Genomic DNA, 144,179 nt, shown 5'->3' on the forward strand with positions numbered 1-144,179 from the left:
GGCGTTGTACGCGGACGACCTCATCCTCACTCTAACGGAGCCGCGACAATCCTTGCCGGCGCTTCATGAGGTGCTCTGCTCCTTCGAAAGAGCCTCTGGCCTGAAAATTAATCACGATAAGTCATGGGTGCTTAACCTCACGATCCCTCAGGCTGATGTCCCTCCCCTAGAAGTGCTGTGCCCCTACCGATGGACGGACCAACATATCCGATACCTCGGCCTCTCCCTAACTCCCTCTTTGGAGGGCTGGTCGGCGCTCAATTGGGCGGAATGTCGCAAATCTGTTCTCGCTGAACTACAGCGGTGGAAACCTCTTATCCCCTCTTGGCTGGGCAGATTGAACGCGGTCAAAATGTCTATATTGCCTAAAATACTCTACCTGTTCCAATGCCTTCCTACACCTATCCCTCTGCCGAAGATTAGAGCCTTGCAAAGGGACTGTACTAAATTCATCTGGGGGGGCAAGAGACCCCGCTTCTCTCAGGCACTCCTTATGGCCCCGCGGGATCGTGGAGGGCTGGGATGCCCGAATCTGGTGGACTATTATTGGGCCGCTCACTTGCGGTTTGTAATAGAGTGGGGTATTCGAAAGAGTGAGAAGGGGTGGCTGCACCTTGACCGGGCGGTCACGGGTCGTACGATCTGGAACCTCGCTTGGACCCATAGGGCGGGACGGTCCCCTAGTGCTTACTTGGCGGTTCCCACGAGAACGGTCCTGGAAGTGTGGGACAAGATAGCGGTGCGGAAAGGCTTGACGACTTTCCCCTCGCCGCACACCCCCATAGAGGATAATCCATGGTTCCCACCGGCTAACCACACCCCCGCCTTTCGCAGGTGGTCACGAGAAGATTGCAAAGTCCTTACGGATCTCTTTGACGGCAGCTCCATGAAGTCCTTTGCCCACTGTCGGGAGGAGTTCCGTCTTCCCCCAGAGGCTGAATTGCAGTTTCTGCAGTTGCGTCACTGGGCCCTGTCTGACGCGATTTACCCTGGGGCCACCCGGGCCTTCACCCCGTTCGAGAGGCTGGCCCGCTCTGGTACGGGCACGAAGGGCCTTATATCCAAAATTTATCGGATTCTGCAACATCCTCTTGCTCCCCCTGCTCACCCGTATCAGCGACATTGGCAGGAGACTCTAGGTGCCGATATTGATCCGGCACAGTGGACCCGCCTATGCAGGGATGTTCCTAGGGTGTATCGCAGTGTGCCGCAACAAGACAACGCGTATAAAATAATGACGCAGTGGTATTATACGCCCCAACGCCTACACAGGATGTTCCCCTCTGTGCCGCCCGGCTGCTGGAGATGCCATCATGTGCCTGGTGACTTCATGCACATCTGGTGGACCTGCCCTGTGATCGCTATCTTTTGGAAGGAGGTGTTGAGCCACATACGAGGGTTGCTGGGATTTCCTCTGCCTGATGCTGCTAGCACAATACTGTTGGGACTCAAACCTATTGACTTGCTGGCCCTGACCCGCAGTGACTGGACCTTAGCGATGCAGATGTTGGGTGCCGCCAGACAGCTTATCGCGCTGTATTGGAAGAAGGTGGAGGCTCCACCCCTTGCTGTGTGGTTCGGCAGACTGTGGCAAGTCATCACTATGGAGCTGCTCTCGGCTAGGCTACAGTCTCGCACGACCCGCTTTGAAAAGGTTTGGCGGCCACTTGTGGCTTATCTTTGCAAGAGCGAATATGCTAGGAATATGCCCCCAGCGCTGCGAACATTGCAATTGGTGAAGGATGCGGTGCTCCCCTTTACCCCTCGCAACCTGTGACGCCCCCGCGGCTGTGACTATCCCCCCCGGGCTTCCTCTGCTCTCCCCTTGCTCTTCCTCTCTACTCCCTCTAGCCTCTGCTCTGCTCTTTTGACTGCCTTCTACTAGGCCTCTGGTTGACTGTTGGGCCCAGTGGGCCGGTTATTTGTTTCAGTTTGATATGTTTGTACCTGCCCGCCTTGCGGGACGATATAAAAGGCGGGGTATCACTGGGGTGTGCTGGACAGTGCTTTTTGACCCCCTTCTTGAGCGACTTAATGGGTCCTTGATTGATCTTGGAATGAAGTTCGGCAAACGTGCTTGGAGATGCTGTTTCACACAGCGATTGCACCCTGAGTTCTTCTACGCGGCCGGCCCCATGAGGGTTGTAGGCTTACCGCTGTGTCATTGTGACCCTTTTCCTATGTGTGTCTCAACCTGAGACTTAATAAAAAAAGATGTTGAAATAAAAAAATTTATGTGCGCCATATGACCCCAAATTTTTTTTCAGGGGTGCAGCAGGGTGTTCTTGAGACACCCCTGCACCGTCGGAAAAATTCGTAATTTGCGATGAGGTAATTGCTAATCGCAAATTGCACCTTCTTTCCTATGGGCCTCCTGCTGCATGGAAATTAATGGGTAATCTTGCTGAAATGCAAAGTCGAATCTGTATTTAAAAGGGTCTGCACCTCTGTACGGGTGTTCGCTATGTGAAGCACGAAAGTTTCACGGGCCGAACTCAAGGCCACCTCTCTCTGAGACAAAAGAGCTCTTATTCTTGCCATGCTGTTGAAATGTGCTCCCAAGGTTGGTATTTGTGGCCAGATTGAAAACTCCCTATGTTCATGTGTGGGAGGAAATAGAACATTTCTGCAGCAAATAACCCGTTCATTTACTGTTACGATAAAATGAATACTTTTAATTAACCCAGAACAATCTTCATTATTGAGCATCAAATAACTACCATTTTCCAAGAACTTGAACGTGGGGATGATAGCAGGAACTGGCGTGCCTTGCAACACGCAAGCCATATTTGGTCGGTGTTTGTTGCATGAACCGCGTAACTGTATGTGCCTACACATTAGTGAATGATCTGGCGTCTCAGTGCATTCCTCTCCATTCAGATAAAGGTCTTGATCATCTTTGAAAATCTGTATGTGTATGGAAGCGACCAGACCTCATGAAGAAAACCACTACCTAAAGGTTAATAACGACCTATTGGTATATATTTCATACAATTTGAAAACTTATATAAAGCAAAAGGCAGCGTTATTAAACCGTGGATAAGGCACGTTGCCAAAGCAGTGAACCTTTTGGATTTATACTGGAAATGTTAAAGGAAGAATTACGGAGTAGGGCCTGTAAATCTTTAATGGACAACGAGTAAAATTACTCCAACCATCATATTCCTCTAACTCCGGGATAGTAGGGGTGTTTAATTTTTTAGAAGTAGCCAATCCAAAGCATTTGGTCTGGGAAATTGTTTCATTCACAAACAACATATGATTTGGGATGAGACATGCACGGTGGAAAGCCTCAGTGCCTTGTACCTGCCAGGTTCGTGAACCCCAAACTGATGTAGATCCTGGATATTTTTACACTGTGTTACGTTAGCATGGGCTCATTACTGGTTTAAACGCCATTTTTCCTTTTTTGTAACTTCTGCACACGATACTTAGTTGTTGCTTTAGCTTTCAGCCTACCTGCGTCAAGATCTATGCCTGCTTCAAGCAGGCGCAGGGTTTTGATGTAGCTTTGTCCTATCTGATTGTAAATGCGGCACACCGTGGGTGGCAGAGCAGCGGTGCACGTTAACTGGTGCATCCCTGGGGATGTGCTAGTTAATATAAATCTGCCCCTTTACATTTAATTATGTGCAGGGGACACAGAGTAGGTGAGGTTTATCCAAGGTTAAGAAGAGATGAGTCCTGTTCAGTGAAAAATTGGAGATAGGCTTCAGTATATTATATACTTAAGTAGTGTGTTAAGTTTTTGATGACTGTTATTAATTTACTGTTGGGTAATAGTGGTTAATAACATTTTTTATTATATTTTACCACAGATTCAACTGCAGATTATTTCAAGATTTTAGGATGCCTAGCAAAGAAAGAGTAAGAAAGGCTGCACAACGTCAAAGACAGCAGGACCATGGAAGAATGCAGCAGTCCTCTAACAAAAAGATTTGTCAAGTCACCAAGAAAGCACCGGGTAAGAGTCGAAAAACAGTCATAAGAAATATGTGTAGTAAAAAAAATATTACTACAGAAAATGTTTCAGTCCAGAAAAGGAGACAGATTTCAAATGGTAAGGAAAGGCCAATGAGAAATGTTACTGCTAGAGTAAGAGATAACTCTATGCATGAAAGTAGAAGGAAACAAGAGTTTAGGGATATTCGTAAACGAATGTTCCGCAACAGGATAATTGGGAATTTGTTAAAAAATATTAAGAAAGGTCAGCAGAAAGTGGTTTTTTATAAGAGAAAAAAAATTGTTGAGAAAGTTATTGATCAGGCATTTGAAATTAAACGTAAGTTATTTATTTTGACAATCAATAGAATTCGGAAGCTAAACAAGGTAATTTATGATTTCAAAAGAAATAGTAGATGGAAGAGAATAGTTAATCGTAGTAATTTTTGTGAAGTTTTTTCTGGAGAATGGATGCATAGTTCAAGCTCTGAGGCATTTTTTAATGAGGAGAGTTATTTCCAGGATAATGATTTGGTGCATGCAGTTGACACCAGTGGTCGAGCTTATGAAGTGAAAGATGGTTGTCCAGTTGAAAAAGAAAAACTTGTGACAACAGAGATAGAAGAGGTGTTAGGTAATGAGGTTTTAGGGAGACGTCCTAAGGGTCCTGTGTACACCTGGAAGTGTAGTAGTATTTGCAGTGTACGACAGGATTCCATCAATTTGCTTTGTGATTTTATACGGTCATTTAGTAAGAACAGTTTGAAGCAGAAAATGAAGTTGTTGCAAGAATTAGATCCTTGCAGAGTGAGAGAAGTGATAGGTTTGCATGGTCATTCACTGGCTTGTCTTTCCAGGAGAGTATGCCAGAGTGTTTTTCATCATTTCAGGATGCTAGCAGTGCATCATAATAAAGTGAGGAAATTAGTTAGAATGTTGTATTATGCTAAGAGTCCAGCAATTATGCTTAAACAATTATGCGCTGCTCTTTTGCATGGTTCTGAAATAGATGTGAAGAATATATGTGAAGAAATTGAGTTTTGTTACTTTGGAAGTAAAGAGGAGAATGTTGAAATTGACCAAGAAGAAAAGAGTAATGTGGAAGATAGTGTACAGGTTTCCAGTACAGATAATTTCCAGAGGGAAATTGCGACGTTTGAGGTGAAATCAAGTGAGAGGCCAAATTTCACTTGTGTGTGTTGTCGACGCACTTATTATAAGAATCAGACTAAGTTAGTGGATTTATATGGAAAAAGTGAAAGGGAAAATAATAGTGAATGGAAGGATTTTACAACATACTTGATGGTAGAAAATTGTTTTGATTTGGGATTGGATCAACGTGTGTGTACTTATTGTTGTAACAAATTAAATCAAAACCAGATGCCTGCTAGAGCAGTTCATAATAATCTGGAATTGGTTGAGATTCCTTCTGAATTGAAGGATTTAAATACTTATGAATCTATTTTGATTCAAAGTATCCATCCCTTTCAGGCTATTGTAAGAATGGAGCCAAAGACAGGGAAATTGCCTCCATCAGATTTACAGAGAGGATTAAAGGGAAGAGTTGTTTATTTGCCTCTAGATTTGAAGAAAAACATTAACACAATTGGAGTAGAAAAAGTGGAAGAGGAACCTCTTGTTATCTTAGTTAATGGGGTTCCGACAAAGAATAAGAAAATATGGCAAGATTTAGTAGATGTTAGGAAAGTCAAAAGGGCAACATTGTATTTGAAAAAATATAATAAGTACTATAAAAATGTATATGTTGCAGAAGAGGAAGTAAGTGAGGAAGAGGATAACGATTTGTGTGCTGGTCAAATTGAGAAAGTAGAACCCTGTACTAGTGAAGAAATATATGAACATTATAGTGTTCATCCTTTGCATTCCAAGGAAGTCATGGGGAATGCTATTGAGTTGTTTCAAATGAAACAAGCGAAAGGGAGTCCCATTAGTGTTTGGGAGGAAAGTTTGGAAGCTCGGTGTTTCCCACAGCTTTTTCATTCAGGTCTGGGAGGAAGATATGATGAGCGACCTCATCAAATTCCTGCTTCTGAATACCGGACTTTGCGATTGTATGCAGGAGATCCTAGGTTTCGACAATGCCTTCCTTATTTGTTTCATCTCCTGTTTGAAAGCGATCTGTCTGGACTGTCATATGCAGTGAACCACATCTTGAAAAGTGGTATACACATGCAAAACATCTCGGCAAGTGACTTTATGGATAAAGTCAATGTCCAAGACAGTATTTTGGATTCTCACCTGATTAATCTCATGGCGTGTCAGCGTGGTACTAATGAGTACTGGTACCGTCGTCATGGTGATTTAAAATGTATGCTAAGGAACTTAGGAACTCCCACATGGTTCCTCACTTTGAGCTGTGCTGAGTATGGCTGGGAAGACTTACTTGAATTTCTACGAGAGGCAAATGCTAACGTAGAAAACATCGAATTCAAGACACCCGGAGAACTGTGCTCTTTGGATCCAGTCAATGTATGTAGGTACTTCAATCATAGATTTGAAGGTATGATGTCTTTCATCATGAATAAGAAGAATCCACCTCTTGGAGAGGTGTTGGATTTCTTCTGGAGGAAGGAGTACCAAGCAAGAGGTGCTCCTCATATACATATGTTGCTGTGGATCAAGGATGCACCTAAATTTGGAACGGATGCAGAAGACTCAGTGATGAGTTTCATAGAACAGTATTCTACGTGTGCTGTTCCAAACGCAAAGGAGAAAAAAAGCCTACGAGAAAAAGTTCTACGTTTCCAAAGCCATCGATGTGGAAAGTACTGTCGTCGTAAATTCCGGAACAAAGACAAGTTCTACACCAAATGTCGTTTCGGCTTTCCACGACCGGTGATTTCTAAAGGAAGAGTGAACAGTTTGATGTCTTCGCTGCGACATAATGTGATGAAGAAATCACCTAAAAACACATACAATTTGAAGAGGAACGAAGAGTCTAAGTACATTAACGACTACAACCCGGTGATTTTGTCCATGTGGAATGCTAACATGGATATACAGTTTGTGGCTGATAACTGTATGGCTGTGGCTCGGTATGTGACATCTTACATCACCAAAAAAGATAAGACAGAATTGAAGGATATGTGGGAGGACATTTCCCATGAAAAGAGCCTCAGCAAGAAGTTGTACAGTTTCAGTCTGAAGATGTTGTCGCATCGAGAAATCGGAGCTTACGAATGTTCTGACCGGTTGTCTTCAGCAAGTCTCTATGCCAAGTCCAGGAGTATCGTTTGGGCGAGTGTTGGTCTTGCTGCAACGCGTAATCGAGTTCTGAAACCTGTGCGGGAAATTGAGTATTTGGCGGAAAAGGAGCCAAACAGTACCGACATTTTGAAGAGCAACATGTTGGATACATATTATCCAAATCGAAGCAGTCACCTCGAGAATGTTTGTCTGTATGAGGTTCTGCAAAATTACATATTCAAGAGGAACATCAAAGAAGATACTGAGAAAGGAGCGTATGCTGTAATAGGAAGTGAGGGATGTCTGGTCAAGCAAAGAAAATGCCACTTGATAAACCATCGAAAATTGAGTGGCGAATCTCCTGAAAAAAAGGAGTTTTTCTATTTAGCACTTTTGCAACTTTTTAAGCCTTGGCGTGCAGAAGAGGAACTGCTTGGAGATTTCCTTTGTTACGAAGACTCATTCAATGCTGCCAAGGAGACCATAGAATGTCCTGCTTTTCCCAAATATGTAGAAATGTTGAATGTGGAAATTGAGCAGGAAGCAACGATTGCAGCCGAGATTGCCAGAGACAGTTCTCAGGACAGTCAGAGTTCTGCTTCATTGAGTCAGGATCCACTAGGAGGACCTCTTATCGAAAATGAAGCTGCCACTGCTATGAATGAAGTGGAAAGAGCCATGGCACATGCTCAGGAGGATGCGGTTAACTTAGAAGAGTTGGAAAGACAACTCAACGTTGAGCAGAGGAAAATATATGACGAACTTACCATGCAAATTGATCATGGATTAAGTCATGACAAGAAAGAGTGCTCATGTACGTCGTTGAAGCCTGTCCGACTGTACGTGAGTGGAGAAGCGGGAACTGGAAAAAGTTTCCTTATTAAAGCAATTTCATGTTATTTGCAGGAAAGGACAGAGTCATCGCTGTCTTGTGTTGTCACCGCTCCAACTGGACTGGCAGCACATAACATTAAAGGGATTACTTTACATCGTTTACTGATGCTGCCAGTGGAGCATGACAACAAATTAGAATATCACAAGCTATCTGGAGATGCTTGTTTTGAAGTTTCAAGAGTCTTGAGGAAAATGAAACTTCTTATCATTGACGAAGTAAGCATGGTTTCCAATGTCATGCTTGCCTTTGTGCATTTGAGAATGCAAGAAGTTCTCAAAACAGAGTATGATGTGTTATTTGGTGGCAAACACATCATTGTTTTCGGAGATCTTCTGCAGCTGACACCAGTGAAAGGGCAACCTGTGTTCAAAATGCTCACGCATGAAGATACCAGGAAGTGCTTAGGGAGTATTGGCAACGTCAATATATGGTTAAACTTCAATTATGCTGAACTGCATGAAAATATGCGTCAGGCAAAGGATGAAGTTTACAAGACTATTCTACAAGATGTTAGAATTGGAAAAGTGACCGAGCATGGGAAAGAAGCTTTACATGCACGATTACTGACAAATTTATATCCAGACGAAGATGTTGTGCCTGAGAATATTTTTCAGAAAGTTACTGAGAAAAAATCTGGAATATGTTTGATGCCAACTCTTGCAGAATGTGCCAAATTCAACAACAAAATGTTGCATTTAGAAAAGCAAGAGATTGTGAAATTGGAAGCTATTGACAGAGTAGAGCATATGGGATCAACAATTATTTTGTCTTAGAATCTGAAAACAAAATTGGATTCATTAGAGAAGAGTATATCTAAAACTGCGGGTTTTGAAAAGACTCTGAATGTGTGCTTGAACTGCCGTATAATTTTAAGAAGGAATTTACATGTTGAAAGAGGTCTGGTAAATGGATCAATGGGTAATGTTGTTGATTTTGTGAAATACAGAAATAGAGATGGAATTGAATTTTTAAAAATTAAATTTGATGGCATTGAGGAAGTACAGCTAATTGCTCGTTGTTCTGCTAGATTTTTGCTTGTAAAAGACTTATATGTTCGTCGTAAGCAGTTTCCTGTTTGCTTGGCATATGCGGTGACAATTCATAAATCGCAAGGTTTAAGTGTAGACTGTGCATTGGTGAATATTGGCAGTTCTATGTTCAAGGAGGGTATGGCATATGTGGCATTGTCACGAGTTAGGACTTTATCGGGATTGTACTTGATTGAGTGTGATGTCACAAACATTTGTGCGGATCTAGATTGTGTTAAGGAATACAATAGGTTGAGAAGAGAGTATGCGCCACATTTGCCTCAGTATCCTTTGTTTGAGAAACGTGTGGTAGGCCGGAAACGAAGAAATGTGACCAATACTGGGGAGGTTGTAGCAAAAAGACGAAAAGTCGATGAACCTGAAATTACAAGCAGAAACAAAAAGGATTCTGTTGAAGATGTTGTTGGTTTTCAATTTGAAAACAGTTCTGGTGTCAACTGCTATGCTAATGTAGTAGTTAATGTTTTGTTTTCTCTAGAAAATGTAAAAGAAGAGATTGTGGTTAATTCTGATCAAAGATTTTGCAGTTTGTTAAATTCTGTGTTAGAGAAATGTAGCACTGATAGAACAAACATAGAAAGTGTGTCTGAAATTCGAAATCTGTTAGACAGATGTTCAGGCCAAACACAATTCTCTCAAAATAGTCAGCAAGATTGTCAGGAGTTTTTAATGTACATGCTTGATGTATTGCATGATGAAGGTGTAGATGTAGATCACCTGTTTGGGCTTTCTTATCAATGGCAGCATGACTGCGAGAACTGTAGGGTATCAAGTACTACTAGTGTAGACTCAGAAAGATTTATATATTTAACTTTGCCAGACAGTAAATCAGTCTCTTTTAATAAGCTAGTAAAAGCAGCTGATCACAACATGGAGTGTAGCCAATGTAAATCTGAAATGATGTCCACATTATTTATACGAACATATGGCCAGTATGTCATTTTAATGTTCCAACGATGTAGGCCTGATGGAACAAAATTGACAACTTTAATTAAAAATTTTGTGGCTTCACAGTTGTCAATATCAGGAAGGACTTTTGTAACTGTAGCAATTATATATCATGATGGTCCTTCAATAACATCAGGACATTATACAGCTTATTTAAAGTGTAGAAATGGCTGGTCATTCTGCAATGATTCTGTTTTAATTTTCAAAAAAAAATTGCCGTTTGACCTTAAAAACTCTTACCTGGTGTTTTTAAAACCAAAATTTTAGGGAAAGAATCTCGGGATGTGCTCTGAGGAATTTCAAGAAGTTCTCATAGCTCCTACACGATTTGGCCTTGAGGATAAGTGTAGTACAGAGACATAACTTCTTACCATAACACTGGACTTTATGGAGAAATACGTGCACTTTGAATGAGTTCAGAAAAACTGTTTCTTTTTATAAGCTAATTGAAGCAGCCAATCAAAACATGGAGTAGAGGGAATGTAAGTCTGCAATGCTGTCTACTGTTTTACATTGCTTTGTGATTAAAAGTGATGTAGAGAATTAAATAATTGTACTAGTCATAAAGGTAGTGTAAGTCTGCTTCATAGTAAGCAGTATCAGTGTGATAGGAAATGTAGAACATGATTGAGGAAGAAGGGGAAGATATTACTAGTCCAGGATTGTGTAAATGATCTTCAACATTTTAATTCTGAAAGTTGTGGAAATGCGAAAAGACGGGATTGGCTAACAAGAAATCCAAGAGTTATACATGGCTCTGACAAGATTTGGCCTTGTGGAATCTTGTGGTAGAGAGCAAGAAGTCATTTATTGTATGTAACATGTTTTTGAAAACGATGGAGGTTTTCTTTCAGAAAGTGGCGGGTTGAAAGTAATAACAGCACAACAGAGTGTAAGCTGTTCATAGGACATCCTTGGCCGTCATGGAAAGTAAGTTAACTTTAAGGAGTTCTGAATTCTGAATTGTAATGTTTTTTGGGTTTTTTAAACACAATCATTTTGATTGTGTTTTTTTTTCCCCGCTGTTATATGATGAATACCTTCAAGTCACTGTTTTAGTGAAATTTGATACATTCTGAGAACAGCAAAAATAAACCATTTAACATGTATAATTAATTCTGTTCTCTTTGCATTTATGATGTACATGTAGAACTGTGTAGGAGGCATGGAGAAGGTGAGTCTTCTGTAAGTGTCAAAGTTGTTGCATACAGTGCTCATATTCTACGTAGTCTTTTATATTTCATTACTTTCACTGTTTCTGACTGATCTAAAAATTTTTTTTTTAAAAGAACAGTAAGTATAAGGGAAGGAAACAGACAGTTATGTTAAAAGAAACACAGCTATAGGGAATAAACTAGGGATACTGTTACCCGCAATCCTCTGCTGATGATGTCACTGAGCATGTCATGAATGATGTAATATGTGACATCATCAGCAGTGGATTACGGGTAATAGTATCTCTAGTTTACTCCCTTATAGCTGTCTTTCTTTTAACATAAGTGTCTGTTTCCTTCCCTTATACTTACTGTTCTTTTTTGAAAAAAAATTTTTTGGGTTCGCTTCCGGTTCGCGTACCGGGGAGCGAACTGGGAAGCGAACTAAGAGAAATAGAGGTTGGCACAGTTGCAAATATTGTACCAATTTTTTAATAACGGGGAGGTAGTTCTGAAAAGAACTTTTTTTTAAATTGTTTTTGTTGTTTTATATTTTTTTTATTATTTTTCTGAACATTTTTTTACTTTTTTTGAATTTTTCTGAACAGTTTTATAATTTTTTTGTTTTTTTTTCGGAGGGGGCAACGAAAACGATTCATTGTAAAGGGCTCAACAGGAGCAAGAAAACAAAAAAAAAGAATTTATTGTTTGGGGAGTTTCGGACAAACATGAGCATGATTGTCAATAGCTCTGTTGATCAGAGTGATGCTACTTTCTGCGTAGCAAATGAATCCACTGCAATGTAGGCAGACTTGTTTTACTTCACGAAATCTCGTTTGTATATTTGGCACCATCTCCCTGCCCTCTGGTCCCGTTACTTCCGGTACAACAGATCTTCTGGCCATAATAGGGAGATTATCTAGGTCGTCCTGTTCCTCTTCTTCGTCTTCTTGCTGAATTATAACTTTAGCAGGTGGTCCACTCTTCCTTGGATGTGGTGGAGGTGGTGGGGAAGCACCAGCTGAAGCTAGTAAAGAAGCCATTGCTCACTGGTAACAAAGGGTCTTTCTCTCACAATGATGAAAGTCAGAGTGAGGAAAGAAGGAGGGATTTTCACCATTTGGGAAAAAAAATAGTTCTCAACCAATGAAAAGTGTTCATTTTAGATCATATGACCTAGTCTTACATCATTAGGAAACCGAAAGTGAAATGAACCAATGAAAAGTGTTATTACCAAGTCACATGACCTGCTGTGTGTATGTTACGCGCTTTGCAGGGCCTCCCGGTTTGCTTCCAGAAACCTGTGCTTTGCGACTCGGTAAGCGTACGAGTTCGCTAACGTAGCACGTCATATGACGTATCACGCGACAACGCGAAACGTCATGCGGACGGGAGGCGTCACGATGTTGTTTTCTAACGCGGCAGTTGCGGTAAAGAAACGTTTACCGGCTCGTGGTCTATTTCGCGGCATCAAGGTCAGCTAACGGGAAGCTTCCCGATTCGCGAAGCGGGAACGAAGAAAAAAAAATATTTTAAAAAAAAGTTATTAATAAACATATAAAATATATTTTTGGATTTAAAGAAGAATACATTTTACAGCTACAGATATTAGCTGTTAAAAAACCAATGAAATTCACTGAAAAAACCATAGGGTATAGACCATATATAGTTAGGAATTAGCATTTACAAAACCTTGAAAATTCACTGAAAAAACCATAGGTTATAGACCATATATAGTTAGGAATTAGCATTTAAAAAACCTTATTTTACTCACACAAAACCATTGAAATTCCATATATAGTTAGTTGCACTAACTATATATCGCGCACCCGCAATCCACTGCTGATCATGTCACATATTACATCATTCATGACATGGTCAGTGACATCACTGATGACATCACTGATGACATCTCAAATGACATCACTGATGACATCACTGATGACATCTCATTTGACATCATTCTTGTGCTAATACGATAAACCTCTTCAGACTCTAATATAACCTTAGATACACTCAGTGTATACAGACACTCACACACTGCCACTCATCCATGGAGTTACTCACACACCCAGTCAGTCATGCAAAGAAACAATCTCACCTCCATTTCTTCAACTATACAGTTAAACACACCTTACTCATTGAAACATATACTAACACATATTTACTCTCTTATACAATCCCTGATACAAGTTCACAATGATCGATACAATCACTCACTCATTCATTGGCTCTCATGCACAGTTATTTATATATGCCAACTCTCACATGTACTGTGTTTTACATATGTACTTACTATGACATGTAGCATTGAGATATCCATTCACTCATCAATACACTCATGCACACAGTCAACTGCCCATGTAGCTGTTTCCACATGCACTCTTGAACTCATACACCTAGTGAATAAACTGCTCACACATCTATGCATAGAGTCACACACCTTCCAGCCACCCCCACACAAACTCAATCTCCCATAGAAATACTTGGGCAACCAATTAATAACACATATAGCCTCTCGTATAGCTAATGATCAACACATGCAGCAGTTTACAGAACAACAGACATAATGATGCACAAATTAAGACAGTTTAGTCACTAACCCATGCATTCAGTGAGACACATTTATTCACTCACTCATACAGTCAGTCACGCACCTACTAAATCCTTCATCCAGACACTTATACATCCACTCATTCTTCAATATGTAAGACATATTTTAACTTTACAGAAACATACAGTCACTGGATGTTGTCATCAGTGATGTCATCAGTGATGTCATTTGAGATGTCATCAGTGATGTCATCAGTGATGTCACTGACCATGTCATGAATGATGTAATATGTGACATCATCAGCAGTGGATTGCGGGTGCGCGATATATAGTTAGTGCAACTAACTATATATGGAATTTCAATGGTTTTGTGTGAGTAAAATAAGGTTTTTTAAATGCTAATTCCTAACTATATATGGTCTATAACCTATGGTTTTTTCAGTGAATATATATATATATATACACATTACCTACTGGCGGTCGCCAGTAGGTAGTTATAATTAGGACCTACTTTCCATAGGAAATCCACAACATTCTATTTGGAATAACTTTGGCACCAGTGGACGAATCTTCGCGAATTTTTACAAGAAAATGGCCTGCTCGGTTCCGCTCCTTCCCTGAAAGTTTGGGGGTGATTCTTCAAGTGGGGGCCAAGAACAAAAGGGGGTCCCAAAACATGTTTTCCCCATGCAATTTTCCATAGGGACCTTTAGCCAGGGCTACACCCCGAACGGATAAACGGAATTACACCAAATTTGGCAGAGAGGTAGAGTTTGGTTCTCAGATTGTGCTTTTTGTTAAATGGTGTATATCCGTTCAGTAGTTTCTGAGAAAAATCATAGAGATATCTAGAGACAGATTTCTACACGCGGCAAAGATCCGTTCAAGTACGAGGGCGAGCTGCATGCTGATTGACTGTCAACTGTCTGTCAACACTCGAAACCAGGAAGTGTTGGCGGCCATCTTGTGCCTCGGTAGAACCGAGTCACAAGAAAACAGTAAAACAAAGTTGAGAAATAAGGAAAGGGGGCAGGGTAGAAACATTCTGACCCTGTAGGTTTGCTCAGGGCGTCGTGCATGGATGTTTAGGCTCTATTCAAAGAAAAAAAAATAAAGGAAAAAATCGCGGTGTTCGCGTACCGAAATCCGTACAATTACGAGCTGCATGCTGATTGGCTGTCAGCACTCCAAACCAGGAAGTGTTCGCAGCCATCTTGTTTGTCTCGAGAACCGAGTCACAAGAAAACAGTAAAATAAAGTTGAGAAATAAGGAAAGGGGGCAGGGTAGAACCATTCTGACCCTATAGGCTTGATCAGGGGGTGGTACATGGATCTTTAGGCTCAATTGTTATTTTTTTTTAAATAAAAAATTGCGGGGTACTTGTGTGGTACTCATACGCGGTGGAAAAGGTGAAAAAAAATGAGAAGTCAGTTTGATTCATTAGGTCCCGGGGGGGTAAATTACGGGGGCAATTTTTTTCCATAATGGAGGGCTTGTAAGGTGCCCGAGTACTGGGGAACGCCACTCCTTTGGTTTTATTTTGAAGTATGCGGGGGGGGTTACGGTCCTCCTCCCCTCAGTCTCGGGAAGCGGCACCCCTCGGTGATTTAAAAAAAAAATATGTTTTGAGCTCTCCCTCCCTCTCTCCCCGTACACGTCGCGGGGAACACCCACTTTCTGGGGCAGTAATATGTAAAATGACCTTCCAGCTCCGGGTACCTGCACTGTCTGTTTCTTTTTTATTAATATTGGGAGGGCGTCGCGCGGCCCCCTTAGTGGAACCATTGATGGTCCTGGGGAGCACCATTTCCCAGGGCTGGCTCTTGCAGTGTGTCAGGGTGCGTACTCCCGGGACACTGCTGTTTGCTATGGTAGGGCAGTATCGTCGCCGCAACGCCGCTCCCAGTTTACCATAGCAAACCGTTTTTTTCTATTTGAAAGAGAAAGCAAGTTAATCTGCTCTCTCTTCGAAGTAGGAAAGCAGATCGGTAGGGCGCGGGGAGCCGTCTGGGATCGTGGGGGCATTGGGGCTAAAAGAAAAAAAAACAGAGGGGCATATTACCAAGCAATAGCGATAGTTATCGCTATTGCTTGGTTAGAGACAAAAATTTACCGCTAAGCTGCGGCAATTTTTATCGCAGATAAACCTTGGTATTACCAAGGTTTATCGCAAATGCGATAAAAAAACGGCCGCAATGCATAAATATCGCTGAAAAGTCAGCGATATTCATGCATTACCGAGCTAATGCTCTTAGCCATGTTATCCACCTCCCATTGGATAACATGGCTAAGAACTGCTCAGGGCAGGTGTTAGCTTTTGGAGATATTCGCGCTTAGCGCGAATATCTCCAAAAGTTGGTAATAGGAGATAGCGATGTTAGCGACTGTTTCCAGTCGCTAACATCTTGGCACGCCCACTTTGCATGTCATTAGTGATAAATATCACTGACATACAAAGTGGGGCCCGAGATGGTCGCTATCTCCTACTAGCTGTCGCTAACTGGTGTTAGCGACAGCTAGGTGATAGGGAGATAATTTTATCTCAGCTTTCTTGGCTTTTAAAGCCAATAAAGCAGAGATAAACCCCCTTGAAAATATGCCCCAGAGTTTTTTTTGAGAACCAGGCGGCATATTATCAAGGACCGGTGGTAAAATTATCGCCGTTTTATCGGCATGAAACTGCCGATAAAGCGGCGATAATGGGCTTGATAATACGCCCTTGTTAATTCTCATAGATGCCTATGTTCTGGTGTTAACATGGGCTTCTATGGGAAATAACAAGGCTGTATTATCAAGCCCATTATCGCCGTTTTATCGGCAGTTTCATGCCGATAAAATGGCGATAATTTTAACACCGGTCCTTGATAATATGCCCCTAAGTTTACTGGTTAAAAAAAGAGCTATATTTCTATGATAGTATGTAAAACTTTTCGGGTTTTTTTTTGCAGCAGTTGTACTCTGTACGGATGCGCAGCTTCGTTTCTAAGCCCACATTTTTTTCTTTTTGTTCAAGTTCAACAAGTAAACCTTTCTTTATTTCAGGTATTAAATTTGCCGATTTCTTTTCCCGGGTCGTGTGTGTCATCCGGTGCTGTACTTTTGTAATATATTAATAATCATCTATATTTATTTGAAATGTAGTGTTGAGGTGCCAATCGTTGATTACGTACTCTGTCCACCGCCATTTTAGTTGTTATTCACCATTATTTTTATTATATCTGTTACTTTCATTTTACCGTCCTCCTATTTTCTCTGTGATCGATGAGATTTCTTGCCACAATCACCACAGTATTTGTCGAATCAACCACAGTATTTGTCCTTGGCCTCAGATTTTATCAGACTTGGTCACACGTATACCTACGAACTAAATTGAAGCACGTAAGCCACAGCCATTAGAACGCGTGTTCGTCAACAGAAAGACATTATTATGATTATACCTTTATCATGCGTGGTAAATGTATACTAGTTGTAAAAGCATGCGTGCTAATGGCTTTGTGGTGACGATCACGCATGGTTATGACTGCGTTGTAATGGCTGTTTCCTCCCAATGGACAGTGCAGCAATTGGGTCTGGGTGTCGTGGACTGCAAGGCAGTAGGCGGAGGGCAACTCAGCCCCTCATACAATATAGACATTTTTGTGGGGTCATTGGTTTGAGGGGCGTCATTGAGGCGCACACATTTAATTTTGTAGGAGGTAGGTTTGCACGGAAAAATGTTGCATGATGTTTATAAATGTGGTACACATTGTTAAGTATTATTTTGATTTCTTTTCTAAATTGGAGTCTATCCAGAGGAAATATTATTTTTATTGTGGACCGTCATACCCCCTGTTAGACCTGTCAGCCCTTTGGGTGGTCCCTCCTAATTTTTTTTTCTCTCCTTTTTGCCTTCTATATATTTTTTTTTTTGTGTGTCCACTACATTTTTGGTGTTGACCCTAGGTCTCTGGGCGCCTCACTATTACCCATTAGTAATGCGTTGCATGTGCTCCTTTAAAATGGAGGAAGGTTGTTCTCTCATAAAATGGTGGCCTGCTAACTGTTTTACCTCACAGCCTAAGGCCATAGGGTTGTCATGAGGAGTTCCAGAACCTTCTGGTCTACTCTAGTCATTCTAGGCCGAGGCTATATAAGTCGGAATGTTGTGCGGCCATTTTGTGGGGTGAGCTGAGGAGAGAGGTATTCATCAGGTGTGGAATGAGCAGGAGTCCAGGCTGTGGAGCGAGGAGGTGGGCGCGCTGTGGAGGGTTTGACTGCCTCTTGGGGATGCTCCCTTTACTGTCTGATGCTATCCCTCAACCGTGGATCTCACCCGGCAGAACCATTCACTCATGATATACCTAATATTCAAGAGGAGTGTGCCTACCCCCAGTAGGGACCGCTAAACGAGGACTGAGCAGCATTGTCAGGTGAGGGCAGCTAAGTCTGCCTCCTATTTAGGTTAAGCCCCCGTGGAGTTGGTTCCTTGTCTTTGTTGACAATAGTGGCCGTAGCGAACAGATTCCCAGCTGTAACTATGAGACCCGACTAAGTCTACCCTCTTCCGCAACCAAAAACTTACTGTGCCTCTGATAGACTCCAGGTGGTCCCGAGCTGCAGGTCTGCGGGAACTTGTGAGGTGATGGGGTGCTGCGTTGAAGTGTTGGAGCTGGCAGCGCCTTCCGGAGTGAGCCCACTTTGGAGTGACAGGAGGCGGGGCGGGTGACAGGCCCTATTGGTGGTTCGGTTCCCGACTAGGAAGCGCCTGGGACCATCGGTGTTAACCGGAGGGCCCGTCATCAGGAGTTTATTTCCCACGGAGGGGACCTGAGTGGAGCCGACCCGGCGCTAGTGAGAGGAGCCCGGGAAAGAGTAAGGCAGGACTAGGAGAGGTCGGGAGGGGAAGAGTTCAACCTCACGGTGGGCGTGAGGAGAAAGAAACGCGCAGGCAGCTGAAAGCGCTCGGATTACAGGGTGACTTGTCTGCGGAGTTGAGCCTGCCTTCATCGAACTGGGCCACTATTAACCACTAAATCCCCGAGAGAAAGCCTTGGCCCCTCAGCCTATTTCCATCGGCTGGATCACCTGATTCAACAGTAAGCAGGGCTGTGGGCTGGGAAGTTGGGGTCAGCGGAACCTCTCAGGGAGTTCTCCCCTGACTGCATAACGGTCCAGCGAACTGAGGAATAACTGTGGAACCATCTTAAACTGTACAAGTCTGTGAGAAAGTACCAAGTAAATGCACGATTATTCACAAGCTAGGAAGTGCATCTCATCTGAATAAATGTCTAAGCTGCAACTCTTTTCTAAAGCTAGTGTGAAAACTGAAAGAACGTGATTGTAAATGATAAATGCATTTAAGTTGAAATGTTGTCATGACCAATTAACTCCATTTAGGCTTAACTTGATAGATATCTGTGGCAAACATCTACTAAGTTTGGCTACAGTGTCATGCTAATGGTCTGTCTCAGTTCCTACAACTAGCCAGGATCATATATAATTGTATATAATTGAGCCATTACCTGAATGGGGTGCTGTTTGAATCTATTGCATTGAATTAATTCAAAAGGGTAAGTGAAGCAAACTAGTAATTCATGAGTTGTGTCATGTTGTAGAATCACAGAGTCAAGTACACCATATGTAAAATGATGAGGTGTTAAGGTTAATGCAACTGGAACCAAATTTAAAGAGAATATAAAGCTTTTCTAATTTTCTAAAAGATGGTGTGGTGTCATTTTTCTGGTGGAAGTACGCTGTGTTACTGAGTTGAGCGTGACGCAAGTAAACACAAAAGCTTTGGAGTTAGGCTTTCCCACTTGTGCCAAGCTACCCTAGGTGGACCGGTGTTCCCGGGTCCAACATATTGGTGTTCAGTGGTGGGATTAGGGCTTGTGCTTGCGTCCACTTGACAGTGGCTCAGTGTGCACCACGCACCCTACACCTGAAATTTTTGAGTTTTCTCCTAGTTGGTCTCCCTGATTGGACGTTTTTGTTTTTTCCAAATTCCTTTCTGGTGGTGGGTTGAAGTAGCCCTTATTTGACACCTCTCTCTTGAGTAACCTAAATGAGTTAGAGACTTTCACTGCGGCCCAACTTAGGGAATTTTGCCAGAAGAAAGGGGTGTTCTTCAAGCGTGGTGCGAATAAAGTGGAACTCCAAACCAGCTTGAGAGCATGGGTGGCAGCTCACCCAGATGGGGAAAAGGGGGAGGAAGAAGGGGATCGTGACACCATCATAGAAGTGCAAAACAACAGTTGATGGACAGAATGCTGAACATGTCATACATTCACCCCAGTACAGAGATCTGGGCCCAAATCCATTGTTTTTTTGCACTCCACACCACCCCAGGTCAGACATGGCCATATGCAAATCAGCCTGGACCCTGTGCCTCATGGGAACAGTCCAACCCGAACTGCCAAGCCATGTCTTTCCTGGACCGGAATCAAGCACCCTTGGACCGGTTTCTGGCTATCAGCCGTCTTCAGCCAGGATAGTTTGACTCCAGTGGTGTGGAGAACACTTGCATTTGTTTTTTGCTTTTGTTTTTTGCATTTGTCACCCCGAGTGAGACGGGTATGCTCGGACGTGAGTCCCGTGCTGGAATCAAGCTATCCAGGCTGATGAGGGCTCAGGAAATTGAGTTTGACATTTTTTGGAGACGCTGAGCAGGCACAGATAAGGAAAGAAAACTACACTCATACAGAGGGGAATCAAAAAATTCCTAAATCTGAGGAGGGACAGATAGGTTCAGAAGAACGCGTTCAGGCAGCAGACAAGCAAAGTGCAGTAAGACCTGATCAGGACCAGTTAGGTTTAGAAAAACAAGTTCAGGGAGAAAAACAAAATAAAGAAAACCCTGAACAGGAACAGTTAGACAATGCGGAACATGTTCAGGTGAAGACTAGCACTTCGAGAAGTCCTGAATTTGGTCAATTAGAGAGGAAGTCGGAAGACGTAGAAAATCAAGTTGTGCCACAATGTAAATAAAACAAAATGGCTGATCAGGATTATTAATGACAAAATTTGGAACCACACAGCCAAAGCATGCCGTGTAGTCACGGGATAAAATATTGCCCAACAAATTTAGTACATTTTCAAAAATGATTTTGTATTATTACACAAGAAACATGACATCAAATAGACACTCCATCATAACAGTTAGTGCAAAAACATGGAAGAATATATACAGATATATACAACTATATGGCAATAAAGTAACCATACATTAAGGGAAAAAAAATATATTATCAAAATCTTATGGTGACACCAACAATACTCTGTACACTAGGTTCAATAACAAAACAATTGCAATTTGAACAGGTTCTTAGCAGTTCATGAAAGAAATAAACCAGTCCTTTAGTAACAAAACCTGTGAACCAGGCGGAACTAGGATGGAATAGCCTGCCTGTCACATGACACCTGTGAATAGTAATTTTAAAGAAATTGCAGATAGGGCCCACGTAAATGGTCTGAGTATCTCCCTAGCTGCACCCTTTGATTTTTAACACAGGCTGGGGGTCAACGCGTTTCGAACCTTATTGAGTCTAGGTTCTCCTCAGGACGAGGACTGGGTAAGGATGTACCTTCTCAGCCTACACAAGGGCTGCGTGGGGAGAAGTAGAAAAAGCCACTCAGTTGCTTCTGAATGCAGTGAATCACCTTGTTGACCGGACCGGCAGGCGAGCACGACTATGGATTAGAGCAACTGAGGGCTCTGACTCACAGCGAGAGATCCATTCCCGCTGAACCGCTTGGAACGTCCCGCGGCTCTTCTCCGTTCTACCGTGCATTTCCAAGTGCAGCCTTCAATATAAATATACAAAAAAACACGATGAAGACAATGTGAGTCTAAATCAGATAATACAGACCGCCCAGGGCGCCTCGGATCCCGGCATCCCGGACACTGCATTCAGAAGCAACTGAGTGGCTTTTTCTACTTCTCCCCACGCAGCAAAATCGGTTTGCAAAAGTGGGCGGTGTCTGTAAAATGTTGAAAGAGCAACATTGTTGTACATATATTCCTGACAAAAGTGTTGAAATTGGAAGATATATTAAAAATATTACGAAATTGGAAGAAGATTTGAAGCCACTGGAAGTTGATAGTGCATGGAAGAAATTAACAAATAGTCTAACATCAATAGGTTCATGGTTTGCTAATCTGGGAAAAGTAATGGTGATACAAATAATATTACCCATTAAGCATGGGCGTAAAATCCGCTCCGATCGCGGATTTTTCGGATTTTCGGCAAATTCGCAATCCGCGAACTCTCGCGAATTTGTCGAAAATCCGTGAATCCGCTCGCGGCGGATTTTTTGCTTGGTTGCGGCGCGCGGCGTGGTGCACGGCGTTAACTTTCCGTCATTAAGCGTTTGCCGAGTTGTTTTTCTCGATCATATTTTGCGAGTGCCGCGCCATTTTGAATCTTGCTGCGTGATCCCGCGGGAGTTTGGCGCCCACGAATACGTAATCGCGGCTTGCCACCTTGCACAGCACACCTCGCGAGAGTTCGCAAACGCGAACACGTAGTTGCGGCGGAAAGGAACAATCTCGCACTCGCGAAATAGAGATTTTGCAATTCTGCACAAGAAAATCACCAGCAAACAGGATAAACCTTCAGAAAATTGTGATTTTTAGCAGAATCACTCCTCAGGTTGACATTTGCATGGCCTTTTTTTTGCAAGGAGTCCATTTTGGGGGGGGGGAGGAAGGAAATGCCCCACAGTCTCCAACTTCCTGTTCCTGTCCAGCAGGCTCCTCCCAGTGCTTTGTCCATCACCTGGTCACTTTCATTTGGATCTGGAGCTGGAAGGATTACTTTTTGTGGGTGCTGCTGGATATTTGAATTTGAGGCCTTTTTGACTGTCTTTGGATCACTTTTGGATTAGAAATCAACTTTCACAAGTAAGTTTGTTTGGGGCATTACAGTTGCTGCAAGTACAATTTTGGAACTTTTTCAGAACATTAAATAAATTATATTGTGGGTAGCCACAGTATCCAGTAGGACCAGGGTTGGTTAGGGGTGCATGATACAACTGTTTTGTTGAATTTAAACACCATTGAGGCCATGGATGGGCTGGGATTGTGCTGATTTTTGTCGTTTTTTGGGCCTGCTGGTGTGGCCCTTTGCCCAGGGGTGGTGAGTGTTGCATGGGCCTAGTCTTTCTGTGGGGTGTCTTCTTGAATTTAAACATCATTGAGGCCATGGATGGGCTGGGATTGTTCTTATTTTATTGTTTTTTGTCGTTTTTTGGGGGCTGCTGGTGTGGCCTTTTGCCCAGGGGTGGTGGTGCATGGACTGAGTGTGCCTGTGGTGTGGTCTCACTCTCTTTAATGTAAACATCATGGATGGCATTGGATTGTGGTGATTTCTGGCTGGTTTTCTGTTTTTTGGGGGTGTACTGTTGATGTGGACTGGCCATGTGGGTGGTGGTGGTGGTGGCCATCTTGAGTGCTGGCTGGTACAGGCAACATGTGCTTGGGGTGTAAGGGGCCATTTTGAAGAGAGGCAGTGTCTGAGGCCTGCACTTATTTTGCCTACTTTTCATCCATTATGCCCAGGGGTAGTGAGTGTTGCATGGGCCTAGTGTTTCTGAGGGGTGTCTTCTTGAATTTAAACACCATTGAGGCCATGGATGGGCTGGGATTGTTCTGATTTTATTGTTTTTTGTCGTTTTTTGGGGCTGCTGGTGGGGCTTTTTGCCAAGGGGTAGTGGTGCATGGACTGAGTGTGCCTGTAGTGTGGTCTCACTCTCTTTAATGTAAACATCCTGGATGGCATTGGTTTGTGGTGATTTTTGGCTGTTTTTCTGTTTTTTTGGGGTGTACTGTTGATGTGGACTGGCCATGTGGGTGGTGGTGGTGGCCATCTTGAGTGCTGGCTGGTACAGGCAACATGTGCTTGGGGTGCAAGGGGCCATTTTGAAGAGAGGCAGTGTCTGAGGCCTGCACTTATTTTGCCTACCTTTCATCCATTATGCCCAGGGGTAGTGAGTGTTGCATGGGCCTAGTGTTTCTGAGGGGTGTCTTCTTGAATTTCAACACCATTGAGGCCATGGATGGGCTGGGATTGTGCTGATTTTATTGTTTTTTGTCGTTTTTTTGGGGCTGCTGGTGGGGCCTTTTGCCCAGGGGTAGTGGTGCATGGACTGAGTGTGCCTGTAGTGTGGTCTCACTCTCTTTAATGTAAACATCCTGGATGGCATTGGTTTGTGGTGATTTTTGGCTGTTTTTTCTGTTTTTTTGGGGTGTACTGTTGATGTGGACTGGCCATGTGGGTGGTGGTGGTGGCCATCGTGAGTGCTGGCTGGTACAGGCAACATGTGCTTGGGGTGCAAGGGGCCATTTTGAAGAGAGGCAGTGTCTGAGGCCTGCACTTATTTTGCCTACCTTTCATCCATTATGCCAAGGGGTAGTGAGTGTTGCATGGGCCTAGTGTTTCTGAGGGGTGTCTTCTTGAATTTCAACACCATTGAGGCCATGGATGGGCTGGGATTGTGCTGATTTTATTGTTTTTTGTCGTTTTTTTGGGGCTGCTGGTAGGGCCTTTTGCCAAGGGGTAGTGGTGCATGGAATGAGTGTGCCTGTAGTGTGGTCTCACTCTCTTTAATGTAAACATCCTGGATGGCATAGGTTTGTGGTGATTTTTGGCTGTTTTTCTGTTTTTTTGGGGTGTACTGTTGATGTGGACTGGCCATGTGGGTGGTGGTGGTGGCCATCTTGAGTGCTGGCTGGTACAGGCAACATGTGCTTGGGGTGCAAGGGGCCATTTTGAAGAGAGGCAGTGTCTGAGGCCTGCACTTATTTTGCCTACCTTTCATCCATTATGCCCAGGGGTAGTGAGTGTTGCATGGGCCTAGTGTTTCTGAGGGGTGTCTTCTTGAATTTCAACACCATTGAGGCCATGTATGGGCTGGGATTGTGCTGATTTTATTGTTTTTTGTCGTTTTTTTGGGGCTGCTGGTGGGGCCTTTTGCCCAGGGGTAGTGGTGCATGGACTGAGTGTGCCTGTAGTGTGGTCTCACTCTCTTTAATGTAAACATCCTGGATGGCATTGGATTGTGGTGATTTTTGGCTGTGTTTCTGTTTTTTTGGGGTGTACTGTTGATGTGGACTGGCTTGGGGTGTAAGGGGCCATTTTGAAGAGAGGCAGTGTCTGAGGCCTGCACTTATTTTGCCTACTTTTCATCCATTATGCCCAGGGGTAGTGAGTGTTGCATACTTGCATAGCCCTAGTCTTTCTGTGGGGTGTCTTCAATGTAAACATCATGGATGGCATGGGATTGTGCTGATTTTTCTGTGTTTTGTCGATTTTTTGGGGTGTATAACTGAACTGATGTTCCTCTGTCTTCCATTGCTTTTAGGTGCACAAGACTCAAGAGAACCACCAGTGCCAGGAAGAAGTCCTGCAGCGGTGTGTGTGTGCAGCATAACGTCACGCGACGTCACGTCTGGACACAGACAACTCTGCAACTCGTGCAACTGCTGCCTGCTGTTCTGACCTGCTCTGAAGAAGATGGCCCCCAAAAAAGTTACCCGTAGCTCCTCTAGCAAGAAAGGTGCCAGTAAGGAGCAGAAGAAGCAAGTTACCAAGGACACTGGTGTGCCGCCCGCCCCTTTTTTTGGGAGTAAAAAAAAAAGTATGCCTGCAGCAGCAGCGGGATCTGCTGGGGACCAAGTTGGCAGCAGCACCCCCGCTCCATTGGGCTCAGTGCCACCACCACCACCACGCCAACTTAAGTCCAAGCCCTTGAGTGCTGCAGAGGCAGCCAGTATAGTTCTTCAATCACCATCGACCAGTGATGTTGGCTCATCGCAAGAAAGCAGCAGCAATGTCCCTCAATCAACACAGGTTGTTGTAGCTCATCTGACGAGTGTTGAACAACCACAGCCGCAACAACAATCACATGTGCAAGTACAAGCCCAAGTACATGTGGAAGGAGAGGCAGCGCAAGGAGATGCGCAAGCAGAGGTGAATGGAGGGTCACAAGTGCCCACAATAGTTGTTCCTCCCGAAGTAGGGGCACATCAGGAAATCGACAATCAAGGCAAGGTATCATTTGAGGAAGCCACTCCTCCTGATGATCCTTCATTGTCTTCCACACCCCTAGCAAGGAAGAGATCAAGGGTGGTGTCTACATCTTCTTCAAGCACACCTCCTTCTGATGATACGGATCAAACTTGGGAACCAGCACCACTGCCGTCTGAGAGTGAGGCACACCATGATCCAACAAAGGTAGTTAAGCGTAAAAGGAAGCTCGTCCAAAGTCTCAGAGTTATGGAGTGTGATGAGGCTCAACAAGTCGGATACTGCTGCTGATGAAGACTCTGCCAACGACGACCCAGTCATCATAAAGGTCACTGCAGCCCCAGCGGGCATGCAGCAAACAGACATTTTGACCCTAGCCCGAAGAGCTGCTGAGCGTGATGATGATGATGATGTTGTCGATGAGGAGGCAGTGGAAACACCACAATCATTGGAGTTTAGTACACCAACTCGTCCCGCTTCCATATTTCTTTCTGGCAAGAAGAGACCTCCGTCAACCTCGACCTTAATTAGTGGCGGTGAAAGTGCAAAACGTACAAAAGTTGGGCAATCCAGATCCTCCACTTCATCTGGCATTAGCTTCATGACCACCACCACCAGTATCGCCACCTCCTCCAGGTCCCACAGACACTTCAAGTCCCCAGTTTGGGACTTCTTTACTGTTTGTCAAAAAAATCCAAAGTTTGCCATTTGTACCCTTTGTAAGGTTGCAGTTAGTCGTGGTAAGCCAGGTACCAACTATGGTACCGCAGGCCAGAGAGGTCATCTTAGGAGACAGCACACTGTCAAATGGTTTGCGCACCTAGATGAGATCAAGAAAGGCCAAATTCAAGGAAACGTTGATGTTTCATCTGATGATGACGAGGAGGAAGAAGACGTGTCAAACACTTCCCTTACACCCAGTACCCCTGTCAGCAGCACACCCAATGTGAGGCACACTAAGAGTGTTGGAGCGAGTGAGACACCAATGCACAAAAGTTCACCAGCGAGCAAAATTGGGTCAACGAAGTCATTATCAGCCCGTAAATGCTTGGTCCAGGGCAACATTAGAACAATGCTTACTTCAGACGTGCCATATGAACGCAACCACCCACTGACGCGTCTGTATAACACTAAGCTGGCTAAAATGCTAGCTGTGGACCTTCTACCTTTTTCTTTTTTAGAAGCGGTAGGTTTTCTTGAATTAGTGGCAACGCTCTGCCCTAAATGGAAGGTTCCTAGCCGGTTCTATTTTGCCAGAGTTGCGGTTCCAGCACTACATGAAGATGTGCTGGAGGCGATTGGGGCAGCTTTGCAGAAGAGTGCTGTTCACACAATACATCTGACAACAGACATGTGGACCAGTGGCGCAGGCGCTGATTACATGTGCATCACTGCACACTGGGTCTCTTTTTCAGGTGTTAAAGCAAAGCTAAACGCAGGTGTTGACCCGGACAAAGTTTTCAAAGCTGCTCGGAAACATGCAACCCTAGCCATGTTTGGCTTGGAGAAAAGTCACACAGCAGAAAACCTTTTGGAAGAGTTTAACAAAAAGGTCTTGAAAATGCTATCCCCCCAAAAACGCAAGATTGGCCATGTTGAAGGGTGACTATTTTAGAGTGCCGTGTTTGGCGCACTGTATCACCCCGGTAGTTCAAAAATTCTTGAGTGATAAACACAGTCCAGCGTTCGAGGTAATGGCCACCTGCCGCAAAATGTGCAACCATTTCAGCCATTCTTTTAAGGCCCGGAAGCATCTGCGGAGACTGCTACTTCAACGTGGAATGCCAGTGAAAGCACTCATCCAGGAGGTGGCAACACGTTGGAACTCAACCTTCTACATGCTTGAGCGTCTGTATGAGCAGCATACGGTACTCGATCACTATTTCTTCACAGAGGCTACATCTCAGAAGGAGGACATGCGGATGGGTGCGGCGCAATGGGACATAGTTAAAAGCCTGACAGACATGCTTCGTCCTTTTGAGTTCTTCACGCGTGCAGTCAGCCAGGAGGACTGTAATTTGGGAAAAGCTATCCCATTGTTGTGCATGCTGGAGCACCAACTGATGGCGGTGTCTTCTGAGTTTGAAAAAGATGAAAAAAAAAAGACCATTTTATTTTGTCTGAGAAATTATTAGAGCGCCTACGCGGTGATGAACGTCTTCAAAAAATCAAGTCAGAACAGCATTACATTTGTGCTACTATTCTGGATCGACGCTACAAAAAGGCGCTGGCAGGCGAAGCATTCTTTCCTTTTGCTGATGCAGATGTTCAAAAGTACAAACATTGGTTAGCCTGGTCAGCCAAGAGGTTTGAAAAAGAACGGCAGGTTATTGAAGGAGAAGACAGTACATCAGCATCAGCATCAGCAGGCCATCCCCAGTCACAAGAATCCACTTCTGCACCTGTGGCTGGGGCACAAGTGACCTCTCAGCCGTTAAAGACACCGGCAACTGGATCATCTGCACCACACACAACAGTAACAGTGGCTGCTGTAGAGGATTGGCTAAGTTTGCTTGGGTATGGTTCTCGAAAAAATGTCACAGGCACAGCAAAAAGTACGCAAAGTGGAGGAACCGTTGATGACCTTGAGTCGATGGTGCAGGACTATCTGAATGACTCAACAGAGGTCTTTCTTAATGATGAGCCATTGCAGTATTGGCATGGCAAAATACAATTGTGGCCACAGCTCTCCAACCTGGCTATAAACTATTTGTCTTGCCCACTCGCAAGTGTGTCTTCTGAACGTGTTTTCAGTGCTGCTGGTGGCATTGTAACTCCCAAACGGAGCCGCCTCTTGCCCAAAAATGTGGAGCGGCTGACAATGATCAAGATGAATCAGCACCTCATACCACCAGATTACAAAGTACGAGAAAGCACGCCACATGAAGACGAGGAGGACGGCAACGTAGATGAGGGGATTTGTTCTCTGTTCGGTGGCACTGACCTCATCCAGCCTGAATTCGTAGAGTATGATGACGAAATCTTGTTCTTATTCCCTGACACCGAGCCCTGAAAATGAGACAATCAATCAAGAACTTTCTTTTTCGTCCTTATTCACTTTTATTCCTGTGTGCTTTGTGTCTCTCTTTCTTTGTTTTGCACAGTTAATTTAATTCAATCCCAAAAACAAGACCATCATCAGAACTGTCTTCACTTGTTTGCTTATTGATTTGAAGGTGCCGCAGTCTACATTCCTCAGGTTCACAAGTTCTGAAGAACATGCTCCTCTATCCTCCTCCTCCAGACTGCGATTTCCCTCAAAGCAGAGTGCTGGATTACGCCCAATGAAGAAAGACTCAGCACTTGTGGGGGTGTTGTACTTCTTTGCGGGTGAGTTGACGGATTTGGGCCCATTGCTGTGAAGCTCTAATAATGGACAAAAGTGTTTTGGACCAAATATGAGGTGGAAATTTCTTGCCGTTTTTGCTGACTTGCTTGCCTTTGAGGTGCTCTTTGGCGGGGTTCCGGGTGTTTGTGGGTAATTTTTGGTGTCTGTCGAAGCACTGCTGCGACAGTCTAATCTTGATTGCATTTGCTTTTCAGGAAATCCGTGGTGGAAAACAGGAGTTATGATGATTGATGATGATGACCTAGCTGCACAGCGCCGCGTTTGGACCGAAGGCCGAGAGATATTGTAAGTATGAGATTTAGCTTTTTCGCTGTTTGGGGGTGTTGTCGGGTGTTTTTTTGCGGGTGGGTTGGCGGGTCTTGCCTGGGGCATTCCTGGGAAGGTCTAATACCGGCTAGAAGTGTTTTGGACAAAATCCATAAGGAAACACCAGTTTTGGCACTTTTTGTAAGTTAGGGTTCGTTAGGGTTAGCCCTAGCAGCAGGATTGCATGTGTTTCGGGGGGGTACTTCTATTGCAACGCAGTTCTGGTGTTGTAGAGCACTGTTGGAGCGATGCTGGCTATGGATACTTTTGCTTGCTTGCAAGTGGTTTGAATACAATCCACGGTCTGTATTTGGGCCTACTGTTACTTTCAAAGTACGTTTTGTAACCATTTTTCTGCTAGGCATCGTTTTTGGAGATCTGATTGGGGTTCTTCTACATTTTTGCGACTGGCTTTAGTAAGGGTCTTGGTGGGAGCATTGCTGGGAAGGTCAAATTTTGTTCTAAAACACAGTTTACAGTACACCTACCTTGAGGGGAAAGATCCGCTATAATATTTTGGCCATACTTATTTATCCTTAAAAAGGTGACTCAGACAGAGCACGCAATTTCAAAAATATTGTACTGTCTATTAGGGAAATCAAAGTGTCACTTTTTGAACCACACAGCGTACATACCTTTTATTTATTTATCAGTGGTATTGTAATAGCACTTCCTGTTTTCCGTTCAATAATTACAGGCCGGGTTTCAGTCAACATCCGCCAGGCAGGCAGTGGACAGGGTGTCTTCTGTCAGTGGTCACCAACATTGATGGACGAAGCGTCAGCTGGAATGGAGGAGTGCCGCCAATAAGAGGAATTGTTTGCTGCATGCAACTTACTTACCAAATTCAACAGGACAACTCCAACAACATACGCAATACAGATACAGTATCATTTGTTTTATTCTATGAGTGTGACTGCATGTGCTTAGCTTTAGTTTGTAACCAAAGATTGTCTTTATCTTCAATTATTGTTTGTCCATGCTCTGCTTTTTTTTCTTCTCTCAACAAAACCTACCCAAAAAGAAACCCCCATTCCCATCCATTTTACAAACCCTAACCCTCTTCCCCCGGGCTGTGTTGTTTTGCTTGATGTCTGACTAAAATGACATCAAAAATTCCACACACTTGCTGGGGAGGATAAGGTCATAGCAACAGGCTGGTGAAGGAATACGAGGATATCTTCTAGACTTACTCAGCTTCAGTACTATATCTTCTAGTAGTACTAGCCAATGTCAAATAAATTCAACGCAAGTACTAGTTATACTTGCAAGCAAATACTTTACCATTTGTTAGGCTACATTATGGCACTGTTCTAGTGTACTGTCACCTGCTATATTCTCGATCGTACCGTAACCTTTGTAATGCTACAGTAAGGACAAACAAGGTTTCGTTTTCTTTTTTTCCATAGGCATGCAACTGCCACTGTGTCACACCACACCAGTACCACCGCAATGAGGAAATGTCACCCGCCCAGGATTGACAACGTTAATCCCCATTTCACGTGGAGCCAGCCCTGGGCCTAGCCCTAATTCCTAACACAAATTACAGGTAAGATAAGCGTTTGGTGGGAGGTAGTATAATGGAGTATTATTTCGGAGTAGACAAGAGATTGACGGTTGTACTACTAAAGTCCTACGACTGTTCAGGAAAACAAAGTTACTGTTACACCCCCGTCCCCCACCCACCAGACTGAAAAGCAGTAAAAAACAGGTATGGTCAGATAAAGTTTAAAAATATATTTATGTAGCCCTAACAAAATAATCTCCCTCAAGACCCACCCTAACCCCAACGATTGTCTTTGAAACGTCCCAAAACGATCCCAACTCCCAAATCCCACCCCCCAAAAGTCTATAAAAAAGGGCAAGGGACACTCCACTACTGGAGGGTGCTGGTGCATTTTGCGGCATGGGCATCATACTCCTTGCGGAGGGTGGCAAGCTCGGAGCGGAGGCCCTTCACCAAGTTCTTATACTTCTGGACCTCCTGCTCCAGGTTGGACATTCGGACTCGTAGGCGGCGTTGGCGTTCCTTGCAGCTCCTGTGGGGGGCAGCTGGTGTTTCTGTTGCTTGGCGGTGGCGGTTGGCTTTGTTAGCCCGGCTCGGTCCCGCTGGAGCACTGCGCATGCTGGCGTCCCGTGGGGTCACGGAGGAGGATGCAGCGGTCCCAGTCGAGGATGTTGTTGTTGCACCGCTCGAATGCGTGTCCTCCTCCTCCTCCAGGGCCACCAGCCGCCGATATTCGGCGACAGTGGCATCCAGCCTCCGTTGCCGGGCCATTCTAGCCTGCTCCCTCCGTGTTGTTGATTTGGAAGGAGCAACTATATGAAGAAAGAAAGACATAGTCTGTAACCAATGCTCCTTAGCATTAATAACACAAAGTGATTGAGCCGAAAGTTGGGTCACAGTACAAGTAGCAAATTGAAAGCACAGTACATAACTATTGAGGACAGTATCTATGTAACCTCCCACTTCTGCATCCTTGCTCTAACAGTTGTGGTAGTTTAATGAACAAATTCTACGACCACTATGGACTTCCATTACAGTCGACTATGACAGTACACCAGTCTTATTCTTCTTCTCTCTTGTTTAGGAAAATTGGTACGTTATCTTATGCAAGCCGGCAGAATGACATGGACAGCACAGTGAACTTGCACCCGAGAAAAAAAGTTGCACACCATGATGAGTGAGACAGACTTGCGTTACTGTACCGGTCCAGCACATGCAGGTGGTGAAGCTATTACTTTTCTATTACGGGTGGCACTGAGAATACTCTGTTACAAGGGCTACTGCTTAATTAATTTACCTTTCACCCTACAGTGCAAATGAGTACTAGAAAAGGAAAATGAAGAAGCTAACTAATTTGATTATCTATCACTTCACATGGGACGTATTTGATGACATATGGGATGACTTTAGGTGCTTTGCTTAATATTGAGTGAACAGTGATACACCCACACATGAATGACGTACTACAAGTAAACTAAAGTTATTAAGAGAGGTACGGAGTGTCCACCGTAATAACCAGATATATGCTGTGATTGCAGACGCAATACAAAGTACTGCTACTATTCATGGTAGTATTGGACACATTTACAATTTCTTTTCCTTGCCTTCCCTGCACTGGAACGGACGTGCGGGTGCGGTGGTACATGCTCTTCAAGGTAACACTTAGTTCATCCAGCGACCATCTACTCTCTCTAGATACACATGTGCTATCTAAGAGTCAGAGAATACCATGCTCCAGGCATCCATTCAGTCAAAGTATACGCACACATACAGTTTCTGTTTCACCCACCCAGGCTGCTGTCCTTCCACCCATCCTTGCTTCATCATTGACCCAGCCATGCACCATACCATATTCTTTCCTTCCCAGCCACCTCGGGGGCCAAGCAAACACATATCGTTCTTCTTTGCCAGCCATCATACAAGTTCGCGTCCCACTTACTTACACCCTTCTTTCGCTTTTCGTCCATCCCATCCATCACGTTCGTCTAAGAACTTATTGGGATTCTTCTCACCAAAAACTTCACAGCTAAGTCGAAGTACATTTCGAGGAGGCTACTACCTGGTTGATTTGTAATACACCCGTGCAGAAAGCACACTATGCAGTCTTCAATCTCAATAAGTAAGGAATATATAGCTTACCTGTTTCCGCCACCACCGTTTGAACCCCCACAGGACCGTCCGCCGGCTCTTGCACCGCCTCCTCCCCAGAGTCCTCCGAGTCCTCGCCCAACACAGCCACCTCCGCGCTGGCCCCGTCACCAGATGTTACACCTACAAAGTACATTTAAGAATGTTACAATACACCACTCACTACTATATTATATTTGGTCTAGGAGAAATGTTAAAAAAACAGAATACAATGTAATAATTTGTGACTGTCTACTCCAAAGTAAAAATGTCCCTTTTTCCAGGGAAGGCTGTTGTCTTGCTGCACTTTTATGCACAACTGATGAATGCTTGCTTTTTATTTTTAACACGCACCACTTTTTCTCCTAACAGACAGAAGCTTGACTCCTAAGAACACGACCAGGATCAAGTTCAAACCAGGTGAGAGCTCGGCTCGACCACAAGAAATGTGTCCAATTAATCGTCAGCACTAACCACTTTTCCGTTTTCAGTTAAATAGTTTTATGACAAAGTAGATTTTAATAAATGTGTTTACTTTTAATAAAGCTTTTAAACTTAAATAGACTCTGTGGTTTTTGGTCCTCCAGACTAGAGTGGATGAGCTAAAGGTTTTGGAATTTTTGCAAGCATGAGTGCCTCTGACACTTCTTGACTGTGCTGTGACTCCGTACTCTCTTGTCCTGCGTACGATAATCTAGAGATCATTGGGGATCAATAATCGGTGACTTCAGGAGCTGAATGACTCTGCCACACTATCTAGTCAGTAAGGAGACAGTGCATAGAGCTATTGCTGAATAGAATGGGAGTCCAATGGAATTGCCAAATGTCCAATCTTAGTTAGCTACACAGACAGACTAATAAGAATAATCTAGTAATACCACAGGGAGTCATATTAGAGCCAGGATAAGAATTTATATCCAGTCTACAAGAAGATCAAAGACGATTTAGAAAAAATCGAATGAGGAACGCTCGGAAAAAATAGGTACTCTTTATTACAATTAAAACTTACTGGGGCCAGCAAAGGAGCCCTCGCCTGCCCGATCCTGGCCTGCATCCTCAACAGCACCCTCCTCCTCCTGTGTCCTCTTGCCCTTGGGGGGAGCTGATGTACAACATGAAAGAAAGAAAGACCAGAAAACATGGATGAGATTTGTCAACCAAATCAACCATTTCAAAAGAACAATAACAACATTTTTTGGAGAAATAGCAAATAGATAGACAACTATTCCACGGGATCTATCTCATGTGGTATACTACGTTATTCGTATTGCCTGATTTGCGGAACGTTGACTTAGAAAGTTCCTATGTAACTCAATAAACAGACTACTAAAGAGGTTTGCCTAGGCCTGGCACTGCAGGCAGCAGTCCGCAGCACGCGAAGTGACAGACAAAGTCCATCCTGCTTGCAGATCAGTGAATACTCAAACTATCAATCCACCCACCACCACCACTATTTCTTCTTATAGCCATGTGTCTAAAGGAAGGAGTGGACTTCAGTCTGTTGGGGCTGATTTAGAAGTCCCTTGCGGCTCATTTTGCTCCATTGTTGCGTGACTTTTGTGACGCTGCGGCAGAACAAAAGACTCGCCATGGTGTTGGTGCGGCGTTTATATTAAAAAAAAAGAAATTATGGGCGATGCATCACGTTGTAAAGCCCTGCGCCATCAGGGGGCGTTCCGGCGCAAGGGAGGGCGTACCTGCGCAGGGACGAATCCTAAAAGTGGCTGAGGGAAATCTACAAGATGTCAATCAGTCACTTTTAAGACAATGATGCATGAGTCAAACCCTGCGCGCTTGAAGCCGACGTACGGCTTGATGCAGCATTGGGGAGATAGGGTACCCCAGAGCATTGCTGGAGCTGCGCCATCGTTGGCACGCAACTCCAGCAATGCGCCGCCTTTACGGCACAGATGCGTAAGGCTTCTGTGACGTTTTGGGCCAATGGGTGGTGGTGGCATGGCACACAATTACTGCCGCATCCCTGCTACTTTGCAGGGATGCGCCGGTAATTGAAAATAGGACCCTTAGTGTCTAGCATTACGCAGTTCTTATCTTTACACTACACTCATACATAATTTCTCAGGCCAATGAAATGAACACAATGTACAAAACAAATAAGCATAGTAGCAAGCAAGGCTACTGAGAAGGAGAGCAGTGCACCTGAAATGCATAGAAGATTTTGAAATATAATTTAACTACAATGTAGTCGGCAGCATTATTGCTCTTGGTAAAGAACAAAGATTTGCAAATAACAGAGCCGGATAAAACAGAGTAGTGATGAATAGCTACTACTACTCACCAAGCCCGGGGACCTCTACGCCGAGAGCGTCCAGCAAGTCCCGTTCCCGGTCCATGACATCGGTCCAGCGGTGGGTGGCCTGGTTATATGTGCGCCGGACCCCAGAGAGCTTATACATGGCCCGGCACACCTTCTCCCACCGCTTCCGGCGCTCCCGGATGCCATAGCCAGTCGCGATCTTGCCGCCTCCCAGGATCGTCTTGGGGAGGCGGCGCTGGACGTGGAAGACGAGTGCCGCCACTTCCTCTGCGCTGAAGATCTCCCGCGGCACCACTTGCTCCCCCCTCAAACGCCCGCACGGGAGCCGGGCACGGGGTGCGGGACCCTTCCCCTTCTCAGGGTGCTTCCCGGCTCCCTTTACCATGGTCTGGGCAGAAATAAACTTAAATGATAAAGAAGAAATAGAATAGTGAAGAAGAAAAGAAAAGAGTTTAAAAAAGTAGTTTAAAAGTAACTAAAAGTAGCAGAAAACACAAAAATATACAGCTAGAAAAATAGAGGGATAGATAATAAGTAAAATAGATTAAATAAACTTCAAACAAGCAAAGGATGGCAGAGATTCAGAGAGGATACAGAAAGCATGCCCAGAACCATAGCAATGAATGAGAAACAAGATGGCCGCGCCCGTTCACAACCGCGTGGGTAAGTTCGCGCGAGATTTTCCTCGCGAGCACGCGCGAAATTGTACTAGCGAGCAGCACAGTTTGCGAGATTACACATAGCGGCCGGAAACGGAATTACGTCACGCAAACAAGATGGCCGCGCCCGTGTACGACCGCTAGGGTAACTTGGCAAACGTATAGCTACAAGCGCCTCGCGAACACGCGCAAAAGCACGCGAACATACACGTCGCAAAAAAAATAAGTGTATTCGCAAGCATTCGCGGCTCCCGAAATCGATCTCGCACGGATTCGCGCCCCAAAAAACGCGCGAAATTGCAGAAAAAACGGTTTTTGCTAAACTGAAAGCAATTAGCAGGTGCAAAAGTTCAAACTTAACATTTGTAACATTCACTGTAGTGCTTCCTGAGGGGCCCCTCCAGAGTTTGCAACTATTCTATGACCCTGCTATGACCCAAACAGCAGGCTCATAGAATAGCTACAAGTAGACCATAAAGGTCCTGTGAAAAAAAATTTCACTGCAACAGAAAGCAAATTACAGATAAGGAAGGAAGCAGGTGCCAGCCAGACTGGAACTTTCTAAATAACTGACACATTAATCAACCCCCAATTAATTCATGGCAGTTGAAGTAGGGGAGGTGTGCTTGCTTTTTTCACCCCCCATAAACTACAGTGATAAACAAACCTAATGGGTGGCAGTGAGGATGTACCAGAGGGTGGCATGGGTGTCCCAGAGGGTGGCAGTGGTGAAACAGAGGGTGCTGTGAACCTGTGATGATAAACCAGACGTAGAAACAACATAGTCGCGGCCGTTGCGTGCCGAAAAGTAAGTTCGCAATTGCGAAATTGTCCCAAAATCGTCGCGAACGCGCGCCAACACAAAAAACGGGAAAATCCGCAAATCCGCGAGAGTTCGCGTATCTTCGCGGATTGTGAATCCGTAAATCCGCAATTTCGCGTACGCGAGATCCGCTAGATCCGCCCATGCTTACCTTACACCCAGTACCCCTGTCAGCAGCACACCCAATGTGAGGCACACTAAGAGTGTTGGAGCGAGTCAGACACCAACGCACAAAAGTTCACCAGCGAGCAAAATTGGGTCAACGAAGTCATTATCAGCCCGTAAATGCTTGGTCCAGGGCAACATTAGAACCATGTTTTCTTCAGACGTGCCATATGAACGCAACCACCCACTGACACGTCTGTATAACACTAAGCTGGCTAAAATGCTAGCTGTGGACCTTCTCCCTTTTTCTTTTGTAGAAGCGGTAGGTTTTCTAGAATTAGTGGCAACGCTCTGCCCTAAATGGAAGGTTCCTAGCCGGTTCTATTTTGCCAGAGTTGCGGTTCCAGCACTACATGAAGATGTGCTGGAGGCGATTGGGGCAGCTTTGCAGAAGAGTGCTGTTCACACAATACATCTGACAACAGACATGTGGACCAGTGGCGCAGGCGCTGATTACATGTGCATCACTGCACACTGGGTCTCTTTTTCAGGTGTTAAAGCAAAGCTAAACGCAGGTGTTGACCCGGACAAAGTTTTCAAAGCTGCTCGGAAACATGCAACACTAGCCATGTTTGGCTTGGAGAAAAGTCACACATCCCAAAACATTTTGGACGAGTTTGACAAAAAGGTCTTGAAAATGCTATCCCCAAAAAAACGCAAGATTGGTTATGTTTCCACGGATAATGGCGCCAATGTAGTTAAGGCCATGGCGCTGGGTGGCTATTTTTGAGTGCCGTGTTTGGCGCACTGTATCAACCTGGTAGTTAAAAAATTCTTGAGTGATAGAGACAGTGCAGCGTTCGCGGTAATGGCCACCTGCCGCAAAATGTGCAACCATTTCAGCCATTCTTTTAAGGCCTGGAAGCATCTGAGGAGGCTGCTACTTCAAAGTCGAATACCAGTGAAAGCACTCATCCAGGAGGTGGCAACACGTTGGAACTCAACCTTCTACATGCTTGAGCATCTGTATGAGCAGTATACGGTACTCGATCACTATTTCTTCACAGAGGGTACATCTCAGAAGGAGGACATGCGGATGGGTGCGGCGCAATGGGACATAGTTAAAAGCCTGACAGACATGCTTCGTCCTATTGAGTTCTTCACGCGTGCAGTCAGCCAGGAGGACTGTAATTTGGGAAAAGCTATCCCATTGTTGTGCATGCTGGAGCACCAACTGATGGCGGTGTCTTCTGAGTTTGAAAAAGATGTACAAAAAAAAGACCATTTTATTTTGTTTGAGAAATTATTAGAGCGCCTACGTGGTGATGAACGTCTTCAAAAGATCAAGTCAGAACGGCGTTACATTTGTGCTACTATTCTGGATCCACGCTACAAAAAGGCGCTGGCAGGCGAAGCATTCTTTCATTTTGCTGATGCAGATGTTCAAAAGTACAAACATTGGTTAGCCTGGTCAGCCAAGAGGTTTGAAAAAGAACGGCAGGTTATTGAAGGAGAAGACAGTACATCAGCATCAGCATCAGCAGGCCATCCCCAGTCACAAGAATCCACTTCTGCACCTGTGGCTGGGGCACAAGTGACCTCTCATCCGTTAAAGACACCGGCAACTGGATCATCTGCACCACACACAACACTAACAGTTGTTGCTGTGGAGGATTGGCTAAGTTTGCTTGGGTATGGTTCTCGAAAAAATGTCACAGGCACAGAAAAAGTAAGCAAAGTGGAGGAACCGTTGATGACCTTGAGTCGATGGTGCAGGACTATCTGAATGACTCAACAGAGGTATTTCTTAATGATGAGCCATTGCAGTATTGGCATGGCAAAAACAATTGTGGCCACAGCTCTACAACCTGGCTATAAACTATTTGTCTTGCCCACTCGCAAGTGTGTCTTCTGAACGTGTTTTCAGTGCTGCTGGTGGCATTGTAACTCCCAAACGGAGCCGCCTCTCGCCCAAAAATGTGGAGCGGCTGACAATGATCAAGATGAATCAGCACCTCATACCACCAGATTACAAAGTACGAGAAAGCACGCCGCATGAAGACGAGGAGGACGGCAACGTAGATGAGGGGATTTGTTCTCTGTTCGGTGGCACTGACCTCATCCTGCCTGAATTCGCAGAGTATGATGAGGAAATCTTCTTCTTATTCCCTGACACTGAGCCCTGAAAATGAGACAATGAATCAATAACTTTCTTTTTCGTCCTTAATTTATTCACTTTTATTCCTGTGTGTTTCTCTTTCTTTGTTTTGCACAGTTAATTTAATTCAAACTTTAATCACCTAATCCCAAAAACAAGACCATCAGCAGAACTGTCTTCACTTGTTTGCTTATTGATTTGAAGGTGCCGCAGTCTACATTCCTCAGGTTCACAAGTTCTGAAGAACATGCTCCCCTATCCTCCTCCTCCAGACTGCGATTTCCCTCAAAGCAGAGTGCTGGATTACACCCAATGAAGAAAGACTCAGCACTTGTGGGGGTGTTCTACTTCTTTGCGGGTGAGTTGACGGATTTGGGCCCATTGCTGTGAAGCTCTAATAATGGATAAAAGTGTTTTGGACCAAATATGAGGTGGAAATTTCTTGCCGTTTTTGCTGACTTGCTTGCCTTTGAGGTGCTCTTTGGCGGGGTTCCGGGTGTTTGTGGGTGAGTTTTGGGGTCTGGGAGCACTGCTGCGACAGTCTAATCTTGATTGCATTTGCTTTTCAGGAAATCCGTGGTGGAAAACAGGAGTTATGATGATTGATGATGACCTAGCTGCACAGCGCGTTTGGACCGAAGGCCGAGAGATATTGTAAGTATGAGATTTAGCTTTTTCGCTGTTTGGGGGTGTTGTCACGTGGTTTTTTGCGGGTGGGTTGGCGGGTCTTGGCTGGGGCATTCCTGGGAAGGTCTAATACCGGATAGAAGTGTTTTGGACAAAATCCTTAAGGAAAAGCCTTTTTTTTGCTATTTCTTCTGACATCTTGCTCAATGTAGCGTTTTGGGGGGCTTCCTGCTGTTCGTGGGTGGGTTGCGGCCGGGGTCTCTGTCGAAGCACTGCTGCGACAGTCTAATCCTGATTGCATTTGCTTTTCAGGAAATCCGTGGTGGAAAACAGGAGTTATGATGATTTATGATGACCTAGCTGCACAGCGCGTTTGGACCGAAGGCCGAGAGATATTGTAAGTATGAGATTTAGCTTTTTCGCTGTTTGGGGGTGTTGTCGCGTGGTTTTTTGCGGGTGGGTTGGCGGGTCTTGGCTGGGGCATTCCTGGGAAGGTCTAATACCGGATAGAAGTGTTTTGGACAAAATCCTTAAGGAAAAGCCTTTTTTTTGCTATTTCTTCTGACATCTTGCTCAATGTAGCGTTTTGGGGGGCTTCCTGCTGTTCGTGGGTGGGTTGCGGCCGGGGTCTCTGTCGAAGCACTGCTGCGACAGTCTAATCTTGATTGCATTTGCTTTTCAGGAAATCCGTGGTGGAAAACAGGAGTTATGATGATTGATGATGACCTAGCTGCACAGCGCGTTTGGACCGAAGGCCGAGAGATATTGTAAGTATGAGATTTAGCTTTTTCGCTGTTTGGGGGTGTTGTCGCGTGGTTTTTTGCGGGTGGGTTGGCGGGTCTTGCCTGGGGCATTCCTGGGAAGGTCTAATACCGGATAGAAGTGTTTTGGACAAAATCCTTAAGGAAAAGCCTTTTTTTTGCTATTTCTTCTGACATCTTGCTCAATGTAGCGTTTTGGGGGGCTTCCTGCTGTTCGTGGGTGGGTTGCGGCCGGGGTCTCTGTCGAAGCACTGCTGCGACAGTCTAATCTTGATTGCATTTGCTTTTCAGGAAATCCGTGGTGGAAAACAGGAGTTATGATGATTGATGACCTAGCTGCACAGCACGTTTGGACCGAAGGCCGAGAGATATTGTAAGTATGAGATTTAGCTTTTTCGCTGTTTGGGGGTGTTGTCGCGTGGTTTTTTGCGGGTGGGTTGGCGGGTCTTGCCTGGGGCATTCCTGGGAAGGTCTAATACCGGATAGAAGTGTTTTGGACAAAATCCTTAAGGAAAAGCCTTTTTTTTGCTATTTCTTCTGACATCTTGCTCAATGTAGCGTTTTGGGGGGCTTCCTGCTGTTCGTGGGTGGGTTGCGGCCGGGGTCTCTGTCGAAGCACTGCTGCGACAGTCTAATCTTGATTGCATTTGCTTTTCAGGAAATCCGTGGTGGAAAACAGGAGTTATGATGATTGATGACCTAGCTGCACAGCGCGTTTCGACCGAAGGCCGAGAGATATTGTAAGTATGAGATTTAGCTTTTTCGCTGTTTGGGGGTGTTGTCGCGTGGTTTTTTGCGGGTGGGTTGGCGGGTCTTGCCTGGGGCATTCCTGGGAAGGTCTAATACCGGATAGAAGTGTTTTGGACAAAATCCTTAAGGAAAAGCCTTTTTTTTGCTATTTCTTCTGACATCTTGCTCAATGTAGCGTTTTGGGGGGCTTCCTGCTGTTCGTGGGTGGGTTGCGGCCGGGGTCTCTGTCGAAGCACTGCTGCGACAGTCTAATCTTGATTGCATTTGCTTTTCAGGAAATCCGTGGTGGAAAACAGGAGTTATGATGATTGATGACCTAGCTGCACAGCGCGTTTCGACCGAAGGCCGAGAGATATTGTAAGTATGAGATTTAGCTTTTTCGCTGTTTGGGGGTGTTGTCGCGTGGTTTTTTGCGGGTGGGTTGGCGGGTCTTGCCTAGGGCATTCCTGGGAAGGTCTAATACCGGATAGAAGTGTTTTGGACCAAATCCATAAGGAAACACCAGTTTTGGCACTTTTTGTAAGTTAGGGTTCGTTAGGGTTAGCCCTAGCAGCAGGATTGCATGTGTTTCGGGGTGTTCTATTGCAACGCAGTTCTGGGGTTTTAGAGCACAGTTGGAGCGATGCTGGCTATGGATACTTTTGCTTGCTTGCAAGTGGTTTGAATACAATCCACGGTCTGTATTTGGGCCTACTGTTACTTTCAAAGTACGTTTTGTCACCATTTTTCTGCTAGGCATCGTTTTTGGAGATCTGATTGGGGGTCTTCTACATTTTTGCGACTGGCTTTAGTAAGGGTCTTGGTGGGAGCATTGCTGGGAAGGTCAAATTTTGTTCTAAAACACAGTTTACAGTACACCTACCTTGAGGGGAAAGATCCGCTATAATATTTTGGCCATACTTATTTATCCTTAAAAAGGTGACTCAGACAGAGCACGCAATTTCAAAAATATTGTACTGTTTATTAGGGAAATCAAAGTGTGACTTTCTGCACCACACAGCGTACATACCTTTTATTTATTCATCAGTGGTATTGTAATAGCACTTCCTGTTTTCCGTTCAATAATTACAGGCCGGGTTTCAGTCAACATCCGCCAGGCAGGCAGTGGACAGGGTGTCTTCTGTCAGTGGTCACCAACATTGATGGACGAAGCGTCAGCTGGAATGGAGGAGTGCCGCTAATAAGAGGAATTGTTTGCTGCATGCAACTTACTTACCAAATTCAACAGGACAACTCCAACAACATACAGAATGCAGATACAGTATCCATTGTTTTCTTCTATGAGTGTGACTGCATGTGCTTAGCTTTAGTTTGTACCCAAAGATTTCTTTATCTTCAATTATTGTTTGTCCAGGCTGTGCTTTTTTTTTCTTCTCTCAACAAAACCTACCCAGAAAGAAACCCCCATTCCCATCCATTTTACAAACCCTAACCCTCTTCCCCCGGGCTGTGTTGTTTTGCTTGATGTCTGACTAAATGACATCAATAATTCCACACACTTGCTGGGGAGGATAAGGTCATAGCAACAGGCTGGTGAAGGAATACGAGGATATCTTCTAGACTTACTCAGCTTCAGTACTATATCTTCTAGTAGTAGGAGCCAATGTCAAATAAATTCAACGCAAGTACTAGTTATACTTGCAAGCAAATACTTTACCATTTGTTAGGCTACATTATGGCACTGTTCTAGTGTACTGTCACCTGCTATATTCTCGATCGTACCGTAACCGTTGTAATGCTACAGTAAGGACAAACCAGGTTTCGTTTTCTTTTTTTCCATAGGCATGCAACTGCCACTGTGTCACACCACTAGTACCACCGCAATGAGGAAATTTCACCCGCCCAGGATTGCCAACGTTAATCCCCATTTCACGTGGAGCCAGCCCTGGGCCTAGCCCTAATTTCTAACACAAATTACAGGTAAGATAAGCGTTTGGTGGAAGGTAGTATAATGGAGTATTATTTAGGACTAGACGAGAGATTGACGGTAGTACTACTAAAGTCCTACGACTGTTCAGGAAAACAAACTTACTGTTACACCCCCGTCCCCCACCCACCAGACTGAAAAGCAGTAAAAAACAGGTATGGTCAGATAACGTTTAAAAATGTATATTTATGTAGCCCTAACAAAATAATCTCCCTCAAGACCCACCCTAACCCCAACGATTGTCTTTGAAAAGTCCCAAAAAGAACCCAACTCCCAAATCCCACCCCCCAAAAGTCTCTAAAAAAAGGGCAAGGGACACTCCACTACTGGAGGGTGCTGGTGCATTTTGCGGCATGGGCATCATACTCCTTGCGGAGGGTGGCAAGCTCGAAGCGGAGGCCCTCCACCAAGTTCTTATAGTTATGGACCTCCTGCTCCAGGTAGGACATTCGGACTCCTAGGCGGCGTTGGCGTGCCTTGCAGCTCCTGTGGGGGGCAGCTGGTCTTTCTGCTGCTTGGCGGTGGCGGTTGGCTTTGTTAGCCCGGCTCCGTCCCGCATGGAGCACTGCGCATGCTGGCGGCCCGTGGGGTCACGGAGGAGGATGCAGCTGTCCCAGTCGAGGATGTTGTGGTTGCACCGGTCGACTGCGTGTCCTCCTCCTCCTCCAGGGCCACCAGCCGCCGATATTCGGCGACAGTGGCATCCAGCCTCCGTTGCCGGGCCATTCGAGCCTGCTCCCTCCGTGATGTCGATTTGGAAGGAGCAACTATATGAAGAAAGAAAGACATAGTCTGTAACCAATGCTCCTTAGCATTAATAACACAAAGTGATTGAGCCGAAAGTTGGGTCACAGTACAAGTAGCAAATTGAAAGCACAGTACATAACTATTGAGGACAGTATCTATGTAACCTCCCACTTCTGCATTCTTGCTCTAACATTTGTGGTAGTTTAATGAACAAATTCTACGACCACTATGGACTTCCATTACAGTCGACTATGACAGTACACCAGTCTTATTCTTCTTCTTCTCTCTTGTTTAGGAAAATTGGTACGTTATCTTATGCAAGCCGGCAGAATGGCAGCACAGTGAACTTGCACCCGAGAAAAACAGTTGCACACCATGATGAGTGAGACAGACTTGCGTTACTGTACCGGTCCAGTACATGCAGGTGGTGAAGCTATTACTTTTCTATTATGCGTGGCACTGAGAATACTCTGTTACAAGGGCTACTGCTTAATTAATTTACCTTTCACCCTACAGTGCAAATGAGTACTAGAAAAGGAAAATGAAGAAGCTAAATAATTTGATTATCTATCACTTCACATGGGATGTATTTGATGACATATGGTATGACTTTAGGTGCTTTGCTTAATATTGAGTGAACAGTGATACACCCACACATGAATGACGTACTACAACTAAACTAAAGTTATTAAGAGAGGTACGGAGTGTCCACCGTAATAACCAGATATATGCTGTGCTTGCAGTTGCAATACAAAGTACTGCTACTATTCATGGTAGTATTGGACACATTTACAATTTCTTTTCCTTGCCTTCCCTACACTGGAATGGACGTGCGGGTGCGGTGGTACATGCTCTTCAAGGTAACACTTAGTTCATCCAGCGACCATCTACTCTCTCTAGATACACATGTGCTATCTAAGAGTCAGAGAATACCATGCTCCAGGCATCCATTCATTCAAAGTATACGCACACATACAGTTTCTGTTTCACCCACCCAGGCTGCTGTCCTTCCACCCATCCTTGCTTCATCATTGACCCAGCCATGCACCATACCATATTCTTTCCTTCCCAGCCACCTCGGGGGCCAAGCAAACACATATCGTTCTTCTTTGCCAGCCATCATACAATTTCGCGTCCCACTTACTTACACCCTTCTTTCGCTTTTCGTTCATCCCATCCATCACGTTCATCTAAGAACTTATTGGGATTCTTCTCACCAAAAACTTCACAGCTAAGTCGAAGTACATTTCGAGGAGGCTACTACCTGGTTGATTTGTAATACACCCGTGCAGAAAGCACACTATGCAGTCTTCAATCTCAATAAGTAAGGAATATATAGCTTACCTGTTCCCGCCACCACCGTGCAAACCCCCACAGGACCGTCCGCCGGCTCTTGCACCGCCTCCTCCCCAGAGTCCTCCGCGTCCTCGCCCAACACCGCCACCTCCGCGCTGGCCCCGTCACCAGATGTTCCACCTACAAAGTACATTTAAGAATGTTAGAATACACCACTCACTACTATATAATATTTGGTCTAGGAGTAATAAAGAAATGTTAAAAAAACAGAATACAATGTAATAATTTGTGACTGTCTACTCTAAAGTAAAAATTTCCCTTTTTCCAGGGAAGGCTGTTGTCTTGCTGCACTTTTATGCACAACTGATGAATGCTTGCTTTTTATTTTTAACACGCACCACTTTTTCTCCTAACAGACAGAAGCTTGACTTCTAAGAACACGACCAGGATCAAGTTCAAACCAGGTGAGAGCTCGGCTCGACCACAAGAAATGTGTCCAATTAATCGTCAGCACTAAGCACTTTTCCGTTTTCAGTTAAATAGTTTTATGACAAAGTAGATTTTAATAAATGTGTTTACTTTTAATAAAGCTTTTAAACTTAAATAGACTCTGTGGTTTTTGGTCCTCCAGACTAGAGTGGATGAGCTAAAGGTTTTGGAATTTTTGCAAGCATGAGTGCCTCTGACACTTCTTGACTGTGACTCCGTACTCTTGTCCTGCGTACGATAATCTAGAGATCATTGGGGATCAATCATCGGTGACTTCGGGAGCTAAATGACTCTGCCACACTATCTAGTCAGTAAGGAGACAGTGCATAGAGCTATTGCTGAATAGAATGGGAGTCCAATGGAATTGCCAAATGTCCAATCTTAGTTAGCTACACAGACAGACTAATAAGAATAATCTAGTAATACCACAGGGAGTCATATTCGAGGCAGGATAAGAATTTATATCCAGTCTACAAGAAGATCAAAGACGATTTAGAAAAAATCGAATGAGGAACGCTAGGAAAAAATAGGTACTCTTTATTAAAATTAAAACTTACTGGGGCCAGCAAAGGAGCCCTCGCCTGCCCGATCCTGGCCTGCATCCTCCTGAACAGCACCCTCCTCCTCCTGTGTCCTCTTGCCCTTGGGGGGAACTGATGTACAACATGAAAGAAAGAAAGACCAGAAAACATGGATGAGATTTGTCAATCAAATCAACCATTTCAAAAGAACAATAACAAAATATTTTGGCGAAATAGCAAATAGATAGACAACTATTCCACGGGATCTATCTCATGTGGTATACTACGTTATTCGTATTGCCTGATTTGTGGACTGTTGACTTAGAAAGTTCCTATGTAACTCAATAAACAGACTACTAAAGAGGTTTGCCTAGGCCTGGCAGGCAGCAGTCCGCAGCACGCGAAGTGACAGACAAAGTCCATCCTGCTTGCAGATCAGTGAATACTCAAACTATCAATCCACCCACCACCACCACTATTTCTTCTTATAGCCATGTGTCTAAAGGAAGGACTGGACTTCAGTCTGTTGGGGCTGATTTAGAAGTCCCTTGCGGCTCATTTTCCTCCATTGTTGCGTGACTTTTGTGACGCAGCGGCAGAACAAAAGACTCGCCATGGTGTTGGTGCGGCGTATATATAAAAAAAAACCACATATGGGCGATGCATCACGTTGTAAAGCCCTGCGCCATCAGGGGGCGTTCCGGCGCAAGGGAGGGTGTACCTGCGCAGGAACGAATCCTAAAAGTGGCTGAGGGAAATCTACAAGATGTCAATCAGTCACTTTTAGGACAATGATGCATGACTCAAACCCTGCGCGCTTGAAGCCGACGTACGGCTTGATGCAGCATTGGGGAGATAGGGTACCCCAGAGCATTGCTGGAGCTGCGCCATCGTTGGCACGCAACTCCAGCAATGCGCCGCCTTTACGGCACAGATGCGTAAGGCTTCTGTGACGTTTTGGGCCAATGGGTGGTGGTGGCATGGCACACAATTACTGCCGCATCCCTGCTACTTTGCAGGGATGCGCCGGTAATTGAAAATAGGACCCTTAGTGTCTAGCATTACGCAGTTCTTATCTTTACACTACACTCATACATAATTTCTCAGGCCAATGAAATGAACACAATGTACAAAACAAATAAGCATAGTAGCAAGCAAGGCTACTGAGAAGGAGAGCAGTGCACCTGAAATGCATAGAAGATTTTGAAATATAATTTAACTACAATGTAGTCGGCAGCATTATTGCTCTTGGTAAAGAACAAAGATTTGCAAATAACAGAGCCGGATAAAACAGAGTAGTGATGAATAGCTACTACTACTCACCAAGCCCGGGGACCTCTACGCCGAGAGCGTCCAGCAAGTCCCGTTCCCGGTCCATGACATCGGTCCAGCGGTGGGTGGCCTGGTTATATGTGCGCCGGACCCCAGAGAGCTTATACATGGCCCGGCACACCTTCTCCCACCGCTTCCGGCGCTCCCGGATGCCATAGCCAGTCGCGATCTTGCCGCCTCCCAGGATCGTCTTGGGGAGGCGGCGCTGGACGTGGAAGACGAGTGCCGCCACTTCCTCTGCGCTGAAGATCTCCCGCGGCACCACTTGCTCCCCCCTCAAACGCCCGCACGGGAGCCGGGCACGGGGTGCGGGACCCTTCCCCTTCTCAGGGTGCTTCCCGGCTCCCTTTACCATGGTCTGGGCAGAAATAAACTTAAATGATAAAGAAGAAATAGAATAGTGAAGAAGAAAAGAAAAGAGTTTAAAAAAGTAGTTTAAAAGTAACTAAAAGTAGCAGAAAACACAAAAATATACAGCTAGAAAAATAGAGGGATAGATAATAAGTAAAATAGATTAAATAAACTTCAAACAAGCAAAGGATGGCAGAGATTCAGAGAGGATACAGAAAGCATGCCCAGAACCATAGCAATGAATGAGAAACAAGATGGCCGCGCCCGTTCACAACCGCGTGGGTAAGTTCGCGCGAGATTTTCCTCGCGAGCACGCGCGAAATTGTACTAGCGAGCAGCACAGTTTGCGAGATTACACATAGCGGCCGGAAACGGAATTACGTCACGCAAACAAGATGGCCGCGCCCGTGTACGACCGCTAGGGTAACTTGGCAAACGTATAGCTACAAGCGCCTCGCGAACACGCGCAAAAGCACGCGAACATACACGTCGCAAAAAAAATAAGTGTATTCGCAAGCATTCGCGGCTCCCGAAATCGATCTCGCACGGATTCGCGCCCCAAAAAACGCGCGAAATTGCAGAAAAAACGGTTTTTGCTAAACTGAAAGCAATTAGCAGGTGCAAAAGTTCAAACTTAACATTTGTAACATTCACTGTAGTGCTTCCTGAGGGGCCCCTCCAGAGTTTGCAACTATTCTATGACCCTGCTATGACCCAAACAGCAGGCTCATAGAATAGCTACAAGTAGACCATAAAGGTCCTGTGAAAAAAAATTTCACTGCAACAGAAAGCAAATTACAGATAAGGAAGGAAGCAGGTGCCAGCCAGACTGGAACTTTCTAAATAACTGACACATTAATCAACCCCCAATTAATTCATGGCAGTTGAAGTAGGGGAGGTGCGCTTGCTTTTTTCACCCCCCATAAACTACAGTGATAAACAAACCTAATGGGTGGCAGTGAGGATGTACCAGAGGGTGGCATGGGTGTCCCAGAGGGTGGCAGTGGTGAAACAGAGGGTGCTGTGAACCTGTGATGATAAACCAGACGTAGAAACAACATAGTCGCGGCCGTTGCGTGCCGAAAAGTAAGTTCGCAATTGCGAAATTGTCCCAAAATCGTCGCGAACGCGCGCCAACACAAAAAACGGGAAAATCCGCAAATCCGCGAGAGTTCGCGTATCTTCGCGGATTGTGAATCCGTAAATCCGCAATTTCGCGTACGCGAGATCCGCTAGATCCGCCCATGCTTACCTTACACCCAGTACCCCTGTCAGCAGCACACCCAATGTGAGGCACACTAAGAGTGTTGGAGCGAGTCAGACACCAACGCACAAAAGTTCACCAGCGAGCAAAATTGGGTCAACGAAGTCATTATCAGCCCGTAAATGCTTGGTCCAGGGCAACATTAGAACCATGTTTTCTTCAGACGTGCCATATGAACGCAACCACCCACTGACACGTCTGTATAACACTAAGCTGGCTAAAATGCTAGCTGTGGACCTTCTCCCTTTTTCTTTTGTAGAAGCGGTAGGTTTTCTAGAATTAGTGGCAACGCTCTGCCCTAAATGGAAGGTTCCTAGCCGGTTCTATTTTGCCAGAGTTGCGGTTCCAGCACTACATGAAGATGTGCTGGAGGCGATTGGGGCAGCTTTGCAGAAGAGTGCTGTTCACACAATACATCTGACAACAGACATGTGGACCAGTGGCGCAGGCGCTGATTACATGTGCATCACTGCACACTGGGTCTCTTTTTCAGGTGTTAAAGCAAAGCTAAACGCAGGTGTTGACCCGGACAAAGTTTTCAAAGCTGCTCGGAAACATGCAACACTAGCCATGTTTGGCTTGGAGAAAAGTCACACATCCCAAAACATTTTGGACGAGTTTGACAAAAAGGTCTTGAAAATGCTATCCCCAAAAAAACGCAAGATTGGTTATGTTTCCACGGATAATGGCGCCAATGTAGTTAAGGCCATGGCGCTGGGTGGCTATTTTTGAGTGCCGTGTTTGGCGCACTGTATCAACCTGGTAGTTAAAAAATTCTTGAGTGATAGAGACAGTGCAGCGTTCGCGGTAATGGCCACCTGCCGCAAAATGTGCAACCATTTCAGCCATTCTTTTAAGGCCTGGAAGCATCTGAGGAGGCTGCTACTTCAAAGTCGAATACCAGTGAAAGCACTCATCCAGGAGGTGGCAACACGTTGGAACTCAACCTTCTACATGCTTGAGCATCTGTATGAGCAGTATACGGTACTCGATCACTATTTCTTCACAGAGGGTACATCTCAGAAGGAGGACATGCGGATGGGTGCGGCGCAATGGGACATAGTTAAAAGCCTGACAGACATGCTTCGTCCTATTGAGTTCTTCACGCGTGCAGTCAGCCAGGAGGACTGTAATTTGGGAAAAGCTATCCCATTGTTGTGCATGCTGGAGCACCAACTGATGGCGGTGTCTTCTGAGTTTGAAAAAGATGTACAAAAAAAAGACCATTTTATTTTGTTTGAGAAATTATTAGAGCGCCTACGTGGTGATGAACGTCTTCAAAAGATCAAGTCAGAACGGCGTTACATTTGTGCTACTATTCTGGATCCACGCTACAAAAAGGCGCTGGCAGGCGAAGCATTCTTTCATTTTGCTGATGCAGATGTTCAAAAGTACAAACATTGGTTAGCCTGGTCAGCCAAGAGGTTTGAAAAAGAACGGCAGGTTATTGAAGGAGAAGACAGTACATCAGCATCAGCATCAGCAGGCCATCCCCAGTCACAAGAATCCACTTCTGCACCTGTGGCTGGGGCACAAGTGACCTCTCATCCGTTAAAGACACCGGCAACTGGATCATCTGCACCACACACAACACTAACAGTTGTTGCTGTGGAGGATTGGCTAAGTTTGCTTGGGTATGGTTCTCGAAAAAATGTCACAGGCACAGAAAAAGTAAGCAAAGTGGAGGAACCGTTGATGACCTTGAGTCGATGGTGCAGGACTATCTGAATGACTCAACAGAGGTATTTCTTAATGATGAGCCATTGCAGTATTGGCATGGCAAAAACAATTGTGGCCACAGCTCTACAACCTGGCTATAAACTATTTGTCTTGCCCACTCGCAAGTGTGTCTTCTGAACGTGTTTTCAGTGCTGCTGGTGGCATTGTAACTCCCAAACGGAGCCGCCTCTCGCCCAAAAATGTGGAGCGGCTGACAATGATCAAGATGAATCAGCACCTCATACCACCAGATTACAAAGTACGAGAAAGCACGCCGCATGAAGACGAGGAGGACGGCAACGTAGATGAGGGGATTTGTTCTCTGTTCGGTGGCACTGACCTCATCCTGCCTGAATTCGCAGAGTATGATGAGGAAATCTTCTTCTTATTCCCTGACACTGAGCCCTGAAAATGAGACAATGAATCAATAACTTTCTTTTTCGTCCTTAATTTATTCACTTTTATTCCTGTGTGTTTCTCTTTCTTTGTTTTGCACAGTTAATTTAATTCAAACTTTAATCACCTAATCCCAAAAACAAGACCATCAGCAGAACTGTCTTCACTTGTTTGCTTATTGATTTGAAGGTGCCGCAGTCTACATTCCTCAGGTTCACAAGTTCTGAAGAACATGCTCCCCTATCCTCCTCCTCCAGACTGCGATTTCCCTCAAAGCAGAGTGCTGGATTACACCCAATGAAGAAAGACTCAGCACTTGTGGGGGTGTTCTACTTCTTTGCGGGTGAGTTGACGGATTTGGGCCCATTGCTGTGAAGCTCTAATAATGGATAAAAGTGTTTTGGACCAAATATGAGGTGGAAATTTCTTGCCGTTTTTGCTGACTTGCTTGCCTTTGAGGTGCTCTTTGGCGGGGTTCCGGGTGTTTGTGGGTGAGTTTTGGGGTCTGGGAGCACTGCTGCGACAGTCTAATCTTGATTGCATTTGCTTTTCAGGAAATCCGTGGTGGAAAACAGGAGTTATGATGATTGATGATGACCTAGCTGCACAGCGCGTTTGGACCGAAGGCCGAGAGATATTGTAAGTATGAGATTTAGCTTTTTCGCTGTTTGGGGGTGTTGTCACGTGGTTTTTTGCGGGTGGGTTGGCGGGTCTTGGCTGGGGCATTCCTGGGAAGGTCTAATACCGGATAGAAGTGTTTTGGACAAAATCCTTAAGGAAAAGCCTTTTTTTTGCTATTTCTTCTGACATCTTGCTCAATGTAGCGTTTTGGGGGGCTTCCTGCTGTTCGTGGGTGGGTTGCGGCCGGGGTCTCTGTCGAAGCACTGCTGCGACAGTCTAATCCTGATTGCATTTGCTTTTCAGGAAATCCGTGGTGGAAAACAGGAGTTATGATGATTTATGATGACCTAGCTGCACAGCGCGTTTGGACCGAAGGCCGAGAGATATTGTAAGTATGAGATTTAGCTTTTTCGCTGTTTGGGGGTGTTGTCGCGTGGTTTTTTGCGGGTGGGTTGGCGGGTCTTGGCTGGGGCATTCCTGGGAAGGTCTAATACCGGATAGAAGTGTTTTGGACAAAATCCTTAAGGAAAAGCCTTTTTTTTGCTATTTCTTCTGACATCTTGCTCAATGTAGCGTTTTGGGGGGCTTCCTGCTGTTCGTGGGTGGGTTGCGGCCGGGGTCTCTGTCGAAGCACTGCTGCGACAGTCTAATCTTGATTGCATTTGCTTTTCAGGAAATCCGTGGTGGAAAACAGGAGTTATGATGATTGATGATGACCTAGCTGCACAGCGCGTTTGGACCGAAGGCCGAGAGATATTGTAAGTATGAGATTTAGCTTTTTCGCTGTTTGGGGGTGTTGTCGCGTGGTTTTTTGCGGGTGGGTTGGCGGGTCTTGCCTGGGGCATTCCTGGGAAGGTCTAATACCGGATAGAAGTGTTTTGGACAAAATCCTTAAGGAAAAGCCTTTTTTTTGCTATTTCTTCTGACATCTTGCTCAATGTAGCGTTTTGGGGGGCTTCCTGCTGTTCGTGGGTGGGTTGCGGCCGGGGTCTCTGTCGAAGCACTGCTGCGACAGTCTAATCTTGATTGCATTTGCTTTTCAGGAAATCCGTGGTGGAAAACAGGAGTTATGATGATTGATGACCTAGCTGCACAGCGCGTTTGGACCGAAGGCCGAGAGATATTGTAAGTATGAGATTTAGCTTTTTCGCTGTTTGGGGGTGTTGTCGCGTGGTTTTTTGCGGGTGGGTTGGCGGGTCTTGCCTGGGGCATTCCTGGGAAGGTCTAATACCGGATAGAAGTGTTTTGGACAAAATCCTTAAGGAAAAGCCTTTTTTTTGCTATTTCTTCTGACATCTTGCTCAATGTAGCGTTTTGGGGGGCTTCCTGCTGTTCGTGGGTGGGTTGCGGCCGGGGTCTCTGTCGAAGCACTGCTGCGACAGTCTAATCTTGATTGCATTTGCTTTTCAGGAAATCCGTGGTGGAAAACAGGAGTTATGATGATTGATGACCTAGCTGCACAGCGCGTTTCGACCGAAGGCCGAGAGATATTGTAAGTATGAGATTTAGCTTTTTCGCTGTTTGGGGGTGTTGTCGCGTGGTTTTTTGCGGGTGGGTTGGCGGGTCTTGCCTAGGGCATTCCTGGGAAGGTCTAATACCGGATAGAAGTGTTTTGGACCAAATCCATAAGGAAACACCAGTTTTGGCACTTTTTGTAAGTTAGGGTTCGTTAGGGTTAGCCCTAGCAGCAGGATTGCATGTGTTTCGGGGTGTTCTATTGCAACGCAGTTCTGGGGTTTTAGAGCACTGTTGGAGCGATGCTGGCTATGGATACTTTTGCTTGCTTGCAAGTGGTTTGAATACAATCCACGGTCTGTATTTGGGCCTACTGTTACTTTCAAAGTACGTTTTGTCACCATTTTTCTGCTAGGCATCGTTTTTGGAGATCTGATTGGGGGTCTTCTACATTTTTGCGACTGGCTTTAGTAAGGGTCTTGGTGGGAGCATTGCTGGGAAGGTCAAATTTTGTTCTAAAACACAGTTTACAGTACACCTACCTTGAGGGGAAAGATCCGCTATAATATTTTGGCCATACTTATTTATCCTTAAAAAGGTGACTCAGACAGAGCACGCAATTTCAAAAATATTGTACTGTTTATTAGGGAAATCAAAGTGTGACTTTCTGCACCACACAGCGTACATACCTTTTATTTATTCATCAGTGGTATTGTAATAGCACTTCCTGTTTTCCGTTCAATAATTACAGGCCGGGTTTCAGTCAACATCCGCCAGGCAGGCAGTGGACAGGGTGTCTTCTGTCAGTGGTCACCAACATTGATGGACGAAGCGTCAGCTGGAATGGAGGAGTGCCGCTAATAAGAGGAATTGTTTGCTGCATGCAACTTACTTACCAAATTCAACAGGACAACTCCAACAACATACAGAATGCAGATACAGTATCCATTGTTTTCTTCTATGAGTGTGACTGCATGTGCTTAGCTTTAGTTTGTACCCAAAGATTTCTTTATCTTCAATTATTGTTTGTCCAGGCTGTGCTTTTTTTTTCTTCTCTCAACAAAACCTACCCAGAAAGAAACCCCCATTCCCATCCATTTTACAAACCCTAACCCTCTTCCCCCGGGCTGTGTTGTTTTGCTTGATGTCTGACTAAATGACATCAATAATTCCACACACTTGCTGGGGAGGATAAGGTCATAGCAACAGGCTGGTGAAGGAATACGAGGATATCTTCTAGACTTACTCAGCTTCAGTACTATATCTTCTAGTAGTAGGAGCCAATGTCAAATAAATTCAACGCAAGTACTAGTTATACTTGCAAGCAAATACTTTACCATTTGTTAGGCTACATTATGGCACTGTTCTAGTGTACTGTCACCTGCTATATTCTCGATCGTACCGTAACCGTTGTAATGCTACAGTAAGGACAAACCAGGTTTCGTTTTCTTTTTTTCCATAGGCATGCAACTGCCACTGTGTCACACCACTAGTACCACCGCAATGAGGAAATTTCACCCGCCCAGGATTGCCAACGTTAATCCCCATTTCACGTGGAGCCAGCCCTGGGCCTAGCCCTAATTTCTAACACAAATTACAGGTAAGATAAGCGTTTGGTGGAAGGTAGTATAATGGAGTATTATTTAGGACTAGACGAGAGATTGACGGTAGTACTACTAAAGTCCTACGACTGTTCAGGAAAACAAACTTACTGTTACACCCCCGTCCCCCACCCACCAGACTGAAAAGCAGTAAAAAACAGGTATGGTCAGATAACGTTTAAAAATGTATATTTATGTAGCCCTAACAAAATAATCTCCCTCAAGACCCACCCTAACCCCAACGATTGTCTTTGAAAAGTCCCAAAAAGAACCCAACTCCCAAATCCCACCCCCCAAAAGTCTCTAAAAAAAGGGCAAGGGACACTCCACTACTGGAGGGTGCTGGTGCATTTTGCGGCATGGGCATCATACTCCTTGCGGAGGGTGGCAAGCTCGAAGCGGAGGCCCTCCACCAAGTTCTTATAGTTATGGACCTCCTGCTCCAGGTAGGACATTCGGACTCCTAGGCGGCGTTGGCGTGCCTTGCAGCTCCTGTGGGGGGCAGCTGGTCTTTCTGCTGCTTGGCGGTGGCGGTTGGCTTTGTTAGCCCGGCTCCGTCCCGCATGGAGCACTGCGCATGCTGGCGGCCCGTGGGGTCACGGAGGAGGATGCAGCTGTCCCAGTCGAGGATGTTGTGGTTGCACCGGTCGACTGCGTGTCCTCCTCCTCCTCCAGGGCCACCAGCCGCCGATATTCGGCGACAGTGGCATCCAGCCTCCGTTGCCGGGCCATTCGAGCCTGCTCCCTCCGTGATGTCGATTTGGAAGGAGCAACTATATGAAGAAAGAAAGACATAGTCTGTAACCAATGCTCCTTAGCATTAATAACACAAAGTGATTGAGCCGAAAGTTGGGTCACAGTACAAGTAGCAAATTGAAAGCACAGTACATAACTATTGAGGACAGTATCTATGTAACCTCCCACTTCTGCATTCTTGCTCTAACATTTGTGGTAGTTTAATGAACAAATTCTACGACCACTATGGACTTCCATTACAGTCGACTATGACAGTACACCAGTCTTATTCTTCTTCTTCTCTCTTGTTTAGGAAAATTGGTACGTTATCTTATGCAAGCCGGCAGAATGGCAGCACAGTGAACTTGCACCCGAGAAAAACAGTTGCACACCATGATGAGTGAGACAGACTTGCGTTACTGTACCGGTCCAGTACATGCAGGTGGTGAAGCTATTACTTTTCTATTATGCGTGGCACTGAGAATACTCTGTTACAAGGGCTACTGCTTAATTAATTTACCTTTCACCCTACAGTGCAAATGAGTACTAGAAAAGGAAAATGAAGAAGCTAAATAATTTGATTATCTATCACTTCACATGGGATGTATTTGATGACATATGGTATGACTTTAGGTGCTTTGCTTAATATTGAGTGAACAGTGATACACCCACACATGAATGACGTACTACAACTAAACTAAAGTTATTAAGAGAGGTACGGAGTGTCCACCGTAATAACCAGATATATGCTGTGCTTGCAGTTGCAATACAAAGTACTGCTACTATTCATGGTAGTATTGGACACATTTACAATTTCTTTTCCTTGCCTTCCCTACACTGGAATGGACGTGCGGGTGCGGTGGTACATGCTCTTCAAGGTAACACTTAGTTCATCCAGCGACCATCTACTCTCTCTAGATACACATGTGCTATCTAAGAGTCAGAGAATACCATGCTCCAGGCATCCATTCATTCAAAGTATACGCACACATACAGTTTCTGTTTCACCCACCCAGGCTGCTGTCCTTCCACCCATCCTTGCTTCATCATTGACCCAGCCATGCACCATACCATATTCTTTCCTTCCCAGCCACCTCGGGGGCCAAGCAAACACATATCGTTCTTCTTTGCCAGCCATCATACAATTTCGCGTCCCACTTACTTACACCCTTCTTTCGCTTTTCGTTCATCCCATCCATCACGTTCATCTAAGAACTTATTGGGATTCTTCTCACCAAAAACTTCACAGCTAAGTCGAAGTACATTTCGAGGAGGCTACTACCTGGTTGATTTGTAATACACCCGTGCAGAAAGCACACTATGCAGTCTTCAATCTCAATAAGTAAGGAATATATAGCTTACCTGTTCCCGCCACCACCGTGCAAACCCCCACAGGACCGTCCGCCGGCTCTTGCACCGCCTCCTCCCCAGAGTCCTCCGCGTCCTCGCCCAACACCGCCACCTCCGCGCTGGCCCCGTCACCAGATGTTCCACCTACAAAGTACATTTAAGAATGTTAGAATACACCACTCACTACTATATAATATTTGGTCTAGGAGTAATAAAGAAATGTTAAAAAAACAGAATACAATGTAATAATTTGTGACTGTCTACTCTAAAGTAAAAATTTCCCTTTTTCCAGGGAAGGCTGTTGTCTTGCTGCACTTTTATGCACAACTGATGAATGCTTGCTTTTTATTTTTAACACGCACCACTTTTTCTCCTAACAGACAGAAGCTTGACTTCTAAGAACACGACCAGGATCAAGTTCAAACCAGGTGAGAGCTCGGCTCGACCACAAGAAATGTGTCCAATTAATCGTCAGCACTAAGCACTTTTCCGTTTTCAGTTAAATAGTTTTATGACAAAGTAGATTTTAATAAATGTGTTTACTTTTAATAAAGCTTTTAAACTTAAATAGACTCTGTGGTTTTTGGTCCTCCAGACTAGAGTGGATGAGCTAAAGGTTTTGGAATTTTTGCAAGCATGAGTGCCTCTGACACTTCTTGACTGTGACTCCGTACTCTTGTCCTGCGTACGATAATCTAGAGATCATTGGGGATCAATCATCGGTGACTTCGGGAGCTAAATGACTCTGCCACACTATCTAGTCAGTAAGGAGACAGTGCATAGAGCTATTGCTGAATAGAATGGGAGTCCAATGGAATTGCCAAATGTCCAATCTTAGTTAGCTACACAGACAGACTAATAAGAATAATCTAGTAATACCACAGGGAGTCATATTCGAGGCAGGATAAGAATTTATATCCAGTCTACAAGAAGATCAAAGACGATTTAGAAAAAATCGAATGAGGAACGCTAGGAAAAAATAGGTACTCTTTATTAAAATTAAAACTTACTGGGGCCAGCAAAGGAGCCCTCGCCTGCCCGATCCTGGCCTGCATCCTCCTGAACAGCACCCTCCTCCTCCTGTGTCCTCTTGCCCTTGGGGGGAACTGATGTACAACATGAAAGAAAGAAAGACCAGAAAACATGGATGAGATTTGTCAATCAAATCAACCATTTCAAAAGAACAATAACAAAATATTTTGGCGAAATAGCAAATAGATAGACAACTATTCCACGGGATCTATCTCATGTGGTATACTACGTTATTCGTATTGCCTGATTTGTGGACTGTTGACTTAGAAAGTTCCTATGTAACTCAATAAACAGACTACTAAAGAGGTTTGCCTAGGCCTGGCAGGCAGCAGTCCGCAGCACGCGAAGTGACAGACAAAGTCCATCCTGCTTGCAGATCAGTGAATACTCAAACTATCAATCCACCCACCACCACCACTATTTCTTCTTATAGCCATGTGTCTAAAGGAAGGACTGGACTTCAGTCTGTTGGGGCTGATTTAGAAGTCCCTTGCGGCTCATTTTCCTCCATTGTTGCGTGACTTTTGTGACGCAGCGGCAGAACAAAAGACTCGCCATGGTGTTGGTGCGGCGTATATATAAAAAAAAAACACATATGGGCGATGCATCACGTTGTAAAGCCCTGCGCCATCAGGGGGCGTTCCGGCGCAAGGGAGGGTGTACCTGCGCAGGAACGAATCCTAAAAGTGGCTGAGGGAAATCTACAAGATGTCAATCAGTCACTTTTAGGACAATGATGCATGACTCAAACCCTGCGCGCTTGAAGCCGACGTACGGCTTGATGCAGCATTGGGGAGATAGGGTACCCCAGAGCATTGCTGGAGCTGCGCCATCGTTGGCACGCAACTTCAGCAATGCGCCGCCTTTACGGCACAGATGCATAAGGCTTCTGTGACGTTTTGGGCCAATGGGTGGTGGTGGCATGGCACACAATTACTGCCGCATCCCTGCTACTTTGCAGGGATGCGCCGGTAATTGAAAATAGGACCCTTAGTGTCTAGCATTACGCAGTTCTTATCTTTACACTACACTCATACATAATTTCTCAGGCCAATGAAATGAACACAAAATACAAAACAAATAAGCAGAGTAGCAAGCAAGGCTACTGAGAAGGAGAGCAGTGCACCTGAAATGCATAGAAGATTTTGAAATATAATTTACCTACAATGTAATCGGCAGCATTATTGCTCTTGGTAAAGAACAAAGATTTGCAAATAACAGAGTAGTGATGAATAGCTACTACTACTCACCAAGCCCGGGGACCTCTACGCCGAGCGCGTCCAGCAAGTCCCGTTCCCGGTCCATGACATCTGTCCAGCGGTGGGTGGCCTGGTTATATGTGCGCCGGACCCCAGAGAGCTTAAACATGGCCCGGCACACCTTCTCCCACCGCTTCCCCAGCTCCCGGATGCCATAGCCGGTTGCGATCTTGCCGCCTCCCAGGATCGTCTTGGGGAGGCGGCGCTGGACGTGGAAGATGAGTGCGGCCACCTCCTCCGCGCTAAAGATCTCCCGTGGCACCACTTGCTCCCCCCTCAAACGCCCGCACGGGAGCCGGGCACGGGGTGCGGGACCCTTCCCCTTCTCAGGGTGCTTCCCGGCTCCCTTTACCATGGTCTGGGCAGAAATAAAGTTAAATGATAAAGAAGAAATAGAATAGTGAAGAAGAAAAGAAAAGAGTTTAAAAAAGTAGTTTAAAAGTAACTAAAAGCAGAAGAAAACACAAAAATATAGAGCTAGAAAAATAGAGGGATAGATAATAAGTAAAATAGATCAAATAAACTTCAAACAAGCAAAGGATGGCAGAGATTCAGAGAGGATACAGAAAGCATGCCCAGAACCATAGCAATGAATGAGAAACAAGATGGCCGCGCCCGTTCACGACCGCGTGGGTAAGTTCGCGCGAGATTTTCCTGGCGAGCACGCGCGAAATTGTACTAGCGAGCAGCACACTTTGCGAGATTACACATAGCGGCCGGAAACGGAATTACGTCACGCAAACAAGATGGCCGCGCCCGTGTACGACCGCTAGGGTAACTTGGCAAACGTATAGCTACAAGCGCCTCGCGAACTCGCACAAAATCACACGAACATACACGTCGCAAAAAAAAAAATTGTGTATTCGCAAGCATTCGCGGCGTCCAAAATCGATCTCGCACGGATTTGCGCCCCAAAAAACGCGCGAAATTGCAGAAAAAACGATTTTTGCTAAACTGAAAGCAATGAGCAGGTGCAAAAGTTCAAACTTAACATTAGTAACATTCACTGTAGTGCTTCCTGAGGGGCCCCTCCAGAGTTTGCAACTATTCTATGACCCTGCTATGACCCAAACAGCAGGCTCATAGAATAGCTACAAGTAGACCATAAAGGTCCTGTGAAAAAAAAATTCACTGCAACAGAAAGCAAATTACAGATAAGGAAGGAAGCAGGTGCCAGCCAGACTGGAACTTTCAAAATAACTGACACATTAATCAACCCCAAATTAATTCATGGCAGTTGAAGTAGGGGAGGTGTGCTTGCTTTTTTCACCCCCCATAAACTACAGTGATAAACAAACCTAATGGGTGGCAGTGAGGATGTACCAGAGGGTGGCATGGGTGTCCCAGAGGGTGGCAGTGGTGAAACAGAGGGTGCTGTGAACCTGTGATGATAAACCAGACGTAGAAACAACATAGTCGCGGCCGTTGCGAGCCGAAAAGTAAGTTCGCAATTGCGAAATTGTCCCAAAATCGGCGCGAACGCTCGCCAACACAAAAAACGGGAAAATCCGCGAGAGTTCGCGTATTTTCGCGGATTGCGAATCCGTAAATCCGCAAATTCGCGTACGCGAGATCCGCTAGATCCGCCCATGCTTATTACCCATACTAGGAATAACAATGATAGTTTTGATAGTAATGATCTGGTGCATATGTAGAATAAGGAGAAGAAAGTATGAAGTAAATAAGCAAGGAAAGACAAGAAAGTATGAAGAAATCAGGTTATAAGAAATGAAAAGAGAATTGTGCAAGAAAATGACAAATTTGAAGGACAAAGAGGATGATGAAATTGAGAAGCCAGAGAAGGGAATTGAGATATGCTAAAGTTGGTATCTGATTGGGTCTAAGTAAGTTGTGATGGCATAAATGTCGTCAGAGAGGGTATTGATAGAGCAAGGATTTGAAACAAAACTGAACAATCCTCTCATATAAAATGGTATTATTTAGTATTAATAAATGTTTGCTATACTAGTGTCGCATCAAAAACCTACATTTCTTAGTCAGAGGGAAGCTTGCGTATGTGTTTTACTAACAAGTAACCTGAGTGTGATTAAAGATGGCTTCTAAACAGGGGAATTGAACTGCGCATGAGGACATAACGCTTAGAGGGAAAAGCTTGCTTCTGCGCAATAACAACAAAAATGGCCACTTAGAAACTGAAGTGCCAAGCATCTGCTTTCCTGAAACTAAAATGAGTTATATCCTAAATGCTAAAGCAAATATAGTCATTATAAGTAAATGGTAAAATAGTAGAAATAAGTGGAATATAGTGAAATCATTTTATTTTGAAATTAATATTTGTTCTCTTTGACTTTTCTAATAGTTCGCATTTGGGCCTTGAAGGGGTATTGGAGTCTGAAACTCATGTGACCAAGTCGCATGCGCGGAAGGGAAAACTTTGAAATGGTGACCTGAAGTCTTGGGACCCGTCCAAGGCCAAGTCCTCTACATGGCCTAGGAACAGCTGAACATCCCGAAGACTCAATGGACAATCATGCAAATGTGTATACAATGTAGATATAATGTTATGAACATGAGTGGGAAATAGAGCTTGGGAGAAACATATTAATGGGTGAACTTAAGACAATAGTCTTAAGAAAAGTACTGCGATTTTAGTGTGGTGTGATGATCATCCCCTCTGCCTGTCTAATCAGAATAAAAGAATTTCACAAAAGTGAAACATTTGGGGGTGGTACATGCCCTTACAAAACTATAATTGGGGTAACTTATTAGATTAGGTAGCTGAGGTCAAAGACTAAGGGCCCGATTCACAGAATGAACTTAAGACTCAATCCTAAACTCACTACTATTTTGGTATTCACAGAATGCACTTACTACTTTTGGCATTCACAGAATGAACTTACTACTTTTGGTATTCACAGAAGTTAGGATTTTGTCTTAAGTTTATCTTAAGACAAACTTAAGACAGACTTAAGACAGACTTAAGACAAAATCCTACCTTCTGTGAATACCAAAAGTAGTAAGTGCATTCTGTGAATGCCAAAAGTAGTAAGTGCATTCTGTGAATACCAAAATAGTAGTAAGTTTAGGATTGAGTCTTAAGTTCATTCTGTGAATCGGGCCCAGTGAGTGTAAAAATTCAGGACAAAGGATCAAAATTCAGGACAAAATTCAAGACAGAAGGTCAGAATTCAGGACAAAAATTCTGGACAAAACGTACGTTTAACAGATACATCAGTGGAAGTCGCACAATATGACATGAGTAAATAGACAACCAACACAAGTACAAGTCAAAATAAGTTTATATTAGGTTGAGACAACCTTGAACTGCATCTAATGTTTGTGAGTGAAACTTAAACACCTACAATTGCATATTCCCCACCCCCCCCCCAAAATTGAAAAAAGATCAAAATCTGAAGGCTTCGCAGAACTTACACGCCCCCACTCCCCCATTGGAAAAAAACACCCGATCAATCATCCAAGAGGGGTGGGGGATGGGGGCGCAAGGTAAACATGAAAATAATATCAGTACAAATGAAGACATTTTGCACTATTGGAGCAAAAGAAATAAATAATAAAGGACAATTTTATTTGTACCATAATCACTTCTTGTGTGACAGTTTAAGAGGCTAACAGTGGTTGTACCTGGGTAACACACGCCAAAATGAAACTTCCACCTCCCCAGAGCCTGTCCTCTAGTGAGGTGACAGGAGCCCATAAACAAAAGCAGTTTGCCATGCCCTGTGCTCTGGCAGGAGTAGCCCAAACAAATGCTGTCACTGAGCAGGGGGCACATTATAATTCTGTATGTGATAATTAGGCCGACCTACAGAATGATAATGGCTGATAACAGTCTGTGCCACATCGGGGAGGGATTTTGCAGGCCACAGATCACAGCAGGAGCGCAAGCTGTTCCCTGCTGTGAGAGTTACAGAACTTTCAGGCTGCTTGCAGGGGGCAGCTTGCTCCAATGTCTGGAATTATGGACAAAAGGCGTGCGTGAAAGAATTCCTCACGGACAACGCAAAAGAGACCCAAATAATGGACAATCCGTGAAATTTATGGATGGTTGGTCATCTTAATTACAACCTCCCCCAGACTCCTGTGTGTGAGGAGTACAGTCCTGTACTTACAGGCTCCGCCCTGAGGCTCCTATGCGTGAGGAGTACAGTACTGTAGTTACAACCTCCCCAGAGGCTCCTGTGTGCGAGAAATACAGTCCTGTAGTTACAACCTCCCCCCAGGCTCCTGTGTGTAAAGAATACAGACCTGTATTTACAACCTCCCCCCAGGCTCCTGTGTGTGAGGAGTACAGTCCTGTAGTTACAAGCTCCCCCCAGGCTTCTGTGAGTAAAGAGTACAGTCCTGTAGTTACAATCTCCCCCCAGGCTCCTGTGTGTGAGGAGTACAGTCCTGTAGTTACAAGCTCTCCCAAGGCTCCTGTGTGTGAGGATTACAGTCCTGTAGTTACAACCTCTCCCCAGGCACCTGTGTGTAAGGATTAACGTCCTGTAGTTACAACCTCCCCCCAGGCTCCTGTGTGTAAGGATTAAGTCCTGTAGTTACAAGCTCCCCTAGGCTCCGGTGTTTGAGGGGTACAATCCTGTAGTTACAACCTCCCCCCAGGGGGAACATCCTTTACAACGCAACTTTTACCACGCAGTGCCTTTACGACGCAACTTTTACAACGCAAACCATTACAACGCATTGCGCTGGGGGGCGCTCTAGGATAGGGAATAGGTTTAATTTACTATCCAACACCTTCCCTACTATCCACGGGGACTGGAGTTGGAATAGTAAATTAAACTATTCACTATCCAGCGCCCAAAAGCACTATGCGTTGTAAAAATATTCGTTGTAAATACCGCGTTGTAAAGGCATGCGATGTAAAAGTATGCGTTGTAACGTCATACATCCCCCCCCAGGCTCCTGGGGGTAAGGATTAACGTCCTGTAGTTACAACCTCCCCCCAGGCACCTGTGTGTAAGGAGTAACGTCCTGTAGTTACAACCTCCACCAGGCACCTGTGTGTAAGGATTAATGTCCTGTAGTTACAACCTCTCCCAGGCACTTGTGTGTAAGGATTAACGTCCTGTAGTTACAACCTCCCCCCTGGCTCCTGTGTGTGAGGAGTACAGTCCTGTAGTTACAACCTCGCCCCAGGCACCTGTGTGTAAGTATTATCGTCCTGTAGTTACAACCTCCCCCCAAGTCTCCTGTGTGTGTAAGGATTAACTTCCTGTAGTTAAAACCTCCCCCCAGGCACCTGTGTGTAAGGATTACAGTCCTGTAGTTACAACCACCCCCCAGGTTCCTGTGTGTAAGGAGTAACGTCCTGTAGTTACAACCTCCCCCCAGGCACCTGTGTGTAAAGATTAACTTCCTGTAGTTACAACCTCCCCCCAGGCTCCTGTGTGTAAGGATTAACTTCATGTAGTTACAACCTCCCCCCAGGCTCCTGTGTGTAAGGATTACAGTCCTGTAGTTACAACCTCTCCCCAGGCACCTGTGTGTAAGGATTAACGTCCTGTCGTTACAACCTCCCCCCAGGCTCTTGTGTGTAAGGATTAAAGTCCTGTGGTTACAAGCTCCCCTTGGCTCCGGTGTTTGAGGGGTACAGTCCTGTAGTTAGAACCTCCCCCAGGCTCCTGGGTGTAAGGACTAACGTCCTGTAGTTACAACCTCCCCCCAGGCACCTGTGTGTAAGGATTACAGTCCTGTAGTTACAACCTCCCCCCATGCTCCTGTGTGTAAGGATTAATGTCCTATAGTTACAACCTCCCCCCAGGCTCCTGTGTGTGAGGAGTACAGTCTTGTAGTTACAACCCCCCCAGGCACCTGTGTGTAAGGATTAAAGTCCTGTAGTTACAACCTCCCCCCCAGGCTCCTGTCTGTAAGGATTAACTTCCTGTAGTTACAACCTCCCCCCAGGATCCTGTGTGTAAGGATTAACTTCCTGTAGTTACAACCTCCCCCCGGGCTCCTGTGTGTAAGGATTAATGTCCTGTAGTTACAACCTCGCCCTAGGCTCCTGTGTGTAAGTATTAAAGTCCTGTAATTACAACCTCCCCTCAGGCTCCTGTGTGTAAGGATTAAAGCCCTGTAGTTACAAGCTACCCTAGGCTCCGGTCTTTGAGGGGTAGCTACAATGCCGCCCCGAGGCTCCAGTGTATTCTGTTAGTGTCTTCAGTTTATCAATTCAAAGATGCTGGCCTATAGGAATGCCTATATACTTAAAAAAAAGGGAAAACTATTAAAAAATAATGCTTTCATTGAATCTTTAACCGGTTCACAAAGTCTTTATGAATCTGTAGTCCATTTGGAAATTTTGCAACTGTAGTGTTTTGTGAATTCTGATACTCCGTACCAGAGAGTAACGGCCCATGTTAAGCACTGATCGTATTACACCTATTTGTTTTCTTTGGACATGAGAAAACTTAAGTGCAAAGTTTTCCTGAAAATTAAATGTGTCTGTTTACGGTACTTCTCGGGGAGCCAAATTCCATACCTCACCTCACCAGTCTGTCTCCTTCATCTCAATATTCGAGTCTCTATCTCTGAGGGATTATTTTAATTCCTGTCACTTAGGAGATATCTTGAGGGACTGTATTATTTTCAGATATAATGATATGATCTCCATTTACGGTAAGGTAGCTCAGTAGTTGGAGCCCCTGCAGCCATGACCCCAACCTAACATAAAGGTCAAAGTTTAAAATGGTGACAGGGACTTGCTCAACCATTCAACCCTTCAATCTGAAGAGAACTATGGCCATTGATTATGAGTCCCCTTTGTGGTTCCTGCGAATTGGTTGGAGCAGTCCAGAATAGTCATTCAAAACCATAATGAATTCTTGGAATTGTTGTTTTGGTTCACTCCAATCGCTCTATAAACATACTTGAATGTGGTGGATTCACTAATAATACAATTGTGTTTACAGGCCCTGCACTTTGCAAAACTATACTAAAAAGAACACTTTGCAAATATTTGAGAGAGGAAAGAGTGTGTGTGTGTGTGTGTGGGGCCGCTGTAACGTTTTTTTTATATACAAGCTTACATTGCATCATGAGCAACTTCCAAACCATTGTATTTTTCCAAGTGTTCAGTTATCTTGCTTCATTGGTAGAACAGTTTTGTTCTATTCCTGAGAAAGTGTCACAATGACGACATTAAAATAGCACCCAATAAGCGTCCTATTGGTTCAAACACTTAAAGACTAATTTAAAATGAACCTACTACAATTAAATTCTAGGCTTTTTTCTCCCTAATGTATAATGCCAAAATAGACAGACACATCATTCGGGAATAGTTGTGCTTGCAGCAAAAATAATCGCTAAGGGGCAGATTTATGAAGGCCTTGCGCCGCCGGTGCGTCACTTTTAACATGGGAAAAAGTGACGCAACGGCGGCGCAGGGCATTCATAAATTTGCCCCTAATTCTCTAACTCTGCACTTACCTTTTCCTAGTGAATAAACGTAGATGGTGCCTTCGTAATGTTTTTAATCAATATGGCATCAGAACGTTGTAGCATCCCGCTACTAATAACCACAGACACAGCTTGACATGTAACTAGAGCCTTTATTACATCTGTCCAGCTCTCATCCTGTCCCTACTCTAACTGCCCACCAGCCAGTCCCGGCTCCTCCTGTTCCCCCTTCCTGGCTCTGCCCTCCCAAACACTAGACTGCACAGAACAATGCTATATCTCCCCCTTTCTTAACAAAATGAAATTAACTTCTACAAAGTTCGCAATTGTCCACTCAGCCCCATGAGTCGGCAGACAGTCTGTTTGGGCCACAGGAAGGTGGCTCCATGCATGAGCTCAGACTCAGTTCTGTCTTTGAGCATCAGCAGGGTCGAATCAGTGATGGGTCCGTCTTTGGTCGATCTTTCGGTCGTCTCACCACAAACATCTTTGACCACAGGAGCGCGTTCTTGAAAGTGTGAGACATTGTGCGTGAACGGCTTGTTCTCAGATTCCACAGTTATTATGGTTTCGTTCTGCTGTGTGACTACTGACGTCTCGGTGTGGCAGTGACAGTCCGTTCTCCATCGTGACACATGTCTTCCTGAGCATCCGTTTGTGCGTTCACTTCCTATACCCCTTCGGTTAAGGGCATCAATGTTCTCGTGCTCACGATCCTGCATATTGGAGGATAGAGTGCGGGGTGTCTTGGTTCGGTTTTGGGACTCATGTGCAGGTTTTGTTGATCCTCTCAGTTCCCACCCGCATTCGTAAATGTTGAGCTCATTGAGCACGGAGTTATCAGGCTCTTTTGATCCTCTCTGCTCCCACTCACGTTTGAAGATGTTGAACTCTTCGAGTATGGGAGTATGGGCATGTTCCGTTCTCGCCCCTTCTTGTCTCCGCGACGTGGACCCATCTTTGCCAACACACCTTGTCTCCTTGACGGAGTGATGAGATAGTCCTTTCCCACGCCAATGTGTAGTGCCCCATATGGCCGCCTCTTTTCTGGCAACTCTTGGAGTAAGCCTCGCAAACCCCGTCAGGGGTGATGGTATCCTCCTCAAGTCCGGATATGATCGCGACCGACCGGACAAGTTGCTTGGCGGGGCAATCAAATGATCCGAGACACCTACGTGCACTATGCTGTTTTGGATGAGTGAAGTAGTCTCTGAGTTGAAGGTCCGTTCAGGTGATCGGTGCCATGAATGTTGTCTTGAACTTGATTCTGTTGACCTCAGTGATTGTACCGACCTGTCCTCTGAATCAGAGAGATCTCTCGCTGCTTTTCTATGAGACCCTTCTTCCAAATGTGTTTGGACTGATGCGCTTCTTGCACTGGTAGGCTGTGACAAACGGCTCTCAGGTTTGGAGTTGTCTGTGGGACACTTCTTGGGGTATGTGTCTCGCCCTGTCTTCCACGCTGTTTCAGTGAAATGATTGTCTGAAAGCCAAGCGTGTATTTCTTTTGTTCGATCCCGAGGTTTTTCGTTGCTGCCCTTCTCGTATGATGTCACTGGCCTCCTCCCAGTTCTCTCACTTTCGTGGGTGTCCTGAGTGTACTTGCCTCTCACTTTCTGGTGTCGGAGTGAATCATCCAGTTTTGTGATGTCTCTTTCGTCTTCTGGCTCACTGGGAGCCCTGGTGTCTGTGTCCGGGGAGTGGTATTTTCTGCGATTGCATGTTTCTTCGGACTTGTCTGTGAAAATCGGTGACCCGCAGATTGCTCGGGTGTGCTTGTGTACCGGCTCCCAGAGTTGACATGACTGGTCCGATATCCTATAGCTTGTCTTTTCGTCATGCTCGTTGAGTAGGCTGACATCAGTTCCATCCCCGTGAGCTATCTCACTTGACTCTTATTCAGAATGGCTTGTGTCAATTGCTGATTGACTCCTTGAAGTTGAGTAACTCCCCGAGGTCATGTCCGTGCGGCTGTTATGATTCTGGATCTTCCCAGTCTTTTGTCTTCGCGTTGATGACTCAGAGTGTTTTGTGTCACTTTGCCTCTCCCACTGTCTTGTCTCTAGTCTACCTTCGCCCTTCCGTTTTCTGGATTCAGTTGCTTCTTGAATCATATGCTCAGACCTGAGGGAGGTCTCCTTTCGCATATCTTCTCTTCTGGTGTTGATGTGCAACTCTCTTGACAATTCTCTTGTTTCGGCTCGCTCTCCAGCTTTGGCCCTCCTGACGATTTCCTTCAACGAGAATTGCCGTTGAAGTATCTTGCGCTGTGCGTCCGGTTCTGAGCAGCTCTCAATCACCCGTAGGCGGATAGCTTCCTCATTTGTGAATGTGTTGAATTGACAGTATCGTGCCAATTTGTGTAACCGCGTCGCAAAGTCTGATAAGGACTCTCCTGGTTCTCGCCGTGCTGCATTGAAAGCAATGCGTTCATGATCGACATCTTCCTTCGAGACAAAATGAGCACATAACGCCTTTTTGAGTTTCGTATATGTTCCGGTATCCTTTGCTGGGAAGGTTCTGATCAGGCGTCGGCCTTCATGTCCCACCAATTGGAGTAGTAGTAGTAGACGTTTAATATCTCTTCGCTCTCTGATAACGTCAAGAAATGCATCCAGTGATTCCAGCCACCGGTTCCATTCTGGACCCAGACTCCGGTGACCAGTCCGTGTCACTGGGGGTGGCACTCCAATGCAGGGGCTCGATGTATGTGTTTCTTCTCTCACCGACATGATGGTGGAATGTGCCGGCATGGCAATGTCACAGGATTGTTCCCTTACGCTTCTTCTTGTCTTTTTTTGCTGACCCTTCCCTGCCGCTAGTCTTTGTTTGGTGGTTTCCTTAGAATTCTGGTAAGGTTCCCCGCTCCCAGGTGACTATTGTCTGTTGTCTGCTCCGGGCATGACCGTCTCTGTACGCTTCAGTGGGTCAAGCTTGACTTGCCTGACGTCAAATGGTCACCATTCAGCTGCGTCATGTGTAACTCGTGGCTCTGCGATTTCCCACTCTCTTTGGTGTTGCGTGCTAACTGCAGGTACTTTTTTCGCGATGATGTGCAACACCATTGACGCCAGTGATATCTCGTTCCTGTGTTCCTTTCGGCCCGGCTTAGGTTATCCAGTGGTTTCAATGATGGGAGAATGTTTCCTTGATGTTCGTTTACTTATGTTTCTGGGTTATTTTAGCTCCTTCTTTGTTCTTACTGTTGATCGTTTATTTCCGCGTGGTGCTGAAAGTTTATTTTGGTACTTGTCTTTAGCTCGTGTTTGTTACGTTCGGGATTTACATTTGCTTGGTGCATTCAGGATTTGCACTTGCTTGTGCTCGCTGACTTCGGAAGTTGTATTCATCCGTGCTTGTTAGGTTACCTTTGCCACTGCTTGCTCTTTTGCAGTTATCAGTGTTTGGTCTTTTGCTTTTACCAATGCTTGTTGCTTTCCGTATGCCAATGCTTGTTCTCCCGCGTCTGCCAATGCTTGTTGCCCTATTCCTCTTTTTGTCTTTCTCAGTGCTTGTTTTCTTAGACTGCTTCTTGCATTTGCATGTGCTTGTTGCGTCACTGTAACTTACTCTTGCCGATGTTTGTTTCCTTCTTGTGGTCTTTCCACTTGTGTTTGCCAGTGTTTGTTTCTCTGCGTTTGCCGATGCTTGTCTTATTGTATTCGCCAATGCTTGTTTATCTCTTCTTACCAATGCTTGTTTATTTGCTTCAACCAATGCTTGTTGATCTCTTCTTGCCAATGCTTGTTTGCTTGTTCTAGTCAATGCTTGTCTCTCTGTGCCTGACTTTAAGATGGCCGCTCTATGACAATCAAGGGGTCTGTCCTGAAAAATGCCTGACTCTAAGATGGCCGCCGTCCCTGCATGCACCCGAGGCTTTCTCTCCTGGGTCACTCGGTCTTCTTTCACTCTGGACTCACCGGCGGACAGCTCCAAAGGGCATCACACGTCAGGATCTGCTTTCCTCCAACTGTGGCTACTAACGGTGAGGTTGGGGTGGGCTCCCGCCTTATCCTGCAGATTCCCGCGTTTCTCCTTACGACAGCGCGCCAAAACTCACGCATCAGGCGTGAGATCTTCCGACATCGACGGGCACTCAAGCCCGGACTTCACGGCGCTTGACAGCGCACACCAGCAGACCTCCAGGGACAGAGTCCTCCGCACTGGGGCACTTCTCTTCCTCTCTCGGGTGTGAGGCAGGGTCAGGGTGGACTCCTGGCTTCTGCGTTTACCAGGCTCACCCGAGGCACACGCTTCCGGCGTGAGTCGCGCTTCGGCGCGATCGGCTTGGTTCTTCTCGAGCGAGTCAGCGCTCGTTCTTGCGGCCTCCCTCGGCGCCCTCACGGTCACTGGGGTCAAGATCCCCTGATGCTGGCCTCTTCTCCCAGGCGGCAGCTCAACTTCTCTTGGCAGCGTTTTCTTCGACGTTGCCGGGGACAGGGTGTCTTCTTGTTGCTCTGTGGGTGGTGGGCTTGGTCATCCCACCCTCGTCGCCAGTTGTAGTATCCCGCTACTAATAACCACAGACACAGCTTGACATGTAACTAGAGCCTTTATTACATCTGTCCAGCTCTCATCCTGTCCCTACTCTAACTGCCCACCAGCCAGTCCCGGCTCCTCCTGTTCCACCTTCATGGCTCCGCCCTCCCAAACACTAGACTGCACAGAACAATGCTATAAACGTGTCACCAAGGAATTATTTTCGGTATGAGGGGAGAATTCACTTCTGTGACTGTAAGAGTTGTTACTTTTATGAACAGAACAGATAGGTTATTAATGGCAAAGAATCGTAAAATAATGAGGATACTTATATAACGTGAGAGAAGGCCCAGAGATCAAAGTGCTTATTTTCCAGGGTTTGGCTGGTAGCAAAATAAACCTTTGATGCTTTTCTAAATGCTCTCACAGCAGGGACCTGTGAGAGTTACAGAACTCTCAGGCTTCTTGCATGGGGCAGCTCGTGCTAATGAACGAAATTACGGACAAAAGGCGTCCGTGAAAGACTTGTTCACGGACAACGGACAAGAGGCACAAATTACAGGCAGTCCGTGAAATTTACGGACGGTTGGTCACCCTAGCAGTGTAAGAGGACAGGAATGAGCCATATCTCATAGATACAGCACATTCCTGCCCCTTTCTCTTGAGCAGAACAGAGCAGCAAAGTGACGTGCAGCGCTGCCCTGCTTTAAAATGATATAAATGAGGAGCTTCATGTAACCTATTAATTGAGTTTCAGCTTTTGTCTCTCCAAGATCTCAAAACCTGTCCAATAGGCGGGTATTTTTTATATCTGTATATCAGGTGAACTCGCCCCAAAGGTACCGGAGAGCTTTACACGAGCGCCTGTTACATTACACAAGGTCACATTCATTTTTGAGGTACAGGGAGCTGAACTGATTTCCCCAGAATTACAGGATGTTGAGCTGATGCCGAGACTCGTCCTTCACTAACTGCAGCAACAGAAGTCCTTCCCAGAGACTCCGCCGTCATTTTGTCTGTGTTGAAAACCCACTCAAGGAACGAAATGACAGCCGGACATTGACAAAGTAGAACAGGATATCCGCTTACCCACAATCCTCTGCACAACATATGCATACCCATAATCCTTTTCACATTACTGCGTTAACCGCCTGCGTCTTCATTCTTAAATAAAACCACAGATTCATTTAGAACTTATGTTGTTTAGATATATAAATCTGTCCCTCGAAATTATTCAACTGACAGTCATAAATTATTTGTGTTGTCGGCCTATTATTAAAATCGTTTATAAATACAGACTTTCCTTATTCAAGCAAATAAGTTTAGCGAAAGCATTATGAGCTTTGAGCAATATCGCGCTTTCATGTGCACTCTGTGTGGCGGGTGATATGCGGTAATGTCAGAAAAGCTTAGTGCACTATCGCGCTTTCACTTACACTCCTTGTGGTGGGTGATATGCGGTAATGTGAGAAATTTTTGAAGGATCTTTTGTGTACGAGATCCGTAATATCCTTGTTGAAAAGAGATGAGTGAGGTATTAGTGCGACATTTAGATAATATTACGTTTAACATAGCTAATGAATAAACTTAGTTAACTTCCAAAATTTGAAATGTGAAGTGTGGCCGATCCTAATATAATGGATGTTTCTTACAGTGCGCCTCGGAGGGCGGAAATCTTAGTGAAGCCGCTGCTCTCTCTAGGGTTCAGCTCTATAGAGCGCGCATGCGCTGTCTCTTGAACAGAGACATGTTGGGGCAGATTTACAATTACTGGCGATGCGGTAGTAATTGTGTGCTGCAGCTCCGTCACACATGGGGCCTCATTTATGAGAAATGACGCTTCGCAGCGACATACCTGTTGTGTCATATTTAATATATGACGCATCATGTCGCAAGGAGTTACAGATACGTATCAGTTAGCGCAAAAGTGACGCGTTGCTGGAGTGTGCCGCAAAAGTGACGCAACTCCAGCAATGTGTCCTTCCACATGGGGAAAGCCCCATATGAAAGGGCCTGCTTCAGTCTTACGCCTGCTGTGGGGCAGGTGCAAGACTTTGACGCAACGGGGTCCTAAAAGTGACGCAGTGAGAGATTTCACTGCGTCACTTCTACGAGGATTTTTGCGGGGGAACGCCCCCCTTGCATACATTATACCTGACGCAGGTAGAATTTAGCGCAGGGGTTTACAAAGTGACGCATCTACCTAGATGCGTCACTTTGTAAATATGGTGCAACAAGGCACATTTTTTACGCTGCTGGTGCGTCACAAAAAGTGACGCACCGGCGGCGTAAAAGTGCGCCGCATTGTAAATGCGCCGCATTGTAAATGCATAAAGAGATACTGGGTAACCCAATTGACCCTTGTAGATTTGGGCATTGAACAGTTAAAGGTAAAGAAAAGCTACAAGGGATTTCGTTTGTTTGCTTATTAAGATTGATTTACTAGCATGAGTCTAAAGAGTTAGTTCTGGCAAATCTAACCCAACTGTATCCATAGGATAACAACACAATTTCTTGGATCAATACAACATTCAATAACCAAAAAATGGGAAGAAGAAAGAAAGAAAGCACACGGAAGAATTATATCTGAAAAGGTATTGTATTGAATCAATCACAGAAATAAATTCACGGGGATATGATATACAAATCAATGTAGGCAAAAAATGTTATGGACAGATGTATACATAAACTAGCAGCCCGTCCCGACGTTGTCCGGGTATGAATTGCTGCCGGCCAGTAGTATATTGTTTCGTAGGATATCGCTTTGATAGCATTTCTTATCTGTGACAGGCCTGTGAAACGCTGCGATTCACAGTACACTGCTGATGCACTTAAGAGTGCGCGTTCAGTAGTGTGTGAACTCGAGTTTCCCTACTTTATTTTCCTAGCAATATTATATAGCGCGAACTCAACAACATGGCATGAGCACAATTTACATTACAGACGAACACATTCATTTGTGGTAGGCACGGGGAGACAAAGCGATTTGCCTGGAATCACAGGATGTTGAGCTGATGCCGAGATTCGAACGTAGCTGCCCATCTCTAAAGTTCGCAATTCTAGAACTTGTGGTGGGAGGTGTGTCTAAAAGTGTATGTCGATGCTGGGCATCAATGAGAGAGACCTGTGCATTTTTCAATCGGTGGTGAAAAAATATGAGTATGTTGCTGGAGATGTGGGCCGCCATGCCACCAATGTACTTACGGGGGAGGGTAAACACCCATTATTCCGCAACTTTCTTTCCGCATACCATTACTCCGCATACTTTCATTACGAAAGTACCATCACTCCGCAATGCCATTATAACGCATGGCATTACATTTTATATGCTTTTACCACGCATACATTTACAACGAAATTCGATGTAAATGCATGAATGGTAAAAGCATGTTTTTTTTAAATGTTTGGATAAGGCAAGTATGGGTATAGGGGTATATGTTTTGGGGTACTGAGGTATATGTTTTGGGGTGTTTTGGTATTTTAAGGGTTCAGATATAGTTTTGGGTTATGGGGTACAGGGGTATTTTTAGGGTTCAGGGCTGGGTTTGGGTTTTGGGGTATAGGAATATTTTTAGGGTTATGGGGTAGGTTTGGGTACAGGGGTACAGGGGTATTTTAAGGGTTCAGGGCTAGGTTTGGGTTTTGGGGTACAGGGGTATTGTTAGGGTTCAGGGCTAGGTTTGGGTTTTGGGATACAGGGGTGTTTTAGGGTTCTGGGCTAGGTTTGGGTTTTGGGGTACAGGAGTATTTTTAGGGTTCAGGGGTAGGTTTGGGTTTTGGGTTACAGGGGTATTTTAAGGGTTATGGGCTAGGTTTGGGTTTTGGGGTACAGGGGTATTTTAGGGTTATGGGGTAGGTTTGGGTTTTGGGGTACAGGGGTATTTTTAGGGTTCAGGGGTAGGTTTGGGTTTTGAGGTACAGGGGTATTTATAGGGTTCAGGGCTAGGTTTGGGTTTTGGGGTACAGGGGTATTTTTAGGGTTTAGGGATATGTTTGGGTTTTGGGGTATAGGGTATATTTATAGGGTTAAGATGGGTTAGTGTTTAAGGGTGTTGGGGTATTTTATAGAGTAAGGGTGGGTTATGATTATGGGGTGCAGGGGTATTTAAAGTAGGGGTGGGCGCAATTGGCGCGAACGTAGTACAATAAATCCGCAATATTTTGTTCCGTCAGATTTCCAATTATTAAAACAGAAACCTCATATATTCAAGGTAAAATAACAAGTATTTCTACATGCTAAAATGCATATAGTCATTTCACAAAAAGTGAAATTACCTTCCAGCAAGCAGTGAGAGAGGTGATGATTTTGAGATCAAGCCCCTGCAAAGCATTATGGGACGAGATTAGCAGTGGGAAATGAATATTATTGTATCCAAATAATTCTACAAAAAGCTGCAGTTCACCTCATCGTCCCCAGTTGTCCCCGATGAGGCAAATGCAATAGCATTTATAATTAGGGCTCCTGGTTTTATGGTATTTATTTTTTTGCCATTTCCGTCTGTATTTATCCATATTTATTTTTGGGGCATTTTATCTGTATTTATCCACATTTATTTTTGCAGCAATCAAAAGGCAGCGCTGCAGCTAGTATTTTTCCACATTTAAATTGACAATGTACACCGTTTACCTTTCATTTCTGTTTAATATGGGTGATATGTGAAAAGCTACAGATATTTCTCTAAATTAAAACAAACCTCACCTATTAAAGATGGTCAGGGGTCACAGTGATTATTTGCAGTAAAATAAATAAGCTGCTGCTGTTGTGCACTCAGGTGGATTGTTCTTGCAGCCACATGTTGTTGCAGATTTAAATAGCACGAACTCGGCACTGAGGTATTTGAGCGCTTTACCTTTCCGCACACCTTTCATATTAGGGCACAATCATTTTTGTCAGTCACGGGGAGATTACGTGACAGTACACAGTACCCTACACTGCAAGACACTCCGATCAACCCAGCCACAAACACATAAAGATTCCAGCCCCAACCACGATTGGCTCAGGGGAACGGCAGCAGGTCAAAAAATACCCTTATTAGAAGGAATCTCCAGCAAATCACAATCCCTACAGCCAGGGGCGCAATTAGCCATATTTAGGGGCAGATTTATGAAGGCCTTGCGCCGCCGGTGCGTCATTTTTAACATGGGAAAAAGTGACGCACCGGCGGCGCAAGGCCTTCATAAATCTGTCCCTTAGTGTGTGGGGGGGGGCTGAGGAAACTTTTCCGGCGGGGGAGGGGCTGACTCCAGGCCCGGACTGGGAACCCAAAGCATCCCTGCGCAATTTTGCCTCATGAAGCCTGAAACAACTAATGAACTTTCTCCTAGTGTGCACAGTAAAAGAAAAAACATCAAAAGAATGTTATAAATGTGTTTCTTTAGAGCTCACCCTGTATCTGAAAGCACATTTCCAATGTGTTTGGAATGCTCAAAGAGTTCCTGGTACAGTCATGTAAATCTAGGCCAGTCGTTGATTTAATTGACGATTCTACACCTACAGCACAAATCTTTCTCTGTACAAAATTACAGAAGGTGTATATGATTGTGTGCGCGTAAATGCCACACAAAACTAATATGCTTTTGTTTGCACTTGTTTAGTTTCTCACCTGTGTAATAATTTTTTTTCCCACGATGAAAACTTTCCCGGATCCCCCACCATTTTTGTGTTTTCTCTCCCCTGTGCTGCAATGGAAGGGGTGCCTTTATCTGTAGTATACAATGAACATGCATGTCCGGGATGGGTAACTGCTTGGCTAGGTAGCTTCTTAAAAACATACTAATTTGTGGGCATTCGATCATTTTCCCAAGTGAATCTATCCAGAAACTCCCACAAGTTGAACACAGGTGCACCTTTAAGAATCGGGCCCACTGTCTGAATGCTCACGCACGTGTCCCCGTTTGTCCAGAAAGTGCCATTTGAGTCAACCTTGACATTGCCCTGTGACCTCTCGGGGTAAACTCTGTCATCCATTTTGGTTGCATTTATTTTCGTATCGTTTTGTTCCACGTTATTTTAACCACCCACCGATTGGGTATGTAATCGCACTTGTGCGCCATGTTTACTTTGAAAACTAGAAGTAAAATTTGGGTTACCAATAATAAAATGCATTTCACGCTGGAGTTCTCTCAAATGAGTATTCGACTCTCCCAGCAATAGCTAGATTGTAAATACAGAGGCTCTAGAAGTGGTGACAAAACAAAGCCTCGTTAACAAGTTGGAGATCTTTTAAAGACGTGTGAAGTACTCGGGTGCGGCTGTGCCCGGGAAGCGGACTCAGCTCAGGCAAACCCAAATGAGGGGGGTGGGGGGGCTGTCTGCAGCTGAGGGACGTGGCAAGTCACCTCGGCTGGAGCACGGCAGCACTCACAATTTACTAGTATTTAACCACATCTACATATAAATACAGACATAGGAAAAATAGTTTTCCGTCTGTATTTATGTGTAAATATCCGTTTAAACGGAAAACCGGGAGCCCTATTTATAATATTACACATCAAACTGCAGTTCACCTCGTGGTCCCTAGATGTCCCTGATGAGGCAAATGCAATAGCATTTAAAATATTACACATCAAGCTGCAGTTCACCTCGTCGTCCCTAGATGTCCCTGACGAGGCAAATGCAATAGCATTTAAAATATTACACATCAAGCTGCAGTTCACCTCGCCGTCCCTAGATGTCCCTGATGAGGCAAATGCAATAGCATTTAAAATATTATACATCAAGCTGCAGTTCACCTCGTCGTCCCAAGATGCCCCTGATCAGTAAAATTCAAAAACATTGAAACCCTTTCATGAATGCTAAAAATTATGCTAATCTTATCCCATAATGCTTTGCAGGGCCTTTTAGTTTTATTTTTGCCCATAACTGTGCTTGGGATGGTTCTAAGAGAATGGGACCTCCAATGAATTACTATTTAAAGGGAGCAGGAATGTATAGAACCTGGGAAAAAAACAACACTTGTGACGGAATGCCCCCAGCGATTCTCACGCCCCCAGCACATGCCCACAGCACAATGCAGACACGCCCACAAGGGACTACTTTGCTGGCACGATTCTTTTACCTTTTAAATGTATAAGGTGGGCGTCTGCATAGCCTATGTCCTTCTGCTGCAACTGCTCTTTCCAACGCTGTATTGGGTGTTGTGATTGGTGCTGTGGTTCCTGAGATTACCTGCCTCAAAGGTTTGGGCTCTCTCTTTATTATATTAGTATAGATCAACAGATCAATACATAACAGTTCATCAACTCCTTTGTTTGTTAAAGTGTAACCAGGTCCATTCATGAACAAAGGTATACTCTTTGAAAGATGGATTGCGTTGGAGATGATATGGTCGACGTTTCGGTCTTTGGTGCAGATGTCTATAAGACCATCATCAGGACTAATATATTTGCAAAGGTTGCCCCTTAGCAATAAGGCCAGGGGTAGTCAGGCCAGAGGAACACTGAAGTTAGTTAATCACCTTAGTGTTTTTTTCTGAAAAAAGTTTCTTGTATTCAAGAATCTAAGCTGTAAATGGTCAGTCCAGCGTATGTGAAACGCAACTCATGAAAACACAATTTAATTTAATTTCATGAACAACTTCGATCTTGGAATGAAACTCGACAGCATCGGTTCACCATGGGGCCAAAACAGCAAAGATGCGTCACGCATCTGTGCCGTAAAGGCGCGCATTGCTGGAGCTCCAGCAATGCTCTGGGGGGCCTATTCTTTCAATGCTGCCTCAAGCCTTACGCCTGCTTCAAGCAGGCACAGGGTTTTGACACAGCATTGGCCTAAAAGTGACTGAGTGAAAGCTTGTAGATTCCACTCAGCCACTTTTAGAAGGCGTTCCTGCGCAGGAACGCCCCTCCCCCCCCCTGCACAGGAACGCCTCCTTATGGTGCAGGGCTTCACAAAGTGACGCATCTCCCAGATGCGGCAAGTTGTTAATACCTAGCACCATGCGCATCTTTTGCGTCGCCGCTGCGTCACAAAAGTGACGCAACGGCAGAGCAAAAGATACGCAAGGGGCTTGTAAATCTGCCCCGTTGTATCTATCTGCTGTGTGTGCTTCAGGCCGCCCATAGGCTGGCCATGTGCCTGCTCCTGCTTGGCTTCTCATTTCTGCATGCATCCGTCATGCCTCTTGCAGAGTTTCACCATCCTGAGAGCAGCTACTTCTAAACCTACCCAGCGTGCATTCTGAGGCAGTGTTTCAGAGCTACTTTTTTAAGATCGAGCCTATACAGCGCTTACGCTCTTAGGCAATCTGTTGTCTGTACTTTGTGGGTTCTGACCAGAGCCGTCTAGCAGGGAACTGGGGTGGTAGACGGTGAAGGGGGTACAAAAAAAAGAACACTTACCTTTTGCCGGCCGCTGTCTCTCCTCAGCTTCCGTTGCAAACAGGAAGAACCACTGCACCTCCCCTAAGCCAATCACAACGCTGCAATGCTATTTGTCTGAGTGCCATGGCTCGGCGCTCAGACAGGCATAGGGAGCCTGCACATGTTCCCCACTAGACTGTGCATTGCAGCCTGGTGGGGAACATGCAAAGTGCGCATGACTGTTTAACTGGCCTAAGATGGCCGGCCAAGTCGTCATGCCCATTTGAAGTGTGCAAATCACTCCTCCCCCGTGCCACCAGCCCCGCCCTGCACTAACCCAGCTTGGAGAGAAAAATTAAATGATAACAACATGGTTATTAGTATTTTATTTGTTCTTTCTCCTGCTCTGAGAGCAGTTCAGTGACGCTACTCTGCCTTAGTGGAAGAGCCACCCCTGGGTCTGACTCCTTCCATGCTTAGGATGGGCTTTTGTGTTTGTCGTTTAAAAATCGTAGCCTGCAAATGACTAATAATGGGTGTATGTCCCACCTTTTTTAAAAGTTCACTCCCATGGAGTATTGCCGTAGGAGAGAGCAGCGGCGCGCACAGTGGCTGCTGTAGCAGGACACACACTTTGCTCTGACAACTAACGTCTCATCCCATTATTTCCATCCTCTCCCCGGCCTCTCTCCCGCCTGTCACATTCCACCCTCATTTTATTTTGGCAGCACGGCATGCTTTAACTATAGCGGCTGCGCACCTTCTTTTCTTCTTTGTTGGCAGAGGATGCATTTAATTAAATGACTAGCTTGCCTCCTCAGTTGGGCAGTCACAATAAGGCTTGATTTTTTAGTTAACATTTGCAGTAAGCGAGAGATGCAGTTCTAATGATGGTAGCTCGCATGCGCGAAAAGCCTGCATGTTACGTAGAGCGCCATGCGCTCGTTGGGACTGAAAAGATTTGGAATAAAAGGAAGTGGCGTGCTATTACGCATGCACACAATGGGGCACATGTGCAGTATTGATTCTGGACATTAATGAGGAGCTTCAAGTTACGGACCAGAAGCTGCAGGGGGAGAATAGAGAAGCCTGCCCTGGAGGCACCACAGCCAGCACACCCTGAAGGCAGCCGAGCCTGTTAGCGAGGCCTGGTGATAGGGGCGGCTCTAGGCTCACGGCGGATCTGGGCAGGGAGCGTAGGAAGGGGGCTCCCAGAGGAACGCAAGCGCAGAGGCCAATGATGAGGGGGTTGGGGGGGTCAGGGTGTTTGGAAGTGGAACAGAGCCGGAGGCCGCCAAATCCCTGCCAGGGGCCGCCACGCAAATATGTATCCATCCTTAGAGGATTAATATATTAAGGATATAAATTGGCGTGACAGCCAATGCTGTTTGACGGCCCTGTGCAGGTGCACAGCTTGCACATGCCAAAGGCCGCCCCTGCTGGTGAGTACACAGATAATTCATCAGCACTCCATCCTACTGCTTTTGACTGCAACTGCACTGTAAGCATGGGACAAGCTACCAGACACTTGGGGGCAGATTTACAAGCCCCGTACTCCACATTTGCGCTGCCTTTGCTTCACTTTTGTAATGCAGCGGCGGCGCAAATCCACGCCATGCTGCGGGGTATTTACAATGTGACGCATCTAGGGAGATGCGTCATGTTGTAAAGCCCTGCATCACATGTCGGCGTTCCGGCAAAAGGGGGGTGGGGGGGCCGTACCGGCGCAGGAACGCCTCGGAAAAGATTTCACTCAGTCACTTTTCTGACACCGCTGCGTCAAAACCTTACGCCTGCTTGAAGCAGGCATAAGGATTGACGCAGCACGTTAGGCATAGGGGCACCGTGAGCCTTGCTGGAGCAGCATTGCGCTTGCAACGCGACTCCAGTAAAGCGCCACCTTTCCACCGAGGGTTCAACACTCATATGCCCATCCGTGCGCCACGGTGCGCCGCATTGTAAATGCGGCGCATCAGTGTAGGCGCACGGGTGGTTTGGGGTGTTGCAACTGTTCTGGCGCATCCCTGCTGATTAGCAGAGATGCGCCAGAAGTTGTAAATCTGCCTCTTAAAGTTTATTACCCACTAAGGGGCAGATTTACAATAAGTGGCGCATCCCTGCATATCAGCAGGGATGCGCCACTTATTGTGCGCCATTCCTCCGCCACCATTGATGCGCCGCATTTACAATGCGGCGCACCAATGGGCAAAAACGGCACAAATGCGTGAAGCATCTGTGCTGTAAAAGCGGCGCATTGCTGCTCCAGCAAAGCTCTGGGGGCACTATCTTGTTAATGCTGCGTCAATCCTTACGCCTGCTTCAAGCAGGCGCATGGTTTTGACGCAGCATGGGCCCCAAAGTGACTGAGTGAAATCTTTTAGGAGGCGTTCCTGCGCCGGAACGCCCTCCCCAGCGCAGGAACGCCTCCTTCTGGAGCAGGACTTTACAACGTGACGCATCTCCCAGATGCGTCACGTTGTAAGTACCCCGCACCATGGCGCATCTTTTGCGCCGCTGCTGCGTCACAAAAGTGACGCAACGGCGGCGTAAAAGGGGATCAAGGGGCCTGTGAATCTTCCCCTGAAATGTTATGTTTACTCTTCACTTCACATTCTTGTTGAGTCTTGCTGTGCATCCCCTCTTTTTATGCAAGGACGATATGTGTTCCCACCCCTACTGCAACATCACTCGCAGCGTTGATTGTTTTTATGGGGACTGTTCATCATGAATACGCAGTTGCATACCCTTCAATATAAGGAACATCCAAATGTGACACATCATAAAAAACGTTCCACAAGTGATTGAATTCCCTTTAGGTTGTTGGTGGCGTTTTCAGACCATCCCTCAACTGTCTTGTAAATAAATACATAAGAAACAAATGACACATTCTCGTTAACATCTACCTAAAGGTAAACAACCATTACAACGAATCTTTTACCGCGCATACCATTACCCCGCATACCATGACAACTCAAATACCATTACTCCACAATGCCATTACAACGCAAGGCATTACATTTTATCTGCTTTTACCACGCATGCTTTTACAACGAAGGGGCATATTATTAAGGCAGGCGATAAAATTATCGCTGTTTTAGCGGCAGAAAACTGCCGCTTAAACGGCGATAATGGGCTTCATAATATGCTCTATGGAATTCCTTTTTAAGTTCAAGTAAAATTTTATTAGAATAACAAAGGTGTCATTACAGAGAAAGAAATGAAATACATCATCATCAAGAAGTAAGGTAAACTAGGGTACAACAGTAAATATAAAAAAAATAAAGAATGCAGGGGGGAGAAAGGAAAAAGAACAAAAAAAAAAAAAAGTAAATGAGGCTGGAGATATAAAAGATAAAATATATGAGGCTATGTAAATGTGGGATATGGTACAAATTATATGCGGAAAAATAAATATTGGAGAAAATGAAGGAACGAAAGGTAACTTAGGGAGGTTTCGAAACCTCTTGCTGAAATGGGGGTAAATGAGAGGAACGTTTGGCGCAAACATCCAGATAAAGGGTGATGGGAAGCCGTAATGCATGTCTTTTCGGGGCAAGGGTAAGGGGATAAACAAATGCGGTATCAAGTCTATGATTATAACATACATTAAACCACCAAGCTCTGAAAGTAATACCCTTTGAGTCTTTCCAATTAACAGTAATCTGTTGAAACGCAACAGCTATTAACAAATCTATAATATGAACATTTGCTTCAACTTCAGTCCAGGAGGAGGAAAGTGAGCCAAGGAAAATGTCAGTTAGAGAGAAGGCGATAGAAGTTTGGAATATAGAATTAATTTGGTCCCATACCTTAGTCCAAAATGCGTGTGTGAGGGGACACAGGAAGAGCATATGAAAAAGCGTGGCATTGGGGGCGAAACAGGACCAACAGAGGTCCGGAACCAAGGGGAATCTTTTGTGAAGGAGAGATGGTGTATAAAGGAGTCGGTTATAAAGGAAGAAAAGTGTTTGTGTGAGAGAGGCAGCTCTAGAGGATTTGCGGAGCTTAGTCCATATTTTATCCCAAAGGGAAGTAGACCAAGATGTGGCAAATTCAGATTCCCACTGCTCTTCCACTGTGGATTTCGGCCGAGGTAATGGAGGTTTGTGAAAGGAATGATAAATGGAAGACGCTGAAGGCCTGGAATGTAGTAGGGAATGGAGAGAAGAAGTTGGATTAATAGAAGCCACGGGAGGAGAAGAATGAGAAAGGGAATCATACACGGACATAACTGCAGTCTTGAGTAAGATGTATTTGTGGATAAAGGAGGAAGGGAGAGAGAAAGTTCGACTAAGGACAGAAAAAGATTTGAAGGCAGACCCAATAAAGAGTTGGGAAACCCAGATTAGGCCTCGCTGCCTCCAAGTTTTCCAGTAAAAAGGTTTCAGGTTGATAAGAATGCTATTATTATACCAAATAGTGGTGTTGAGAAGTTCAATATTAGAGGAGGGAGGAACTGGAGCAGAAGCTAAGAGTAGTTTCGCAGTGTATTTGTGAATTGGAGTAGACATGAACTGGGGTTTGCGTGAAAAGGAGAGATATTCAGCAAAAGAAAAGGGAGAGAGAGAAAGACGTTCGAGTTCAGCCCAAAGGGGAAGAGGCTCGATAGGGTCTTTAAGCCAGATAGAAGCTTGTTTCAGGAGAAAAGCTTTGTGGTAAGCAGGGAAATTTGGGAAATTAACCCCACCCTCAGATTTGGGGAGACGCAGTCGGAATAAAGACATGCGTGGTTTCTTACCAGACCATAAAAAGGAGGATAGAGTGTTATTGATTTTAGTAAAAAATTTGACAGGGATGGAAACGGGAATATTTGAAATGGTATAGAGGACAATTGGGGATAACATCATCTTGATGGTGTCGAGACGGCCCCACCAGGAGAGGTATAGGGGGTGCCATCTAGAGGTGAGGTCAGATAACTTTTGGGTACATTTATTAAGGCATAGTGAAATAGTATCTGAAATAGAAAGAGTTATATGCAAACCGAGGTATTTTATATGGGTCGGGCTCCATTTGAAGTTGGACGCTGCAAACTCAGGCTTGAAGGTGAATTTGGTGAGGGGAAGAATTTCGCACTTATCGTTGTTCAGTTTATAACCAGAGAGTTGAGAATAAACGTTGACTTCAGCAAGGAAAGCTGGGATGGAAGCAGATGGATTCGAAATGAAGAGTAAAATGCCATCTGCATAGGCAGCTAACTTAATCTGAGAATGAGAAAGAGGAAAACCATGAATATTTGGGTTTTGACGTAACTTAGATAGAAAAGGTTCTAGGGCTAGGTTAAAGAGGAAAGGGGAGAGAGGACAGCCCTGTCGAACGCCTCTGCCAAGGCTAAAAAATGAAGAAATCAGGCCATTAGCACAGAACGCTGCCCTAGGGTTCGCGTAAAGAAGGGATATGAGGGAAATAAAATTAGGGCCAAACCCAAACCATTTTAATGCAGAGAAAAGAAAAGACCATTCCACCCTATCGAATGCCTTCTCAGCATCTAAGGCGATTGCGGCTAGGGAGTCACTAAATCGTGATGACTTAGAAAGGACATTAAAGAGGAGTCTGGTGTTATCGGAAATAAAGCGACCTTTGACAAATCCCGATTGTTCGGGGCCAAGGAGATCTGGGAGAAAAGGATCCAATCTGATGGCTAAGGATTTGGCATACAATTTATAATCAATGTTGACAAGTGATATCGGTCTGTAATTCTTACAGTGTTGAGTGTCCTTCCCCTCCTTTGGTATAATGCAAATGTAAGCATCTGAAAAAGTGCCCGAGGAAGCACCACTGGCTTTGAAGGAGTCGAGAAGTTGATGTAGTTTGGGTAACAAAAGGGTCGCAAAGTGTTGATAAAATTCGACAGTGAATCCGTCTGGACCGGGGGCTTTGTCTTTCTTAAGGGATGGAAGTGCAGTATGTAATTCGCGTATGGTAAGGGGGGTTTCAAGGGAGGCTAGTTCAACAGGAAAATTGGGAGGAGGTTGAATGCTTGTAAAGAAGGTGGAGAGAGAGTGATCAGAGGGTTGAGTTTCAGAAGAGTAGAGTGTAGAGTAGAAACGAGAAAATTCTTCCAAGATATCAGCATCTTTATGTTGCAGGACTGAGTTAACATCAAAAACAGACTCAATATTCAGTTTGTTTTGCTTAACTTTCAAATAATTAGCAAGAACTTTTCCCGCCTTATTCTTACCACCATAAAATTTCGAACTAGATTTCAATAAGTACAACGATGCATCTTCAGTGGACTGTTTGTTATAGTTCATTTTAGCATTTACAAGAGCTGTCAAACTTTCCTGAGTATGAGAGGTGTAGAAGGAGTGTTCTAGGGTTTTGATCTGAGACAAGAGATCACTGGTACGTTTACGGGCAGCTTTACGCTTTGCGGCAACATGTCTGATTATGAAGTCTCTGGCCGCAGCTTTGTAAGCGTCCCAAATGGTGTGATTGGCTAAGGAGGGGGTGTCGTTAATAGCAAAAAATTCGGTACTGAACTGAGTAAAGGAGGCAGTAAATTTGGGATCAAGGAGAAGAGTGTTGTTGAAGCGCCATCTCTTAGGACCGGTGGATTTGGGTAAAATGTCAATGTTAATTAGAACTGGGGCGTGGTCAGAAAACATTATGGGGCCAATCTCAGCCTGGGTGAGGGATTGGGACATGTGGTGGGACAAAAAGATATAGTCGATACGTGATTGGGAATGGTGAACCATGGAAAAGAAAGTAAATTCTTTACAGGTCGGATTACATAGTCGCCAAGCATCAACGAGTTTATGTTGAGAGATGGCATGTGTAAAAAGCTTATGAGATTTGTTAGGAACAAAAAAAGATTTGGAGTGTCTATCTAAAAAGGGATCCAAAGGCATGTTACAGTCGCCTGCCAAAATGAAATTTTCATCAATACACCCGTGGGAGCATGAACATTAAGCAGGGAAAAAGGGACACCTTTCGAGGAAAGTTTAACAAATAACCATCTGCCTTCAGGGTCAAATTCGGACTGGAATACAGAATGAGAAAGAGACTTACGGATTAACAAAGCAACACCATTTCTTTTACCATCACCAGGAGCTGAGAAAACCTGCCCCACCCAACCTCTTTGGAGCTTAGCAGCGTCGGTATCAGATAAATGGGTTTCTTGCAAAAAGGCTACATCTACATTCAATTTAGCTAAATGGGAGAGGATCTTTTGCCTCTTAATGGGTGAATTTAAACCTTTAACGTTCCAAGAAACAATGCGTATTGACATCAAGAATAATTAAGAAGGGATAGTAGAAATAGGGAAGAAAAGAAAGCCTCATAATCTTGAGAGATGAAAGAGAAGGAAGAAAGAAAATAGAAAAAGGAAGAGAAGAAAGATATTGGAAGAAGTAAGAACTCAAAAGAGAATCGAGCTGTAGCAATGCAGAAAAAGATCGAAGAGGAGGAAAGAATCAATAGAGAAGAGTGATAAAATAAATAGGAAGGAAAAAAGAAGAGCAAGAAAGAAATAACACCAAGAAAAATAATGTCCAGGATCCTGATGAAGAAAAAGAACGGTGTGGGAGGGTAATTGAGTTGTGAGAAAGAGAAAAATGCATACCAAGAGGAAGAAAAGTCAACGGAAAGGAGAAGCACAAGGAAGCATATAGAAAATGTAATAGAGAAATGACAAGAAGGAAGAAACATAGTCAACCAAGAGGATAAAAAAAGTAGAGCGTGGAGAGGAAACATGGAAAGGACAGGATTAACTATATAAAACCAAAGAACGATTATAAGGAGATTCAAAGCTAGGGAGGGAGGGAGGGTAGGTACTTACAAGGGTGAAGGAATAAGGATACAAAATCTGGAAGGAGGACGAGGGGGATGAACACGAAGATGAGAAGAGGGGGGTAAGGCCAACCAACGGAGGGCAGGAAACGGGGCAACGAAACGTCCAACCAGGTAGACATGACGGGGCGCTAAATAGGGATCTGCAAAAGAAGGAGAACAGCATGGTCAGATAAGAAGAGACATCACAAAAATACAATGACAATAAAACAGATATATAAAAATGCATAAGACAGCAACGAGGGTCGGCTAGTCAAAAAAGACTAGTCAAGAACAGGGATGAGGGTTAACAATCAATAAAAATAAAGAAACATGGATAAAAGGCTAGCAGGATACTAGAAAAAACCAATTACAACAGTGGGAAAAGTCACGGAGGAAATGAGGATGAAGAGCTGGAACTGGAGAACTCCATGTTAACAGGACCGCAGGAATTGAGGAAACTTCGGAGTCGTACTGGATCTTCATAGGTTGTGGTCTTTTTGTTGTGGGTAACTTTGAATAAGCAAGGATGAAATAGACCATATCTAGCTCCAATAGATCGAAGATCCGCTCTCATGTCAAGGAAGGCTTTGCGTCGATTTGCAGTGGCCTTGGCGTAGTCTTGGGCGATGAAAAGGGTGGAGTCAGACCAAGTTAGGCGTGGAGAAGCTTTAGCAGCCAGGAGAACCTTCAATAGATCCGTGTATTCCAGAAAATACATTATGACACCTCTAGGCTTCGTAGTTGGAGAGGCAGAAGATGAGAGTCGGCCAGGTCTGTGAGCACGCTGAATGTTAAGCGTAGTGCCTTCAGGTAGGTGCAGAAGCTTGGGCAGAAAGGACTTGAAGAAAGTGATAGGATCATTCCCCTCACAACCTTCTTTCAGGCCGTAAAGACGAAGATTATTACGTCTATTTCTATTTTCAAGGTCCTCCACCTGCTTCTGGAGAGAGGACAACTGCAAATCCATGTGGGGATTCTTGATGGCGGATTCCTGAAGAGATGATACAGACTTTTCCACAGTGGAGACCCTGGCGTCCATCTGAGACCAATTGTCAGTTAGCGTTTGCAATTTGGCATTAGTCTCCTCCATGTAGGGGCGCAAGGCTCTAATCTCCTCAAGAAGCAATTCCATGTTAATGGTTGAGGAGGATTTCATAGGAGAGGGGGATCCTTTTTTAGCCTCTTTGGGTTGGTTTTAGAAGCATTTTGTGAAGGAATATCCATATTGGACATCGTGTCACAAGCGGTGGAGGGTGCAGAAGCTTCTAAGTGAGCTAGCGCTGTAAAAAGTTTGGAGTTCTTAATATAGTTGCGCTTAGGGGTTCTGCTGGAGCAACTCGCCATCCAAGTGTGCGTAAGAGGGATTATAGAGGACGCACGAATTAAGGTTGAAGGAGTAAAAATAGATAGTAGGAGCAGACAGCGCCCAAAAATGTAGGAAGTCGCAGAGAAAAGCCAAAAAAGAGTCAATGAAGTGATGTGGCAGAAGAAAAGTACCAAGTAGCCAAAGGAGGAAGGTAACTCCTATTTTAAAGCGCAAGGTAAATCTAGGCAAAAAAAGCAAAAAACAAAATGGCGGCTCGTTTTGAGGGATGCGCAGAAGGCGATGTAATTGCCATTAGTTGTGCCAAGAAGCAAAGAAAAGTCACCTGTGTAGGTCAAAAGTCGTTTTCATGATGGTAGAGTGGGCGATGAGAAAGCAGGAAGTCTCATGGCACCAGAATGCAGACATGAAGAGAATCCGCGTAGAGAAGGAGCGCCGCTGCAAAGGACAAAATGGCGGACGCGGCCGCTTCAGAGCCGCGACCGGAATGAAGACTAGAAAATACAGGCGCAGGGGCTCCAAACCGCGGCGGAAATCACCGCATGTAAGGCCTGGCGCTGTCACCCATCTTGCGCTGCTTCTCCGGTGCAAATTCGGTGGCGCGAACCGCCAGTCAGCACCGGTACAGACGGAGCTCTACCGCCGCACCGCCATCCAGATCGGGCGCTTAGCCACGCCCCCCTCTATGGAATTCCTATTGAAGCCCATGTTAGATGTCTTTCACATCTAACATGGGCTTCAATTGGAATTCCACAGAGCATATCAGCAAGCCCATTATCGCCGTTTTAGCTGCACTTTTCTGCCTCTAAAACGGCGATAATTTTATTGCCTGTTTTGATAATATGCCACGAAATTCGTTGTAAATGAATGAATGGTAAAAGCATATGTTTTTTTGGTTTTTTTTGTCCTCATAGCCACCATGAGTCTATATGCCAAAACGGATTAGCCAATAAACAGCTGACACAGTTTATCCAAACTTGTAGGGATAACGAACAAGTTAGGGGCCAAACATCCCTCAGCTGTACAGACCCCTCCGATAGGCAAAGACCAAGTCCAAGTCAGAATGGCACCCAACACGGGCCGGGACACGGGCCGGGCTAAAACCGGGCAACAACTGTGCAGAAGGTGTGTGCCACAGGACCCCAAGCATATGTTTTTTATGTGTAAGTATAAGGTAAGTATAGGGGTTGGGGTTTGGGGTGTATGGGGCTGATTCACAGAACTAACTTAAGATAAAATCCTAAACGTACTAGTTTTGGTATTCACAGAAGTTAGTATTTTGTCTTAAGACAGACTTTAGACAGACTTAAGACAGAATCCTAACTTAAGTCTGTCTTAAGTCTGTCTTAAGACAAAATCCTAACTTCAGTGAATACCAAAAGTAGTAAGTTTAGGATTTACAGCCAGATTCATCAAGCGAAATGCGCTCGCAAAAGGGTGGCCCTTTGTGAGTGCAATTTTTGCATTTGGGATTCATCATCCCAAATGCAAAAATCGCTAATAAAGAATTCGCAAATTTGCAAGGATTCCTTAAAAGCTATTCATGAAACATTTAAAAATTGCGAATTCGCAATTTAGGACCGCTATTTACCACGAAGTCAAACCTCGTGGTAAATAGTGAAAACTTAGAAAAATGCATTTAAATGCATTTTTCTAAGTTGCATGTTACACACACATATGTCCTTTGGACATGTGTGTGCAAAACATCAGTGTAAATTCACATTTCATGGGTGCTACAGGGTGTCCTTTGGACACCCCTGCACCCTTGATATCGCATCCTTATTTGCGATTAGCAAATTGCTAATTGCAAATAAGGAATAACTCCCCATTCATTCCTATAGACCTTTAGGCCCGTAGGAATGAATGGGGAGTTATTCCTTATTTGCGATTAGCAATTTGCTAATCGCAAATAAGGAAGCTGTAGGAATAGCAATTTATTTTGCGATTCCTACATGAATCCCGTTTTGCAAGTCCTTAATAGCGATTCTTTAATAATCGCTATAAAGGACTTGCAAAACGGGACAATGATGAATCTAGCTGTTGGTTTTAAGTTAGTTCTGTGACTCGGACCCTAGGGGTATATGTTATGGGGGTTCAGGGGTAATTTTAGGGTTAAGTGTATGTTTGGGTTTTGGGGTGCTGGGGTATTTTTAGGATTTAGGGTGGGTTTAGGTTTTAGGGTACTGGGATATTTTTAGGGTTCATGGTGGGTTTAGGTTTTGGGGTGCAGGGGTATTTTTGGGGTTCAGTGGGCGTTTAGGTTTTAGTGTGTTCAGGTATTTTTAGAGGTCAGGGTGTGTTAGGGTTTTGGGGTGCATGGGGTATTATTAGGGTTCAGGGTGAGTTTAGGTTTTGGGGTTCTGGGGTATTTTTGGGGTTCAGGGTGCGTTTAGGTGTTGGGGTGCTGGGGTATTTTTAGGGGTCAGGATGGGATAGGGTTTTAGGGTGTAGGGGGTATTTTTAGGGTTGAGTGTGCGTTTAAGGTTTTGGGGTGCTGAGGTATTTTTAGGCTTCAGGGTGGGTTGGGGTTTTGACGTGTAGGGGGTAATTTTAGGGTTCCGTGCATTTAGGTTTTGGGGTACTGGGGTATTTTTGGGGTTCAGAGTGGGTTAGGAATTTGAGGAGTAGGGGGTATTTTTTAGGATTCAGGGTGAGTTTAGGTTTTGGGGTACTGGGGTATTTTTGGGGTTCAGGGTGCGTTTAGGTTTTGGGGTGCTGGGGTATTTTTAGGTGAGAGGGTGGGTTAGGGTTTTGGGGTGTAGAGGGTAATTTTAGGGTTCGGTTTTGGGGTGCTGGGACATTTTTGGGGTTTAGTGTGGCTTTAGGGATATATATTACCTACTGCCGGTCGCCAATAGGTAGTTATAGTTAGGATCTACTTTCCATAGGAAATCCGCAACATTCTATTGGGAATAACTTTGGCACCGGTGGACGAATCTTCGTGAATTTCTCAAAGAAGATGGCCCGCTCCGCTCCTTCCCTGAAAGTTTGGGGGGGATTCGTCAAGCGAATATTCACTTAATATTATATTCATTTTGGTATTATTTCATGAATTACATATAAAAATTAATAATGTGTCAAACAATTTTTAATTATTAATCATAAATGTATTGTTGAGATTGTTCATAATTTGATAACACTTCCAACATTACATCATCCGGAATGTCCTCCAAATTTGTATTGCATGATTCCATATTTTCTAAACAGTCAATGAATTCTTGGTCATGCGACTCATCCATGAAGTCAAGAAAATCTTCTTGAGGAATCTCCTCAACGGTAATTTCGAAAGAAATATTGGAGGTCTGTTGTGTACCTTCCATTGTCTTGCTGTAAATTTCATAAAAAATAACTATATCAGTAGAGTTAGGGCACTGTTGGGTTTAAGTTCAGACAGGTACTTCGGAGTTTTTAACAGTCAAGTTATCTTTGGGCAGTGTATGGTATCAGGCAGGAATTATAAATATAAAAAAGTGCATGTGATCAAGCCTAAGTAAATTCATAATTATACCAGAGAAGCCAGACTTAAACCATAAATATAACAGAGAAGCCTATCTCAATCTATAACTATAACAGAGGGACAGTAAATAACTATCAGAAAACGTTTTTACAAATTAACTTAAAGTGCCCCTTACAAATTAAGAACTTACCTGACAGAAAGGTGAAGAAGAAAAATGAGAAATCCTCTCAAGATGTACTTCAGGTAGTTGTAGTCAAAATGGCTGTGTTTCCCTCTCATTTTTCATTTATATTCATGTACATAACCAATCAAATGTCAGGAAATAATAGTAGAAAATGAAAGTAACATTTTAATTGGTTGTAAATTCTAACACTTCATATGTGTTTTTGTCATGTAATTTACCTCAGGATATTTAGACAGGGCTACAGGCCGAATGGCTCAATGGAATTCCACCAACTTTGGGAAAATGGAAGGGACTGGTATGTAGTATGGCCTATTCTATATTTGGTGAACATCTCTACAGAGATTTCTATGTAAATCAACTTTTAAATTTTTTTGGGAGCGCTTACCGCTGAGCGCCCCGGTACGCGTACCGGTAAGCACAACGGGAGTCCTCCATTTTGTGTTTCGGAAGAATTGAGACACAAGATGGAGGACAAACAAGATTGGGAATGGGTAAAAGGGGGTACGGTAGACAGTCCCCCTAGGTTTTCTGAGGGGTTCTTAGGAGGCCCATAAAGGCCCCAAATTTTTTTTTCTTTTTTTATTTTTCGCGGGGTGAGCACCCGGTACGCGCACCGGGAAGCGTACCGGGGAGAGTACTTTGGTGAAAAATAGTGAAAAAAGTTACAAAAAGATAATCATTTGGAGTGATCAGAGGTAGGGTAGCCCTGAAAAGAGCTTTTGGGTTGTGTGGCTGAATTAGGTACCTACAACTAGGTACTAATGCACAGTCTTAAATTCAGGAGGAATATTCTATTCCCCTCATCTGAGAAGTGCACACCATCTCCTCTGTAGATATCTTGCATGTTGTAACGCAAGTTATTATTGTATATTGAACCCATTCCATAGTCTCTCATGTAAGCAGAAACAGATTTATTCACATGTTTCCGTGCTTTCTCAAATTGTGGACAAAATTGGTTGGGCCACTTCCATTTCTGTCTTTGGCATATATTGGAATATACCAAGGCAGTTTGTGGAAAAAGTGTCATCAATTGCTCAAAGGTGTCCTTTAAAACCATATCCAGGGGGAGGAGCTTGGCGGGCATCCGTGATGGCCGCGTGAGCACAGCGCTCTCCGGACCCCCGCCACTCCCGGCATGATATCCTGAACATATCCTGAATAATTACAAGGACTCTTGTAGAGGAACCTGGGCTGATCTTAATACTGTTTTTGGATTTCGAATTGGACCAGGGGCACCGAAGATACATCGACTCGAACTTTCGGGGCCCGCCCTGGTGGTGCGCCCGGGTCTTGGTGAGGCTCTGTTGCCGTGTCTGAGTTGAACAACAGCGGCAGGGGGACTCGACTTGTGGGTCCCCCTCTTAACTTTCGGTTTCGATTTTGACTCAGACTACGTTTTCCGGCGGAGGTGTCTGGCCGGTGCTGAGTCCAGCGGTGCGAGGTCGCAGTTGCTCCTTTTGCCTACTTCGTATCCTTCCAGGCTGGTTCACACCTCGATGTGCCCTCGCTGCTGACTTTTGGCTCCGGCGCCCTGCCTTCCTGCGGCCATTTTCACCAGGTCGCGTGGGTCCCTCGGGGACGCGGTCTCCACCATGACTGGCAGAGGGGACCAAGAGAGGCGAAAGACCGAGACGCCCCTTCGCGGGGGCCCGGTCCAGTCTAATATCATGGACCGGTACACACAATCGAAGGGGTCCCCTGGAGCCGCCTTGCCTGGCCCAAGTGCAGTGGGGCACCCTTTGGAGGCTTCGGCGGAGCCGTCCCTGCAGGACATCATGGGCGCCATCTCTGGCATGAGGGAAACCATCGGCCAACAGTTTGAAGCTCTGGCCCACAAAATTGATACTGTGGCTATTGATGTGAACTTGATTCGGGCCGACTTATCTAAAACCAATGAGAAGGTGAAATCATTGGACCTCAAGTCATCTAGCCTCACGGCCGACGTCTCCGAAATACAGACGGAGATCGGCAACCTCAGAAAGGTGAATGATTTCATGACTCAGCGCTTGGAGGATTTTGAAAATAGAGCACGGCGTTGCAACGTGCGTGTGGTTGGTGTTCCGGAAAATCCTGATCCACATTCTGTTGATCTCCTGGTTGAGGACTTGATACAAAACTACCTTTCTCCGTCTGGATTGAGCAAATTCTTTGCGGTGGAACGTGCCCATCGCGTTCCGGGTGGCCAGGGCAAACCGGGCGCCCCGCCGAGGCCCATTGTCTTAAAACTTCTTCATTATAGGGACCGAGACGCTATCCTGCAGGCCTCGCGAGTTAAGGGCCCGGTGGCCTTCGAAAATGCCACGGTGAACTTTTACCCGGACTTCTCACAGCTTGTGCAGAGACAGCGTATGGGCTTCCGTGGAGTCAAGAAGCGTCTTCGGGACTTGGGACTGCGATACGCCATGCTTTTTCCTACCAGGCTGCGAGTTGAGTACAATGAACGGACCCTTTTCTTTGATCGACCTGATTCGGTAAATGACTGGCTGGACTCTCTGCCGGACCGGCCTAATTTGACTGAGCCCACCGAGCACCCGGGTGGTGCCGAGGGTGGTGTAGAGAGCTGAACCTATTGTCTGGGCCCCTGTCTCCGTATCATGTTATTTCTTCCTGGGTTCTATACTTGAGCGCCTCTATTTTCTGTGTGTTCTCTTCTCTCTTTATCTCTGTCGGGGTGGCGGGTGGGACGGGGCCTTTTCCTCCTCCGGGGTCTTTTTGTAGAACGGGGGTTTCGGGCGACAGGCACACTGCATGTTGGGGTGGCTTTTTTGCTTACTGCAGGGGTGCAGGGTGGGGGGTGTTTTCTTGGATGTTGGGGGGTGTGTTGGTGGGGTGTTTGAGGTTCGTGTTTTGTTTTTTCAAGACGACTCTATCTTGATAATGGAATTTTCAGTGTCATGCTCATTGGGGGATGGTTCCTGCATCACTTTGTGGGATGGGGGGTAGCGGGTTGAGGTTTATTTCGTGGAATGTCAATGGTCTAGGGGATTGTATAAAACGGGGGGTGGTGTTGCGATGCCTGCGACGTTTGTCTCCCGATATTGTCTTTCTGCAGGAGACACATCTAGTGGGTAATACTTGTCGTGCAATGAATAGGTGGGGCTATCGTGTTGTCGCGCACTCAGGGTTTACTACAGGTTCCAGGGGGGTAGGCATCCTTGTCCGGGCTTCCCTTCCCCTTGCAATAGATGATGTAATCCTCGATGATCGGGGGCGTTATGCCGTCCTCGTGGGACGATATGAGGGCCGGACCCTTTCTCTGTTCACCGTCTATGTGCCCCCCGGCCTGCAGACCTCTACCTTCTCCGATTTGGGCTGAGTGCTGTTGGGACTCCCTGATGGTGCTCTTTTCATGGCTGGTGATTTTAACTCTGTTCTCTCCGGTCTGAGTGATCGTTACCCCCCTAGGGATACTCCTTCGGCCCAATTGTGGCTGGGTGGCTTTTTGGATACTTTTGGTTTGGTGGACTGTTGGAGACTTATGCACCCCACTCAGCTTCAATATACTTTCCATTCTGGGGCCCATGGGAGTTTGTCTAGACTGGATTACTTCCTCATGCCAGCTGCACAGTCATCGGCTGTCCGGGAGATTAGACACCTTCCCCGGGGCATCTCGGACCATTCTCCGCTCTGGCTTTGTTTTGATGTGGGGGTGGAGGCGGCGGGCCGGGTGGCCCCTATCAACCCTTGGTACCTGACCTCCCCTGAGACCCGTGGTCTATTGATTAAGTCCCTGGACAACTACTTTCTAGACAACGAGGGGTCTGTCTCCTCTGCGGTGTCCCTATGGGAGGCTTTTAAGACATTGATTCGTGGGCAGGCCCTGTCTCTCATTGCTGAAACCAAAAAGGCGAGGAATCGGGAGGTGGTGGATCTTGAGATGGAAATACTTGAGATGGAGGCTGACTTGGAATCGACTGTTACTCGTGACAAACTCCATGCCCTGGGTCTGAAGCAATTTGCCTATAAGTCTCTGGTCACAGATGCGGCTAAAATGATGTTTCGAGAGCAACAGGGTCGTCTGTATGATGTGGGGGACAAAGCGGGTAAATTGCTTGCCTGGTTGGATAAGAAGGAGAGGGCGAATCCAGTAGTGCCTGTGATTCGGACTTTGAATGGTGTGAGAGTGACGGACCCAGTTGAAATAGTGGACTGTTTTGCGGACTATTTTCGTGCGGTTTACTCCCCAGTGTCGGAACGGGATGCAGACGACTCTCGCCTCTTGCTGCGCAACATAGCTTTGCCCTGCCTCTCTGATTTGGAGCGGGTCTCTATGGAGGCCCCGTTCTCTACGGACGAAATAGCGACTGCAATTCGCTCTCTCCGTTCGGGCAAGGCTTTGGGCCCGAACGGTTTGCCAATCAAGTTATACAAACTGCGTCCTGATAAGATTGCGCCCTATCTTCGAAAAATGTTTTCGGAGTCCCGTGAGCGGGGTACTCTCCCTTATGACCAGCGCCTGGCTAGGATCGTTGTTATCCCTAAAGAGGGTAAGCCCCGGGATCTTTGTTCGTCATATAGACCCATCTCCCTGTTAAATGTTGAGCCTAAGGTTCTTGCCAAGATCTTGGCTACTCGCCTCCTAACGGTCATTAGTGACTTGATTCATCCGGACCAATCTGGATTTATCCCGCACCGTAACACAGCTCTTAATCTGTGTCGCCTCCACGGAGCCATCGCGAGGGCGGGGCTTCTGACGGAGCCGGCCATATTGGCTTCGTTGGACGCCTCGATGGCCTTTGATACGATAGAGTGGCCCTACCTTTGGGCGGCTCTTGAGAAGTTTGGTTTTGGCCCGGGGTTTATCGGATGGGTGAAGCTGCTGTACACTGACCCCCTGGCGCAGGTTGTGGTTAACGGTCGAGTTTCTGCTCCCTTTTCCCTCGGTAGGGGAACCAGACAGGGGTGCCCCTTGTCTCCACTACTTTTTGCTCCCGCTGGCTGCATGGCTTCGCTGGGAGCCTTCTCTCAAGGGTATACGTTGGTCCCCAGATTTTGAGGACCGTGTTTCGCTTTACGCGGACGACATTCTTCTTTACCTTACTTCCCCGCGTAAATCTTTAAATGTCTTATTTGACGTTCTCACCTCGTTTGGCAAAAATTCTGGTTTGATTATTAACTGGGCTAAATCCTGTGTCTATGTTATTTCGGGTGATCTACCCCCGTTGCCGAATAGATTTCCTATCCAGGTTGTTCAGTCTGGCTTCAAATATTTGGGGATTTTTATTACACTGGATTCGTCGCTCCGGTTTGAACGTAATCTCCTTCCCCCGCTTCTTAGACTGAGGCTGGACGTGGCTCGCTGGCGTAAATTACCCTTTGTCACCGCTGGGCAGAGCCGCCCTTTTCAAGATGATGTCCTTACCGCGATTCCTTTACGCACTCCAGAATTCTTATGATGATATCCCCGCTACTTATTTCCGAGAGGTTGAGAGTCTACAAAGACAACTGATTTGGGACGGGCGTCCACGTATCGCCCTTGCGAAGCTCACCATCCCTTGGTATGACGGGGGCATAGCACTTCCTGATATCAGGAGATATTATTGGGCTACCCAACTGTCTGCCATTAACCACTCAATGTATTCCCTGGGTCGGGATCCGGCCTTTGAAATGGATAGACTCCAACTGCCGGGTGGGGATTTTAATAGAGCACTTTATTCTAGGTCGACTGGGCGCCATCTTGCGGGACCTACCAGGATTGCGGTTAGTGTATGGCGCGCTGCGAATGTAAGCTTGGGGTGGGATGAACGAGTGACGCTGGCGACTCCGCTTTATGCATCTGAGCGTCTGGGATGTCTCTGGACGACGAAGGGGTTTGACCGCTGGGACATGATTGGAATCTGTAGAGTGGGTGACGTATGTACGAATGGAACAGTGAAGTCCTTCGAGGCCCTTCGGAATGATTATGACCTGAGTGATAGGGAATTTTTTAGATATTTGCAGGTCCGTCATGCCCTCACTTCTGTTCTGTCTTCTGGTGCCGCCATCCCCGAGCCCTCCCCCCTCGAAGATCGTATCCTGGATGATCATCTCCCCGATAGCACTATCTCCTTGATTTATAAGAAGCTGATTCACAATCGCACTGACTTGCTTGTTCGACTTAGAGAGGCTTGGGTCGGCGACGGGCTGGAATTGGATGACGAGGATTGGCAGTCGGCACTATCTTCTCCGAAAATGGTCGCCATTCCTGCCCGTCTCCGTCTGGTTCAGCTCAAGATCCTCCACCGGGTGTATGTTACTGGTCCTCGTTTGGTTGTGATGGGGTTTTCCCCGGATGGCCTGTGCAAGCGTGGGTGTGGGATGAGTGCTACGTTTCTTCATATTATTTGGGAGTGTCCGAGGGTGGCTGCCTATTGAACTGAGGTGCTTGCGGTGATGACTGAGGTGACTGGAATTGCCCTAGTGCCGGAGGCCCGGAGATGCCTGTTGAATGTGTGGGAACCTACCGACTATTCGGTGGCCCAGACCAGATGGGCGACCCTGGGATATATGGTTGCGAAGCGGGACATAGCGCAACTCTGGGGCTCGCACAGGCCCCCCACTGTCTCTGTGTGGGGAGAAAACATGGACTGGTCTATGTTCCGCGAAAAGACTGTTTACACAGCTAGGGGCAGACCTAGGGCATGGACGAAGATCTGGAGTCAGTGGAACGCCTATCGCGGTGATATTTGTGCTCCTCCATTGGTTGAAGCCCCTGATGTTACCTTATCTCCCTAGGCCGGCGTTCCTGAAATTTCGTATACTGTCCGTGGTTTGATTGACCTCCCCGCTGTCCCCCCCCACCTTGCCTTATCCTACTGATTGTGACTTCGTATTCCTGATTCGTGGGTTCCCCCTCCCCCTCCTGGGCTTACTCCGTTTATTATGCATTCGCCTTTTTGATGTTTGTTGTTTTTGGTGTGATTAAAAAAAGAAATTTGCCTTCTCTTGTTTTATAGTGTGGGTGACATCTTGTATCCGGTTTGTGCCTGACCGCCGGAGTGGCTACCATTGTTTTTTATCACATTGTGCCTTGCTCTTAGCGGCCAGCCCGTGCGGTTGTGGGCCCATCACTGTAACCATGATTTTGTTGCTCAATAAAAGTTTTTAACCAAAAAAAAAAAAACATTTCCAGACCTACCCCAGTCAAAGTGCCTAGGTCATTTCCACCACAGTGCAAAATTATAAGGTCAGGGTGTGGCAAATGGTGAAAGGTTTTAATCAATGGTATCAATTGATGACATCTCAATGCTCTTTGACCAATCCATTTGATGTGCACATTTGGTAAATCAAGGTTGTGAAAATTTCTGATAGCTGCATACCTTTGAGACCAGTGGATGTAGCTATGTCCAATAATCCAGACAGAATACATGGTGAGAGGAGGTTCTGGTGCAGTCAGATGAAGTGTAGGAATAAAATGGCAGTTGGAACAGTTGGAGTTTGCAAAAAAAACTGTGGCGTTTCAGTGCTCTTGAATCACAAGCAATGATTGGTGGATTCAGAAAGTTGAAAACTTAAAGTTAGGGTGCATGGTTCTGTTCTGTGAAAGAAGTAATTTGAATGGTTAGGAAATAGTCATTTAAAGAAGCATTGCACCTCATAAGCTGGTGTATTGAGATGTCAAACATCCTTGCTGAATTCATTTGCAACATTGTAGAATAAACTTTTAACCCTGAGAGCTCAGTGAGGAGGGAGTTGCTATGGTAACAGGTAGAAAGGGCTGAGGGGGGGGGGCGTTGGTTTGAAAATAGAGAGGGAAGAGTTTTAATTGGTTAACAAAAAGGGATATGTGTGTAGAATTAGAGGTTTTCTGTGCCATTAATGGTTGCAGTGCCTCAAGAACATACCTTTTGCTCTGCTAAAGAAATATTGGTGTGTGTATCTGACACTGTTCTCAATCTCCCAAAGCATTTGTAAAGGTGAGTTATGATTCATTCAATATAGAAAGAGAGTTCAGATTAAGAAGCACATTGAGTTTCTTTGCTGTTGGTTTATGTGATACTTTTTGAAAATGCATGGTTTCAATATTTGAAAGATAGAGGATTTGTATTTTGTGAAATAGTGAGGTTTCAGTAGAAGTTGAATGGTTGTACATAGGACCTGCGCTCTGTATCTAAAATGTTAATTGAAAAACGATTTTAGTGGAAATCAATGGGTTTCAGTAGTGAAAATGAATGTTTGTACATAGGACCTGTGGTCTGTTCCTAAAATGTTAATTGAAAAACGATTTTAGGGTAAATCAATGGGTTTCAGTAGTGAAAAGGAATGCTTGTACATAGTACCTGTGCTCTGTTCCTAAAATGTTAATTAAAAAACGATTTTAGGGCAAATCAATGGGTTTCAGTAGTGAAAATGAATGTTTGTACATAGGACCTGCGCTCTGTTCCTAAAATGTTAATTGCAAAACGATTTTAGCGCAAATCAATGAGTTTCAGTAGTGAAAATGAATGCTTGTAAATAGGATCTGTGCTCTGTTCCTAAAATGTTAATTAAAAAACGATTTTAGGGCAAATCAATGGGTTTCAGTAGTGAAAATGAATGCTTGGACATAGGACCTGTGTTCTGTTCCTAAAATGGCAATTGAAAAACGATTTTAGTGGAAATCAATGGGTTTCAGTAGTGAAAATGAATGTTTGTACATAGGACCTGTGGTCTGTTCCTAAAATGTTAATTGAAAAACGATTTTAGGGTAAATCAATGGGTTTCAGTAGTGAAAAGGAATGCTTGTACATAGTACCTGTGCTCTGTTCCTAAAATGTTAATTAAAAAACGATTTTAGGGCAAATCAATGGGTTTCAGTAGTGAAAATGAATGTTTGTACATAGGACCTGCGCTCTGTTCCTAAAATGTTAATTGCAAAACGATTTTAGCGCAAATCAATGAGTTTCAGTAGTGAAAATGAATGCTTGTAAATAGGATCTGTGCTCTGTTCCTAAAATGTTAATTAAAAAACGATTTTAGGGCAAATCAATGGGTTTCAGTAGTGAAAATGAATGCTTGGACATAGGACCTGTGTTCTGTTCCTAAAATGGCAATTGAAAAACGATTTTAGTGCAAATCAATGGGTTTCAGTAGTGAAAATGAATGCTTGCACATAGGACCTGTGCTCTGTTCCTAAAATATTAATTGAAAAACGATTTTAGTGCAAATCAATGGCTTTTACATTTTTAAGAAGGAATAAATAGTGTGTGCATGATTACATAAAAATATTTGAATCTTTTACAAACATGTCACCTGTGTTACCTCAGATTAGGAAGTAGACTGAGTTTCTTTGCTGTTGGTTTGTGTCATTTTTTGGGTAATGCTTGGTAGGAATGTTTGCAAGAGAGAGGAAATGTATTTTGTAAAATAGTGAGTTTTCAGTACTGAAATGGAATGCTTGTACATAGGACCTGCACTCTGTTTGTAAAATGTTTTTCAAAAATCGATTTTGGGGAAAGCCAATGGGTATTACATTGTTGAGAAGGAATAAATAGTGTGTGCATGATTACATAAAAAAATGTGAACCTTTCACAATCATGTCACCTGTGTTACCTCAGATTAGGAAGCACACTGAGGGCCTTATTTATGAAAACAGCGATGCGTCACTTTTCACTGCTTACTCCTTGCGACACGAATGATGCGTTATATTTAATGTATGACCATCATGTCGCAAGGACTTACAGATAACTCAGTATTTCTGACGTATCTGTAAGAGCAAAAGCGACGCATTGCTGGAGTGTGTCACAAAAGTGAAGCTACTCCAGCAATGCATCCTTTCACATGGGGAAAGCCCCATGTGAAAGGGCTTGCGTCAGTCTTGCGCCTGCTGTGAGGCAGGCGCAAGATTTTGACGTTACAGCGTCATAAAAGTGACGCAGTGAAATCTCATAGATTTTACTGCGTCACTATTACGAGGCTTTTTGCGGGGGAATGCTCCCTCTGCATACATTATACCTGACGCAGGTATAATGTGGCGCAGGGGTTTAAAAAGTGACGCATCTACCTAGATGCGTCACTTTTTAAATATGACGCAACAAGGCACATGTTTTATGCCGTCGATGCGTCACAAAAAGTGACGCATCAGCAGCGCAAAACTGACGCAGGGTGTCATAAATGAGGCCCTGAGATTCTTTGCTGTTGCTTTGTGTCATGCTTTTTGATAATGCTTGGTATCTACATTTGCAAGATAGAGGATTTTTATTTTGTGAAATACTGAGGTTTCAGTAGTGAAGTGGAATGGTTGTACATAGGATCTGCGCTCTGTATCTAAAATGTTATTGAAAAAACGATTTTGGGGCCAATCAATGGGTTTCAGTAGTGAAATTGAATGCTTGTACATAGGGCCTGTGCTCTGTTTCTAAAATGTTATTAAAAAAACGATTTTGAGGTAAATCAATGGGTTTCAGTATTGAAATTGAATGCATGTACATAGGACCTGCACTCTGTTTCTAAAATGTTATTCAAAAAATGATTTTGGGGCAAAGGAATTGGTTTTAGATTTTTGAGAAGGAATAAATAGTGTGTGCATGATTACATAAACATATTTGAACCTTTCACAATCATTTCACCTGTGTTACCTCAGATTAGGAAGCAGACTGAGTTTATTTGCTGTTGGTTTGTTTCATTTTTTGGGTAATGCTTGGTAGGAATGTTTGCAAGAGATAGGAAATGTATTTTGTAAAATAGTGACTTTTCAGTACTGAAATGGAATGCTTGTACATAGGAGCTGCACTCTGTTTCTAAAATGTTATTGAAAAATCGATTTTGGGGCAAATCAATGGCTTTTACATTTTTGAGAAAGAATAAATAGTGTGTGCATGATTACATAAAAAAAGTTGAACCTTTCACAATCATGTCACCTGTGTTACCTCAGATTAGGAAGCACATTGAGGGCCTTATTTATGAAAACAGCGATGGGTCACTTTTCACTGCGCACTCCTTGCGACACCAATGATGTGTTATATTTAATGTATGACGCATCATGTCGCAAGGACTTATAGATAAGTCAGTATTTCTGATGTATCTGTAAGCGCAAAAGTGACGCATTGCTGGAGTGTGTCACAAAAGTGATGCAACTCCAGCAATGTATCCTTTCACATGGGGAAAGCCCCATGTGAAAGCGTTTGCTTCAGTCTTACGCCTGCTGTGAGGCAGGCGCAAGATTTTGACGCAACAGTGTCCTAAAAGTGACGCAGTGAAATCTCATAGATTTCACTGCGTCACTATTACGAGGCTTTTTGGGGGGAACGCCCCCCTCTGCATACATTATACCTGACACAGGTATAATGTGGCGCAGAGGTTTAAAAAGTGACGCATCTACCTACATGTGTCACTTTTTAAATATGGCGCAACAAGGCACATGTTTTATGCTGCCGATGCTTCACAAAAAGTGACGCATCAGCAGCGCAAAACTGACGCAGGGCCTTATAAATGAGGCCCATCATTTTTTGCACACTACTCCAGTTTAGTCCTGTCCACTGCACTCTTGGACACAAGCCTCACCTTTTGTGCTCCCCTGGACAGGCTTCATCTCATCTGCACTCCTGCTTAGGCCTCACAATCTTTTTTTAGAATAACATTTCAAAAACAGAGAAAAGGTCATATGTATATGCTTTTCATTACACTACTGAAATATCGCTCATTTATAAAATACAATTTCTTTATGCACCAAGGTTTCTTTACCAATTGTTATGAAGAATGTATAAGTCTCTGTTATATTCTGTTCCTAACTTACTGTATTTTTCCATTGGTCCCCTTCTAACATCCTCTCTGTTACTCATTCCTTTTTACATCCTGATTCTGTGTTATATTCTCTTATACTTTCTCTTTAACTTACTTTCTCTTACATCCTGTCTCTGATTTATTCCCTTTCTCTCATTACTCCTTGTTACATCCTCTCTCTGATTTAGTTCCTTTTACGCCCTGTCTCAAACTTAGCCTCTCTGTCTATCTTTTACAGCCTCTCTGTGTTTTAGTCTCTTTTACATCCTGTCTCCTTCTAACACCGTCTCTCTGTCTTACATCCTCTTATACCCTCTCTCAGTCTTACACCCTGTTATATCCTTTTTCTAACTTATTCCCTATGTCCATTTCTTTGACTGACTCCCTCTCCTTATTACATCTTTTTTCTGTCTTATAACATATTATACACTCTTTCTGTCTTACTCTTTCTCTATGTTTTTCTTCCTCTATCTGTTTCTTTGTCTGACTCTCTCTGTCTTTTTGTGTTAGTTTCTCTAGATCTTTTTCCCTGTCTTAATCCTAGTTACATAGTTGTTGTGATATAAACTTAGATATGTTGTAAAGTAGTGTTTATATAGTTTATTTATTGTCATTGCTTTGTTCTTTGGTAATAGTGGTCTAAAATGTGTTATCTGTTTTCTTTATGACAGATTGAAATCAAGATTTGCATAGTAAGGAAATATGCCCTCAAGGCAAAGGAAAGAAAAGATGTGAAGCAGAAAAAATCAAAAACAACAACGGAATTAAAGCAGTCCTCTACAACAAATACTTCAAAAGACAGGAAAAAAGCTCCTGGTAAGACAACTAAGTCTTTCTTTCGGAACATATGTAGATCAAAAAATAATGTTGATGAGAATGTCAATAAACAGAAGGAGAGAGGAAATTTGAAGAGGAAGGAGAGGTCCCCTAAAAATGTTAATACTGCAGGGGCAGAGAATAATATGTATAGGAATAGAAGGCAAAACCAATTTAGGGACATTCGTAAACGAATGTTTCGCAATAGGGTAGTTTTACATTTGTTAAAAACATTAAGAAAGGTAAACAGAGAGCTGCTTTTTACAAGAAAAAGAAAAATGTAGAGAAAATTGTTGATCAGGCTTTTGAAGTTAATAAAAAATTATTTATTTTAGTAATTAATAGAATTAGGACACTTAACAAGACAATTGATGTTTTCAAATAAAAGTGTAGATGCAAGAGAGTAATTAATCGGACTCATTTTTGTAAAGTTTTTTCTGGAGAATGGATGCATAGTTCAAGTTGTGAGCCATTTTTTAATGAGGAGAGTTACTTTCAGGAGAATGATTTGGTGCATGCAGTTGACACCAGTGGTCGAGCATGTGAGGTGAAAGCTGGTTGTCCGATTGAAAAAGAGAAACTTGTGTCTAGAGATGCAGAAGAGGTGTTAGCTGATGAAGTTTTAGGGAGACGTACTAAAGGTCCAGTGTACACTTGGAAGTGTAGTAGTATTTGTAGTGTGCGACAGGAATCAATCGATTTGCTTCGTAATTTCTTACGTACATATAGTAAGAAAAGTCTAAAACAGAAAATGAAGATGTTGCAAGACTTAGATCCTTGCAGAGTGAGAGAAAAGATAGGTTTGCAAGGACATTCACTGGCTTGTCTTTCAAGAAAAGTATGTCAGAGTCTTTTTCATCATTTTAGGATGTTAGCAGTGCATCATAACAAAATGAGGAAATTAGTGAGAAGGTTGTATTATGCAAAAAGTCCAGCACTTAAGCTTAAACAGTTAAACAGTGCTCTTTTGCATGGAACTGAATTAGATGTGAAGATGATTTGTGAAGACATTGAGTTTTGTTATTTTGGTGAAAAAGAGGACAGTGTAGAAATTGACACAGTAATAGAAGGTAATGTGGAAGACAATGTACAGATTTCAAGTACAGAAAAGTTTGACCAGGAAATTACTAAGTTTAAGGTAAAATCAAGTGAAAGGCCTAATTTTACTTGTGTGTGTTGTCGACGGACTCATTATAAGATTCAGACTAGGTTAGTTGATTTATATGCAAAAAGTGAATTGGAAAATAATAGTGAATGGAAGAATTTTGCAACTTATTTGTTCGTGGAGAATTCTTTTGATTTGAGTTCTGATCAGCGTATTTGTAAATATTGTTATAATAAATTAAATGAAAACAGAATGCCTGCTAGAGCTGTTCATAATAATCTTGAGTTGGTAGACATTCCTGCTGAATTGATGGTTTTAAATACATATGAATCTATTTTGATTCACTGTGTCCATCCTTTTCAGGCTATTGTTCGCATGGAGCCTAAGATAGGGAAATTGCCTCCTTCAGATTTGCAGAGAGGATTAAAGGGAAGAGTTGTTTATTTGCCTCTAGATTTAAATTATTGATACAAGAAAAAAATTGATAAGAAAAATATTGATACAATTGGTATAGAAAAAGTAGAAGAGGAACCTTTAGTTATTCTAGTTAATGGGGTTCCGACAAAGAGTAAGAAAATCTGGCAAGATTTAGTGGATGTTAGGAAAGTCAAAAAGGCAACGTTGTATTTAGTCAAAAACAATGAGTATTACAAACATGTATGTGTTGGAGCCGAGGTGCTAACATGGATATTCAGTTCGTTGCTGACAACTCTATTGCTGTGGCTCGATATGTGACTTCTTACATCACAAAAAAAGAAAAGACAGAACTGAAGGAAATGTGGGAGGACATTTCACATAAAAAGAGTATAAGCAAGAAATTATACAGTTACAGTCTGAAGATGTTGTCACATCGAGAAATTGGAGCATATGAATGTTCTGATCGATTGTAATCAGCAAGTCTATATGCCAAATCTAGAACCATCATTTGGGTGAGTCTAGGTCTTGCTGCAACACGAAACCGAGTTTTGAAATCTGTAGAAGAAATAGAGTATTTGGCGGAGAAAGAACCAGAAATACAGATATTTTGAAGACAAACATGTTGGATACATACTATCCAAATAGAAGTCCTCACCTTGAGAACGCTTGTCTCTATGAAGTTCTGCAAAGGTATATTTATAAGAGAAACATCAGAGAAGATATCAATAATGGAATATATGCTGTCATTGGATGTGAAGGATGTCTAGTGAAACAGAGAAAAGGTCATTTGATTAATCATCGGAAATTGAGTTGCGAAAATTCAGACAAAAGGGAATTTTACTATTTGGCTCTTTTGCAACTCTTTAAACCATGGCGTACAGAAGAGGAACTACTTGGAGATTTTCTCTCTTACGAAGATTCTTTTAATGCAACCAAGGATACCATAGAATGTCCTGTTTTTCCAAATTATCTGCAAATGTAGAACGAAGAAATAGAGCAAGAAGCCACAATTACAATTGCTGCAGAGATTGCTAGAGACAGTTCTCAAGGCAGTCAGAGTTCTACTTCATTGAGTCAGGATCCACTAGGAGGACCAATTATTCAAAATGAGGCTGCCACTGCCATGGATGAGGTGGAAAGAGTTATGGAACAAGCTGAAGAGGATGTAATTAACTTAGAAGATTTGGTGAAACAACTAAACATTGAGCAGAAACAGATATATGACGAAGTCACAGAACAGATTGAACATGGATTCAGTCATGAGAAAAAAGAGTGCTCATGTACATCATGTAAGCCTGTCCGACTGTACGTGAGTGCAGAAGCGGGAACTGGAAAAAGTTTTCTGATTAAAGCAATTGCAACTTATTTGCAGAAAAGGACTGAATCACCGCTGTCTTGTGTTGTAACCGCTTCAACTGGGCTGGCAGCACATAACATCAAAGGGATTATATTACATCGTTTACTGATGCTACCAGTTGAGCATGATAATAAATTGCAATACCATAAGTTATCTGGAGATGCGTGTTCTGAAGTTTCGAGAATCCTGAAGAAAATGAAACTTCTTGTCATTGATGAAGTAAGCATGGTCTCAAATCTAATGCTTTTTTCTTGTGCATTTGAGATGCAAGAAATTCTTAGAACAGACTATAATGTCTTATTTGGAGGAAAACACATTATTGTTTTTCGAGATCTACTGCAGTTGACTCCAGTGAAAGGACAATCTGTGTTCAAAATGCTCACGCATGAAGATACCAGGAAGTGCCTAGGAAGCATTGGAAACGTTAATATATGGTTAAACTTCAAATATGCAGAACTGCTTCAAAATATGCGACAGGCAAAGGATGAAGATTATAAAAATATTCTACAAGATGTAAGAATCGGAAAACTAAGTGAGCATGGGAAGGTAGCTTTACATGCACGATTAATTTCAAACTTGTATCCAGATGAAAACATTCTTCCAGAGGATATTTTTAAGAAAATTACTGACAACAAATCTGGGATATGTTTGATGCCAACTGTGAAAGAACATTCCATGTTCAACAACAAAATGTTAAAGTTAGAAAATGAAGAGATTGTGAAACTGGAAGCTGTAGATAAAATAGAGCATATGGGAGCAACAATTATTTTGTCTGAAAATTTGAAATCAACATTGGATTCATTAGAGAAGAGAATATCTAAAACTGCTGGTTTTGAAAAGACTCTGAATGTGTGTTTAAATTGTCGTATAATTTTGAGAAGGAATTTACATGTTGAAAGAGGTCTGGTAAATGGAGCAATGGGTCATGTTGTTGATTTTGTGAATTACAGAAATAGAGATGGAATTGAGGGGCATATTATCAAGGGGGTTTATCTCCGCTTTTTTGGCTTTAAAAGCCAAGAAAGCGGAGATAAAATGATCTCTCTATTACCTAGCTGTCGCTAACACCAGTTAGCGACAGCTAGTAGGAGATAGCGACCATCTTGGGCCCCACTTTGCATGTCAGTGATATTTATCACTAATGACATGCAAAGTGGGCGTGCCAAAATGTTAGTGACTGGAAAGAGTCGCTAACATCGCTATCTCCTATTACCAACTTTTGGAAATATTTGCGCTAAGCGCGAATATCTCCAAAAACTAACACCTGCCCTGAGCAGTTCTTAGCCATGTTATCCAATGGGAGGTGGATAACATGGCTAAGAGCATTAGCTTGGTAATGCATGAATATCGCGGACTTTTCAGCGATATTCATGCATTGTGGCCGTTTTTTATCGCATTTGCGATAAACCTTGATAATAGCAAGGTTTATCTGCGATAATTTCTGACGATGTTTAGCGTTAACAAATTCGTTGCTAAGTATCGTTAGCGATAAATATCGCTTAACGTTGGTAATATGCCCCTGAATTTCTAAAAAATTAAGGGGCATATTATCAAGGGGGTTTATCTCTGCTTTTTTACTTTAAAAGCCAAGAAAGCGGAGATAAAATTATCTCCCTATTACCTAGCTGTCGCTAACACCAGTTAGCGACAGCTAGTAGGAGATAGCGACCATCTTGGGCCCCACTTTGCATGTCAGTGATATTTATCACTAATGACATGCAAAGTGGGCGTGCCAAGATGTTAGCGACTGGAAACAGTCGCTAACATCGCTATCTCCTATTACCAACTTTTGGAGATATTCGCGCTAAGCGCGACTATCTCCAAAAGCTAACACCTGCCCTGAGCAGTTCTTAGCCATGTTATCCAATGGGAGGTGGATAACATGGCTAAGAGCATTAGCTCGGTAATGCATGAATATCGCTGACATTTCAGCGATATTCATGCATTGCGGCCGTTTTTTACGCATTTGCCTTAAACCTTGGTAATACCAAGGTTTATCTGCGATAAAAATTGCCGCAGCTCAGCGGTAAATTTTTGTCTCTAACCAAGCAATAGCGATAATTATCGCTATTGCTTGGTAATATGCCCCTAAATTTGATGGCATTGAGGAAGTACAACAAATCAGTCGTTGTTCTGCTAGATTTTTGCTTGTGAAAGACTTATATGTTCGCCGAAAACAGTTCCCTATTTGTCTGGCATATGCGGTGACAATTCATAAATCTCAAGGTTTAAGTGTAGATAGTTCTCTGGTGAACATTGGAACTTCTGTGTTTAAAGAAGGTGTGGCATATGTGGCATTATCACGAGTCAGAACTTTATCAGGATTGTACTTGGTTGAGTGTGATGAGACAAAGATTTGTGCAGATCTAGATTGTGTTAAAGAATACAATAGGTTAAGAAGAGAATATGCTCCACATTTGCCTCAATATCCTCTGTTTGAAAAACGTGTGGTAGACCGAAAAAGAAGAAATAAGAATAATTGCAGTGAGGTACTAGCAAAAAGACAAAAAGTAGATGAAACTGTAATTGTAAGCAGAAAGAAAAAGGATTCTGTTGAAGATGTTGTTGGATTTCAGTTTGAAAACAGTTCTGGTGTCAACTGCTATGCTAATGTAGTGCTTAATGTTGTTTTTTTTCTTCACAATTTACAAGAACAGATTGTTGAAAATCGGGATGAAACATTCTGCTGTTTATTGAATTCTGTGTTTCAGAAATTCGAAATCTTCTAGACATATGTTCTGGTCAAAATCAATTTTCACAGAATATTCAGCAGGATTGTCAGAAATTTTTAATGTATATGTTTGATGTATTGGAAGATGAAGGAGTAGATATAAAAAATATTTTTAGTCTTTCTTATCAATGGCAGCATGACTGCGACACTTGTAGTTTATCAAGTAGTACTAGAATAGACACCGAAAGATTTATATATTTGACTATACCAGACTGCAAATCAGTGTCTTTTAATAATCTAGTTAAAGAAGCTAATCACAATATGGTGTGTGCTCAATGTAAGTCTGCAATGCTGTCTATATTATTTTTACAAAATTATGGTAAATATGTCATTTTAATGTTCCACCGATGTAGACCTGATGGAAGTAAATTGACAACTTCTATTAAAAATGTTGTGGCTTCTCAGTTATCAATTTCAGGAAGAACTTTTACAACTGTAGCTATTATTTATCATGACGGTCCTTCAACAACATCAGGGCATTACACATGCTATTTAAAATGTTGTAAAGGTTGGACCCACTGTAATGACACTCATTTGACTTTCAAACAACGTTTGCCTTTTGACTTAAAAAATTCTTACCTAGTGTTTTTAGAACCAAAATTTAAGTAAAGTTAATTGGCCTATGAAGACGGGAGCAGTTAATAAAAGTTAGTTTACTGTTTAAAATTATATTCTGAGTAAAAGTGATCCAAATAATATAAATAATTGAGTTGTCATATAGGTACTGTAAGTGGATGTCATAGTAAGTGATATCAGTATCATACAAAATGATGAACATGAGTGAGTCAGAGATGAAATTACGAATACTTAAATATTGTGAAAATGTTGTATGAGCCTTTCTTTCAGAACGTCGGAAAAACGGTAATTTCAGAGTTTCTTTTAATTAATTTAAAAATATACTCATACATCTGACACTATTTGGCCTAAAGGAAAAGTAAAGGAATAAGCAAAGAGTCATGACTGAAAAAAAGGAGTATATGAAAATAATGAAAATATTTCAGATGTTCTTGGAGCTTTTCTTCTAGAAAGTCGATGAAATGGATTTTTTAGTGAACAGCAGAATACTTTCCAACGAAAAAAGGACCTTCATGATATACTATTAGGCCTAAAGGAAAAGTAAGTGAATCAAAGATTAGTGTACATTTGTCATTTGTAAGTTTTAAGTTTTTTTTAAAAACACAATCTTTTAGATTTTTTTTTTTTCCCGCTGTCATATGATGAGTAATTTGAACTCACTGTTTTAAGTGAAATCAATATATTCTGAGAACAGCAAAAATAAACTATGTAACATGTTCTACAAGTTATTCTATACTTTGTATTGTGTAATTTAAATTGTATTCCCATTGTCTGACACTCACTTTCCTTTTTCCACGATTTCATCACTTTTTACTCACTTATAATGTCTTTCTCTCACTCTCTCTCACCCCCGTTCCTTTACTCCACTTCTTTCACAACCCCTCAGTCTCATTTCAACTGTCTGCATCACCTCTCTCCCTTGCATAACTTTTCAGCTTTCAGTCTCTCTGCTTTACTTTCCTTTTCCGTATTTTCCTCCTTTGCTCTTTTAGTAATTCCTCTTTACTCAGTCAGCAGTATTGTCACACTCTATCACTATAAATTACCCACTCTCCCTCGCTTATCTTTGTTTGCTCCTTTCTTTGGACCTCTTCTCTCTATTTTTCGTTCACTACCTCTATGCCCTCAGTGCCTCACTCTCCTTGTGTTATGTTCACTTGTGTTTATCTACCTTCTATCATTTCTCTTACAACAACTTCACTGCTCCTCTCTCATCGTTCTTCATCCCATTTCTTTTACTCTCGTTCCATTACTATCCCTCATTTCCTATCTTTCTGTGTCCTTCTCTTTACTTTTATCACCGAATCATTTTCTCTCAGTACCACTGTTTTAGTCCTCTTCTCCTCTCTTTCCTTTTTTGCTCCCTTACTCATTTCCTTTGCTCACTCATTGTACTCCACTTCATTCAGTTTTTCTCTTAGTCTGTCTGTCTACTAACTTCCTCACTCCTTTTCCCCCACTCCTTCTATATTATTCTCTCTCCCTTCATCCCTTCACTCTATGACTGTTCTTCACTTACTCTCAGTTATCTTCCATTCCTCATTCTTCTAAATGCATCCTTAATTAGACTCTTTTCCGTCTCAGTCATTATCTTTTGACTTACTACTGTTTCCTGATTTAGTTTTGCTAACTCACATTGTTTTAGTATCTTTCTTACCTTCAGGTCATTTCTCTCTTCTTCTCTTCCTCTCTGTCAGTGAATCTATATGCCTTACTCTTAGTAATTTGCTCTCCTTCTATTTCTTTTTCTCTCTTTTTGTCCTTCTACCTTACTTTATTTCCCTTTCTGTGTCCTTCACTCTTACTTTATTTCTAAATACACTGTTATGATTTTTAACCTCTTAATTTCTATCTTTTAATTTAAAATACATATTTTACTAATTATAATTTTTTTTCCTCTCTCTTTAATAGATACAAAGTGTAGTAAAAAATGTAATTAAAGTTACATTTATTATATGGTAAGTGTGCCTAAAAAAATGTAGTTTGTCATCACCCTTTGCTTTAACTTCACTAATATTTTCTCAACCAAACTCACTCCTGTTTCTTTATTCTGCTTCCCTCACTTATTCTTATTCTCCATGTTTACTCCCCTTTCCCTATTTCCCCTCTCATATTCAACTTCTTTCAGTCCCCATTTTTTACTTCACTTACCCTCTTTTCCCTTCCTTTGCTTCCTCTCTCATTCTCTTTTTCTTAATTATTTACTTCACTCCTACACACACACCTCATCTCCCTCCCAACACATATACACACCTCTGAAATACACCCCCCACACACACGACACACACACCTCACACACACACACCCACACCCCCACACACACTCCTCACATACTCACACACACACATTCCACACACACACACATCCCACACACATACCCCCACACCCACACACCCCCCACACATATCTCACACACCCACACCTCCACCCACACCAAAACACCCCACACACCCACACCCACAGACACACCTTACACACCCACACCCCCACCTACACCCACTGACTCCCTATAAGTCACCCAGACTGCCTTACTTACCTTTCTTTGCTGTTTCACTCAGACCCTTTCAGGCACTGTTTCCTTTACTCTCTCTGTCCTTTCTCTCTGTCACTCCCCATGTCTTATCCTAATTCAATTTTTTCATGCTCTTTCTCCCCTCTTTACTTACACTCACTGCTCTTTTCTCACCCTCCCTCACCGTTGTTCATTTATCCCGGTTCCGTCACTACCCTTCATTCCCCATTTTTTACTGTCCTTTCTTTTTCTTTCAACACCCACTCATATTCTCCCAGTACCTCTACTTTAGTCTTCTTCCTCTCTCTTCCCTTCTTTCGCTCCCTTATTCATTTTACTTTTCTCACTTTCACCCTATTACACCTTCTCTGTTTTTTACTATGTAATAAACAATCCCTCTGTGTTCCTCCCTCTAGCTCTCTTTCTCTTAACATTACTCCCTCTGTGTTCTTCCCTCATGCTAACTCCTTCATTAATTTTTTTTCTTTTTTTCGGGTACGCCCCGGTGCGCGTACCCTAACGAAAAAAGTTTGACAGAGATTCTTTAAAAATATAGGTTTATTTTATAAATTAAAGGTAGTTCTAAAAAGAACTGTTTTTTTAAATTCTTTTTGTTGTTTTATATTTTTTTAATTGTTTTTTTGACTTTATTTTACTTTTTTGGGCTTTTCTGAACAGTTTTATATTTTTTTTGTATTTTTTATGGGGAGAAAAAAAAACAGGGAATTGAAAATGGCACAACTGGAGCAAAAGGAAATCAGGAAAAAATTAGGTGTTTTTGGGCACTTATGGTTATCACCAGCACAGAGGATAAGTTTTAGACTTTGCTCACCATAGCAAAGTGTCTTCCCACAAAATTTGCACACGATTTTAAAATCAGCAAACTTGGGTTGAATTACAGACATTGTCTCTCTTGCCTCTGGATCCGATGGAGTGGGTTGCTTTCTTTGGGAGGTGCTTGGTGAAGATCAAGAAGGGTTCCTGGCCATTTCTCGGACCTCCGCCCTAGCATAGTTGTTGGGATGCTTGCGCTCCATATGCCGAATCATGGTGTAATTACCAAATTAATATTTCCTATTAGGGTTCCCCCTTGAAAGTTCCATGCCACAGATTAGGCAAGTCACCTTTGGTGCATTGACTTTCTTTTTGCCCTCTGGAATGGAAAAAAACTCCCATACTATGTGCTCCTTTGGCCTTTATGGGGTATTGTCTTCTGGGAGGAATCTCCTTCTCCCCTCCTCGTCCTCCTCCTCCTCTTCTTCTTCAAGACCACCAATGTGATGTTGTGGTGGTCCTCTTGGTGGCGGTGGTGGTGGTGGTGGTGGTAGTGGTGCAGATGCTCCAGCTGCTGCTACTACTGAAGCCATTTTAAAGTGGAAAGATTAGACACAGATCTCAAAACATGTCTTCCTCAGTCAAAGGACAAGGTCAGAATAAGAAAAAAAGGTGGGGGCTTTGATCATTTGGAAAACAAAACTGTTCTGGACCAATGAAAAGTGTTATTTTCAAGTAACATGATCCAGGCTTTCATCATTTGGAAACCAAAACTGATCTGCACCAATGAAAAGTGTTATTTTCATATCACATGACCCGACGCGCTTACGCTACCCGCCCCGGGGCGTGCCCGTAGACGCGCCCGGGGGCACATAGCGTAAGCGCATCGGGACGTTGCGCGATCGTATGCGCTCGCGTGCTTCCGGGTGCGCTTACGCAGTGCGTGATATGACGCATCACGCGGCTACGCGATACGTCACGATGTTGTTTTCGTTCGCGGCAATAGTGCTAACGGGACGCTCACCGGTACGCGCCTTGGGGCGCGCCGTAACACTGCGCTTACCGGTGAGCGCATCGGTACGCTCCCCGGGAGCGCTCCGGGGCAAAAAAAAAAAATTTTTTAAAAAAACTATTGCATAATTATCTATACTAATATAATAAAGCGAGAGCCCAAACCTTTGAGGCGGGTAATCTCAGGAACTACAGCACCAATCACAACACCCAATACAGCGTTGGAAAGGGCAGTTGCAGCAGAAGGACATATGCTATGCAGACACCCACCATATACATTTAAAAGGTAAAAGAACCGTGCCAGCAAAGTAGTCCCTTGTGGGCGTGTCTGCATTGTGCTGTGGGTGTGTGCTGGGGGCGTGACAATCTCTGGGGGCATTCCGTCACGAGTGTTGTTTTTTCTTCCCAGGTTCTATACATTCCTGCTCCCTTTAAATAGTAATTCAGTGGAGGTCCCATTCTCTTAGAACCACCCCAAGCACAGTTATGGGCAAAAATACAAATAAAAGGCCCTGCAAAGAATTATGGGATAAGATTAGCATCATTATTAGCATTCATGAAAGGGTTTCAATGTTTTTAAATTTAACTCATCAGGGACATCTTGGGACAACGAGGTGAACTGCAGCTTGATGTATAATATTTTAAATGCTATTGCATTTGCCTCATCAGGGACATCTAGGGACGGCTAGGTGAACTGCAGCTTGATGTGTAATATTATAAATGCTATTGCATTTGCCTCATCGGGGACAACTGGGGACAACGAGGTGAACTGCAGCTCTTTGTAGAATTATTTGGATACTATAATATTCACTTCCCACTGCTAATCTCGTCCCATAATCCTTTGCAGGGGCTTGATCTCAAAATCATCACCTCTCTCACTGCTTGCTGGAAGCTAATTTCACTTTTGTGAAATGACTATATGCATTTTAGCATGTAGAAATACTTGTTATTTTACCTTGAATATATGAGGTTTCTGTTTGAATAATTGGAAATCTGACGGAACGAAATATTGCGTATTTATTGTACCAAGTTCGCGCCAATTCCGCCCACCTCTACTTTAAATACCCCTGCACCCCATAATTATAACCCACCCTTACTCTATAAAATACCCCAACACCCTTAAACACGAACCCATCTTAACCCTACAAATACACCCTGTACCCCAAAACCCAAACCTATCCCTAAACCCTAAAAATACCCCATGTACCCCAAAACCCAAACCTAGCCCTCTACCCTAAAATACCCTTGTACCCCAAAACCCAAACCTAGCCCATAACCCTAAAATACCCCTGTATCCCAAAACCCAAACCTAGCCCTGAACCCTACAAATACCCCTGTACCCCAAAACCCAAACCTAGCCCGGAACCCTTAAAATACCCCTGTATCCCAAAACCCAAACCTACCCCTGAACCCTAAAAATACCCCTATATCCCAAAACCTAAACGTAGCCCTGAACCCTAAAAATACCCCTGTACCCCATAACCCAAAACTATATCTGAACCCTTAAAATACCCAAACACCCCAAAACATATACCTCAGTACCCCAAAACATATACCCCTATAAAATGTAATGCCATGCGTTATAATGGCATTGCGGAGTCATGGTACTTTCGTAATGAAAGTATGCAGAGTGATGGTATGCGGAAAGAAAGTTGCGGAATAATGGGTGTTTACCCTCCCCCGTAAGTACATTGGTGGCACGGCGGCCCACATCTCCAGCAACATACTCATATTTTTTCACCACCGATTGGAAAAATGCACAGGTCTCTCTCATTGATGCCCAGCACCGACATACACTTTTAGACACACCTCCCACCACAAGTTCTAGAATTGCGAACTTTAGAGATGGGGAGCAACGTTCGAATCTCGGCATCAGTTCAACATCATGTGATTCCAGGCAAATCGCTTTGTCTCCCCGTGCCTACCACAAATGAATGTGTTCTTCTGTAATGTAAATTGTGCTCATGCCATGTTGTCGAGTTCGCGCTATATAATATTGCAAGGAAAATAAAGTAGGGAAACTCGAGTTCACACACTACTGAACACGCACTCTTAAGTGCATCAGCAGTGCACTTTGAATCGGAGCGTCTCATAGGCCTGTCACAGATAAGAAATGCTATCAAAATGAAATCCTACGAAACAATATACTACTGGCCGGCAGCAATTCATACCCGGACAACGTCGGGACGGGCTGCTAGTACAATATAAGATTCGTTATAAAAAATATTACTTTTCATACCTATAGAGATTTGCTATTAAAAAAACATTGAAATTCACTGAAAAAACCATAGGTTTCACACCAGTTATAGTTAGGAATTAGCATTTAAAAAACCTAATAAATTCACTGAAAAAACCATAGGTTTCACACCAGTTATAGTTAGCTGGAAGTTTTGCTCGCATAAAACCATTGAAATTCCCACGTTATAGTTAGTTGGACTCACTATAACTTGCGCATGCAATGCACTGCTGATGACGTCACATATTACATCACTCATGACATGGTCAGTGACATCACTCATGACATCACTATATATATCTATACTAATATAATAAAGAGAGAGCCCAAACGTTTGAGGCGGGTAATCTCAGGAACCAGAGCACCAATCACAACACCCAATATAACGTTGGAAAGGGCAGTTGCAGCAAAAGGACATAGGCTATGCAGACGCCCACCATATACATTTAAAAGGTAAAAGAACCATGCCAGCAAAGTAGTCCCTTGTGGGCGTGTCTGCATTGTGCTGTGGGTGTGTGCTGGGGGGCGTGACAATCGCTGGGGGCATTCCGTCACGAGTGTTGTTTTTTCTTCCCAGGTTCTATACATTCCTGCTCCCTTTAAATAGTAATTCAGTGGAGGTCCCATTCTCTCAGAACCACCCCAAGCACAGTTATGGGCAAAAATACAACTAAAAGGCCCTGCAAAGCATTATGGGATAAGATTAGCATACTTTTTAGCATTCATGAAAGGGTTTCAATGTTTTTGAATTTTACTCATCAGGGACATCTTGGGACGACGAGGTGAACTGCAGCTTGATGTATAATATTTTAAATGCTATTGCATTTGCCTCATCAGGGACATCTAGGGACGGCGAGGTGAACTGCAGATTGATGTATAATATTTTAAATGCTATTGTATTTGACTCATTAGGGACATCTAGGGACGACGAGGTGAACTGCAGCTTGATGTGTAATATTTTAAATGCTATTGCATTTGCTTCATCAGGGACATCTAGGGACCATGAGGTGAACTGCAGCTTGATGTATAATATTTTAAATGCTATTGCATTTGCCTCATCATGGACAACTGGGGACGACGGCGACGAGGTGAACTGCAGCTCTTTGTAGAATTATTTGGATACTATTATATTCACTTCCCACTGCTAATCTCGTCCCATAATGCTTTGCAGGGACTTGATCTCAAAATCATCACCTCTCTCACTGCTTGCTGGAAGCTAATTTCACTTTTGTGAAATGACTATATGCATTTTAGCATGTAGAAATACTTGTTATTTTACCTTGAATATATGAGGTTTCTGTTTTAATAATTGGAAATCTGGGCTACGAGCCGATCATGGCGGACGTGTAGTTGCTCTGCTCCGTCCGTAGCCCACGATACTAGCTATTTATCCTGCTCCCTAGTAACACCACTCACCCGAAATCAACCCCAGGAGCCTCTACGAAGGACAGAGAAGCGGCGACGGAAAACAGCCACCCTCCGACGCTGTCAGGGACCTGGTAAAGACTCGGTGTTTGTCGGGGCCTGTGAACACGAGTGAAGCCGTGACCTCGATTTGCGGCAGGACCGACCCGCTGCGTGAGGCCTGCGGAACTCTGCGGGATTGCCGGAGGTACCTGGGGACACGGGACACAAACGCACGCCTGTCTCCCTGCACTTGCTTCCCCCACCTAGGTGCTCCCCCTTCAAGTCACATCGGGGGACCACCTCTGACCTCCCAGGTACGATCCAGGCCGGTGGCGCACCCAGACCGACACGCCGCCTGCGGCCCCACCGTGACACAGTCTGTACGCCTCTGGGGACCGGAACACTGCGCGAAGGCTGCCGGACACTGACGGGTGCTGGGGTGGCCGGAGGACCGCTGCACTGAAACAGAGGCGGACGGCGGCTACACGGCACGAGCCGGCTCCGCGGATACACAGGCGGACGCCATCTTGCCTCATCTCCCGGGCTGCCAGAGCCCCAAACCATTCACACGAGGGGTTGCCAGGAACGGAGCCCGGGGCCACAACTACTGAGCTGCGACGTAGGGGGCACACCGAAACACCCGTGGAGTCCCTGCACACACCCTGACCAAGACAGAACTCGGAGCCCCTCTGGGTCGAGGCGCAGGGGCAAGAACGTCACACCTGGAAGCACTTCTACAGGGGCTGCTGCACAGCGCTACTGGCCCCCCCCATTACTGACCCCTTGTGCAACGAAGAGGACAACACCCGCTACCGCCGCCTCAGCTCGCACCACTGCTACACGAAAGGCGCTACTCATAGCGCCGCAACATTCACCAAAAGCGCTGCGGTCATCACGGAACCAGAGGGCCCCCTCACTCCTCACGAGCAATTGCACTACTAGTGCCCCGGATTACCTGCTACGAAGAAAGCCCGGCCTTAGGACATTGTGTGCCACCGCGCAGTGGAGGTTGTGATAGGTGCGCGTGACCAGCGCAGCGTCGCCCTGCACACTAGATCTATGGGGAGGCACAGGGGCAAGGCCCAGGACAAGGGCGCATCGACGGACATGCAGTCCACCGGCTCGGAAGACCCACTGGCCTCCTCCAATATGGAAGTTATCCCGCCGACAGGGAAAGGAACGCAGGACGCCAAACTGGACCTTATCCTGAATGAAATAAGGTGCTTGAATCACGTATGGACAGCATGGCGACGTGCCTCTCCCTGCTCCGAGCAGATCACAACAAGCTGGCGGAGAGTGTGTCGGAGCAGAAAATAGCGCTCAATGATCTAATACCTCAACAGACAGAACACTTCACGAAGCTGGAAGGCATGGAAAAACAACTCAGACAACTATGGGACAAGGTGGATGATGCGGAAGGACGAGCCCGACGCAACAACGTCCGCATTTTGGGCATTCCGGAACGCAGCGAGGGGAGGAATCCTACTCACTTTGTAGAAGACTGGCTCAAACAGATGGTAGGCCCGGAAGATCTAACTGCTCTATACAGCGTGGAACGAGCGCATAGGATGCCCTCCAAACCGCCGCAGCCAGGAGCACCACCGCGCCCATTGATTGCACGCCTCCTCCACTACAAAGATCGCGACACAGTGCTACGCACAGCCCGGGAAAAAGCACCACTCCGATATGAAGACAAGACTATATCTGTATACCCAGATTTCACTCCAGCGGTGCAGCGAGCCAGGTCCACCTTTATGGGGGTAAACTGCAAGTTGCGCGAGCGGGAATTGAAGTATGCCCTCCTATTTCCCGCCCGCCTCAAGATCCTACATGGCAACAGATCACTCTTTTTTGATTCACCAGAGGAAGCGGAAGAATGGATGGAAATAACACTCACGCCGACAACCTCACAAGACCCATTTGCCGAAGGTGGGAGCGGCAGCCATCGTAATCGGCCGGACCGACGACGCCCTACCACTGATACTGATCAAGCCCCCTCAACACGGAACCCTCTGACTAGACAGGAAACGGCGATCAGCTCGGAGGAGCGGACAAAGGTAGTGCAGCTAATGGAGGAAGCACTGGCCGCTCACGACGCAGGCATGGCGAGGGACGTTGCCAGCATTTCAGACACACATACCGAAGTATCGGGATCGGCGGACAGCCTGCAGCTTTTCCCCAAGATCACAGCACAAATGGCTGCAGAATTTTGACACCAGCGCCTTGAACACTACCTGGGTGGTAATGTATGAACTGTATGAATAGCCACACGCAGATGGGTGGCCTGGGGGGTTATACGTGCTCAGGGCTTGCTATGTCACCGCAGACCAGCATGAATCGGAACCGAATAGAATAAACCCCCCATCATATGAACATGGTTGTGTTTGACTGTTACCCACATTGGGTATCGTGGTTTGGACCCCGGGTCTGTTCATCTGGGGACCTCAATGTTCAGGGGTTAATTATTTACTTGGCACTCCACTACTACTACAGGGTATACTTGGCATGCTCACCGACGAGCCCAACATTGCCACAATATGCGATCAGTTATCGGGCCGCTTAATGTTTACAACTTGTGCACCTGGAACGTGAGGGGCATGGGCTCGGTCCACAAAAGACACAGAATACTGGCACAACTCAACCGCAGGGGAGTCATGATAGCTTGCCTCCAGGAGACACATTTGAACACTGCTGAGAACTCAAAACTGTTAAAGAAGTGGAGGGGCCAACTCTTTGCCACATCCTACTCTGCATTCTCAAGGGGGGCGGCTATTTAGCTTCGCAATTCTATGCCCTTTAAGCCCGTGGAACAGAGAATTGATAAAGAGGGGAGATATGTATTTGTGAGGGGCACACTGGATGGTGCCGCTGTTGTGCTCGGCTGTGTATATGCACCTAATTCAGGACAATGGGATTTTTTAACCAGACTTAATGGTGCATTAGTAGATTGGGCGGGATATCACTGGATTGTTGGGGGGGATTTTAATGCTGTGTTGGATGTTACATTGGACAGGTCACACCCGCCACTACACGCCACCGACAGCAGGAAACAGGTGACTGCGCTAACGCAATGGGCAGAAGGGTGGGATCTGGCAGATACATGGCGCAGTAAACACCTATTTGACAAGGAATATACCTTCTTCTCCCCGCCACACCAATTACACACAAGAATCGACCGAGTGTTCTGCTCCCGCCCTCTATTGGAGGCAGTTCTTACGGCACAACACATGAGGAAGACACTTTCAGACCACAACCCTGTAGAACTGACGCTACAATGGGGTAGAACACAGACGCCGATACCGACATGGAGGTTGCCCACGGAACTACTGGAAGACGCGGTCTTCAAATCATCAATGGCGACCACCATTGAGTCCTACTTTGCTACAAATACTGACACTGCTAGCTCCAGACGAATAGAGTGGGACGCGTTCAAAATCTTCATAAGAGGAGAGGCGATGGCCACCCGGGTGGGCATGAAAAGGGAGGTGATTGATGGCCTTAAGGAAATAGAGGATAAACTGGCAATGTTAGAGCACGAAGCAGCGGGCACAAACCTACACTTTACACCACTACAAGAAGCACACATTAGGCATGCTGAGCTGCTCAAGGACTTACGATTACTGGACTATCGCGAATACACTAACAGACAACACACGCAGGCTGATCGGTCAGGCCCACTATTAGCTCGCATTATACGGGACTCCCCGACACACCTCCCTATTTTAGAAATTATAGACCAAGAAGGCACATTGGCCTCGACTCAATTAGGAGTCAACACTGCGTTCAAGAACTACTACACTACACTATATGGCCAGCACCAGCCCGTATCACAAGCAGCACTGGAGAACTTCATGGGGGACTTAGATCTTCCCCAGCTCACTGATAGACAGAGAGACGACCTAAAACGTAATATCACCACAGCAGAGATTAAACAAGCAATACGCGCCCTCCCGAGGAATAAAACCCCTGGGACGGACGGCTTACCTGTAGAATTTTATGAAGCATTTGCCGACCTACTCGCCCCACGACTGCAAATTATCTACCAAGAGGCACTACGGACTACCTCCCTGCCACAATCATCCCTCCAGGCCTTGATAACTTCCCTACCAAAACCGGGCAGAGACGGGATGCAACTGGCTAACTACAGGCCCTTGTCCCTACTTAACACTGACTACAAGATACAGAGCAAGGTATTGGCCACTAGACTAGCGCAGTACGTCTCCCAATTGATCCACCCCGACCAATGCGGGTTTGTACCTGGTAGAAGTACAGCTATGAACCTTCGTAGACTAGCCCAACTGATGCCACGAGACCAAGAAGATGTGGGCACAGAGGGTTGTATCTCACTGGACCTGAAACAAGCCTTCGACTCCCTCAGATGGGATTTCATGTTTGCAACATTTGCAAAATTCGGGCTACCCCCGGAATACGTAGCGTGGGTCCGGCTACTATACACCCAGCCTACGGCACGGGTGTGTACGTCTAGATGTATCTCTGAACCCTTGGCCATTTTCAAGGGCACCAGACAGGGGTGCCCGCTCTCTCTGCTCTTATTTATACTGGCGCTCGAACCGCTCCTCTGTAGGCTCCGGAAGGAAGCTTCTCAACGTGGCATTCAGAGAGGCGGGACGACTCATGTGGTGTCCGCATATGCGGATGATATAATCCTGTACCTCCGTGACCTACGGGGTAACCTAGACCCGATACCCACGCTATTCGAAGAATACCGACTGTTGTCGGGCCTTACGATAAGCGAACCCAAGTCGTATGGATATTGCTTTAATGCCACTGGTCCATCTACATCGCTGCTTTTCCCGCCGTACACCTTCCAAATGGCGGAAACTACTTTCTGCTACCTTGGAATTCAAATCTACAGAGGTGCGGAGGAAATGATAGACGGTAACCTGGGCAGAGCAATACGGGCGCTGAAATCACAGATGCAATTTTGGTTGTCGCTGCCTTTATCCGTGGTGGGTAGAGTAGAGATCTCCAAGATGGTGGTGCTCCCCCGACTCATTTACTTCTTCACTAACCTGCCATTCCTGATCCCAGCGTCAACTTTCAGGGCACTGGATACGCTACTGACAGAGCTAATATGGGGGTCGGGGCGGAGACGCATAGGACTTGCTAAATTACAGCTTACCTCTGGGACTGGAGGACTGGGAGTGCCGGACTTCCGGGCCTATAATTTTGCCTGTCAACTACAATGGCTGGCATACTGGCTGGCAGGCCGAAACCTACATGAGATCGACATGACAGAGGAGGATCGTTCCAAAGGGAAGATTCATGTCTTGCTCTTGCCCCGAGCGGAATTACCTAGGGACACCCACCCTCTTCTCCGACTTGCAGTGCAATACTGGCGGAAGGCAGTTAAGTACACGACTCCAACGACTTCATACGCCCCTACAATTCCACTACTGGGTATCCCACTAGAATCGGGAACGCTCTCGGCCCACAAACTCACACCATGGCACGACGCAGGGGTAACACACATTGGGGACCTCTTCGCGGATGGGCGCATACTGTCCTTTGAGGACTTCAGAACCACACATAATGTACCGGAGGTTCGTTCCTCATACATGCTGGTTTACGTCACTACGTGACAACGATATGGGCGCGGGATGGCGAAGAGCCACCCATAAACCCATTACTAACGATGCAATACCTCATGGGAACGGGAAGCCACCTAACTAGATGGCCTACTACTGGCATCAGGGCGGGGAGGGCGCAATCACTGTTGTCCCTAAAGGTAAAATGGAAGCGTGACATTGGACGGCCGCTCGAAGATAAAGAATGGGAGCGTATCCTACAATACCCCAAAAAAGTGGCTAGAAACCCGAAGTTCAAATTAATTCAATTGATGATATTGCACAGGGCGTATCTCACGCCGTGCCGTGTACATGCTATGTTCCCTGACGCTGCAGACACCTGCCCTCGATGCAGAACGGATGATGCCTCACTGCTACACATGCTATGGGACTGCCCGAAACTGGGCTACTATTGGACCACTATACATGAATCGCTCACCAAAGTGGGTGCGCCCCCACTAGCATGCACCTTGGAACATACACTACTAGGGCTAGGGCCAGCGGCGCGTAAAAGGAGTGTGTTGACACGCTTCACTGATATGGCTATGCTGCTTGCGAAGCGCGCGATAACCATGCGATGGAAATCGCCCAAACCACCCAATCATGACATGTGGAGGACAGAGGTTATACGATGGGGCAGGGCAGAAGGGGAGGCGCTATAACGCGAACAACGTAGGGGCCATAGGAAGACATTGATATCGCTGGACTGGTTCACAATACTAGGGGCTTTCGAGGCAGAGGGAGATGATGAATCTAATGTCTCGTTCTCCGCAGTTTGAATTACAACCTGTCCACAATACATTACCAATTGCCACGGACGTGCATGGTGCACCACGATACACAGAACTGGGGTAACCCACTCATCTATTGATCATGTCTCTGACTGATTGCACAGACTACTGTATTAGACAAGAGCTGTTTTTGGGTGTAGCCAAATACCAATGTATATACGCAATTACGAATTATGAGTGCCTAGGGTGGGATTGCAAGGGGTGATGGGTGGAGGGTTTCTTGGGGGTTTTTGTTTGGTTAACTGCAGATACAACAAAACAGAAAATTTATGTACCATTTGTCATTATTATCCAGCATAGGGCATATCAATATGCAACTGCTTGTATGCTAAATGTACCATGCTATGCTTTACTTAATATGCAAATAAACACATTTTCAAAAAAAAATAATAATTGGAAATCTGACGGAACAAAATATTGCGGATTTATTGTACCAAGTTCGCGCCAATTCCACCCACCCCTACTTTAAATACCCCTGCACCCCATAATCATAACCCACCCTTACTCTATAAAATACCCCCACACCCTTAAACACTAACCCATCTTAACCCTATAAATATACACTGTACCCAAAACCCAAACCTATCCCAAAAACTCTAAAAATACCCCTGCACCCCAAAACCCAAACCTAGCCCTAAACCCTATAAATACCCCTGTACCTCAAAACCCAAACCTACCCCTAAACCCTAAAAATACCCCTGTACCGCAAAACCCAAATCTACCCCTGAACCTTAATATACCACTGTACCCCAAAACCCGAACCTAGCCCATAACCCTTAAAATACCCCTGTACCCCAAAACCCAAACCTAGCCCAGAACCCTAAAATACCCCTGTATCCCAAAACCTAAAACCTAGCCCTGAACCCTAAAAATACCCCTGTACCCCAAACCCCAAACCTAGCCCTGAACCCTTAAAATACCCCTGTACCCCAAAACCCAAACCTACCCCTGAACCCTAAAAATACCCCTATACCCCAAAACCCAAACCTAGCCCTGAACCCTAAAAATACCCCTGTACCCCAGAACGCAAAACTATATCTGAACCCTTAAAATACCCAAACACCCCAAAATATATATCTGAGTACCCCAAAACATATACCACTATACCCATACTTGCCTTATCCAAACATTTAGGTTTAAAGTACTTTATGAATTAAGCATAGCGGTACAGCAGTGAAAAATAGGAAGGAAACCAGGCATAAAAAGGCAGTGTATAGCGTCAGAAATAATGCTGTCTCCTGAGCACCCCGCCACCTGCAAAGTTCAGCAGTCCCGGTTAGACGAGGACCGCCGGAGACGGCTTCCTCGAGCCTTGAGTCCAAACGTGAATCAGAAAGCAAATATCAACCCCGCTGTACTTCAGTTTTAACATAACAAACTATCCCAACAGCCACCCACGCCCACCCCCCTTCCCACCCCCCCGCCCCCTGTCCGGTGTTGCGCAAAGAATATCACAGAAACGCACAGATCCCATCCTGTTTTCTCTACCCCTAATGCGTATAGAGTGCCTCCCTCGCCATGCTGGACATTCAAGTGATCGGTGGTGTAAGCCTAAGGAGCCTCAGGTATCTGGGGCACGTAAGCTCCCTGAATTCAGTAGCCAGTAATGCATGGAATGGTTGCCACAGCTCCTCGAATTGATCAACCTCCCCAGCCAGTGTAAGCAAGATTTTTTCCATACCCAGTACATGCCACAGCCGGTGTAGCCAACCTGTGATTGATAGAATGGTGGAGGTGCGCCAGTGTATTAGAATGTTCTGTACAGCCGAGCCCAAAGCGATGGCAATGTGTCTCCCTCTCCGGGATTTCAACGGGTACATTAAGGCGTTAGGGAGGCCCAGCAGGGTATAGGCCGGGAAGCGGGGCAACTCTATGTCAAAACATTTGTCTATTTCATCGATCACCTCCTTCCAGTAACCCTGTATCAGCGGGCAGTCCCATAAAATGTGCGTCAGTGTCCCAGTGTTCCCGCAAGCGCGCCAACATGCAGTGTCTATGAGTCTATTCATCTCGTGCAGGCGCTCGGGAGTGTGGTACCAGTACGTTGACACCTTGGTGAAGGTTTCAGTCAGCCCCACATGATGAGCAGAATGTCGCGCTCGGTATGAGATTTGCTCCCATTCCTTGTGGCTAAGTGTTCTCCCCAATTCCTTGTTCCATCTCTCCCTACCAGGATTATAGATGTGTGTAGGCGGTGGCTGAAGCATTTTATACAAATCAGATATGAGTTTTGCGTCCGACGTGCGCGTCGCCATCCATCTCTCAAAAGGGAGCAGATTCCTGTCCGCAGCCTCCCGCACCTGTGGTTGTAGCGCCCAATGTCTGACTTGCCAGTATCTCATCCTATCCGCCTCGGCCAGTTGGTAGCTCCCCTTAAGGTCCTCAAAGGAGAGGACCCCATCCCCACCGTACACATGAAAAAGTGCCCTGCACCCCCTCTCTCGCCAGTGCGTAAAGGCTCCCGATTCCGTCCCAGGCGTGAAGTCTGGGTTGTCTACAATAGGCGTGAACGGAGAGGGGAACGAGGTGAGCTCGAAGCGGACACTAGCGGCATCCCATGTCCTTAACGGTACCCTCGTAACGTGGGAAGCGTAGAGGTTCGGGGGTCTGTGTTGTCTACGCAGGAACGGGATTTCCTGCAAGGGCCGACCAGCCACCGCCTGGTCCTGGAAGAGCCAATGCTTATCCGACTCCCACCTGCTCCATTCCACCAGGTACCTCAACTGCGACGCCTGGAAATATTTGTGAAGGTCAGGGACTCCCAGTCCCCCCGCCTCCGGCGCTAAAGTCGTCAATGCTCTCTTCATTCGGGGTTTACGGCCCTGCCAGACGAATTGGGACAGTGCCGTCTGCATCATCTGGATCCAGCCTTTGGGGGGCTGCAGCGGAAGTGCCCGAAAGAGATACAGGATCTGTGGAAGCACCGTAATCTTCAGCGCCGCTATCCTGCCGAGCCACGATATCGTCCCCTTGCTCCACCTCCCCAGTTCCTCCTTAACCTTCTGGCCTAGCGTCTCATAATTAACCGCCACCATCGCCGACAGCGTGGGAGCCAGCAGGATACCCAAATACGGCACGTGGTTCCGCGACCACCTGAGCGGAAACCGCCTCTGCAACTCCTTTCTCGTCCCAGGCGTCAGGGAAACATCCAACGCCGTGGATTTCCCCATGTTCATCTTAAACCCAGCCGCTCCCGCGAAAGCCTCGAGCTCCGCCATACACGCGGGCAAAGCCCGTTGCGGATCCTCAAGTGTGAAAATAACATCGTCCGCGTATAGGCTGACCGTATGGGTGTAACCCCTGTGGTAAATAAATAATTAATTACCTGTGCTATTTTTCAGGATACTCATACAAATAGATAGCTCAATAAATAAGAGTCAAGATACGAGGTAGCTAGAGTTGACAGGATTTAATTAAGCATAAAGGACAAGAACAGGACAGCCTGTACGGGAACAGGGATGGCAGCTGCCGGGGGCAGGATCTGGACAAAAGTGGCAACTTTTAATAACAGTGCATAAGTATATATAGTTAAACAAAATACATTAAAGTCAGTACAGTAGGCGTAGCAGTAGGCGGAGCTTTTAGCAGTCGCGAAAGATAAGGCATGACTGATGCAACAAGAAGGCGTGAACAGGGCGTATACATAGACATGTGATGCAAACGTAACAGAATATGTCATAAACGGGGCGGAAACATGGAGGGGGCTACCTGGGCAGCTGGGACCTCTAACCTAATGGTGCGCGCAAACTGACAATGACGTGTTACTAGGGAGAACTGGGGGGCTATGACTTCTGCGCTAGAAGAGGAGACTAAAGTCTGGAGTGTCAGAGCGACATGTACCTAAGCATATCTAGTATCTAGTGTTTAGAGAACATGTTGATAGAATCCAAAAGTTAGCAGAGCAAAGGCTAACAGACATTAGGACTGGTGCATACATAATCCTATATGTAGTGCGTGTGCGGGGAATATTCTATGAATATTAATACAGTATTTCTCTTACATGGAGACATAAAGGCTAGACCATGACGGAAACTATTGATGCGATTCAGTAGCTTAGGAATGCAGAGAAGGAGGGCTGAACTGATAACTAGAAACATAACATACTCTTGGCAGACTGGAGGCAGAGCCAGGCCGAGCCGGGCACTGTGAGGCATGAAAGTAAGCTAAGGGTCAGGGATACAGGTGGGGGCTGTATCGCTCCTCGGAGAGGGCCCGATTCACAGAATGAACTTAAGACTCAATACTAAACTTACTACTATTTTGGTATTCACAGAATGCACTTACTACTTTTGGCATTCACAGAATGAACTTACTACTTTTGGTATTCACAGAAGTTAGGATTTTGTCTTAAGTTTGTCTTAAGACAGACTTAAGACAGACTTAAGACAAAATCCTAACTTCTGTGAATACCAAAAGTAGTAAGTTCATTCTGTGAATGCCAAAAGTAGTAAGTGCATTCTGTGAATACCAAAATAGTAGCAAGTTTAGGATTGAGTCTTAAGTTCATTCTGTGAATCGGGCCCAGAGGGTTCAGGAAACAGGAGCTGAATCTGAGTCCGGGCCCTTTTGAGGCCTAGAAACGGGGATATTTCAATGAATTAACGTGCACACTGTGAAACGTGGCAACGTAACTTTACATAGGCCGGATATTCGTTGTATTCACGAAAACGGGGAACTGGCATACTAGAGATAGACACAACTATAATTGCGTCTGTAATCGATCAGAAGGGAATACATGCATATCGATCATGCACATATGACATAACATGGGGAACACGTAGGCACATACAACATGGCAAAATTTACTTTTCCACATTCCCTCCTTGTGCCCTACGTTTCCATCAGGAAACAGCTATATTCATGATACCATCTATCATTTCATATAGCATCATTTGCTCGTCTCGAATTGTCTTGGAACGGGACTTAGAGCGGGACTTGGGACTAGGAATACAAGAGGTAGCACAAATGCCGCAAATCGCAGGGCCACATTGTATACAGAGGCAGCAACTGAATATGATCGCTACTGCAATACCTAGAAATGACAATACTTTCCATCCCCAGGCGGATATAATACTCCAAAACCAACCGGACCATGTCCAGGTGCCTGGATTCTGGTGTAACTGATGGGCAATTTTATGAAGTCTGGTTATAGCTGAATAAACAGACGGCGCGTTATTAGGAATGAAAATGCAGCAACTAGATCCGATGACTCTACATGCTCCTCCTCTATCGGCCAGTATGACGTCAAGAACGAGACGATTCTGGAGCACGACAAATCTCATAGCAGATTGCTCTTCGGTTAAATTACCTAGAGCAGAAGTAGTCTCATTCACTACTGCTTCAAGGGTTCTGGTTAATCTACGGATTGACTTACTATTCTGGACAGGGCCTATAAAGAAGAAGAAACCTCTATTGAAATCTGTATACTGTTCTAGAGCAGTTTCAGTTTGATCGACAATTGGGATCTCGATCTCCCTTCTATGTCTGACGTGTACTAGATGTGTGTTTCTGTGATAATCAGATGGGGCTAGAAAAACTGGTGGCAGTAGGAAGGCAATGTAACATGTTCCATGCCAATCGAGGGGCAGACGAACATATGCGGTCTGACCACAAACAAAATAAGAATGACGTGAAGCTTTGAAAATAGATTTCCCACTGTCACTATACTCGACAGTAGTAGTACAATCACTATGTCCTACATGTACGGAACCATTATTCCTGACACATAATTCGCCTTTGACTTGTAGTACTGAAATAGCAGGTAAGTCTGGAGTAGTATCAGACTGAACATTCAGGACCATAAAATTCGAAGAATAATTACCTAAATTATAAACTTCATTTTCTAGATCTAACCCGGTTCTATGGGAGAGACCTTGCTTGTCTGGAAAACATGTTCTATTCAGAAGGGACATATCATTCGAGGATGACGTTAACGTGGACCATGCTCCACACGAACCATTATGTGAAAACGGATAAGGAAAGAGTTGCAGAACTCCCTTCGGTGTCTGGAAAGGGGGGAGTCGACCACACACCCAACAATTAGTAGCATTGCTGGTCTGGTGTGAATAATGTAACATTCGTATAAACGTGTTATTGCGCATAGCAAGACGATAGGATAACTCGTGAGGAGGCAGATCACTAAACGTGTGCTCTACAGTAGCATTAGAAAACTTATTTACATGAGAAATCGGAAAACATAAATGAAATGCATAACTTGTGCAGGTAACCATCAAACTTAGAAACAATAGAAAACTTAGAAAAACGATACATCGAATGGAGTTTTGACTAACTCTCTCACTATGGGGGTCTATCTCATACATGTCAGATACCTGTCTAACCATTTCACCCGAGGGGGACTTAGACAATTAAACTGGCTGACTTATTTTACTAGACCGGAGTTTTAATTTATACTCCTGCTGCGGAGTTTTCTCTAACAGAGGAACTGTCAATTCTGGATTTGTATCAGTGTCTGGTTTAGAGTCTGGTTTCAGGCAGTCTTTAGAAAAGGAACAGTCTTTGGAAATGTTCTTGGCAAAGGTTTTATCACGGAGTCCATGAAATTTCTTGACATGCGACAGGTGGACCCAACCCTTACGGCCTTCCAACTTCACGGCCGTACGGGTGGTCAGAAGGACTAGTTTCGGTTCTTTCCAGCGAGGCTCCAGCGGACTTGAACGATCAAAGTTCCGTATCAAGACGAGATCCCCGGGGATGACCTCATGCGGTTTCACTTCGGTATTGTCTGGAAATGCAGCGGCAACCTGTGAACGACAAGAGTGTAGGGCAGACATCAAGGAAGCTAGGTAATCTGTCAGCATATTACTTGAAACATCTGTAATACTGCGGGGTCTAGGTGTACCCCACATATTTGGGGGGCGGCCGAATACGACCTCATAAGGAGACAAGCCTGATCTGGAGTGTGCGACCATGCGCATGTAGAACAAAGCAACTGGCAGGGCAACTAGCCAGTCTACACCTTTCTCTTTACATGTCTTAGCAATACGTATTTTCAAGGTTTGATTATGTCTCTCTACGAGACCGGCTGCTTCTGGATGGCGTACACAATGGAACTTCCACTGGTACCCTAACAAGAGGGAAACGTGCTTCATGAGTTCAGATGAGAATGGCTGGCCGTTATCAGAATACACGACCCTAGGGAGTCCATAACGGGGGAAGAATTCACGAACCAACTGCTTGGCAGTGGTCGCTGCTGTGTAATCTGGAACTGGATATGCTTCTGTCCACCTGGACAAAGCGCATACAACTACAAGGACATACTTGAAACCTCGACATCGCTCCATCTGAATATAATCCATCTGGAGGACCTCAAAAGGGTGGTCAGGGGGCTGGAATCCACCTTGTTCCACCGGGACACTTTTACCTGGATTGAATTGACAACATATCATACAAGTACGGACTTTCTGCTTGGCTGCAGCTCGTAAGTGCTTGTTAAACCAAAGGTTCTGGATACTGTCTAACATAGCTTTTTTTCCTAGGTGTGCTGGACTATGTGCGGTATTAATAATGACTTGAACCATAGAGTCGGGGAGAAACCATGTGGCTTTTCCCTTCGTCAACCATCCCTGCTCTGTCTGGACCCCTCCTTGTTCGGACCATTTCTTAATTTCATCGGGAGTAGCATGTAACTGTATGTCTATGACATCTTGTGTAGGGTCCTTAACTGTCATACATGTAGTCTGTTCTGGAGTGGATGTCTGTGTCTTGTTAACTGGAATGTCTGGTGTCTGAGCTGTAAGCTTGGCTGTTCGATCTGCTAGATCATTACCTTGGGAAATAATGTCAGTAACTTTCGTATGTGCCTTGCACTTCATGATCGCGATAGCTGTCGGTAAATGTATTGCATCTAACAGAGCTTGAATGAGGAGACCATGCTGAATCTTGGTTCCATGAGAAGTCATGAAACCTCTCTCTTGCCAGAGCACTCCGAAGTCGTGTACAACTCCGAATGCGTAACGTGAATCTGTATATATATTTACTTTCAGGTTCTTGGCACGTATGCAGGCTTGGGTCAGAGCAACCAGCTCTGCTGCTTGAGCAGACAGGGTGTCAATACGGTGTGTTTCAATAACTTCAGTGTCAGTAGTCACTGCATACGCGGCTACTAGTTCTCCTGTACTGGTTCTCATACATGAACCATCCACATAAAGTGTCAGGTCGGGGTCAGGTAAGGCAATGTCTGTCAGATCTTGTCTTGGCTTCGTCATAGTGTTAATGACTTCCACACAGTCATGTGTGGCAGGATTTGAAGTAACTGACGGTAACAGTGTAGCAGGATTTAGAACGTTGCAGCGTCTGATTTCTATGTGTGGCTGGAACAGTGTCAGTTCATAACCTGTTAAACGTGCAATGGTCAAGTGCTGAGTCTGTGTTCGGTTTAAAAGAACTTCCATGGAGTGTGGAACTTGTACTGTCAGAGAGTGTCCTAATACTATGGAATCACTTTGTCTGATTGCTAGAGCAGTGGCTGCAACTGACTTGAGGCACGCAGGCAGAGCCTGGGCTACTGGATCTAATGTGCTCGAAAAATAAGCACAAGGCTTGTACTGTCCGGCTTGATCTTGTGTGAGAACAGATAATGCTGTACCATCACGTTCTGTGACAAAAAGTGTAAAAGGCTTACTGTAGTTCGGTGTAGCTAGAACAGGAGCTTGACATAAAGCTTTCTTTAACTCATTAAAACTAAGTGTATGTTCAGATGTCCAAGGGAGAACAGTCGATACGGCTGCCTCCTGTGTCGTTAACTGTATCAGTGGCTTTGCTAGAAATGCGTACTGAGGAATCCATTGTCTGCAGTAAGAAGTAAGGCCGATAAAAGCACGTACCTCCTTCTGTGTCTTGGGCTGTGGAAGACTCGCTATTAACTGGATACGATCTGGTGTCAACTGCCTACCCCACTTGGACAGTAAGTGGCCTAAGTAGATCACTTGCTGGACACAGAACTGGAGCTTCAAAGGGGACACCTTGTGCCCCATCTCGGCTAGGAAATACAGAACTGTAAGTGACGCTCGCTCGCAATCACGTTCAGAACGGGCTGTGATCAGTAGATCATCTACATACTGGAGCAGGGCAGTGTCTGGTGGCATGTGAATATTGTCTAGTTGTCTCTTGAGTGCTTGACTGTAAATGCTAGGACTTTCTGTGAAACCTTGAGGAGCTCGTGTAAATTTATAGCTCCTTCCATTTAAACAAAAAACGAAAAGGTACTGGCTATCTGGATGAATCGGAACACTGAAAAATGCATTCTTGAGGTCTATTACTGTAAAAAATATAGCTTCAGAATCAATAGCTGTCAATAGAGATGAAATATCTGGGACTACTGGATACTGGGGTATGATACATTTATTGAGTTCTCGAAGGTCAATCACTAATCGATATACTGGGGGTGCATTTGGATCAGTACGTTTCATGACTGGAATGATAGGAGAATTACATATATTGGAGTCAGTTTCTACAACTACTCCTTGAACAATGAGCTCGTCAATAATTTTGGATAAGGCTGCTACAGCCTCAGGTGGCAATCTGTACTGTCTGATTCGTGGCAGGACTATACCCTGCTTGAGAGTCACACGATGGGGTGTGATCTGCATAAAACCTACATCAGTTGGACCTTGCGCCCTTAAATGCTGCGGTACATTGGACAATCTTGGATCAAAATCTCGTAATACATAGTGACCTTTATAATCCCTCAAAAACATGCGTATTCCTTCTGGGGAACAGCAAATAACTGCACCTAATTCTTTCAGTGTTTTAATGCCTAACAAATTTTCTGGACATTACTTCGTAAGTAACAAATCAGTAGTTCAGGACAATGGACCAACTTCTAGAGTAACTGGCTTCGATATCTCGTTTACAATAGGCTTTCCTGAAAATCCAAGGGAAACATTTCTAGAGCCTGAGAGCGGAGCCCCTGGAACCTCGTCATGACTGATGGCAGTCCTACTTGCCCCTGTATCAATCAAAAACTTTCTGTCTTTCCCTAATACTTGACTGTGTACATAGGGACCCTCTTGATCTACAGGTATCTCGATGAGAGGCAAGCCTACCACCCTCTCTAGGCTGTTTCATGAATACGGTTGATACTCTGGATACTCTGTCTGGGCATACTGGTACATCTGCTGTGTAACATGCTGTGTTGCAGCAATAGGCTGCGGTGCTGGAACTGTCTGTTGTGCATTCTGTGGTGGCTGAGAAGTCTGGGAAACTTGTTCTTGTCTAGGCGGACGTGGTCTTTCTTTAGTCTTACCAGTAGCTATGTTGTGTTTCAGAACTGCACACTCGTTTATAAAACGACCTGGCTGTTTACAATAATTGCATGTCCCTTTAACGGGAGCTGCAGGATGACTGGCTTGATTCGGACCCCTCTTCTGACTGTCTTGTGGAACGGATTGTGCAACTAGTACTTTCATTTTCGTGTCTTTCATACGTCTCCTTTCGTGTTCTTGCTCTTCCCTGATTCTATTCTGGTGGTACTGAAGCATCTGAAGCATCTGTGACGGGGTACTAGCTTGCCAAGTACTTTTGACTTTCAAAACTCGATTTTTAACTTGTGGACTCGAATTCTCGACTAGTTTAGTAACAAAAAGATGAGGGTATGACTCGCTACCCGTCTTCAAACCACTGTTGATAATAAAGCATTTCTCGAATCTAGAATAAAAATCACTAGTATCTTCATCCTGTTTCTGTTTACATGCTGAAATTGCATCCCAATCTTCCTTTTTCATGGCTAATAACCTAGGCAAAACTTGAATCAATAACTCTGGTAATTCTTTACATTTGTCCCCGAGACCGGTACCTGGTACTCGTATCTTATCTTCAGCTTCTAGAACTGCCCAATCAATCTTTTTCTCTCCCACCTCCCATTCTTTTTCCTTGAGTTTCTCATATACCCCTGCGGGCAACAGGACCTTTAACATTTTAATAATATCTGGATACGTGTATTCTCCCATACGGAGCATGTCTTTTAATTCTCGATGGAACCCTGCTGGATCTTTGTCGTGACAGGGAATTAATTTCTTCATCTCTAAGAGTTCCATCTTTGTGACGGGGGTGTAAACAAATACTCGTTGCATCTCACCATCCTGTGTCCTAACTGGATGCACTTCTCGTAACGGATGCTGTCTATCTATGTAAAACGGTTTACTTTCTGGAGGTGAGACGTGAACAAAATGCGGGTTCAGAAACGTTCTATATTTGTGGCGCTGTTCTAGAATGACACTAATTAAATCGGTACCTAAACCTTTCCATTTATACTGGAGTAACTCGTTCAGAACATCATGTAACGGACCTGGATCAGAATGTTGACCCTCATACAATGTAATGAGGTGCTGGATCATATACATACCCACCAGTCGCTGCTCGGCTGGGGGCAGTTTCAGAAACATTTGTGCCACTATTTCGTCTGGAAAAGTGGTAGAATCAGTAATCCATCGGACTGCTGATCGGGCTAGTTCTTGTTCATGCATGGTACTGAGTTCACTATAACCGATTCGTGATTTCAGAATGTGATCGGTAGCTTGAAATACTTGTTCTAGAGAACCTTGTTCTGGTGCTGGATGATGAACGACTTTCTTGTGTTCTAGGCGTAAATGTCGGTCTGGAAATCTAGATTTACCTACATACGCTATTCTGGCGGTGTTCTCGTCTTCTACTTCTTCAGTATCAGATTCATTTTCTTTCTCGCTTACTAGTGCTTCCTTACGTTGTTCGTGTAACCTTATTATTTCTTTACGTATTTTCTTGTACATACTCTCTATACTACTGATTGTCTTGTGTCTACCCTCGGCTATATTATCACTCCACCTTGTCAGGACTTTCATTTCGGTCGGATCTTTGGTCGGATAATCTTGTTCCCTTATTAAACAATTGATTAGAAACTTTAATAGCATAAGCTGAGTCTCGGCTTTCCTTAGAGACATGCTTTCGCCAATACTTTCTGGATCTTCTCCTGTACGGATGAAACGATACATTCTGTCTAGATCTTCTTTCATATTCGGTAGGGTGGCCAAATACTCGGTCACCCGTCTTACACGCAATGAATATAAAACCATATTATCTTCGCCAGGGACTGGATCATAACAGCATTCGGTAAGAGCTCGCCTGATGTCTGCGACGGACTGATGTTTAGGCGTACGCTGTAACGCACGTTCATGTAACTCGACTAACCCTATACGTTTATTTGGCGGCGGGGTACCTGGAGGACCTCCTCCCGCGGCCCCTAAACTGGAATCTTCGACTGATACTCTTCGTGCTGGCAGAGTGACCGATGTAGCGGGAACTTGTACTACGGGCTGGACCGGGGGTACCGTAACAGGTACTTCAACAGGTGCCCCGGTGGCTAGAGGACAAGGAATTACATTATTTACAGGAGCTGGCGGAGCGGGATTCGCATATTCTGGGACTGTGTCGTCCAAATAGGACGAGAGGAAAATATCAGCTGCGGTCGGTTTGTGACGTAGCTTAATCGGAACTAATGGCGGCGGAAAATTACATGGTGCTTCCGGGGTTGCTTTTGGCAAGCCCTCGGCAAGAAGAGGATACATACCCTTAATGAGGGCATTTCTCTGTCTGTCTGACTGTTCGGTTTTAACTCGTTCACCTACTTCGATTAATTCCCTTTCCTGGGCTCTTTCTGAGGATTCTCTACTTAATTCTGACTTTCTGATTTCTTTTTCTGTTCTTTTATGAGATTCTTTGCGCCATAACTCGATGGCATCTTTCTGGGACTGTCTGGCTTTCTTTTTCCATAATACTTCTTCTACTACCTGATACGGGCCATCTATACTTTTCCTCTAACTGTTTGGTGTACTCCACCCATAAATCTAGATATAATATGGCACTTATGCCATGTTTTTGATACATAAAATGACCTGGACTGTCCCTAGGCGGGACGGGAACTGCTTCTTCGAGCAGACCTTTTCTAGTTTTTAACTGACGTAACTTTGAAAACAAAGGCATAACTAGGCTGGAGTCTGGACACAATACAATACACAATGAACACAATAATAACTTGAAAAAACAATTCATTCATACCACGACATTGAAAACACATGAAATAACATTTAAGAATAACGGTTCGGACAGAATACTACCTGGAATACTGAAAACAGAATACGTGATTTCTCGAGAACAGAACTGACTAGAATGACTAGATGCACTGCTAAAACAGTACGAACTTACCGGTCTCGTAGAGAGACACGTCAGGACCCGCATCCACCTAAGTGGACACTTCGTGTTGGATCTGCATACCCAAACCCACGGACCAGAGACAATTCAATTGACCCTATCTAGATACTACCCCAGCAACGGTACTCACCGGGCAGCAAGAACGGAAGGCCTCGGACTGGACTGGACTGCTACGACGACGGACGGACGAACTTCGGACTTCAGTTACAGGTGGGCCTCCGGATACCTCGGACCTTGGACTCTCGGCTTGGGCTCTGGTCGGGACTCGCCGCGTTCCTCCACCACCTCGTCTGGATGCTGGACCGCAACCTCCGTCTCCTCCGTGGGCCTGAGGGATATTTGAAGCAGAAATATCTGCACGTGCACGGTATGGTTCCGTCACGGCTGCAGAGGATCAGGGGGCCTGCGTGGCTTCTCCGGCGCGTGGGGAAAGGGCAAGTCCCTATTCGGGCGCCATTATGTGGTAAATAAATAATTAATTACCTGTGCTATTTTTCAGGATACTCATACAAATAGATAGCTCAATAAATAAGAGTCAAGATACGAGGTAGCTAGAGTTGACAGGCTTTAATTAAGCATAAAGGACAAGAACAGGACAGCCTGTACGGGAACAGGGATGGCAGCTGCCGGGGGCAGGATCTGGACAAAAGTGGCAACTTTTAATAACAGTGCATAAGTATATATAGTTAAACAAAATACATTAAAGTCAGTACAGTAGGCGTAGCAGTAGGCGGAGCTTTTAGCAGTCGCGAAAGATAAGGCATGACTGATGCAACAAGAAGGCGTGAACAGGGCGTATACATAGACATGTGATGCAAACGTAACAGAATATGTCATAAACGGGGCGGAAACATGGAGGGGGCTACCTGGGCAGCTGGGACCTCTAACCTAATGGTGCGCGCAAACTGACAATGACGTGTTACTAGGGAGAACTGGGGGGCTATGACTTCTGCGCTAGAAGAGGAGACTAAAGTCTGGAGTGTCAGAGCGACATGTACCTAAGCATATCTAGTATCTAGTGTTTAGAGAACATGTTGATAGAATCCAAAAGTTAGCAGAGCAAAGGCTAACAGACATTAGGACTGGTGCATACATAATCCTATATGTAGTGCGTGTGCGGGGAATATTCTATGAATATTAATACAGTATTTCTCTTACATGGAGACATAAAGGCTAGACCATGACGGAAACTATTGATGCGATTCAGTAGCTTAGGAATGCAGAGAAGGAGGGCTGAACTGATAACTAGAAACATAACATACTCTTGGCAGACTGGAGGCAGAGCCAGGCCGAGCCGGGCACTGTGAGGCATGAAAGTAAGCTAAGGGTCAGGGATACAGGTGGGGGCTGTATCGCTCCTCGGAGAGGGTTCAGGAAACAGGAGCTGAATCTGAGTCCGGGCCCTTTTGAGGCCTAGAAACGGGGATATTTCAATGAATTAACGTGCACACTGTGAAACGTGGCAACGTAACTTTACATAGGCCGGATATTCGTTGTATTCACGAAAACGGGGAACTGGCATACTAGAGATAGACACAACTATAATTGCGTCTGTAATCGATCAGAAGGGAATACATGCATATCGATCATGCACATATGACATAACATGGGGAACACGTAGGCACATACAACATGGCAAAATGTACTTTTCCACACCCCCCATCCGCACCCCAAGGGCGTCTGGGTTTTGTCTCACCCTCTGGGCAAAAGGCTCCATGTAGAGGGCGAAGAGGAGAGGGGACAGTGGGCATCCCTGTCGCGTGCCGCGTTCAATATAGAAGCGCTTTGACCCACAGCCATTGACTCGCACCGTAGCCGACGGGAACTTATAACAATTAAAGACCATGCTCCTGAATTTCTCCCCTACGCCCATTCGAGCCATCACCTGCTCAAGATACGGCCAGTGCACCCGGTCAAACGCTTTTTCGGCGTCGACCGAAAGGAGCATCCTTTCCCCGGGGATTCGCGAAGCCTTTTCCAGTATGTGTACCAACCGCTTGGTATTATCCACCGTTTGCCTGCCAGGGACAAAGCCGGACTGATCCGGTTCAATCAGTTCGGGGAGATACTGCGCCAATCTCGCCGCTAAGATCCCCGTGTAGATTTTAAGATCCACATTAAGAAGGGAAATCGGTCTATACGAGCCACACTGGGCCCTGTCCCTCCCTGATTTAGGTATTACTGACACCGTGGCTTGCAGGAGATCCGGTGGGATGGCACCGGGGGAGGCGAAAGAGTTAAACAGCTTGGTCAGAATAGGAGCTAAAGTAGCGCAAAAAGTCCTATAAAAAAGGGTGGTGTATCCATCTGGTCCCGGGGCTTTCCCGAGTTTCAGCCTAGCGATTGCTGCAATAACCTCTTCTATCCTAATCTCCCGGTCCAAGTGATCAGTTTGCACTTGAGCTAGGGATGGGAGAGTCACTGAATCAAGATATTCATCAGGGTCCCCAGTCGTCGCGCCGTCCTCCGCATAGAGCTCAGAGTAGAACTGTCGAAAGGCCTCAGCTATTTCGACGTCCTCTGTAACCGTGCGCCCTCCCGGTACCGTAAGTTCTTTAACTCGACGGCAATGATGTGCGATTCTGAGCTTAGCCGCTAGTAACCGGCCACAACGATCCCCTCCTGTATAATATGCGTGCTTCAAACGGAGAGCCGCATATTCAGCCCTGTCTATATCCAGAGACGACAAGAGTTTTCTTGCTGCCTTCAGTTGTTTCCAAATTCTAGGAGCCCCCGTTCGCCGATGTACCTGTTCTAATTCCCTGACCTTTTGCGTAAGTTCTTCCCGTTTAACCTTCCTCTCTCTATTTTCGGTCGCTGATATCTGTATGAATTCTCCCCGTAGAACCGCCTTAAGCGCCCCCCATTGTGTCGCCAGCGTAGTGTCGGGGTTAGAGTTATGAAGTTGAAAGTCAGCCACCGCCTCGGTGATACGTTGCACCACAACTTTCTTGTGTAAAAGCATGTCTCGAAGACGCCAGACCCCCCGCCGAACTGGGGTTGACGGGGGCAGGAAGGTCCCCGAGACCGGTGCGTTATCTGATAGGGAGATGACCCCTACCTCGGAGGCAGTGGCCATGTCCCTCACCGGGCCAGAGACCAACAGGTAGTCCAGCCGAGCATAAGTTTTGTGTGCGTGCGAGAAATAAGAGTAGTCCCTGTCTGCGGGGTGTAATCCCCTCCAAAGATCGTGCATATCGAATTCAGCTAGCTGCGATTTCATAGTGTGTGACAATTCCCCGGTCTGTGGAAAGCGCTGCGCTGATCTGTCTAATGAGGAATCAAACACCAGGTTCAGGTCCCCCCCCAGAATGAGATGCCGGTCAGGAGACGCTGTGACATCTATCAGAGTGGCATGGAGGAAGTGGTCCTGACGCTCATTTGGGCAGTAAACCGATCCCACCGTAAACAACAGAGGCCCCAACTTAAATCTGTATGCCAGCATCCGCCCTTTATGCTCTGCCAATTTGTGTAGCACTTCACCCTTAAAGGATTTAGAGACCAAGATCGCTACACCTGCTGTTTTAGTGGTATTGGAGGAGAAGAACTGTGTAGGGAAGGAGCGAGACCGTAACCTATGACAGTCACCAGCCAGCAAGTGCGTTTCTTGTAGCAGACAGATGTCCGCCTGTGAGGCCTCCAACAAGGAAAGAATTGCTCTACGTTTTGTGGGGTTGTTGAGCCCTTTCACATTCAAAGTTACTACTTTCAAACCCGCCATACCATATGACCGTTACCCACCAGCAACTGTCGATCAAAAGCAGCAAGTGGCAAGCTTACTCCCGGACCGGTCTGTGAGCCCTGGCAAAACTGAGTGAACAGGACAGAAACACCGGACAGAGCTACCCCGAACTCCCCCCTCCCGGAACCCAAGAACCCCGACCCCCAACTCCCCAACCCCCTCACCCCCTCCTCCCTCACCCCAACTCGAATCCCAAACGGACCTTCCCAACCCATTCCTCTCCACCCTTCGTAGTCCAATCAGTCCCAGGCCTGCCCTTGCCGGACAAGTCTGTGGGGAAATACCTTCGTGGGCGACTCTGCCACAAGCACTCCTCCCTCGCCGTCCCACGCCCGCCCCCCCCCCCAAAGCCAGCTCCATCAGTAATGCATTTTCATTCGCCCTATCTATCTTAATAGGGAAATCTGTAGGTTCGCTAAGGACAGTGCGGAACAGTTCCTGCAGATAAGCCACTATGCCGGAGGTCTCTTCCGTGGACGGCACTCCTCGGACCCTAATGTTGTTCCGCCTCGACCTGTTTTCCAGATCCTCATTATGCTGTTGAAGATCTATGTGCTGGTCCCTGAGGCGAAGTACCTCTTGCTGTAAGTGCGTAATCTCTTCGTCCTGCCGTTGCGTGGAGCTCTCAACCGCTTCTACCCTCTCCCCGATTCCATCCACCTCTCGGCGTAGTTCCCGTATTTCGCCGGCCACTTCCTTTTTCAACTCTTGAAAGTCTTCCCGCAATGTCCCGAAAAGTGATTCCAAAAAGGATCTGGTGACCGGGGGCTCTCCGCTGCTTCCCTCGTGAGACTCGCTTGCGCCACCTGACTGCGGTGAGGTCTTGCCTCCTTTACCAGGTGGTTTAGTGAGCATTTCGGGGAGTGTGCGGTTTGTCCCTTTGCCGCCCCTCTGCCCGGCCATCTTTCTCACCGTACCACAGCTCGCGTGCTATCCACAGCCGGCCCCAGCCAATTTGCCACCTGTCCAGGCCTGGACCTCCGGCGCGAGTCTTCGGGAGTCTCCGGTGTGTGGCCCTACCCTAGATGGTCACCACAACCCAAGGCCAAGCCCACGAAAGGCCCAGCTCGACCAAGCGTCAGGCGGGATTCTGCCTCAACTCCGCGTTCTTCGATGGCTGCAGATGCGTGCAGTAGCCAGGCCTGGGCCCACAGACCGCCCAGCCCGATCGCAGTGTGGGAGCACCGCCTAGGCAACAGTCTCCACTCCTTCACCCGGCTCTGCGAGTGTTTCCTCCACCCAGATTTGGCGGGACACCCTTGTCGCAGGCGCCTCAAGGCCTCAGCTGCTCGGGACCAGCACACCACAGTCTCAATTTGCGTCACACCATTTGAGGGGTCCCCCCCCTCACCTCCAATGTCCACGCACCCAGGGGGAGCACTGCGCCACTCAGTCACTGTTCCCAATCTGATTCCCCTCTCAGTCGCGCACAAAGTACCAGGTGTTGCTGCTTTCCTCTATCAACTCCGGTGCAATATGTCGCAGGCCCTTGCTCCGCTCCGGGTAAATTGCTACCCCTCCGGGGGCTCCGCAGCCAAATACACACCCCCAGCCCGTACCTCACCTCCTCTGCTGAAGTCGTGGGGGAAGGGGAAGGCGCTGTCCGGGGCCCAGCCCAGGCTGGCCGTCTCCAACTTTCCGGTCGACACCACTCCGGCCCCCAGTGCAATCCGCAGGGCGCCAAGGGCCCCCACTCGTGCGACTGGCCACTCAAGGGGAGTCCGTCCCGGTCCCTCCCCCGCTCTCCGGGGCGGCTACCCCCACCTGACTCTGCTTCGAAGGCCCAGTGCCGCCGCGTTGCCAGTCCCACTCTGGTGTTGTGCACCGTAGACTCCGACCCCACTCAAGGTCAGTCCGCAATGCCCCTGGGCTCCCCGCTCGGTCTCCGTCACCCCGAGGTGCTCCTCACCGCCTCTGCCGGGTCGTGGGGGGGAGGTGCGCCCAGGGTCTGGCTCCGTCCCGCTCCGGTCTCGATCAGTGCCGCTTCAGCTCTTGGGAGCAGGCTGCCGCTCGTCGGCTCTCCACCCGGTAGGATTC

This window comes from Lissotriton helveticus, chromosome 1_1 (genome assembly GCF_964261635.1).
Source record: "Lissotriton helveticus chromosome 1_1, aLisHel1.1, whole genome shotgun sequence".
NCBI classification, from domain to species: Eukaryota; Metazoa; Chordata; class Amphibia; order Caudata; family Salamandridae; genus Lissotriton; species Lissotriton helveticus.